The sequence below is a fragment of the Dermacentor albipictus genome, chromosome 1 (assembly GCF_038994185.2).
Source record: "Dermacentor albipictus isolate Rhodes 1998 colony chromosome 1, USDA_Dalb.pri_finalv2, whole genome shotgun sequence".
Taxonomy (NCBI): Eukaryota; Metazoa; Arthropoda; class Arachnida; order Ixodida; family Ixodidae; genus Dermacentor; species Dermacentor albipictus.
Genome location: NC_091821.1, coordinates 446,367,876 through 446,512,054, shown reverse-complemented (window position 1 = coordinate 446,512,054; position 144,179 = coordinate 446,367,876). Strand labels below are relative to the sequence as shown.

General features: G+C 43.3%; 3 protein-coding genes and 1 long non-coding RNA gene across 12 annotated transcripts; 3 read left to right on the top strand and 1 right to left on the bottom strand.

The window, feature by feature from the left end:
• Positions 1 to 14,307: 14,307 nt before the first annotated feature.
• Positions 14,308 to 21,308, bottom strand: LOC135915337 (uncharacterized). The gene is made up of 4 exons (XM_065448374.1): positions 21,206 to 21,308; positions 20,629 to 20,685; positions 19,864 to 20,015; positions 14,308 to 14,667 (listed from the first exon to the last, which is right to left on the bottom strand). The coding sequence occupies exons 2-4, from the start codon at positions 20,678 to 20,680 to the stop codon at positions 14,344 to 14,346; spliced, it is 528 nt and encodes a 175-aa protein (XP_065304446.1). The 5' UTR covers positions 20,681 to 20,685; positions 21,206 to 21,308; the 3' UTR covers positions 14,308 to 14,343.
• An 18,235-nt stretch (positions 21,309 to 39,543) lies between these two features.
• On the top strand, positions 39,544 to 101,058 carry LOC135915348 (uncharacterized). The gene is made up of 5 exons (XM_070531177.1): positions 39,544 to 39,697; positions 83,186 to 83,242; positions 93,222 to 93,278; positions 96,762 to 96,913; positions 100,735 to 101,058. Exons 1-5 carry the CDS (start codon positions 39,601 to 39,603, stop codon positions 101,056 to 101,058), a joined length of 687 nt encoding a protein of 228 aa, XP_070387278.1. The 5' UTR covers positions 39,544 to 39,600.
• A 6,847-nt stretch (positions 101,059 to 107,905) lies between these two features.
• Positions 107,906 to 119,326, top strand: LOC135915338 (uncharacterized). Its single transcript, XR_010568597.2, has 3 exons — positions 107,906 to 108,261; positions 109,384 to 109,489; positions 115,503 to 119,326. It is a non-coding gene; the product is annotated as an uncharacterized lncRNA (long non-coding RNA).
• Positions 119,327 to 123,468: 4,142 nt separating this feature from the next.
• On the top strand, positions 123,469 to 143,924 carry LOC135915340 (uncharacterized). 9 transcript variants are annotated; one of them, XR_011511481.1, is made up of 8 exons: positions 123,469 to 123,571; positions 123,917 to 124,002; positions 126,343 to 126,494; positions 130,401 to 130,777; positions 138,055 to 138,152; positions 140,669 to 140,807; positions 141,750 to 141,901; positions 143,339 to 143,924. XR_011511481.1 is itself a non-coding variant. In XM_070532335.1 (5 exons), exons 2-4 carry the CDS (start codon positions 123,951 to 123,953, stop codon positions 130,740 to 130,742), a joined length of 546 nt encoding a protein of 181 aa, XP_070388436.1. In that variant the 5' UTR covers positions 123,469 to 123,571; positions 123,917 to 123,950; the 3' UTR covers positions 130,743 to 130,777; positions 143,339 to 143,924. The 9 variants fall into 9 exon arrangements, 3 of the variants coding, with proteins under 3 accessions (XP_070388436.1, XP_065304449.1, XP_065304447.1); XR_011511482.1 differs by lacking the exon at positions 138,055 to 138,152; XR_011511483.1 differs by lacking the exon at positions 140,669 to 140,807.
• The last annotated feature ends 255 nt before the right edge of the window (positions 143,925 to 144,179 follow it).

The following is a 144,179-nucleotide window of genomic DNA, read 5'->3' as shown; positions in this document are numbered from 1 at the left end:
AGCTCTGAAATATTTGTCACCAAACTTGATGGAACATGCTTTGCTCTTTCAGATATTACTTTGCCGAAAAGCCTTCTGTAAGCCTTGTGAGACAATTCTGTGTGGAAGAAAAATTTATTTGATCTTGTCTTTTTGGGTATCTGTATCTCAGATCTGGTGCTAGTCTGAGCTCTTAGAAAGTAGACGTTATTGAGTACTGCAATTCTAATGCCTCCCACTGGTATAAGTTTCTTTAGTGAAAATTGTCGCACTGTCATGAAGCAGTTATGTTCAATAATTAGCGGCAGTCACCACTGAAACACCCAGTACAAAACACAAAATAAATACATGGAGTCAAAACGCAAATGTCGAACAAAGTTATAGCCGATTGTACATTTCACAGAACTGTCTTTTTTTCTGTTAGTGTGCCAATACCAACTGCGCATTCTCAAACATATTAGTATTGCACTTCTGGCAAATGCAGGAAAATTCACACTGTTTAACACAAGCCCTGGGGAAGATAGCCCAGAGTTGCTTCGACAAGAGGACTTGCCTTAAACTTTGCATCGCTATGTTGTAGGTCACTGTAGCAAGGGGAACGTTTTGTTGATTGAATATTACTCGAAATATTTTTATCATTTGTACTAGAGGTTTGAAAAGAGAGCGAATTGTAGAGTCCTTCATGCAGATTTCATATATTCCATTAGTTTTTGTTTAGCTGTTTCTTGAGTTATGTCCTACACAACGGCAAAGTACATAGTGATATTTGCAGGCACTTTCTTGTGTATGAAATTTTCACACAAAGCAGTGGTCTGTAGCTAACTCACCTCTTTGTAGACTGCAAAGTGCCGATATCTATTCAAACAGCATGTAAAGTTACTAAAAATATGCAAGATTAGTAGGCAGGCAGGCAGGCCTGCTTACTGATCTTGCATACTTCTCATGTATTGTGAAAAAAAATTATTCAGAATAATTCAATAATATTTTTCTCGCAATAGCATGGGAATAACCTTGTGCCCTAATAATTGTCCTATACAATTGAATTTGTCATACATACTCTTCAAGAAATGCAGAATACTGGTATCTATTTGAAATTGAAATCTTTAAAAATTATATAAAGTGGCTTAATATTTTTTGCATAATTCCAATAATTGTACATGCTGTTTGGATAGGCATCACCACTTTTCGGTATACAACTAGCTAAATAAGATAGAGCTTGAAATTATTTGTGAAAATGTTATACACAAGAAAGAGCTCATAAAAATATTTTGCCACTATGTAGGACATAAACAAAACACACCAGCTACACAAAAACCAATGGCAATTCAAATCTACATAAAACTCCCAATGAATGGCTCTATATTCAAATGTCAAGGAAAGTTGTTTCTAGGAGCGTTTCCCCTTAATAAGTAGGTGTCAGTGTTTCTACCAAAGGGTTTGAAAAAGCCATGCGCGCATCTGGCAGAAAACCAAACGCCCTGCTTGCATACCTTAGTCATGTTTTTGCATTTTGTTGTATGTCACCATTTGCATCCCTTAGCATTGAGTGTGCAAAACCAAAAGCAGCCTATAATACACTGAACTTTTAGCGTGTAAAGGGGTTGTGTGCCAATGAGGGCCACCAGCTGTAGTGTCTGAATAAACAAATATTTGTTCTCGCATTAATGAAACCACAAAAAATATATCCTCACAAATTTGGAAATGAATGCACCAAGAACCTTGCTGATTGTCACATTAGTGTCCTGAACAAGATCTTTTGATGTGTATAATTCCCAGTTAAATTCACTTTCCTCTAGTAAATGGATTATGACCTAGAATACTCAATGTCGGCGACTAACCCAGACCTGGAAGCCAATATTTAAATATGAAATAAAGACATCCATCCCCGGACCACATGGCACTGCTACGTAATCAGAAGAAACATGCATTCATGGACTTATAGCCTGTAAAATTATTTTTAGATGATCTGTACCGTTATTCTTGCACCAACCGATTCTGAAAATTAGGAAATACATCTGCTATTTAAAGCACTGCTGCAAACCTGCGTGTTTGAGAAATGCAATACTCAAAAGGTGTAATAGAACCAATGTGTGCATGAAATCTACGCTGCCTTTGACATTCGTCAGTGTGGCAAATAAGCACTGGGAAATGCCAAGGGCATCATAGCTTTCATGTCTCAAACCTTGTATGTGAGTACCTTTGGTACCGTTGCAGTGAAAGGAAGTCACATTATTACCAGACTTATGCGAGGAAGCCATGTTTCTCTACTTTAATATTTTCTTTCTTGTGCTCCTATACCCTTGAGTTTTTCAAAAATAATGCGTGCTAGAAATAAGTACTCTATATTGCTCCTAAATTTATCCTGCACCAGAGCCCGTGTCGTGTTACATTTCTTGAACACATTGCAGCGGTGCAGATTATCAACGGAACAAAAAATGCCGTAAGTTTGCATTTTAGCCTTCTGTACAACAAGAAATAGGAACCTATCAATTACATCCACAAGTACGAAAGAACTACGAGAAACCTAGCACAAAGACAGGTATACATTATAATAGCAGGAGTCGATGGTGAGGACTATAAAAGAAAGGAATTATTCAAAACAAGGTACTAAAGACACATATGAATTAAAATAACAGAAGTATTTGCAAAAAATTTCAAGAGACATATAGAATGTATGTTCAAATCACTCCACCCCAACATTCATCCATGGTTTGATAAGTGACCACAGCTGGTGATGCTGTTTAGATAGATGTAGCTGTGGTACAGCTGTGAAATAGATGGAACACGTAGAGGGGTCACCAAGTGTTGCGCGCGGGTTGCACAGCATGTTGCCTTGATCTCCGGACTCACTCGACACTGATGCGTTGAGCCTGGTTATACGTCGTTCACAAGAGGCCTGGCCCGAGTGTGTGGCATGGCTTTGGTAGAATTTCAAGGCAACCTGAAAAATACAGTTCCATATCTATGTATAAGCACCAAAATATTCTGCAACATAGGGCGAATCTGAAGTTTACCATCTGCACATAGCAGATAATGAAAACAGAAACATGTCACTAGATTCAAGATATATAAATGTGCAAAAGTGTAAATGATTGTGAAGAGCTGCTTATGGGATGGAATTTATTTTGCCTTTTGTGGATCAATAATAGTCTCTTAACATAAAGTCTAGTGTACATGGCCCTCCAACTTTGTGTAAGTAGACTATTCCATGCCTGCTGTCCCAACCTGGCACGCAACCACTTGGAATTTATTTTTAAAAACTGGAGTTCCTTCAATGTGGAACAAATCTCAATTTCACGTAATACTTGAAGCAAGAAACAATTTTTGCTATTGAAAACGCTATGTGAAATTTTGTGTAAAGCACCGAACTGTGCATCATAAATGACATAGCCAAAAAATTGCTTCTTTCATTAGGAGGGCCAAATTTTTAAGGACACTGAAGAGAGGCCTTACACCAAAAACGGAACAGCCTACTAGTCACTGCTCAGTTTATTATGGTTCACTAAAATGGACACAATAGCTTATTAACTTTATTTTCACAGAACTGGCCTACAGCAAAATCAGCAAATTTATGTAACCACGTTGTTAGGACTTGTTCTGTGTGCAAGAACTGCTTTCAGAAAGATACATTATACAGCAGCACACAGAGATGAGGATGTCCTTGGAAAAGAAGTCAGTTTTAGCGTACGTTTATTAGCCTACTTACCATTGAGGTAGCCCTAGTAAATTTATGCCAAATACCATGTATGAGAGTACATTGTATTGTTTTTAAATTAGTAAAGCTTTATCAAAGTAGTTTTTCTGTTAAGCAAGAAAAGAAATTGTACAAGGGGTCTCTTGTCTCTTTCAGTGCTGAGTGGCTACAAGCCACTTCACTCAATAAGACGCTGCTTAATTACAGGTAATTACATGGTGGTGGCAGAACGTAGTGGCAGAAGCCACCAAAGGCTGACAACTCCCTAGTGGACTTAGTCAGAACAGGGTGGTGGTAGGACGCAGGGTTAGGAGCCGCCAGGATGTACCTGCAACAAATTTGCACAAATATTCTTAGTCCTACCACGTCACGATTTACAATAAAAATTGAACTGTCTGTGTAACATGGCTACCAATACAACTAAAAGCAAACAGTTAGGTCCTACGAAACAACTAGAACCCGGGCAAAAAAACAAGAAACGGTACCTATGTTTATGAAAATCCAAGTAATAAAAAAAGAATGTGCAGCCGATTTGTGCATGGAAGCTCGGTTGAAATCTGAGCTCATACCATCAAGTGATCTGCTAGTCAACTGTAAGCCTGCCACCTTAAAATGTCATTGTATATTTTTACATGCATTATTTTAAGCTGCATTATACAAGTTCAACATCTCTTAGCATAAGTAAATTACCAAGCTAGTTCAATTAACAAATTTCAGTGGTCGTTAATGCAACAAAATGCAAGCTCGGAATGAAGCTGGCCAAACTGGGCAGTGATAAATACCAATGTGGTTCTCTACATCTTGTTTTTCTGGCTTTCGCTCTAGCATTGGAATATACAAGAATTTTGGCATTCCTGACATTTCACCCTTCCAATATTTATTACATATTGCATAATACTTCACCAAGAGCAATAATGCTTTCTTTTAAATGTAAATAGTGATAAAACAAGAAAATTCACTGGAGCCAACGTCTTGAAAATAAAAATATCCTTCTCTTTGTCGAAACATTGGCTCCAGCGATGTTCCTTGTTCTATGGCTCTTCATCATGTCAAGTCTCTGTCTTCCTGTGTACCTCTGTACTTTCAATGTTGTGTCAATGAAATTGTAATAACGGATAATTACTAAATGTAGCTGATGAGAAACTCGGGCTTGTTGGTAGATAACGACAGAGTAACTGCGCAACATTGAGATACGGACAAAGGAGGCTTGTGTGTGTGGTCTCCTCCAGCCATGTCTCCCCTTTGGGCGATTACTCTGTCTCAATGTAAAACCATTACCCTTTAACCAATAATACTAAAAGCAATAAAGACAGGAAAGTGGACACAAAATTTACAACCAAGAGCATCATATGCTAAAGACATATGCGAAAGTGCCTGCTGCGATTTGTCTCACCCATAACTTTCTGGATAAGATGGCGCCTTCTGGTTGTTGCCATTTCTTGAATACTTAAAATAAAACACATTTCAAAATTATAAAAATACACACGACAACAGCAGCAGCCGAGGACATAACACACTGTTTAGTACAAGAAGGTAAACTAAGCTCTGATACACGGCAGACAAAATTTATTTTATTAAGTTAGTAGAAAAATACACCACACTTAATTTCATTCAATGCTGTCAGCATTTCTTGGTAGAAAAAAAAAGGTATTTCTGCATGGAAGCAGTAAAATAGTAAATAGCCTTCTACTTTTACAAAATACGCTGCAGCAACTAAGCCAACTACAGCTGTATATACTAAAAATTGTTGTATGCACATTGCAATAGCCAAGTCAGGATAAACTTGGGTTCATATGCAGCTCATCGGAAGGTACAACTTTGCAATCAACTCATTTCTGCTTGGCAAATATGCGCACTAACATAAAACTCCAAACAAAAGGGCCCTCTTTTTCATATAACACCAGACCCGGTATAGAAAATCCAGTAGGAATATTACACATTCGCCACATACCACACCCATGTTCTGTAAGCCTAGGCGGATTTACTTTATAAATGTTGCAGCAAATTCATGCTTTTAAATATTTACAACCATTAAAATTAAGATTACGTAAAAATAAAACATTATATATATGCTTAGACTGTGAGCTAATGGGTTTTCTACTTGCAGCCAAATGCACAAAAAATTTGTTCTCTTTCAGCGCTTTTAAAGCGCTGTGTCTGTTTGCTTGTGCATGCAGCCGCTTCACCGCTTTTAAAGTGTATGTGCTGCCACATCGCCTGACACTGCTATACAGCGTCGTAGCGCTTTTATTATTCGCGGTAACATGCCTAAAGCACTATTAAATCGTCAGAATACACAAGCTGGCTTTTCGACTACGTGTCTTCGCCATGCGAAAGTCACACTGGTGCTAGTATTGTATCTACACTTCAAGTTACGCAGTACTTGATATCCTACAGATTTTTGGATGCGACAGGCCCCCCGTCATTAGAGTCGTTTAGAACTGTGTTTCTCTTACACTTTTGCTATAAATTCAAATACTCTCCTGAGGCTTCCGTCTACTAGTAATATTTCGCATACATACGCGCATGCATGTGAACTGCCAAGAGAAACGTGGTGCAATATGTAGCCATACTGGAAGGGCCGAGTACGCGCTGTTTGTGAACTCGGAACAAAATTTGATATGCTTACCTGAGACGTTAAGAGAAATACGGCACAGGTTATTCCCCTCTGCCAGTCTTTCGTATGCATCTGGCCGTCTCTGTGCGCTGCGATCTCCCATATCGCAATGAAAGACGCAGTGCAAACCGCAACACTTCAGGCACTTGTGACGGTCCGGCTAGCTGCACTTGCTCGATGTTGGCAACGACGATATCGGCGACACGCTGCTGCTGGCGGTGGTCCCCCTCGTCGCTCTAACACAGCATGGAAAGAAATTGGCACCGTATCTTGCCGCAACGCCTGGTTGCAGTCGCGCCTAACGCAGCGCTTTCAGAACCACTCAACAACAACGTACTTGCGCCTGGTGAAACACAACTGCAAAATGGCGTCATGCTATTGATAGCCTCGCCTTTGGATAACTTTGTACGCGCACAACTGCGCAAAACCCTAGTTTCGATTTTGTTTCTTTGCGTTGAAATAAAAACTGTTTTGCTCACTGATGATTTTGCGTCATGTAGGTAATGTTCACGAATGAAACAGCTATGAATTTAACATGCGTCTTGAAATACCCGCTACGCTCACTTCGCAGAAGCAAAATTTGCTCGTCCGAGTGTGGTTACGTTTGAAATATATATCGTTGAGCTGTCGGAGCGTGCTAGAAGTGTGAGGACGCGGCGTAATTGTCCTTATTTTGCTTAGCTATAACGGTGTGGCTGCCCTTAATTTCTGTCGAGTTCAGTTTGCTCTGATGTAAGGCAGAACTACAAAGCCGCCCATGTTACTGAATAATCTAGTGCACCTGAAGCTGCCAGAACTCCGGTACTTCCTCCACAAGTTCTTGCGACCGTGTGCCGCTGTCACCAAAGGCGAGCGTATTCATTTGTCGGAGATCTAGCAACACATTTTCTAGAAATATCGTTCACCGCTCTATCACGACACGGAGAAACAGCGTGGTTGGTCCTTCATAAAATTTTCTAGATATTGCGAATTTCGCGATAGCAATTATACGGACACAACCATCGAAATTTATCTGTCGGTGTTGCCGATAGCTTAGGTATCCTGCGGTATTGCGTTAGCTTAGGTATCCAGCGGTATTGGCTGCGTGCGTTAAAGGAAGCGTTCGAGGGGGAGCCGAGATGTATAGTGCCTAGATGGGTGCCCCAAGTATCTACAGGCGGCCACATGATAAAACGCGCGCAAGCCTCGGAAGGGAGGCACTGGTTTAGCACGCTTCTCCTCTGGCCGTTGCTCTGGCCCTGTCTGGCGCCAGTCTAGCTCTGTTTTGGAGATAATTTCCGATGGTTGCAAAGCTGGGGGGCGCTTAGATAGCGCCATTTCAAGTTTCAGAGACGCTTTGCAGGAAGAGGCAGCCGAAGCGTACTGTCCACTCTGCTTGCGCCCTTCATCACGCCGACGCTGTGACAGCGAGTGTTCGCGGTCGTTGAGTAGTTCTGTTCATGTGTGCACGTGCGTGCCTGACCCCGTGCTTGCTAATTTAAGGAAGAAACGAATGTTTACCGCAGTTTATTCAGCCGATGAAACTACGAACCTTGGTTCGTGCAGTTCTTCGCCCAGTGGCTCATGCAGCATTGGGTGGAAACTGTTACATTTTTGTTTTTATATTTCTAGAGAGGTTCAAAAGCAGTGCTGCGTACGCTAATGTTTGTTTCTGGTCGCGGAACGCAACGCACTGCGCTATCCCAGTGGCTTTCGTGTTGCGCTGCTGAGCTTGAGGTCACGTGTCCAATCACAACCACAGATTCCAATGGGGGCAGAGTGCAAAGTCGCATTCCAATGGGGGCAGACTGCCACAACGCACGTATACTGTGCATTCCGTGAATGCTAAATAAACTGAGCTGCTGAAAATAAATCTGCAGTTTTCCATTTCCATGTGCCTCATAACAAGATATTGGTTTTGGAAGATATATCCTCAAAGTTTAATTTTACGTAGCGGAATTACATTTACAATCGACACTGTTGAGTGCGCCTATTGAACTTGCTATCTCGTTGCTGTGCTCTCTTTAGTAGCCAATGCTTTTTTGTTAGATTTACTTATGCCTAGAATCCAATGTGACAAATCCGGCTCTTCCTTAGCATAGGAAACCAGCTATCGCTTAAGCGTGTGAGATAATAAGAAACATGGTCAAGGAAAATCGACATTTAGAGTTCGATGTCATTGTAGAACATGACAAGGACGAAAGAATGATACACCTCATTACAACCAGGACAGGAACCCGAGGGCCTGCCTAAAACAGAAGACATTATCTGGTATTTCTTCTACTGCATTATAGACCTTCTCTCGCCAGACTCACATCGAATAGTAGAGGAGTCGCGATCATCCACGACGACTCTTCGCGTGCTATTGAGAGTCAAACGACCCAAACAGAATGGTTGACTCTTGTTTTGTGACTCTACTCACGCAAAAATGGGTCTTCGGAAGAAAACAGAAACAGAAGTTGCCGTTTTTCTCAGACTTTACGCTACCTTTCAGGAAGACAGGACACCTGGGATTGATTCCTACGTTCCCAGCCGTCAGCAAGATAAAATCCAAGTTTACGTTGCCTATGAGCGAGAAAGCGCACTTAAGTTGGATTCCTACGTTTCCGGACCATACACAACTTCTTCTTATCACTCGCCTTCACCTACCCAGGACTTGCCTCGAGCTTCCCGCTCGCCCCGTCGTCCCACTCGTCCACCTTACCGCTGTTCCTCATCGCCGTTCCGCGTTGCTTTCCACCTTCTGGACACTCATACTGAAAACTAGAGGATGCAGTTGTTGGAGGAGGAACAGCGTCGTATAGGACTGCCACAATTCCTCCTGCTCCCATGTCCATTTACTGGTGGCTTGTCTGGAGGGTGCTTCTGTCGACGTCCTTCAAGATACTGAAGCCGTTATTTCTGTTATGCGATCGGTGCTTCTTTCTGCTAATAAGTGCAAATTTCATCTCTTCGCCCGCTGTGATGTGGTGGCAATTAGGCTCCCATTTATCCCGCTGGACAGTTCACAGCTCGTGTCCTGATGGACAGTACTCCTTATCATGCCCAAATTACGATGCTTTCGACGTGTGCTCATCAGGTGGTATTACGATGGCACTTCCTGACCGCTCTTTCTGCAGGCGCCAACAACTCTGAGAAAGAGGAAAAGCAGAAAAAACGGTGGTAAGAATGCTGATCGTTTCCATGACAAACTCAAATCGCGAATTTATTTCTGTCGGACGACGTAGCACATCGAGGGCGTGGTGTTCTAAGGAATAGCAGCTCAAAGCCAGAAAGCTAAGGTATAAAATCACAACAGCGCTCGTTATCTATTAACGCATGAAACATATAAACAAAAAAACTGAGAAGCTGGAAACCCTCCAATTGTTGCATGACTCACATGTGTGTCTTACAGCAAAAGCGTACTTACATAGCTTGATTGGCGGTCATGAGATTGTACCGCCAGGTTATAAGTTAAAGAGGCGCGACACGGGGTCTCGCGGTGATGGAGTGGGCATCATTACCAAGTGGTTTCTCGATGCTGTTATCGCTGGTCAATTTGCCGACCATAACAGCTTGTTCTTGAAAGTGCCAATTTTGGAGGGGTCCTTCTTTCTTTGAGCCGCATACAGGGCTTCTAACTCCCACGATATGCTTTTGTTTAATCTTATGTGGGAATAATCTGAGTAGAATAGAACCTAAGCAAGCTCAAACTCAATGAGTTTTAATAATTATTTTGCATAGTGTTTTAGGACATCTAAGGAATATCAACGACTAAATTTTCTGTCCCGGTAAGTGACCCACTGGTCATCCGAGATGGAGTTGTGGCATTTCTACTTAGTCTTGATACGAGGAAGCATGTTGGCCGTGACAGTGTTCCGAATGTTTTTCTCAGGTGGCATGCCGAGCGGATAGCTGGGTTATGAACCAAGGTTTTTAATTTATCGTTAGCAGCTGGCGACATATCGGTCGATTGGCGTACAGCTCGTTCAATTTCGATCTTTAAGAAGGGTGACTGCTGATCCGCTTACAGCTATCGGCATGTACCTCTTGCGAACACCTGTTGCAAATTGTTAGAACATGTAGTTGTCTTATATACAATGTTTTGACAAACCACAAAACCCTATAGATTTTCAACATGGCTTTAGCAATGGGACATCCACTGTTTTACTTGTGTCGACAATGCTACAATTTTCGCTAGTACTCGATGGTGCTGGAAACACGACTGCCTTGTTTTTGGACTTCTGTAATCCAATCGACAAGGCACCTCGCGATAAGTTGTACAAATTTGAATCCATCGGGATTCCTTTCAGAGTTGCTCAGTGGATCAACGCGTACTTTAGAAACAGGCGCTAGTATATTGAAATTAAATATTGCTCTTCAGATGTGCTTCCTCTTAGTCTCCGAGTTCCCCAGCGCAGCGTGTTCCGCCCGGTGCTCTTCTTAATACATGTCAATGCTTTGGTTGATATACTCCATCAAGATGCATACATAAGATTCTTCGCAGAAACTTGTGTTGCTTGCCAAGGAATATGAACTAAAAGTTACCATATTATTCTGTAGAAGTATGTTGTAGAAATCAGTGGTTTGTGTGTGCATTGGAGGATGCAGTTAAATAGGGAGAAAACTGGAGTCATCGGATTAGAGAGAAAAAAGAAACACCCAGTGAATTTATTCAAAGATTAACGAACAGTCCTAATGCAGAAGTTGACAAGTGCAGTTATCCCGGCGTTACGTGAAGCAGTAAATTTACCTGCCCTGTACATGTCTTTCATACGAAAACATCGGCGTTAAGAAAGCTATGGGTCTCTGAAAGAAAAGTAATAGATGCATTTATCAGTACAAAAGTGGCGCCCTGCAACTATTGTAAAATATCGAAGCGTGAATACGCCTAAGTTGTATGGGACCCACATTTCAGCTAAGGCAAAAAACAATTGAGTGCGTTCAGAGTGAAGGTGTTCTTTGACCTATGGGGAGTACAAAAGGGAAGACTCAGCAACGAGAGCAGTTCATCAGTGAGCAGACATTATTTACCAATGAGTGTAGTCTTCGTGAAAATATGCCTCAATTGGTCAGACACGCGGCACTCTTGCGTCTGTACGAGGGCTTCCTTCACGCTCGTAAAAAATTTCATATAACACATATTGAGCACCAGAAAGTTGCGTCTGCTGTTTTTCATGTTGCTCTGCAATTTTCTGATTGACCCTTTTTATTGAAATATAGTATTGCAGCAGTTGACAATTTAATGAGAGCTAATTATGTGATTAGGCAGAATACAAAAAATAATCTAAGCATACCCAAGCGACGGCAAATATTACTTTGGTTTTCCCCAGCTACGTGGCATTTGCACATTTTCAAATATTGGTGCATGATAGTTGGGAACATTGTAAGCACATAAACACATGCACCAGTACCAAGACCAGCAGGTTGTTCCCGGGCTCGTCACTAAAATTTATTGCTTGTTAAATAGATTCATCTTTGAATAACAATATTACTACAAGGATAATACTACTGACATAATTATGGCATAGGAGAAGAGGAATCTAACGTGCGCTTTCATCCGTCTGCTCAAATATTTCGGTCGACTGTTGCAAGCACTCTCTGATTTTATTACTGTCCATTTCTCCGCTGTATTAAAACCATCACCCGGTAGCAGTGTTCATCAAACATGCTCTTTTGACAAAATTGTCAGCTTAGCATTTTCTGAATACAATCTCATCAGGCAGTGCCTCCGACGCTTTACAGCAACTTTGTCCTGCGGCCCAAATGGCATCAAGGCCACCATTAATGATGCTTATAACAGCATCGTTGTACCTCTGCTGACATTATTATTATATTTCTCTGAATAGCTTACTCTTTTGCAACCTTGTAAAGCCACCTGCCTTCTTTTCCTTTTTAAACCCGGCGCTCAACCGAATGTAGGGTCTACAGCTTCATCTGTCTTCACTCTGCCATTCCCAGCGTCTTGAATTAGCTATATTTAATGTATTGTTGTGCAGCGTAAAAATAGGATTGCTCCAAATCTACACGAATTGCTTTCTGACGTATCAACGACCACTATCTTTATCAGCTCTGTGATGCAGGTTTTACGGCACTCACGTGAAAGGAGCAAGCAGATACGGTGTAGTGCGAGCTCAGAAACGCATTTGACGTAATCTGTCATCTTCTATTCCTTGAGAAGTGTGCGGACTAGGGTGTTCAAACTGCTATTATAGCTCTGCTACGCAGTGGGTGGTGCTACTGCGGGTGGTGCTAATGGTGCTTCGGTAATCTAATCTGCGCAATAAATAGCCTGCCCAGCACAGTCGAGGACGGCAGAAGGTTAGGTGGAGCGATGAAATTAGGAAATTCGCGGGCGCTATTTGAAATCGGTTGGTACCCGACAGGGATAAATGGTGATAGCAGGGAGAGGCCTTTGTCCTGCAACGGACATAAATGGGCTTATGATGATGATGTTGGTGTTGTTGATGACGATGACGAACTGGTCTCTTAAATCGGCCCATTTTGGTGAACGCCAATGCTCAATCTTCTTTTCCTATTGCAGCATCTAGAGGAGTGCCCAAGCTTTTTCAATTGTCTTCCTGATTTTGATCAATGGGGTTTCCTCAGCATTCCAAGGCATTTACTTATTCTTTATATAGTCGACATCAAAATAATAAAGGAGATACACAGTACTGCGTAGTTTCGGTTTTTGCTGTGCGACGTATCATCGCTCTCGTAATTGTGCCATTTGAATGGGCTCACTCTAAATTCATCTAAAATGAAAAGTGTTTCGCATTCGCGCACAACCAACATATCGTGTTTCCTTATTTTCTTGGTCGTCAGGTGTTGGCAGAAGCCAAGGTAGTTGAAGTAAGAAATAGTGGTGTACTATTTAGAGAACATTAAGCATAGCTATCGACTCCCAACAAGTAGCAACACGACACCTGTACGCTCTACGGTTCTGTCGGCAGAATTACAATACGCTTCCGCACCCCATTTCCACCGCCGTAAATTATACACATCCTCATGTCTCCCAATACATGAATGCTTCTCAGTGGTGTGGAATTGCACAAGCGATTCGAATAGCATAATAATTGAGCGGTGGCAGAACCTTTCATGAGTGTGCACAAGCCCTGTTTTCCGACCTCGCGCATGAAGGACAGTTCAAGTTTAAATATATTATCCAACACTTGCGTCTTTGGATCCATATATGGTCCTACCAACGTCCTCTTTTCGTACAGATTCATTGATTGAATTATAAGATGCACGCATTTATTAACTTCTGTTGTACTACGGTTTCCACATAAGACTACGAGGGAACATAGGCCCATCCACATTTCTGCCTGTTCAAGCAGATCCTCGCATTTCCACAGAATGAAAAACATTTACGACCGCCATTTTCTCATCTTTATACTTTTCAAGACATTTTGTCTTGTTTCTATTAGCATCTTGTACCTTTCTGTGTCGCACTTCTTACAAGCTGCACTCCTCTCGTCTCTTTCCATAGTTTTTCCCTCCTTGCTTATCTGGGGTCCGTTTGTGAATTGAGCATTGTTATTGTATTGTTACTGATTCTGTAGCTGTTGTTCCAGCATTTTCCTCTTTCTCATCTATTTTTATCACACAGATTTTTGTTGTAGTTTATTTATATTTCTGCTTTTTTTCTTGTTTATTGAAAATTGAAGTTATTTATTGATTGATTATAATTATTACCACCGTTATTCCGATGATGACAGCCATACTTGCCATGCAATTTTATTGTCACTGCACGACCGATCGTTCGGACAGTGGACATTATCATATGCGCAGTGGGCTACAAGAGCTTCTTACACTTTGAACAAACGACAGGACTTAGTGTGCGGTGAACGCTGTTATGACTGGGCTTGGAGCATTCCTTGTAAGGTGCTTTCGCCCTTCCCCTTTCTCTGCGCTTCCTCCTCTTTCATCGCGTGGTAGCTAACAATGTGGAACCTCGTTAACGTGCCTGCCTTTCAACTTTCAACGTTTTCTACGTTATCTCATTTTCAGGCACGTGTCACAGGAATTGGGAGTTCAAGAGAAGGACAACACCAAAGCATTTTATGAGTTTCGCAGCTGAGCTTATTTATTTTCATCAGTTCTGCATGCTTTCCAAAGCCTTGCCCATCTTCATAAATCGCTGGGCTGCTCGCATGATGACATCGACAAACAGCTTGATGAAGTTGCCCCGACTCTCAGAATCTTCCAAGGCATAGCCACTCATAACCTTGCTTAACAACTTGGACATGATCTCGGCTGCCTTGTCGCTGAACTTCTTCTGGGCGTCCTGAGCGGCTTTCTTGAAGTGGCCCTTGGCATCCTCGAAGGCGCCTTTTACGGTTACTTTGACATGTTCAGTGGCGTTCTTCAAAGCGTCCCTTGTTTTCTCCCACAGAGCACGAAGAAAGTACTCATCGCTCTGAAAAAGGAAAGGGCGTAGGTATTAAAGGTCTAAATACGGCGAATCGTTCCGTAAATGTTCGATACAATTCTTTCCGTGTCTTTTTACCATACATGTATTCGAAAACCAAGAGTTTCCCAATTACTGAAGGCAACTGTGCTTAGCACGTGAGAATATCAACATTTGGCTTGCGTCTAAAATGTGTGCTTACATAAGTCTAACAATCTATAAAGTGTGTACCCAGTGTATAGTTTTGCTATAAAAAAGTACTTATTCTCATTTTTTTATGCACACGGCAAAGAACATTCGGTGGTGCTTTTTAGGAGCTTGTAAATTAGTCTAATTTTCTATGTTGGAAATAATGAAAGATATAAAGTGTACTCATGTTAATTGATCAAATCTCATGGAAGCTATCAGTATACGTTATGGGAGGCGCTGCACATGTTGTTCGCAGTGGAAAAACTGCAGGATTGCAAGTACATTGAAGTACGCATTAACCATGCGTGTGCAATAGAGGGCACAACTTACATTATCCAAATAAAGGAAACAGAGATGCGAATCTTCGGAGAGTGAGCTTTTTCCTCCCTCTACAGCCAAAATTATTTCATCAGCGATCTTTTACACACGTCCTTAGTACAACCCTCATACATTTCTGTAAAACCAGGTGGGTAGAGCGTATTTTTCCTGATGGAACTGAGCGGGCCACTAAGAGAACAGTGCGATATAAGAGAACTGGCGGAACGAACAACCCAGATTTGTGATGTGTTACTTTATATTCAGCGAACAGGACCGCAAAGACATTCCCTTCTTTGACTTGTGCGGAGGTTGCATTATGATTGTTTGTACAGCACACTAGATTATGAGACTAATCAAACTGTTGTGTTCTTCAAATTAGCCTAAAATATATCGCCTGTCTAGCCACGTTGAAGGCCGCATGCGTACGGGAGACTCCGAAACCACGATGTTAGACCCATTGAGACATACTTTGTATGTCTCAATGCCGTGTTCACAAACCCGTATAACGCGGATAATTCAAGCATGTTTTGGGGTGCGTAGTATTGTCTGGGCTGCATTTCTCCGACATAAGTTGGCCTGACAGCGCGCAGGGTTATCTGACTGAGCTAGCGTGGATGCTCGGTCAGCCCAGTGAGAAGTTCGAATCCTCGCGTTTTTTTTTTTGCTAAAGTTCGGAAACTCGAACTCACCTCCCCCGTTACATCTCCAGTCTTTGAGTGGCACCTGACACCGGCAAAAACGCCGAGAGCACGTGGAGCTACAGTGATCCTCGTACTACAAAAATAGGAAGACCCACCAAACTACAACGTGACTCCCTCACCAGAATAGGCACAGACCTTCCTGGTGCAGTATTCGCCCCCCCCCCTCCATAAGCCCCAAATGACTCCTTCAATTACCCGATTACCCTCATTCGCGAGCAGCTGTGGAGCACCAGGCCAAGGGGGCGGTCACACCTGTAATGACGCAGAGGGTGCTAAGAATCTCCGGACCTGGACAGGCCGCCATTGGAGACTGACCCTTGAAACGTTTAAGACCGGACGCAGCCCTGGACCTGAAGCTAGCCTAGCAGGACTTTTTGATGAACTCTCAGGCAGTGTTTGGGATATCATTGGGCTTAGTGAGGTTGGAAGAACTGGTGCTGACACTGCTGACAAATGGCCATGGCTTCATAGAGGACTACGAGACATGAAGCAGGTCAGAGTAGGATTCCTAATCCATAAGGACACAGCGGGCAACATTGACGTATTCTGCAGCATTACTGAGATGGCAGCACTAGTCTTAATAACGCTGAATGGAAGGTATAGAATAAAGGTAGTACAAACCTACGCTCCTACCCTCAGTCACGATGATGAAGAAATAGAACAGTTGTATGAAGGTGTTCAATTAGCGAATGGAGAAGTGCGAACTCAGTATACTCTAGTCATGGGCGACTTCAATACGAAAGTGGGGACAAAGGAGGCTGGTGAAAAAGCGATTGGCAACTACGGCGGCGATTCTAGAAGCCCTCCATGAGAGATGTTAGCAGAATGCGCGGACAGAAATAAGCTGGGAATAATGACCGCTTTCTTCAGGAAGCGTTGGAATAAAATGTAGACCTGGAAAATCCCTAATGGTGAAACAACAAATGAAAATGAATTCATACTTTCTGCCGATCCCAGCATAGTGCCGGATGTAGAAGTATGTAGGTAGGGTAAAATTCAGTAATCATATATGAGTGAGGGCTAGGATTCACTTCAATTTGAAGAAGAAAAGGGTAAAATTGGTCAAGCAGAAACAGGCCAAACTAGACGCAGTATGGGATAAAAGTTTACCAATTCAGGTTCGCACATCGAAACAAATATCCATCCTTAGAACATACACATGAAGCTGAGATAAAGGCACTGGATGAAACGGTAACTGGGCTGGCTTCAGAAGCAGCAATTAAAACAGAAATTACGGAACAAGGCAACCAGTAGGTAAGTGCTCCCAAGTAACGAAGGACCGAATAACGAAGCGACAAATAATGAAAGTGTCCAACTCAGGAGATAAGACAGAATTGGCGTAACTGTCAAAATTGATCAACAAGGTGAAAATAAGTGATATTCGAAACTATAACGTCAGAAAGACTAAAGAAGCCGTCAAAAGTGGGCACAGCCTCCAATCTGTGACAAAAATCTTTGCATAGGACAAACCAAAATGTTTGCACTGAAAGATAAGCAGGGTAATATCAGCAGCTATCTCGATGATATAGTAAAAGCAACGGAAAAATTCTATACTGACATCTACAGTACCCGGAGGAGTCAGCATACCTCCATTAGAAACAGTGATGAACGGGATACAGAAACTCCTCCTATAACTAATGATGAGGTCATAAGGGCCTTGGTGGGCATGAAACGTGGTACAGTGGCAGGAGAAGATGAATGACAGCCCACTTAATCAAAGATGGAGGAGTCATAATGCTTCGAAAACTAGCGACTTTTGATACGAAGTGTCTATCGACTGCAAGGGTCCCAGAAAACTGGAAGAATGTGAAGATTATACTAACCGACAAACAGGGAGACGTGAAAGAATTGAAAAACTATAGCTCCTTCAGCCTACTTCCAATATTAAATAAAATATTCAACAAGATAATTTCCAATAGAAAAAGTGGAAGACGACTTTAGTCAACGAATGGAACAGGCAAATTTCAGGAAGGGATACTCTACAATAAATCACATCTATGTAATATATCAGGTAATCGAGAAATCCGCAGAGCGCAATCAGCCTCTCTATATGGCTTTCATAGATTACGAAAAGGCATTTGATTCTGTAGTGATACCAGCAGTCATAAAGTCATAACGTAATCAAGCAGCGCAGGCCGCTTACGTAGGTATTTTGTAAAATATCTGCAGAGATTCTACAGCTGCCTCAATTGTGCACAAGTAGGAAGTTACCTACAAAGAAAGGGGTCAGACAAGGAGACACACATTTCCAATGCTATGCACGGCGTGTCTGGAAGCAGTATTGATGCTAATAAACTGGGGAGGCTTAGGAGTAACGATAGCCAGCAAATATCCAAGCAACGCTCGGTTTTCAGACGACATTTTTTCGTTAAGAAGCACTGGAGACGAGTTACAACAAATGATTGAGGATCTTCACACGGAGAGTGTAAGGTTGGGGTTCAAGATTTAATTTGCAGACGACAAAACTAATCATGAATAGTCAGGCAAGGGAACATGAGTTGAGGATCGCCAGTTAGCCTCTAGATTGTATAAAAGACAACGCTTACCTACGTAAATTAATAACAGGGAACCTGACCATGACAAGGAAATTCAGAGAATAAAAATGGAATTGAGCGCCTACGGCAAACTGTGTCAGCTCCTGACTAGAATTTCCATTATCATTGGAAAGGAAGGTGTACTACCAGTGCTGATATATTTGCCAGAAACTTGTAGACTGGAAAAGAAGGTTGAGAACAAGTCAAGGACCACACAAAGAGCGATGGAACGAAGAATGCTAGGCATAATGTTAAGAGACAGAAAGAGAGCGGTGTGGATTCGAGAGAAAATTGGAATATATGATATTTTAATTGACGTTAGCAGAAAGAAATGGAGTTGCGCAGGTGATTGAATGTGTAGGTTAGATAACCGATGTACCATTAGCGTTACGGAATGGGTCCCAAGAGAACCGAAGAGCTGTCTAGTACGGCAGAAGACTAAGTGGTACGATGAAATTTAGAAATTCACCGGCTCTAGCTGGAATCGGTTGGCTAGGACAAGGGTAATTAGAGAGCGCAGGCAGAGGCCGTTGTCCTGAAGTGGATATTGAATAAGCAGATTATTAATATTATTATTATTATTAGTAGTAATAATATTAATATTATGAAGAGCACAGGTCAGTTATGGACAAAGCGACCTTTTTCCGAGCATATACTTGCCCATAATCGTTGAGGCAACTCATAAGGAGTGACAGCTGTTTTTTTCTCTGGTGTACTAGAGTGCCACCGCAACTTCGTGAAAAAGTAGTCTACATATAGTACTACACGGGTAGAGAGACCATACTGCATCTAACATAATTTATTTAGCCATACAAGGACGCATAGGCAGATTTCGCACAGCGAGTGCACGTTCTGACTTTGCACAATGCCTGTTCGTGGATACACCGCACGAGCTTCTTGACTGATCACGTTTCCAAAACATTCTAGAACTAGTATTGCCGAATATGATTATCTGAACACGTCAAATAGGGTGTAGTTGTGCATATTATTCTCTTCCTGAAGGTTGTCTGTTTTCTGCTTTTTGTGTAACACGAGTGCACTAATAAAAAGGCGTAGAGCCGTCCTTGGGCACTTCCAGAAATAAATGGAGTGAAATGAAATAATGAAGTGAATAGAAGTAACTATGAAATGTGTTAACTTGTTTTAAGAAACATACGTACAGTGTCTCACTCACGCCTGCAGGCTCAAAGGTGGTGTTCAATTTATGATGTCTGCGTCGTGTTTCCCGGGGTATAATTTATTCCAATGCATGCAATTAGCATAAGTATATTCTTCGATATAAGTTTCTGTTTCTCGGAAGGGGCCGTCGCTAGAGTGCTGATCTGGACTTCCCCTATACCTTGTATTTTTATAGCCTTCTATAGCCGGACTATTACAGCTTTTAGAAGAATAAATGCCAGCTGTTCCTGGAAAAAAATATATATTTCGCCTCCTAAATTTCACTCTGTTTTTTTTGTACGCACCTCAGACTTAATCTCTTCGTCCGCAGCTAGGATCTCGGCCACTTCTTGCAGGATCTCACCCACATGAACAGCATCGTGAGCGGCACATTCGGCCGCCTTGTCGAATGTTGCGTCAAGGCTAGACTCTTCCTCGGAAATTGTGCGGGCGTCCGCTGCAATCGCATAAACAGGAGTTTCTGTTAGACTTTTGAGGGTCTCTAACAAATTATTTTTATCAAATATGCGTAGTACACTAAAACTACTACGTGTGTTGGCAAATGAGCATTATCTAAGCAACATTTAGTTCGTCGATGGCATTCTCGTGTAAAGTAATACGTCAGGTGACTTACTGGAAATATAGATTACCGCAAGTGGCAATCTATAACGGTATGGTTCTGTAATACCTTCTTACGAGTTTCAGTAATATATATTATCCTGTGAAGAGAGTAAGAGTTTTATATTTGTCGTTTTGTATCTTTAAATGGTCGCCGCTTGATTACGATTTAAAAAATCGACAGAAGTGTAATCAGCGGGCACTCTCAAGTCATACATGGTAGTTTGCTACTGACCTTGAAAGTGAAAATGAATAATCGGCGCGTGCCAACACAGAATAAATTTTGGCATTGAAACCTACAAGATAACAGACGTGTGTAGCTAGTGTAAAACCATTGTGGGTATATGATCGCTTCATTTACTGTTTCTTAATTTACATAGCTTCAATTATGGTAAATGAAATTGGTATATTTATTTACTTTGTTCGTCAGCGGAATAAATGTTCTTACGTACCCGTAAAGGCGACGAGGACCACGAGAGAAATGGCTGCCGAAAGGTGCCTCATGACGTCTGTGAGAAATGTAAAAACATTGTAGCTATCTGTCATCTTCACGTCTACAGTGTTATAAACCATGGTTATTCCTTCAGCACCATCTCCTCAAGCCCACAAACTTTAAAGTACAGATGGGTGTTTACTTTGAAATAAAATATTATTGACGTAACATTAATTAACTCGGCCAATATGTAGTAACTTTCCACCACTGCCTGAGAGTAACTGCTCATTTACTGAGAGACTTCATTATTCTCAGATTAGTTCACTGAGAACCTAACGCTTATTGCTACCCCGAATTTTATTTTCACTTAGGTTGACGACGTCACACGTATGACATCAAGCAAGCAGCTTTGTATAAGAAAGACTAGCACACTCTGAGAAAATATCCTCCCGTATATTCATCTTTATTAGCTAATGTTAAGGGAAAGAGAACTCTATATCATATAAGTCATATTCCATTGCTTTTTATATTTATAAACGCGAATGGTTCTCACACTACGAAGGGAACTGAAGCACGGTAGGTGCAGGTCTACTTACCAAAATCAGGAGCCCCGGGGTGTTTCTCAGCTTGTATCGACCGAAATGTGAATAAGCTGCGTTAGCGCTGCGCCTTTTATACCTTGGAATCTTGATGAACTGTTCTTTTTGTCCTTATTGAAGAGGTATGTTCCTCCCACACGATAAACGGTCGTGGAAATGCATGTGTAGAGACCTAGATACCGCAGCTATCTTGAGTGCGGCCGTCAGAGCTTTTGTTCATTGCATAGATTGGCGGGAATGACGAGATCATTCGCATGCAGTGCACTACAATGTAAGATACAGCCTCTAATTGAATGATTGTTTGCCTCAGGTCAAGTTGGATCGCCCAATGCTTTGAAGCTTGTTACTATGCAATGAGATCAACGTAGTTGAATGAAGTAATTGAGGGATAATGAAGGTGTAATAGAACAATAAAAAGAGGTCCCGCGCGAAATTAGGATGCCTGAGTTTGTTGCTGAGCCGGACATGTCGATCCGCGGGTTACCTGAAACGAGACAATCTCCTCTCGTTAATGTACTTGTTACTTTTGGCTTTCTAATAGCAAGGTTCTCAACAACGAGTTGAATTCTCTTCTCCTCATCGAATTTTTCACTCAGGCTAGCTATGCACTGTTTTTCTGAGATAAACGTTGTGTAAAAGAACAGCCCATGAAATATATGTGGTACAACAATGGTAACGGTCCTTTGCGAAATATAACGGTCAACCTGTTCGGGCCATAAGAAACGAGGATGATCGAGAACGTACTTATATCCCCCAGCCTCTATTTATATTTGTACACTTTAGCAGAATGTAGGGCATTTTCATAAACTCGTCCAGAGTGGATGCGCTCTTTGCAAATATTTCCTCTCCTCTTACTGTTCTATATTAGAATATCCAATTGGCTCGTGCAAAGATGAAAAGCTTTGTTCAAAGGGCGATGTAACGAAAAATGTTAGGCGTAACATTAGGAGACAGGAAGAGAGCTGTGTGGGTCAGAGAGCGAATGGGAACAACCGATATTCTACTTGGCATTAACAGAAGAAATGAAGCTGGGAAGGTCATGTATTGTGTAGGTTAGATAACCGGTCAACCATTAGGGTCACAGAAAGGGTGTCAAGAGAAGGGTAGTGCAACCGAGGACGGCAGCAAACTAGTTGGAGTGATGAAACTCAGAGATTTGCAGGCTTTAGTTGGAATTGGTTGGGGCTGGACAGGGAGAATTGTAGATAGCAGGCAGAGCCCTTCGTCCTGCCGTGGACATTAGAGAGGCTACTGATAATAATGACATCGGATTGTTTAACCTTTTTGCATGCGTTATGCTACAAACATCTTGGCGGTAGTGGCCTCCATTTCTTTGTGTTTCCTGACAAACGTTTCTGTTTGGTTTTCTTGTATAACGACATAATATTACTCTTTGGCGTTATAACACTCACATGATCATCATCATCATCAGCAGCAGCAGCAGCGTGGTTGCGCCCACTGCAGGGCAAAGGCCTCTCCTTTACTTCTCCAATTACCTCGGTCATGTACAAATTGTGGCCATGTCGTCCCTGCAAACTTTTCAATCTCGTCCGCCCACCTAACTTTCTGCCGTCCCCTACTACGCTTCCCTTCCCTTGGAATCCAGTTCGTAACCCTGATGACCATCTGGTATCTTCCCTCCTCATTACGTGTCCTGCCCATGCCCATTTCTTTTTCTTGATTTAAACTAAGATTTCATTAACTCGCGATTGTTCCCTCACCCAATCTGCTGTTTTCTTATTCCTTAACGTTACACCCATGATTCTTCTTTCCATAGCTCGCTGCGTCGTCCTCAATTTAAGTAGAACCCTTTTCGTAAGCCTCCAGGTTTCTGCCCCGTACGTGAGCACTGGTAAGACACAGCTGTTATACACTTTTCTCTTGAGGGTAATGGCAACCTGCTGTTCATGATCTGAGAATGCCTGCCAAACGCACACCAGCCCATTCTTATTCTTCTGATTATTTCAGTCTTATGATCGGGATCCATAGTCACTACCTGCTGTAAGTAGATGTATTCCCTTACCACTTCCAGTGCCTGGCTACATATAGTAAACTGCTGTTCTCTTCCGAGACTATTAAACATTACTTTAGTTTCCTGCAGATTAATATTTAGACCCACTCTTCTGCTTTGCCTCTCCAGGTCAGTGAGCATGCATTGCAGTTGGTCTCCTGAGTTACTAAGCAAGCAATATCATCAGCGAATCGCAAGTTACTAAGGCATTCTCCGTTAACTCTTATCCCCAATTCTTCCGAAACAAGGCCTCTGAATACCTCCTGTAATGAAGCTGTGAATAGCATTGGAGACATCGTATCTCCCTGCCTGATGCCTTAATTTATTGGGACTTTGTTGCTTTCTTTATATAGGACTATGGTGGCTGTGGAGCCGCTACAGATAGGCTTCAGTATTTTTACATACGGCTAATCTACATCCTGATTCCGTAAATGCCTCCATGACTGATGAGGTTTCGACTGAATCAAACGCTTTCTCGTAATCAGTGAAAGCTAGATGTGATGGTTGGTTCTATTCCACACATTTCTCTATTACCTGATAGATAGTGTGAATATGGTCTATTGTAATGTAGCCTTTACTTAACGTCCACTTTCGGCTATCCCGCTTGCGGAAGAAGGTATTCATTATCTGCATATTATTCTGTTCTTCAAACTGTACTAATAACTCTCCCCTGCTATACCTAGAGCCTATGCCATATTTCCCCACTGACTTGTCTCCAGCCTGATCTTGCCTACCTTGGCATTGAAGTCGCCCGTCAGTATACTGTATTTTGTTTTGACTTTGCCCATCGGCGATTCTACGTCTTCATGGGAGCTTTAGACTTCCTGGTCATCATGACTGTATAAGGGGCGTAGACCTGTACGCCCTTCAATTTGTACCTCTTATTAAGTCTCACAGTAAGACCTGCCACCCTCTCGTTAATGTTATCGAATTCCTGTATGCTCCAAGCTATGTTCTTATTAATCCGGGATTCGACTCCTTGTTCTCGTCTCTCCACTGAGCCCCAGTAGCACAGGACTGTATATGCTTCCTTTGTCTTCCTAACTTCACTGAGCCCTCTTATATCCCATTTACTTCCCTCTAATTCTCCCAGTAGCACTGTTAGACTCGCCTCATTAGATAACGTTCTAGCTTTAAACTTTGCCAAGTTAAGATTCCAATGGTGACCTGTCCGGATCCAGGGAATCTTAGCACCCCCTGCTGTGTCAGAGGTCTGACCGCAGCCGTGGTCAGTTGCTTCGCAGCTGCTGGGGACTGAGGGCCGGGATCGGATTGTTGTATTAATTTAGGAAGTTGTGGCCAAATACTGCACCAGGGTGGCGAATCCTGCTCCGGTGCGGAAGCTCATTACCGTTTCTTGTCACCGGGATCAGGCCGCCCTCCAGGCCTGTTTATGCAATTTTATCGACACGCGGATTTTTTTTTCTTTCCGGTGGAAAATTGCGCGGCACCGGGATTCGAACTACGGTCCGCTTGCACGCGAGGCGGACCCTGTACCTATACGCCACTGTTGCACCCTGCTCAAGGTATCCTAACTATCAACTAAACTATCACACGCTCAAACTATCCTAAAAAAATGAACTGTCTATTTTACTCGGATAGGAAACGATGTCGCATGGCGTGTATGGCTCAAATATTTACCTCTTTGCTATAGACATGATAGACGAAAATATAACAGGTGGCATAATTAACGTAGATAATTATGATGACTTCAAGGGTATTGATTGCTGAATTCATGTAAAATTGCTTAAACAATGCGTGTCAGACATTAGAATTCGACATATTCCACCATGTACTCTCGTGACATTCAGAAAGTAAGTATTGTCCAATAAATGAGGTGAGGTATAATTCTTCACAGGACGTAACGAAGTTTATAATTAAAAATAATAATTAAATACAAGAAATTTTGTTCCCTGTATTAACAATCATCAACACTCCTAACTAAAAAAATGCGGAAGTCTAAACGTGCCAAAAGCCAAAGGTGGCATCGGCATTTCTGAACATGGTGGCATATAAAAGGAAAAAAGCACTCTGAATTGGTAAAAACAATACATTAATAAATATAAAAAAAGAAATTCCTTGCAGTCATCATCGAGGGTCGTCCCAACTTGTCATGCGCAAAGATGTTTGATCGTTGCTGCTAACATAAAATTATCTATCAAGATATTACCTGCGAAGGAGATTGGCAACAGACAAATCAATCCCAAACGATTTACTATTAACCAGAGGCACTGAGCCATTGTCTACGTCATGTTTTCCTGAAAGTGCAGTACATGTCGTAAGTCTGCTTCTTCTTAAATACTGGCACCGAGATCTACGCCACAAACCTTCCGAGATTTGTGATAATGTAGTGACCAGCCAAATGTTGCTGTTTTAGAATAAATTAGATCTTTCCAGTAAAAACAATGTTACGAATTAGGCGAAAAATCTTCGACCTATCATAAGGGAGAGAAATGGGGAAATAATTCGACTCAGGAATTTTACTGTCATACATAAATAAAGAAATTATCCGCAAATTTCCATGTGTGAAGAAATTTCATGTCTTGTTTGTTGCGATAGTCATGTTGGAGTTACATGGGGAGAGTATTACAGCAGTGCGTCCCCGAGTTTTGATAGTTCTGCCGGAGCGATTTCCCATGATTACAATAATTGGGACATTATACAAAAACAGCGAAAATGTACTTTTGTGCGAACATCAAACATAATGATTCGCATGTTGATTACCTATAATAAGAAATTGGATACATGAGGTCATAGTGATGCTAATTATTGATGAGCCTGAAAAATATTCAAAAGCGTATGAACAAACTTAATAAGAACACATATTGGTGGGAATAATCAGTCGGACATAAGAGATGAAACTCGCTTTCATGTTAGTAATATAAATTACCTATAGAAAAACAAATGTACACAGCAAAATGACAAAAATATTGACAGCTGATTAGAAAATTAGGATAAGTCGGTTTATTTCTCAGCGTAATATTTCTTGTTGCAATCGAAGAACGCCTGGACTTTGGGCGGTGATTTTAATTCTAAAGCCAATGAATTCCCTATTGTAAGCTAGAGAAGATTGTGAAGTTGCCATAATTTGTACTTACGGCAGCCAAAAGATACTTGTGCAGGAAGAACCACGCAGCGTGTTTATTAGTGATGTGTTGAGGATCAGTAAATTAGATGTACATGCCGTGTGTGATGAGTCTATAAGCAGGTACGAATAAGTACTGACGCAATATTTCTCGTAACTGGAGAATGGTAGGTTTAAGAAAAGCTGATGTACAGGGCAAATCAAACGGGTTGAAAGTTATTAGTCTGATAGCTATGACCTGAAGTTGCTGCATACGTTCACTATGGATAGAATACGAGTTAGCTAACGACGATACACAATACGAAAAATGGCTATGAATATAAGCAAAATCGCAAAAATCGTACGACGTGAGGTCCAAAGTAAATTCAGAGAGAAGTTTTCTGCAAAAGTCCACCAAGTGGACGTGTCCATTTCATATGCTGCTGAAGTGTCGATGGGCTGTGACGCCTGGCTGCTGCCCACGTGCAGCGCAGCCCAGCCCAGCCATGCCAATGAGAATATAAAGAGTACTCCTTTATTAGGGCCTTTGTTACTTTGGAGGGCTTGCCTACTGGTTGCCTTGGTGTTTTGCCTCACACGTTAATTGCTGCCTCGGAAGTTAGCCTACTTACGGTATCATTCATTACCTCTGTGTCATCTTCAACTCTCTGCTCTAAGGCTGCATATTTGTTTGCAAGTACTTGCCTGTATTTCTCTGCTTCTGCACTTACTGCGTCTAGGTTGGGTTGTTTATTCTTGGCCAATTTTGCTCTTTCTCCCTTAAATTGAGGTGAATCCTAGCCCTCCCGAACATATGATCACTGCATCACCCCTTCTTTTCCCTGCCTCACACTTCTACATCCTGCACTATACTGGGATCAGCAGAAAGCATGAAATCAATTTCACTTCTCATTTAAGCATGAGGGCTAATCCAGGTTCTGTTTCTATTGCTACGCTTCCTGAAGAAGTTATGTATCATGAAACTGAACCACTTCATATCTAGCGTGAGTGGATCTTGCAGCGTAGGCTAGTATTACCTTTATTCTACACATCTTAGGTGTTTATTATGGCTACGGCTACCCCCTCATTAGTACTGTAGAATTCGGCAGTTTCGCCCGCTATGTGTCGATGGATTAGGAATCCTACCCCATATTGCTTCTTATCTGGGACACCTCAATAACAGAGAACATGCCCATTATTTAGCACTATAGAATCCACGCCCGTTCTTCTAGTCTCACTAAGGGCGATGGTATCTCGAACAATGTCTGACAGTTCTTCCGAGAGTCGTGCTAAACTAGCCTCACTCGAAAGAGTTCGGGTGCTAAAGGTTGACAGGGTCAGTTTCCATTGGCAGCTTGTCGTTACCCGGAAATTCTTAACACCCTCTGCTGCGCTACAGGTCTGAAGAGCACCGACTCTTGGGCTAGTTGCCTACGCATAGCCGATCACGGTCAAGCGCGCATGAACGTGGACAGAGTGAGGAGCAGACAACGCAAGCGGTGTTGCTGGTGTTGTGTTGTGCTGGTGTTGTGCTGGTGTTGTGTGCTCCTCACTTTGTCCTTCTTTGTGCGCGCTTGACCGCGACCTGTTACAGGTCCGACCACCGCCTTGGTCACGTGCTCCGCAGCCGCTCGGGAGTGAGGTCCATGGGGTAATTGTAGGAATCATGAGGGCGGTAGCTGTCAACAGGGGGGCAAATATACCACCGCAACCTTTTTAGAATGGTGGGTGGGATGTCATCAGGGCTACAGGAGTGTTAGGGCTTTAAACGTCTAAGCATTGGCTACTAAGCTTTCCGTCAAAGAACGTAGCATCGATGTAGGAATCTCTGTCTGCTGCTGAGTGACACCTGCGTTCACGCTTGAAATTGTTCATAAGGATAATGAACGGGCAATAATAACAATATAATAAAATATTATTATTGTTGGAGCAGAAAAGTTAAGATTATTTTGGTGCATTGGAAATAAACCTAGGAAGGAAGCCAGAAAGCGGTATGACACCAGACTATGACCTGCCCTTTCTGCAGGATAAAAAAAAATGTCATGGTCAATGGACAAACGGATGACACCTTACGCACGTTCTAAATTACAGTCCACTACAATTCCAGTGAAAACACGGGAAAGGCGGTAGATGAAAATTCAAGGCGATGAGCAAAACGACAACAAGGGGAAAGCAGGAACCAACGTTTCTAAAAGCGGACTTGTCTTCTACAAGCCCTTCAAGGACTTGCTTTCTTCCTTGAAGAAGACTAGGTCCACTTGTCGCAACGTTGCGTCCTGCTTTCACTTGGTTCTCGTTTTGTTCATAGTCCACTAGAATGTGGGACGTAGGACCAATGGAAGCAAACATAACTATACATTGACATACGAAAAGGACCTGAAAGTGAAACGCGAACTGGTATGTGATCTTTTAGGGCGAATGCAGCTGGTCAGTAAGCGCACACGTGCTACCTGAGGGCATCAATGTTGCCAGATTCAAGACCAATAAACAAGAAGAAAGAGGGTTAACCGAGGGGCCAATTTTTATTAATTATATCATAAGAAGCCAGCAAACAAGAAGCAATGACATGTGGAAAATTACTTGTACTTGGTAAGTGAATGAGGGAAATTATATAGTAATGTCAATAAAAGTGGATGAAAAAGCTTGGCGCTGTTTGGGAACCATCCCACGTCTTCGCATTACGCTTCAGATGCCCTATCAATATAACTACCGCGGCCCCGTTTTCCAATGCAAATAACTAGTCACGCAATGGCGTTTTCCCAATGACTCGTCACCCTCTCGGTGTTGTGGCCTTTCTGCTTAATCTTGATACGAGGAAGCGTATGAAGATTGAGGACAAGTTAAGCACAGCGCAAATAGCGATGGAAAGAAGAATGCTAGGCATAACGTTTGGAGCGGTTTGGATCAGAGAGAAAACGGGTATAGTCGATAGGCTAATTGACATGGAGAAAAACTGGAGCTGGGCAGGTCATGTAATGCTTAGACTAGATAGACGATGGACCATTAGGGTAACCTAATGGGTGCCAAGAGAAGTAGCAGACGACAGAAGACTAGGTAGGGCCATTGAAATTAGGAAATGTGCGGGCGCTATTTGAAATCAATTGGCACAGGACAGGGGCAGTTGAAGATCGTGGGGAGAGGCCTTTGTCCTGCAGTGGACACGAAATAGGCTGATGATGATAATAATAACCATCGACTTGGAACAATGCACCTTGATTCACGTATTATTATTATTATTATTATTATTATTATTATTATTATTATTATTATTATTATTATTATTATTATTATTATTATTATTATTATTATTATTATTATTATAGGCGAAGTGCTTGAAGCCTGCTTCGCCTCCGCCGTGGGCAGTCCCGTTATTCAACAATATCCGGGAGCGGACCGCGCTCGCAGACGTTCATTTTTAACGTTATTTCTGTCTTTCTTTCTCTTTTATGGAAGGAAAAAAATGAAAATACAAGGATCGCCAGCCATATACAGCTTCGCTATAAAACTGTGTGCTTACTGAGCTCCATTCCGTCATGTGGATAGCGTCTATGTCCGACTATCATCTCTTTATACGCTGGATACACAGCCATAGAGGCATCGAAAGCAACATGCTAGCGAAGCAGATTGCCAAATAAATTTCATCGCAAGCTAAAATCAAGCTCTAATAACAATATACGCGCGCTATATAAAATATTCGTACCCACTTATCTTAGACAAGGTTATTAGATTACGGTATATGATAGGGATACAGCGACACATTTAGCGGAAAAATATTTAGAATTTGTTTCAAAGGATGATCTCTACAGCTGTAAGAATAGAGCTAGGGCTGGCAGTTCTACAAATCTAAAATGAATGAAGACTCGCGTAAATTCTGCGCCTGAGATGTCACCAACAGCACAACGCTAATTCACATTGGCCAAAGAATGATGACGTCTTTCTATCTGTGCTAGAACAGTGCTCGAGCATGTATAATCAGTCTGGGGAGATGCACTATATCCGCCAGTGATGAAGCAGGCAGTGGCCTCTAATTCAATGGAAATATGCTCTATGTTAACTCATGTGCTTAGTGCAGAGCACATAAGGTACGACATAAGGTGGAATCCCTTTTTCGCAAAGCGTGACTCGACGCAAAAGGAGCTTGGGAACGACAACCACAGTAGGGCAGCTGTGAAATGAACAGGCTAAATACGGCGACCAATTTTGAGAATTTTGAGACCGCAGAAGAAAGTCATGGGCAATGTTGCGTGCGGTGGCGGCACCAATAATGACATCGCTAGTGTAGAATATTTCAGTAGGCATCGAGAGGAAGGGGGCAGTTAAAATAAATGGGTATGCTGCGAATAATGAATACGTCAGAATATGTGTAGACATCTACATCGTGGCGTCGAGAGTCGTAAGCACACGTCAGAAACTACAGAATGAAGTACCATTCCGTGTAGTCTTCCGAGATGCATCACAGGAAATATTGGGGAGCCCCCGTGTGTAGCACGAGGTACACTAAAAACCCATACGGGTTTCTGTGAAAGAAGGCGTCTAAGTTGAGTAAAATTTGTCCTGTTCTACTATTTGAAACCATGACTAATGTCTTTCCGAAGCAGTTTCCTCAGCTGAGAAGCCATGTTTCTGAAATGCCCTATGGGTTTCTTTGATAGCCTCGGGGCACATTCGTGAAGATGTCAATTTTTCTATTATTATTATTATTATTATTATTATTATTATTATTATTATTATTATTATTATTATTATTGCATCTCTGATAGTCAGCTACAGTCAGCTAGCCTACTTCAGCTGATGGAGCATATTGTAGATGCTATTCATCCTAGAATTTAGTATACATCTCCGTATACTATTTTCTCTATTTACCTATAAACTTCGCTGTCTACCTAGAACAGCTACCAATGCCTGTAACGGGTCATATCGCATCAATCCATTCCCTGCTTTTCTTCTACCAATACTCAAGGTTTTTTTTTTTTTCCTCATCGCGACTGCTGACTCATTCATACGTTTGTGACCTTTAAATCGAAGTGCTTTTGGGAAGTCTTCGTTACTTGCCGTTCTGACTGGGTGAGTACATTCGCATTGCATTACGATGCACTAAGTGGCTTCGGGACTTTTTCTGAAGCAGATACATGCCTTATCTTGTTGCGGTTATTTACCGTCGCATGTTTTCGTACTTAGGTGACCAGCGAGAGACTCAAATAGCAACGCAGTTTCCTTTGTGCATTTCTGCAGATTTTCCCTTTTAATGTCTTTCTTCCCGTTCATGCCAATCTTCGTGCTCTTAGTTGTTTTCATTGTACAAATCCAATTCGCTATCTGTTTCTTTCACTTTCCTTTTGATGATTCTCCTGTACTTTTTTGCCTACTTCCCTGACCTCTTCCTCCATTCTGTGTCCACAGTTTTCAGGTACAGCTACTTTCGCAGTTAAGCCACCCATTTATTTTAAGCCTTGTTCTTCAGTGTTTCTCGAAAAATAATTTTGTGGCTGGCCGTTTCTGGCCAGTACACATGCTCGTTATCAATTCTACGCCAAGTCTAATTGAATTAGGCAATCACTGCGCAAAGGTAGCAAAAAATTGTCTTCGTTTTTAGTTGTCTGCCAGAATTAAAGCTATCTCACCAATGAAAGAATCCTCGAGGCACAAAACTAGTGCGATAAAAATGGAGATGGCAACGTAAACCAGTTAATTGATCCACTTGTGGTCTGTAGCTTACTTAAATTCTATATAGCGCGTGATACGTCACCCTGTAGGAACAGCAAAATTGTTCTTCGGCAAAAGACGATAATTAGGATTTGAAATAAACGGGCCATAATAATTTTTCTGGCTTAGGGAAGCAAAAATAACACGAGCAAGAATATGCTCGGTAGCGTGCTACGAGAAAAACACAGGGATTCATCATTTAATATCCCCCTTTCGGACATAACACTCACCTCAGCATATACTCCCGGACACGAATCATAAAGATATACCCTAAGTGTTTATTATCACATTCATCGCTGCTACGTTTCCATGACACAATGTTTGATTTAGTTAGGTTCAAATGTTCATTCAACAATTTTCGCTTTGTTTGCTATAGGTCAAGTTTGAGCTCTCGGGGATATATGACTTCGAAACTGTAGAAATCTAGGACACCAAATACAATCGGATATTACAGAACGATAATATTTGTAGAACCTCTACTAAAATAACTATTCCTGATTTTTGACGTCATTTTTCACAACGAGTATTGAGTACATGGTGTGGTGAGAAGCATAGAAAAAAGTTTGAAAAACACAGAACTGTTCTTCGGTTAGACTAAATTTATTGACTTTATTTGGTGCATCGTAAGAGAAGTTCTGGAAGACGTCATTTCTCCACAGCCTAGCAACGAGCCATTGCTCCCTGTGTCTTATGGAGTGAGATGACATACAGATTATGAATTCTGCGGCAAATCGTGGATAACCTGTCTCATTGTGGATCTTTACCTTAATATATTGTAATAATTATTACTGGGAGAGTGAAGTCTGTTTACTACTCTGTATTTTCCGTAGAAATTGAAGCTTTCGCCTTTATACCGTAAATTAGTGACGGCCCCTAACATATTCTTCTGCAAGACCATAAGATATATCTCGGATTTTTAGGTATCGATGCTCAAGGCTGAGTTTCAAGTGCAAGTAGAAGAGTGCGTTGTATTGAGTACGTTTCTGTCCAATCGGTTGAAAATTAAGACATTTTCTAAGAATTTCTACAGCTTTTGATAATTTGAACTGTAGGTTTGTGATGTAATTAACGCATAACACCTGTTCGTGTAAGAACATACATAATGTTTTAGCAAAAGTGTAGAAATCAATTTGAGCATTGTTGAGAAGATACGGAGAAGATACGGTGGATGCTATCGGTCTGGAGTGAGAAAGTATCGCCTGACTCATAGATCACTTTATCGGTGAGCTGATATTAATTAAACATGAGTGCCGTCTTCCAAACGATATATCTCGAGTGGTCAGTTGCGCAGCAATTTTGCGTGTATTGCCGGGCTTTTCACTCTCGGAAAGCACTTTCATGTAGCACGTACAGAGCAATAGAACGTTGCATCTGGAGCTTTTTCTGGCGATCTACATTTTTCTCATTGAGACTTTCATCTAAATATAATATCTGACTAGTTGTATAATAAATAAAGGCAAATGATGTATACAGGCGGATTGCGGAAAATAATCTAAGTATTCTCAAGCGACGACAAACATCACCTTACTTTTCTCTGGCTGCGTGGATCTTGCGCATTTTTAGTTGACATAAAAATTGCTACAGTGCAAACACATGCAACCACGCTGTAGCAATTTTTATGTCAAGTATGCACCAACTCGCCCAGAAAGAAGTTTTAATGCACATTTTTGGGTCCCTAAAATTGCTTGCTTGGTAAATATAGTAATATTTTAATAACAATGTTACAACTATGATTGATGTTCTTGTGATCGTTGAGCCATTGCATTATTATTATTCAGTCATAGGACAAGGGGACTCTAACGGCCCAACGGACTTTTTAAGTCGTTTTCGTATTTGCTCCAAGAAACGTGCAGGTCTTATCCGTCTGATGAACTCTTTCTGTCGGCTGCTGCAAGCAATCTCTGATTTCACCACTGTTCATTTCTCCACTGTATAGAAACCGTCACCTGGCAGCACTGCGAAATTTCTCAGCTCAGCATTCTCTGAGAAAAATCTCATCAGGCAATGCCTCAGGCGCCTTAGAGAAACTTGGTCCTTCTGCCAAAATTACATCTAGGCCACCAATAACAATGCTTATAACAATCGTTGTACATCTTCCACCCAACCACCGCTGAGCCGATTGGAATAGGTTAGCCGTGCAACACGTGGACTTTCTATGGAGGATGAGACTTCCGGAACGTCAACAAAGGGGAAACACCTTTCTAAGAATTCGTCGTCAAATAACGTAATGGTTCTTGGAGACGTCATCGTAAGTGATACCCAAAGACAAACCCTTGCTTTCGCTATTAAGCACTGTTTTAACCTTAGCATAAGACTTGTTGATATTTTAGACATACCGTGCTGCATAACGAGGTTCGTCCTGGAAGAAGAACGCTCGCGCTGTATTTCAGATTGCATTGCTAGCATTAAACAATCCGCCTCATCATAAGACGTCTGACCCTGTCCGACCGTTAGTTATTTACCTTGTGGAGTATAAACTTAGAGCAGTAATATCTGACAAGGAAGGTTATTTCGTAATTATGCCAGATGACATGTTTTAAGAAAAAGCGATTTCAGCCATAGAAAAGAATTTACAGCCAGTAAAACTCAAGCCTTCGGCAGTTAAGCAACGTGCGGTTGACCTCTTGTCAAGAGATAATCTTGATAGGGTTGTCTCTAATGTCAAGAAAGCAAAATCCCTCACCTTAGAACTGTTTTTCACGGCGAAGACCCATAAGCGAGGAATTCCTTTTCGTGATATAGTGTCAGAGAAAGGGACGTGGCAGGTCTGTGTCGCTAGTTACCTACAGAACTGCTTAGCGTCACTAGTTTTTTCAGACCCCTTTTGCTTGCGTAATTCTCAGGCACTAGTTCAGTATTTTAGAGAAAAAAATCCGGGTGAGTATACAGCTTTTAGTATGGATATCGAAGACCTGTATTATTCCTTGCCGCATGACGTTTTGTTAAATTCCGTAAATGAGCGCATTAAAGAACAATTGCAAGAGTCGGCTTTTATTGACAGATGCGGCGTTTCCACGGGACCTTTTCTAGAAATTATTTCAATGTACTTGAAGAAGACGCTGAATGGGTGGAGAGATAGCGTTTTTTGCAGAAATCAGGCATTTGTATTTACTCAAAGGTTGCCCCTATTCTTAGCTATATTTACCTGAGTAAGGTTGAGAGCTGCTTAGAGAAAGCCTTAGCTGATAGTGTTATCAAGGTATTTCATTACGTTGATGATTACCTCATTTTCTGCAATAGGGAAGAATTAAATTCTTCTGCTACCTCAGTAACTGAGGAATTTAAACTTTACGAAGGGCGATCAAAGTTTACCAAGGAATTTCATCAGCGACGCGTAATTAATATTCTTGACATTTCCTTGGTCTTCGAACAAAATCACGTTTGTTGGCAGTACTCCCCAAGATCTTCGAAGCCGTTGCTAAACTTTCAATCCAAGCATTCGAAAGTACTAAAAAACGGAATTCATGTCATGTCTTAAGTCTTTTCTCACCAGATCCGGCATGCGCATAATGAACGCCAGTTTTAATGCGCAGGTCCGGCGCCTATTAGAAGCAGGTTATCCTAGTGTAGCAGTGGCCACTGTTGCTGAGCGCCGAAAGAAGTCGGTTTCGAGGGGGACGGACGTGATTACAGCAAGCAGTAATAGCATAAAAGAGTAGTGGCTATTCGGTACATTCGTTCAGTGTCGCACAGGCTTAAAAAAGTTGTAAGTAGATAAACGAATACGAGTATGATTTATTTCATGTTTGTTCGAAACATGGTGAGATGGAAGAAAAAGCTGCTGAACAGCAGCTTGACAACCTCCCACCCTCCTTGTTTACATAGGCAACAGCAGCTCATACCATATACATATACAGATCTTATCATATACAGATATTATACAGATATTACAGATACAGAGTGCAGATATATACAGATATTGTACAGCTATTATCAGCATACACGCACACACACACACACGTTGTGATAGATATTTTATACATCACTAAAATGGTGAAAGACAATTTGCGTAAAATATATTCAAGTACGAAACGTAGCGTAAGTATGCATGATTGAAAATACTTCAAAGATTTGAATGAACAGCATCTATTAAATCAAACAGGAGCATTAACAGGTACACCGAGCATAGAGATCAAACCTGAGAACTTTCCATAAAAGGTAGGGAATAGGTAGTACATATGTAGCATTTGAAAAAGAAAAAAAGACGTTAATATGAAGAATTTGACGTTAATGGTGGTTTCACTGCTCCCAATAAGCTAGGCAAGATATGCGATGCTGTACAGAGGAAAAAGGAGCCAGTAAAAAGCAAAAAAACAACAGATATTTGCCCAGTGAAGCACAATAAGAACAGTTTTACTGACCATCGTATGTGTGTGCTTTATAAAGTTCCCCTTAGCTGTGGCCAGTTCTACGTAGGGCAAACGGGCCGGTGCATCAATCAGAGGCTAATGGAACATAAAAGGCCGTTAACTGATAGATTGCCTTCTAATCTTTCCCTACATTGCCAAGATTGTAACTGCACGCCAGAGTTAGATGAATGCGCGATATTGTACAGGCATAAGAATGAAGATACGCGTCTTAAGGTAGAGGCATGGCATATCCATACTGGTGGAAGTGCGTGCATGAGTCAGCCATCGATTCCTTTACATAAGGAAGAGATTAAGTGCCTTAACAGTTATCGCTCAGGTAGACCGGCACATGTACCCGACTGACACGTGCTGATACCATTCTTGAGCTTGCGCAGATGAGTTTTGTGTCTTCTTTCTTTTTTCGGCTCAGTGCTCCCTTCAGGTAATAGTAGGCGTTCGTGTTGTCCACTTCTCTACTCTTCTTTCCTGTCTGCACGCCTCACCTCTTTTTTGCATTATGAATCCTTACCAACTAACTCAGCTTTCTATCGTTGTAACCGTATGTTAACTGAGCATTTTTACTGTGCTGTTACTCATTCTGTAGCTATTTATGCACTTATTTCTTGTTTTTCTTTCCTTCAATTTTATTACAATTCTTCTGGTTGTAGTTCTATTGAAATTCTGCTGTTTTATTACCTATTGGAAGGTAAATAAGGTTATTTATTGATAGATTTCATTTTTTAAAACCATTCTTCCGCTAATTAAAGCCACACTTCCCATGCAATTTTATTGCCACTTAATGAATGAGCGTTCGGACAATGGATGCTATTATCATATGTGCCATGGCCTACAACAGCACTCCTACAGTTTCAATAGACGATAGGACTCAGCGACCTGCTTGCAACGCATGGTGATCTCTCTTATGACCTGCGGCTTGCAGTATTTCTTGTAAGTTGCCCTTACCCTTTCCGTTTCCCTGCACTTCCGTCTCCTCTACCGTAGCGCCGCTAACCATGTGCAACCTCGTTAGCCATCCTGCATTTCAATTTCTTCCTGTGTTTTTTTGTTTTCAGAAATGTGTCGCAACAATTATGAGTTAAAAAGAAAGGCAGCACCAAAAAAGTTTGTATGAGTTACGCATTTGACCTTATTTATTTTCCTCACAAATGAATGCTTTCCAAAGCCTTGCCCATCTTCATAAATCGCTGGGCGGTTCGCGTGATGACATCGATAAACATCTTGATAAAGTTTCCACGAGTTTCAGAATCTTCCAGGGCATAGCCACTCATAGTCCTGGTTACCAACACGGATATGACCTCGGCTACTGTGTGTTGCAGCTTCTTCTTGGTGTCCTTAGCCGCTTTCTTGATGTGGCCTTTGGCCTCTTTGTAGGCACCTTTTATGCCTTGTTTCACATTTAGAGTGGCATTCTTCAAAGCCTCCTTTGTTTTCCCCCACAGAGCACGAAGAAAGTACTCATCACTCTGAAAAAATGAAAGCACGCAGGTAACAAAGGTTAAAATACAGGCAATCACTGTGTAAATACTAGTTGAAATTATTTCTCTCCCTTTATTCACATATATGTATACAACCACGAGTTGCCATACTTAGCACGTGAGAGTATAAGCGCTTGGCGTGCGTGTGAAATGTTTGTTTACGTAACTCTACAAATGTAGAAGGTTTTTGCTAACTATGCACTTTTGCTGCAGAGAAGCACATTATTATTATTATTATTATTATTATTATTATTATTATTATTATTATTATTATTATTATTATTATTATTATTATTATTATTATTATTATTATTATTATTAAAGGCACCGATAAAACGACATGCCGTAGTACTTTTAGGAGCTTGCATAACTATATAATACTCTATTTAGGACTTTATCAAAGACATAACTTCTGCTCATTTTATTGCTCAAATCACTTGGAGCGCCGAGTATGCGTTGTAGGAGGCGTTGCACGCGTTGATCGTAGAGTAGAAACTGCAAGATACAAACAAAATGAAGTACGTCTGAACCATGCGAGTGGAAATGAGGGAACAGCTTCGAGTATCCAAGGAAGGAAATAGAGAGGCGAATGCACCAAAATTGAACATATTGTTACCTTTCTCTCCAGCCATCATTATTTCATCAGAGAGTTTACCAACATATCCTTAGTACATCCCTCCGATATTTCTGGAAAACCATATGATCAGTCGGAGCGAACGGAACTGAAGGAACGAACAGTCGGAATTTGCAGAATGAACAGCGCAGGTCTTTGACTTGTCACCTACTAGTAAGCCAACATGACAGCATAGACACGCACTTCTTTAGTTTGTATGGTGGTTGCTCTATGGTTGTTTCTATAGCCCCGGTGAATATTGAACAGAGTGACGTTTTTTCCGAACATGTTCTTATCCATAATCCTTCAGGCGATTCCTGAGCAAGTGACAGTTGTTTGTTCTCTGTTGCATTTGAGTGCCACCTCGACTTTGTCAAATTAGTAGTCTACATCTTGTTGTATCCTGCTAGAGAGTCCATATTTCAGCTAACATAATTTATTTATCCATGCAAGATCACTTAGGCACAATTTGCACACGAATGCGCTTTGCGACTTTGCACAATATCTGTTATAAGATTCACCGCACGCACTTCTGGAGTGATCATGTTTACGAACCAGTCAGAAAATCATAGTGAATAATACCACCATATAAATACGTGAAATAGTGCGTAGAAGTGCATATGATACGCTTTCTAAAGGTTTTCTGTTTTGTTTTCAGTTCCTCCTGAGACACGAGGGCACCAACACTACGGCGTAGAGCTGTTCTTTGGCTCTTTCAGAAAGAAATGAAATGACAGTGTCAATAAAAGTAAGAATGAAGTCTGTCAATTGGTTTTAAGAAAGATACGTCAACATCTGACTGACAGGCATATTTGCTTAGAGAGAGAATTCGCCTTCAGCTTCAGGATGTTATGTTCATAATCTGATGTTAACATCGCACTTCCGGGTCTGTAATTGAGCTGTCTGTAATTGAGCTTCTATTATTCGGAGGGGGTCATCGATAGGGCGCTTATGCCGATGCCGCCTATACCTCACATTTTTACCGCCTTTTGTAGACTGATTGTTACAGCTGCTAGTAGAAGTAGATGCCAGCTTTTCCTGGAAAAAAATATACAGTTCGCCACCTAAATTTGACTCTGGTTTTTCTACGTACCTCAGAATTAATTTTTTCATCCGCAGCTAAGGTCTGGGCCACTTCCTGCAGGATCTCACCCACATGAACAGCATCGTGAGCGGCAGATTCGGCCGCCCTGTCGAGCGTTGCGTCAACGGAAGACTCTTCCTCGGGAATTGTGTGGGCGTCCGCTGTAATGGTATGAACAGGAGTTTCTGTTAGACGTTTGAGCGTTTCTAACGAAGTATTTGCTTGAAATATCCCAAGTAGTACGGTGCGAAGCACTACGTGTGTTGGCAAACAAAAAAACATCTAAGCAACCTTTGGTTCACCGATGGCATTCTCTTGTAATGTAACGTGTATGCTTCATATTTACTTTTAACAAGTTTCACTATCGTATATTATCCAGTCATGAGAGCAAGATATTCAGAATTTGTCCACTTTTGTCTTAAAACTGGCACCGGCTGTTTGCGAAAATAAAGATGATGTTTAGTGCCCCTTGAAAGCACTCTGAAGTCGTTGTTCATAGCTTGCCAGTAGCCTTGAAATTAAAAGCGAATAATCACCGAATTGCTACACAGATTATCCTGTGACGTTGAAAGCTGTGAGATAACACAGATAGGTAGCCAGCGTATAAACCTTGTTGGTAGGTGTATTATTGCTTCATTTACTATTGCTTAATTTCCATAGATTTAATTCTATACAATGAATTCAACATATTTATGTGGCTGTGTTCATTAGTGAAATAAATGGTTATACGTGCCCGTAAATGCCACGAAGACCAGGAGACAAATGGCTGCCGAAATCTTCCTCATGACGTCTGCAAAAAAGTAAAACCATTGTAGTTATCTTTGGTAGCGTAGGTCTGATATTTATGCGCAAAGACAAGTCTACAGTGCTTTGAATTGTTCCTATTCCTTCAGCAGCATCTTCTGAAAGAGACAACCTAAAAAAAAATAGGTACATTGGATCTGAAATAAATCATTATTTAGGTATTTTTAACGAACGCAGCCGATATGTAGTAACCGTTCACCTCGATCTCAAAGCAAATGCTTATTTATTGAGAGTGCCTTTTTGAAATTCTCAGATTATTTCACTGTGAGCCTAAGCGCGGATTCCTACCGAAAATGTTATTTTCAGTTAGGTTGGCTATGTCACATGCATCACCTAAGCAAGCTGCTTTGTGTGAGAAAGACCAGCAATTTTCTCCTATGTATTGACTTTTGCAACGTAATGTCAAAAGGAAAAGCATTGTATTTCCTGTAGGTCATATTTCATAGCTTTGTTAATTGTAAAGGAGAATGCTTCTCATATTAGGAAGGGAACTGAAGCATTGTATGCTAAATCTACTTACCAAACGCAGAAGCCCACAGGATATTTCTCTTGTATCGAGCGAAATATGAGAAAGCTGCATTATCAATCCCGCTTTTATACTTTGCATTCTGGACGAGCCGTTCTTTTTGTACTTATTAAAGAGATATATTCCTCCCACAAGATAAAGAGCCGCTGGAGCGCACATATAGAGACCTAGATACCGCCTTTATCTCTAGTGGTGCCATCAGAGCTATTGTTCATGGAACAGATTGGCGTCATTCACGAGTTTCCTTTCTTGCAGTCCACTAGAACTCAGATACCCCATCTTATTGAATGATTTTCCTCCTCATGTCTAGCTGGATCTCACAACGCTTTGAAGCTTGTTGCTAAGCAGGTGGTGCTGGTGGGAAACTTTATTGAAAGGGTGAAGTGTAAAGGGGGACGTGGCTGAGGGATCGGGCTCAAGTAAGACCCTGGGCCTGCTTGGCCTTCTCCACCCAGTCCACCAATTCAAGCTGTCGGTCTACCTCCCTGGAACTGAGTCAGGCTATCCAGTCAGTTTCGCTGCTGACGGGGAGAAGTGAAAACGGGAGTGAGGTGCATTCCCACATTATGTGTGTGAGTGTTCCTGTTTGTGAACAGAGCCTACATTGGTCGCTTTCCTTGCCCCCTGTGATTTGGTTAATGTACTTTGCGTATGGGTATGTGTTTGCCTGGAGTCGCGACTCCAGGCATCGAGTTGCTTGTATATATATATATATATATATATATATATATATATATATATATATATATATATATATATATATATAAGCGTGATAATGGATGGCCTATCACGAGCTATCATCTCACATCCTGTAAACAAACGCATCACTCTAGCACAGACGTCGTAACGGTGCGGCGTGCGCCGCTACCAAGCGATTCTGGTGAACGACATGCGCTAATGACTGTAACATAAGAGTACGAGTTTCGACGTAGCCGTGGAAATGAGAAGAAGGGGAACCGAGGTGCCCGATGTTTATTAGTGAAGTCATAAGAAGCTGACGAACGCAGGCACCAAATACAGCAAGGGGGAAATCGCCCGTACTCCATAGCTGTAATACATGTAAGGAAATGATAAAATAAATTAGCAACTCTTTTTGATAAAGTAAAGTTGCATGTCTAATGAGATGATGTGGGTCCGTGACCCATCTGAGAACACCGATTTTTTCATCAATTTCATTTCGAATAATTGAACAATAATACGTACAAGTAATTACCCCGATGCTTTCCTTGGTGTCTTTGCTTCTTGGCATGTAATGATACGACTAGTAAGCATCGGGTCCTCTGTTTACTTTCTTCTTGCTCATCACATGGCAAGGGTCTCAAATCTGGCAGAATTGCTGCCTTCAGGTAGCACGTGTGCATTTATGGACCACTTGCCTTCACCCGAAAATTTCACGTACATGTGACCCTGCGGAAGAAAGGATGTTCTACGTCCGCCGCCAAGGCTTCGTGCCTCCACCTTCGGTTAGTTGTTCCTGCACATATTTTCGCTTCCATCATCTATGTCACCCGATTTTGATTAGTCAGATCATAGTAAGCCACGAAACACTGACACCAAGGGCAACATAGAGAGAATTACTTGCGCTTAAAAAATGAAACAAACTGTAAATTATTGGAAATGAAAAAAAAATTGATGAAAAAACGACTTGACGCATGTGGGGAAGGATCCCACAACCTTCGCATTTGGCATGCGATGCTCGCACGCTCTATCAACAATAGTAATACCAAGTTTGCACATAACTACAATTTTCTACTGCCTATGGATTCTAACTATGGAACAATTACATCATCATTCGCTACTATAAAACGGTGGATTGGTTTGCCATACACCATTAAATATTCATCCTTTCGTGCATTTAGTCATTCCCTTAAGCTTTTTTTTTAAATATGTGACTATGTTTACATCATTCATTACGCTACATTTGCCAATTGTGTGTATTGACAGTTTTTGTATGCACTATAGGCTTGTATACATACAATTTGTTTTCGACTGTTGCATTTTTCAATGCTCTATTTTCGCGATTATGTGTGTTTCTTTTACAAGGCTTACTTATCTTCCACACATCGCTCCATTATTATTATTAACCGATGGTCCAATTGCAGTCTCTGACTTTGGGACACTCGTCCGCAGATTGTCCCTTACCCATTCATTGTACTTAACGAATAATAAACGTGAACTCAACTTCGATGTTCAAATGCATTGCGGCAAACAAGTATAGGCGGAGTTATCGCTCTCCATCAGGCGTCGACAATAGCATAGGAGTGCGCTTGATTTGTGGTTACCGTAGCATGCTGCTTCGTAAGAAGTTCAGTCGCCAGTGATGTCGCAGTGGTGCGGCAGCAGTAAAATGTTATTTACTGCGTGGACTACTGCGTGGACTACTGCGTGGATCATGCAACCAACTCCTCTCTAGGAGGAGCAACTGCATGCGTATGGGACGACAGCTACCGGAGCAACGACTGCGGAGCGCATGGGCTGTTCAAGCCCACTCGACAGCGGGCTACTTCGCCGGCATGGCAGAACCAACATAGTGAAGCCGTCTGAACCACTTATTCTGCTCTTTCAAGCTAGGAAGCATGCAAGGTGTTTTAGAAGCGACAACTGTTCGATTCTTGTTCTTCCATGCCCCGAAGTGGTCGCTGATTTTGTGTCGCAATGCGCTTCAATGCTGTCGATGCTAGCCGGCGATATTGAACCCAGCCCGAGACCAGCTGTTGCAGAAATGTTAGAGGAGCTCTTGACAGGATAAGTGGCCGCAGGGAGTGGACATTAGATAAGTCTAAGACATGCAGAGCTTTCTCTCTAAGCAATTAAAAATTTTTGTTCAGAAGAATATTGAAGTAAAAAATTGGCTGAATAACTTGCAGGAAAATGAACAAAATATTGGGAAGCTGGAACTAACAATGGAAAGCATGGGCACTACTTTTCATTCTGTGCAGAAAACTTAATCGAAATGGAAGACAATAGTTGTGGTAACAACTTGATAGTCTTTGGCACTTCCAAGAAAGCAGTCTGAGATCTCGGATTAGCTACAGCAAGATGTTCTGCACGGTATATTTGATGCATGGCTTGGTTGAATACACATGCTTTGAAACAGACACCAAGATAAATCACGGCCAGTGATCATAAAATTTCTTGACTACAACAGGATCTTGGAAGACGACGAAGTGATTCTCTAGTTGAACGCTGGCACTGGCTCCGTCTTCGATGACCGATTTGACATTGTCGTATGGCTCAAATCGCAGTTTCGTTGTTACCAGTGTATTTGTGAAGGCACTAGGAATCGCCCGATACTCAACTTTCAACGTAAGGCAAGTTTTTCGCCGTTTTCTGGAACTTCTTCGCCATCATCGGTGCGGTGGTGTGCTAAGCCTAGGCTTGCTTCGTGGCCGCCGGGATTGGGCCTGACCCCGGCGTGGAACCATACGACATGGCGTCCGAGATGGAGACGGCCACGTCTCCGACGACATCGAGCCCTTGCTCCGGCCAGATGTGCGTCGAGGTGCAAGGGCAAGAGATTTCTCCTGAGGAGTTCCACACTGGGATCGGCTGGTGGCAAGTGGGCCAGCGCATAACAGCCCCGGCGAGCGAGGGCTCCACCGCTCGCCAGTCGAGGCCTAAAACAAGAGACCACGTCAACAGAAAAGTGATCGCAACGACAACAAGGGCAGCGAGAATGCCAGACGTGCTACCGAGAGAGGACACCGAAGTGATCGTGAGGCCGCGGGGAGGCCTAAACATCGCAAGAACTCAGACTGGGATCGTTGCCTCGGCCATCATGGTTGCGGCGAGGGTTTCGAGAGAAGACGGTGCGGCGGATACCTTCTGCCCAACCTACACCAGAATATCATGGTGGTGAGTACCCCCGATAAGGGGCGTGCTTTGACCTATGCCAAGATTCAGGCCATCCGCATCGGGGACAGGATACACGTGGTAGGCGCGTACAGTCGACGAAAAAAGTTTACGGACCATGACATCTGACAAAAAGCTGGATATCTCCTCAGCCTCAAAACGCAGCCTGGTGTTCCCATTTCCAGCCTTTAGTGGTATGTGCGAACAACATTCGGATGCCCGGTTTTACTGGCTGCTTTTAAAGGCTACGCGTATATTTAGAATTTTCTGAGATCTCGTGGTCCGTAAACTTTTTTGGTCGACTGTACCAAACCACACCATATGGCACGGTCAAGGGGATCATTCGAGGCATTCCCATTGAAGATACTCCGGCGGAGATTGACCGGAACGTTGTTAACTCAAGAAATCCATTCGCAAGAGGGTCGCAAAGAATTGGCAATACGACTACTGTAATTGAGCGAAGGACTATGCCGCCACCTCATCCGGGCTTGACACGTAAGGAGGCGGTTTTATACCGACAACTTCAAACAGGGTCGTTATTCACCCCGGTGCTGATGAGGCACGTGTGTCCAAGTGTTTATGAAAGTGATCTGTGTTGTGTGTGCCGAAAGGAAAGAGCCACTGCAGCTCACATCCTTTGGGACTGTGCTAAGAATCCGCATGAAGCTGCAACAATAACAACGATCCCGCCGCGGCTCGAGGCCGCAACGAGATGCTCTGACTAAGATGTCCAAACCCAGGCCGTCCAGGCGATCTCGGCGGCCCTCGAAAGGCAACGACCGAGCGAAACCGGAGGGAGGCTGCCACCCCAAGGAAGGGGCAGGCGTGGTCGACCAAAGGGAATAGTGCGGCCGCGGCCGAAGTAGAGGCGCCACACGCCGCGAAGATGTCATGGCCGCGTCATGGTAACGCCTCCCTAACAGGGGAAGGCTAACCGTTCTGCAGGCGTTCACAACAAAGTTTCGTCACTCACTCACTACAACAAAAATTGCAAATACTCAGGAATACCAAAAAGCTTAAAGGTAGCAAAATTTGTCTGTCGCGCGACTACTCGCTGGCAACGTTCCGCAAACGCAGAAATCTCTGGGTAAGTGCCAAAGTAGATATAGAAACGGCACTAAAGTTCGACTTGTGTATGATAAGATTTTCATTGACAGCGAAGCGCTTGCCTCGGGTGACCTAAAGAATGAACGTATCAATATTGATGACTTGATGAATAAACTTGATGACGCAATACCGAAATCAAAGATTTTGCATTGATAACTGATGTTCCATGCAGTTTTGCAAATGAGGTAGTCCAACTCGAACATCTTATCATGCGCTATATTCCTGATCTTTTAGTTGTTACAGAAACGGGATTGCATTCTGAGATTCGGCGGTGTCAAGTGTTCGAAAAAATCATGCTACATATGGCGGTGGTGTTGCAGCAAGAACAAAGTTTGGTCAGTGCTGTGAAAAACTGTCTTGGCATGGATAGTACTTCGTGGAAAATGTCACTAGGAACCTCCTTTTGCATTATCACTGCAGTTTATGGAGCCCCTTCTGCCCTTCTGCTTTTTCTTAGAAGCAATGCGGAGTTACTTCTGCGATAATGTACCAGATAATGGCCGCGTAATTACCGCAGGCAACTTCAACTTTCCTAGTATTAAATGGGATACTCTCTGCTTTTACTCTGTTGACGCTAAACATTGTGAGACATTATCGGACATTGCATGTATTAACGATCTTACGGAAGCCGTTCAACAAAGAACAAGGGTCGGCACAACCTCAAGATCTTTGTTAGATTTCGCAGTCATAAGTAGCAAAATATCTGAGTATGACACGCCGCTATTTTAGAAGGGATCTGTTACCATAAACTTGTGTTGCTTCCTGTAAAACAGGTTATGCCGCACTAAAAAAGGAAGTGACAAACTGCTTGAGTGCCAGATTTTTGAAATGCTAATGATTTGAGCATTTCGGATTACTTGGAGATGGCATTAAACTCGTTCGATGAGGCATCTGATGTCTACTTCTTGTGGGCTAAATTTAAGGAAGAAACTGCTTAGTGTCTAGAACTGTTTGTTCCTCAACGGAACAACAAAACGCGAGAAAGCGCAATCCCTAGATAAATCTAGCAATATTTCATTTGAAGGGTAAGCTAGAGTGCAGGAGAAGTAAAGAAGAAAAAAAGGAGACGGAAATTTCGCAAATTTCTTCCCTTTTTAAACACAGACTAGTGTCTGCTAAAGAAGAGTACATTTCGAAGAAACTGACGCGATTCATGAAAACTTCTCCGTAACGAATTTCGCGTCTCTTTACGCTACCGTGAGAAGACATTAACTACATCGACGTTGATGGACGTATTATTAGTGGTGCCTTGGCAACGTCTAAGGAATGTAATGAGTATTTCTATTCTGCGTTAGCTAATTTAGAGAGTAGAATTCTTTGTCCCTCTTTAGTAGGTTACGAATAAGCAGGGAATATTTTCTTGGCATCGACACGAAAAAAATCTTCTAGCATATGTTCCATTACACATGCATTTTTACACCGCTATGCAGATTGAGTCGAAAAGTACTTAGAGGTAATGTTTAATGCATCACTTCAGCAACAGATATTACTGTATGACTAGTTAATTTCTTGAATTGTACCTCTTCTTTAAACCTGGACATTAATACAAGGTTCAAAACTATAGACCAATTTCGAATGCATGCACTTTAAACTTTTTGAACATAGTATATAAAAAGTGTGTTTCATTACCTTGAATATTCCAGCCTTTTTCCCGAAAGCACGGGTATAGTGAGAAGCAGTCAACGGTTACTGAGCCCACAGAAACAGTCCATCATTTTGCAAAATCCCTTACGAAACAGGACAAATCGATGCAGTGTGCCTTGACTTGTCTAAGGCATTTGATGAGGTTCCTCACGGAGGACTGATCCTAAAATGTTTACATTTAGGACTTAACATCGAAATTGTGAGATTGATAAAGATGTACCTGTCTAGCAGAACACAATTCGTGCAAGTGAACAATGCAAAAATAACTTGTTTTGCAGGTAACTTTAGGTCTCTCAAGTCTCCATGTTGGGTCCATTTCTATTATTGCGCTACATAAATTATTTTTGAGACACAATTCCTCCTAATATTACCATACGTGTATTTAAGGATGATTGTTTATAGTACTCAGATCTTAACGGCTGCCCCGAGCCATATCGCACTAAATTTTAGCTTGTAGGTTCTCGGGGGTCTGGTGGGCTAAAAGCAAAATGAAAATTGTGTTAAGCAAGACTACATACATGCGGCTCACTAAGATAACTAAAACTGGCTAGCATTTAACTATAATATTGATGGACACAACTTAACAAATGTTAACTCTTTTAAATACATTGGCGCAACAATATCTTCTGATTTTATGCTCAAAAGCACACATTACCGACATTTGCTCCACAGCACAGATAAAAATTGTGGCTTCTCAAATGGAAGGTATAGCTTACTACTCTGAAAGCGAAGTTAACCGCACATGTAACCATTTTGAGTCCCTCACTAAAGTGCACGAGCGTCATATGGGATCCGCACCATAAATCTTTTACAGAGAAGATAGGAAACTTGCAGAGAAGAGCGGTTCGGTCCGCATTATCTAGATACAGAAACACAGATTTGGTCACACATATGTTAAATGATCTTCAACTTCCTAAGCTTGCTGAACGGAGAAAAATCGCGAGACTAAACTCCTTGTATCAATTAGGCCGTAATTAATTTATTTGTATGCTGACCTTTACTTAAAACTGCGTTCTTCTCGCAGCTTACGTTCCCGTAAGGAACAATTGGAACCAATCACAGCGCCAAAAAGTGCTTTAAATATTCATTATGTTCTAAAACAATAGAATAATGGAATTCCCTATCCCCAAGAGTTCTTCAGTCAGCCTCATTAAAACAATTTTAACAATCGCTTTCATATCATTTCCATTGCGGCAAATAAAGTTTGAGGGTATACCTCGTATTGCTGTTTTACAAGTTGCAGCACTGTTGCTCTTGTTTTCAATTTATTTTCTGAGCACGAGGCACGTCAGGGCTGGGTAAGTTTTTACCTTTGTCTTTTCTTTGTTGTCGCCTTGTCGTTGGTGTCGCAGGTGATTTACTCTGTAGCATATTAGGCGCTATGTTCCTATTTGCACATTTACATATGCTTATGATTACTATTATCTTGTACTTGGCTCAAACACTGCCTCTTATTCATGTAGTGGATTTTGTATTTGTGTTTATTTTACCTGTCCTGTAATAACCCTCGGATCAACAGTATTCACAAAAAAACAAAAATAAATATTGCGTTATCAGTGAACATAAACCTAACAGACGCCAGTCTTGGTGGGATGACCACTGCACCGGACAAGCTGTTTGCTGCAAACCAGCCATCTGCATCTGCATCTGAATGCTCACATTCCGTGTACATTCAGAAAAGTGCTCTAAAGGTACATATTTCGGAGATACCTGCGGCAAGTCGGCCTTATTTTTTATTTCGGGTGCCTCAAAATTGACGGGAGGTTGCCTGAGGCACCGTAAAGCCATCGATGGCTGTATCCAGGGCGTGAAGCTACATGTAATGCGGCGCACGGTCTTCGCTTGGCAGAGGGGCCAAGTGGTGAGATCGGACGCGGGATAAGTGACGGATTTAAAATTTTGCTGGTTAGATTGCCAAGGAAGTATACAGCGAATGGTCTTCAATAATAGGAATTGTTGCGCCTGAAGAGGCACATCCTGGAAGGCCGAGATTCTGCGCTTGGTATTCTCCGGATGTAAATGCTCCAAGTGTTCGCCAAGATGGACAGGCTTGAGAAGATATGCAGTATCCATATTCGCAACTCCAGCAATTCATGCGACACCTAGCGGCAGTAGGGAGAAACGTAATACGGAGGTCCAGTCGCCGTGTGTGCCGTAGAGGCTGCTGTCGCGGACGGAAGAATGGAGCTGCTAGCAAAGAAAAAGCGAACGGCCAAGCAGTTATGCTGTGTTCCTCGGTGCGTGCCAGCGAGATGGAAGGACAGCGATATTTCCGTTCCCGCATTTCCCTCCGAGTCGAAAGGCTGAAGCCGCAGAACCAGGTGGATCGCTAACATCCGCATCGGCAAGGCTGTGACGCTGACAGTGACTGTTTGCTCACGGCATTTTGCACGGGATAATTTCTCCTTACCAGGTGAGACACTATTGTGAACTTGTGAACTCGAACCTAATGCATGACCATTGTGCGTGGCCACTATACATGTCGCTGTGTCACCTTATGTAAACTCGTTTCACATTGCGAGCACTGGCGATTTGGCTATGCATTATTTGCTGCATATGTTAGCCGCAACGCGAAATTCGAGCACAGGTTCGAGACCTGTCACAGCGGTTTCTCTAGGAACGTCTCCTCTGCACTCGTTAACCACATTGGCTGTAATTAGAGCTCATGTTCGACGCTTCACAGCGGTTTCTGCGAGGAACGTCACCTCTGCGCTCGTTGGCTACACCCGGCTGTAACTCGGGAGGCTTTTGATGCCCAGCACGTCTCGCGCAACTTATACGGGCGTCGGAGATTCAAATGTTTACAAATGATGTACTAGCAAATTCAGGAAGTGTTGAGTGTAAACGTGCCACGTATATGGCATGCTAAAGCGGAATAAATATCATGCATGGTGCGGATGAACTAGCAGCACAGGCGCACTGCACACGGGCACTTCCCAGCGCGACTGATTACGAATTTCCACTTGCACTTGAGAATCTCCGACGCGCTCAAGAGTGGCCATATGACACTGCTATTTCGCACCGATGGCGAGCCTATCACGTTCATTGCAGAAGTTTGCCACTTACGCGACAGCCACATGTCAATTTTACACGCGTTTGCTAGTTGCGAGGAACATTTACGGCGTCCGCTGTCTACTGACGTGTCGCATATGTATGTGCAGTATTAGTACCTAAGCTAGCTTTATCTGTGTTATTAAATAATCCCCAAGTCAGTGGCAAAACTACTCCGGTCATGTGGTGGTGTTTGCACCTGTGTACTTTGCGTTATGAGCAGCTTTCAACTACGTTTTGCAGATGCTACATTCGGTGTACAACGTCGCATAGCCTTGCACACTCAAACCGTGCTTCATTTCCTTGCAAATGCTTTTTTATAAATATTTTGGCCTTGTTTCTGAGGTAAAAAGAAAAAAATTCTGGGTGCAGCCCATATTGAGGCACAATAAAGCATAAACAATTAATTTATTTTTTCAGATGTAGCATGTCAAAGACAGCGGCTGGAAAAAATGCAGTACCAACTGAAAACCTGCCAAGGACGTCATGTTATGATGAGAACAAGGATGCTCATATGAAAGAGCTTTCACTGGCAAGACTTCGCCGACGTGCGTATCGGTCAGCCAGAGTAAATTCATTTCACGGCATGGTGCAGCACTTATATGCTTATGGTACATACCCCATGTCTACAAGCATGCAATAGATGTCAACACCTTTTAATGCATTACAGAATGAATCAAGCAAAGAAACTGCTGCCTCCCCATTAGAAGCAAAGGTGTTGCACCATGCACCTGTCAGCACGACCACCAGGGTAAATTGGCTGCCTGCAATTGTGCACACGTTGCTTCACCACTAATTCCTTGTGATTAAACTCTGACATTGCAGGACGATCTCCCATCCCCTGACAGCAACAGCATGGACCAAATAAGTGACAAAGGAAATATGGTAATTTCTTTTTGTATATGTATGTGCTGTGGTAGCTGTCTTTACCTAGACCGTGGCATGCTTTCTGGATTTACATCGTAAAAGCATTGTAGCACGTGGTGTGTGATTGGTGCATATTAACTGCAACTTCTGCACACATTACTTAACCACTGGTTTCTTGAACTGAACTCTATCTGACATTGCAGGACGATTTCCCATCCCCTAACAGCATGGACCAAAGCATTGCAAACACCATAAGGGACAAGGACATAGCAAATATGGCAATTTATTTTTTCTATATATTTGTGATGTGGTAGCTGTCTTTACCTAGCCGGCAGCATGTTTTCTGGATTAACTTCGTGAAAGGATTGTGGTGTGTGATGGGTGCAAATTAACCGATGCAAAAAGCCTGGCTTTCCTACTTCCAACATTGAATTTAACACATTGACGTGCATTATCGGAATGACAAAAAGAAGCTGCATCTCGCGTCAGATATGTCAGACATTATAACTCTTGCTTTTGTTTTGTGACAGGAATGTGCTTGCCAACCTGGCCCCCGGACATTAATCGCAGAGTACTCAAGAGAAGAAAAAGACGTGGCAAATTTCCTACTAGAAATGGCTTCAGGGACAAGGCTTACAGAAAGCAAGGCTGTCCAAGTGGCATTGGGTACTTTTCTACAGAAGTTTGTGAACACAATAAATAGTAGCAACGTAAATACATTCACAGGCGTGCCATATGATCTGTGTGCATAGAGTTGTGGTTATTCTTCAATGGCTGTTTGTTGTCCCTTGCCTTACTTGTATTTTTTCACAAAATAAACCACATGCACTCAATATTTTGTTCAGTGTACTCAGTGTCAAGGTGTTTGCCTCATACGTTTTACTCAAGCCCATTTTTGTTGCACTTTTTAGCATATGAGGGTATATCTTGCCAAACAGAACATGAGAAGTAACATGGAACAGTGTCAAACCTGCATACGATGAGTATTTAAAAAGTTTGGCCACCAGAGTTGAGTACCCGGAAAGAATAGTTTGATTCAAATGACCTCAGCTGGTATATGTACCATAATTTATGCTTCTTCCCAATTTGTTGAATACAGTGCAAATGGCTGTCCTGGGAAGCATAACTAAACCACTGGTAATACAACATGGGGAGACACTTGTGCAGACTTAACATCAATGAATGATAATTATTGACCTCCAGAGAGCATATAGAGCTGTCCTTACTATCAACTTATCAATAAATGGAAAGGAAGTGACATAAAAGTTTAACATGCACTTAAAGCACTTAGCAAACACTTAAAGGGGCACTGAAACACTTCCGACTGATCATAGTTACCTCACTACAAAAGGACATCGCCTGCTGCAAAAATTTTTCGAATCATTGAACTGTACGCGGAATTAGTAGTTATTGCACTGATGCATTGCTCCCTCCTTTCGCCTCAGCTAGTGTGCTGGAAGCTACACGGTGCATGGGAAGGTAGCAAGGTCCTGGTCAAGTTGTTTTTTTTTTTACACATTGCTACTTGTGGTTCAGGCATGTGTGGCACTCTCTAAACGCGAGATGGACGCCTGGAGCTACATCACTTACAGAGACCAATAAATACACACGGCTGTCTGATCGTCCTGCGAACAGAGCTTGTGGTGGTCGTGGTATCTATATTATGCAGCATGCCAGTTTCAGGGCCCCTTTAAGAAGGGCACAAACAAAGACAACAGAAGTTGGTTTCATGAGTTCTGCCTGAGTCGCCACTGATATCACGCAGTTGCTCGTGCACAAATTGTGAAACAATAACGTATGAGCCATAGGAAACGAACAGTCATGTCGGCAAAAAAAAAATAGCAGGATATGTATTGTGATAGGTAACCTCAAGCGCCACAGCACAAGGTGAAGCTAAGTTGCAGTTTGGCACATAATAGGTTCTCTTCCGCTTACAACGGTGCACGCACATGAACATTTCACTGTAAACGATCTTTGCAATATGAACAGCATTGAAACGCAATGCAGAGATGAAACATTATAGGTACTGACAACTACACCAAATATTCCAGGATAAGGTGCCTGGAGAAACAGCCGAGATGTGCTTGCACTTTTGCGACAATCCAGCAGTGCCCGAGCACTTTGCCTCCACGATCGATGGGTCCCGGAATGCGTCGGCGATTCTCACCACAATCTCGTGCGGGTCCGCTGTCACGCCGGAGGTTTGCACACACGCGCGACCACTTCTACTTAATTACTCACTGTACCACTGGTACCGACTAAAATGAGGTGCTCGGCGTCCATTAACCGTTCTCCTCCCACAAAACAGCGCGAATTAACATCGCCGTGCAACAAACTTCATATTTTCACCAAGGACAGCGTACGCGGGGACCTCCGTAAAGCCGCCATACTGCACAGTGTAGCCAGACCGGGCCAGACTTCGCAGCCCCCCTAATGTTGATTTAAGTTGCGAATACCACCAGGAAGCTGCATAATACATGCATTGCGCATGTAAATAGCAGATGAGCGTAAATAACACGTACACAACACCTTTTAAGGAGTTATTTCGCAAAAAGCATTGTACGCGATCTTAGAGCACCTTCCCTATAGGCAGCAAATGTCGCTTCTTAGGTAATTATAATATTGAAAATTTGCCCTGAATGTTCTCGATGTCATAGTTTGGACAAGGACATATAAGCCTTTAGAGCTGAATAAAAAAAACTATATTTTTTTAACATGATCGTGATATTCAAATTGGTTCATGTGCGAAAATGCCGGAACGTTAGTTCAAAGTGCAGCACACCTCTATTATTGAGCATACTGTAGTAATGACGTCGAAGCTAGCGGAATGAGCGTAAGGACAGCAGACGTCTACACGTTGTTTCTTTTATTGTTCAGCAAGTTATCATTCAGCAAGCCGGCACGTTCATAATGCATAATGCATGCATAAGGCGTAGTGTTATGATTTCTTTTATTAGTGTATTGTTAAATGGTCACTCAAGAACGCAACCTGTTGCATTGAACGGTAAATCATAATAACTCACTATATATAGAGTACTAAAAGAGAATGCATCGTATTGGATGCGTCCGTTCGAGTATGACGAGGCGCATGGCGCAGATAAAGATATTGAGCTAGGCTGCAGTGGCTTCCTCAATGTGTTCTCCAGCTGCCAAATAATGTGCCCTTAACTGAGTTCAATGCCTTTCCATGAGACTTGCGCAACAGGCAAAAATGTCGTGGTGGGAGCCTCACGTCCATCGGGCAAACTGAATAGCGTAAGCGAAGATTTTGTCTCAAACTGAATAGTGTAATTTGAAGATTGCTGCAATACATTCAGGCACCGTTTGGAATGCGGCAGCATTGTACGTCCCAATAAGTAAAAGTCCGTCGGTGGCGGCGTGACCGAAAAAGCCACAAAAAACTGGCCGACAGAGCATAGAGTAAAAACACGTCAAGAAATGCTGAGATTGACGTCGAAATTCTCAGGGAGGTTCCTGTAACTAAAGTAAACAAATGGGTTTGAAAGCATCTTTTGGAACACTTAGGTTTGGGTGCGAATAGAGCCCGGGCCTTCGGGGTGCGCGACGAGCACGCTTCTTCGACGCCATGGTGGCTCCACGGTTTTCGTTCACTAAGGTTGCGCCTAAAGCGTCCCTCATTGCAAACGTCATGTCGCAGCCCCACTAAAGGTGCGGCCTAGTGCGTGCGCTATTGGGCACGTGATGGCGGAGACAATGGGAAGGTGGTGGTGCCACGTCATGAGAGCATGAAATGAGCTCATTGATGACGTTGCTAGGTGCGCAAACGGTTTAATGCTTCCACGTAAGCAGTCATAAGTGTCTCTGTCGATTGTTGTCTTTTTTTTGCAAGCACCTGAGTGCGGCAGCTTTTTCGTTGATCGTATATTCGAATACAATAATGTTTCACAAGCTATGTAGATTTCGAACACGCTAAGACTAATTACTACAAGCGTGATTTCTGTCACTTTGCACTTGGCGACAACACTTCGTTCATTGAGACACCACAAAAAGACGCCGTCGCCATACACCACAACACACAAACTCATACAAACGCCATCTCCAATACGCGATGGTACGGGCATTTACTGGGTTGGTGTTGTCATGACTAAGAAATTACTGGATTCAATGAATACCATCCGAACACTTTAGATACTACTAGGACTTTTTTCACTTTAAAAACCATGCAGAGAAACATTCGAATTGAAGGAGCGAGCAGGAACTTGGTAATTATAAAAATTAATGTTATTTACAGGACCTTGATTGTTAAAAAATAAACATATTTACTTGGAACATAGTATTTGAAATAAAAGTGGTAAGTAGAACTTTTTAGCCTGTTCACTTTAATTTCTCGAAGGAACATACCCGCATGAGAGAACGCAATGTACAAATACCCATTAAAGGGTTCGCTAATTATTGCTTGAGAAGCGCAATGTTCAGGTAGCTAATATAAGCTTAACGAATTACCTTTTTTTAGTTAATCGCATTAATCACTGCGGTCGCTTCGCAAATAGTTGAGCGCCTTGTGTTGACGCAGAACTGTACAGACACTGTCAGTAGTTGCAACATTAATTCAGCAATTACGGCAAAAAAAATGAATACCACCATTAACCACTACAAAACCACTCGACATGCTGCAGCTATCTACTGCAACCAAAACTTAGAAACGACTGACGATATATCCCGAACTATGGGCTATGCGGATTCGGGCAATAATAGGGCGCACTATTCTCATACAGCGCGTTTTACGGAACGCTGCCGACAGACACGCGACCGCCACCAGTGTTGGTACTTTAGCGATGTTGCCGCTATGTTTAGCGACTTCCTTGTTATTTCAGTGAATTTTTTTTTCTTTTTCTGAGCGGCGACATACTTATCGACATGGCAGAAGAATTGGCGAGAGTCCAAAGGCTTCGAACTTAGAAAAGATTCTTCAAAATTTGCACTCTACTTTGTATTTTATTGCTAACCAAACCACAAGTAAGTATCTCAGATTTTGACTTTACGGCTCATGGTCTTTGTGACCATGATAAAGCAACGATTGTCTTCCCATCTGGGATGTTCACGTCGAGCTTCAGGTTCATAGCACTGTTGGCCTACTAAACGTTACGACGAGCTCCAGTAATCAAGCTTGTTTTTTTTCGTTTAAAAAAAAAAGAGAACTGGATACGTTTCAGCCCTGCTGATTCTGCAGCTTCACTAAGTGCGTTCAAGTGGCAAACATTCGCAACCGCAGTTGCAAATCATTTTCTCGTGCTAATTGCAATAAACGGCAAGGTGAGATTTATAACACAAGAAGGTACAGAGACCGATTTACTGTAGGAAGGCGAAAGTATCGGAGCTGCTATACACGTTAACACTACTTTGAGCGCATTGCTTTCGTTTTCCATAGCTCTCGGACGAATGAATATTTCACGAAGCTTTCAAGTGAATTAAGGGTAAGAAGCCCAGTATTTGACCTACAAAAAGCTGACGCAATGTATAATCACTATGTTAACAAGATACGGCCATGCACGTGCCCAAGAATTCTATTATCTTACCATCGTCGAACACTACTATATCTGTAAGGTTAATCTTGTCTTAAGTACCTAAATTGTTTTGCTAAAAAACACGTGCCCTGCTTCTTGTTCGCATCCGCTGTATATATATATATATATATATATATATATATATATATATATATATATATATATATATATATATATAAATATATATATACATATATATATATATATATATATATATATATATATATATATATATATATATATATCTATGCAGCGATTGAGTCAGATGGCTCATGAAATATTTTGGAGATAATTTAACGTGCACATGCATAAGCAAAGCAATTTGCCGCCTAAGGATGGTTTCCAAAGCGCAAATCAGTTCAATAACGTTTTTTAAATCCATTTTTACACAAGACAACAAAACTTCACCAGATTTAAACCATCAACCGAGAGGAACCGGCCACATCCTTGGTAATACAGAGATAAGGGAACCAGGTATAATTTCACTGCAGCTTAACATCGACATTAAAAGATATTGCGGCCAAGATGGGATTCCAAATACTTTTCTCAAGAGATACGCAGAATGGGCCTCTAAAGACCTCTTACTTATCGTTAAAAGATCTCTGGAATCGTCAGACGGGCCCAAAGACTGGAAAATAGCAAAGATTGTCCCGATTCTCGAAGCAGGTGACGCAACAAGCCCATCAAATAATAGAACGCTCTCTCTAACTTGCACATCTGGCAAAATTCTCGAACTCATCATACTGAAACACATCGTTACCTTTGCGGAACATAACTTGCTTAGCAACAACCAAAATTGTTTCAGACAAGGAGTGTCTACTGTTACGCAACTGACACAAACTGTGCATGATCTCGGTCTAACAATTGATAACCGCGGACAGACTGACGTAATATTTTTACATCTATCGAAGGCCTTCGACCGGGTATGCCATCCTAAACTCGTGGGCAAACTACAACACATTCTCCGATCTGGCAGCATAATAAACTTGATAAAAGCTTATCTTGCAGGTCGACAACAGTACGTAGAAATCGAAAGTCAGCAATGTGATTGGGTTGAGGTGTCATCTGGAGTACTACAAGGAACAGTATCAGCACCAGTTCTTTTTTTTTTTACTACGCATCAGTGACATGGCAGATAACATGAGATGAACGATGCGCATTTTTGCAGATGATTACATTATATATAGGGAGATTAGAAGCCATAATGATCAATTAACACTAAATCACGACTTTGCGCAGGTAGCAAATTGGTGTCAGGCAAGGCAAATGAAGATTATTTTGACAAGACGGTTTTTATGAGAGTAAGCCCAAAAAGAACCCCACTAGAATTCACCTACACGATCGAACAGCAAAAATTGAAGATAGTCGATGATTACAAATATTTGGGCATTGTCCTATCACCTGATATGAAATGGGACAAACATGTGTCACACATGCTTCAAAGTGTTGTTTTCACTGGCTTTACCTAACGAAAAATAACAAAAACATAGAAGTTTCGCCACCTATGCGGGCGGCATCGTCAGTACACAGTGGCAACAAATGAGAAGCACATCCAATTTATCTATGAAACTGCCGTAAACATCCGGCAGGGGGCCACGGTTAGAGTTGCATGAAGATTGATTACGACGGATGAACCATGATTCTACGAACTTTCTTGGGCCCCATCGGTGCTCCCGTGCTAGTGTGGTTACATTGTTAAAATCGAACATGTGTCCCTTTGATAAACAATGACCAACCAATTCCGTCTTGGCACGTGTAGCATGGGTGGCTTTCGTAACATCTCCTAAATGTTCCTTGATACGGGTGCGACGTCACCGCTCCGTCTCGCCAATGTAGCTGGCACCACAGTCTGAGCAGTTGACCTTGTAGATGACACCACTTTGTTCGTCCGGAGGTGTGCGGTCCTTTGGCTTCGGGAACACGTTTCCCAACGTGTACGAGGGTTTGAACACAGTTCGAACACCCAAAGGCCGTAAAGCCCTGCGCACTGCTTCTGATAAGAAAAACCTGCGTGCCATGCATGAGGCGCTTAATACCGTCCATCATGCCATTCAATTTACATGTGAGACGGAGAATAGTGGCAGCTTAGCCTTTCTAGAAGTGCTGGTACGACGGAGCGAAGGAGGTTCGGTGGAGACAGCCGTATATCGCAAATCATGCGATAGCGGGAGTCTCCACTCACCAACCTATAGAACACAAACAGGCCGTGGTACGCACGCTCCTCTCTCGTTGCGATGCGCTTTCGTCAACGCAAACTTTGAGGGAGCAAGAATTAACCAATGTTGCCGCTCTGTTGCATAAACGGAGTTACCCTGAGCACTTTGTCAATGATACGCAGCGCCGCATGCAAAAACCTCGCGAGAGCAAGGCCGAAAGGCCAGCTTCCTCTGTATGCATTCCGTATGTCCGTGGTGTATCAGAAGCAGTGCGCAAGGCTTTACGGCTATTGGGTGTTCAAACTGTGTTCAAACCCTCGTACACGTTGGGAAACGTGTTCCCGAAGCCAAAGGACCGCACACATCCGGACGAACAAAGTGCTGTCGTCTACAAGGTCAACTGCTCAGACTGCGGTGCCAGCTACATTGGCGAGACGGGGCGGCGACGTCGCACCCGTATCAAGGAACATTTAAGAGATGTTACGAAAGCCACACATGCTACACGTGCCAAGACGGAATTGCTTGATCATTGTTTATCAAAGGGACACATGTTCGATTTTAACAATGTAACCACACTAGCACGGGAACACCGATGGGGCCCAAGAAAGTTCGTAGAATCATGGTTCATCCGTCGTAATCAATCTTCATGCAACTCTAACCGTGGCCCCCTGCCGGATGTTTACGGCAGTTTCATAGATAAATTGGATGTGCTTCTCATTTGTTGCCACTGTGTACTGACGATGCCACCCGCATAGGTGGCAAAACGTCTATGTTTTTGTTATTTTTCGTTTAGTAAAGCCAGTGAAAACAACACTTTGAAGCATGAGTTCCCCTGGCTTTTGGAACATTTTCTCATGTGTCGCACATATCTTCTAAGGCATTGACAACACTTTGTTCACTTAAACGCTCTTTAAAATCTGCCTCACCAGACACGAAGATGCTAGCCTATACCTCATTCGTTCGTTCTGTACTAGAATATGGCTTTACCTGCTGGTTCCCCCATACCGAACAGTGCATAAAACGCCTAGAGGCAATACAGAGAAAAGCCATCAGATTCATTTATAATAGGTACAACCGTAATGATTCTCCGACAGAACTCCTTGATAAAGCTTGCCTCCCGACTATTTACAAGCGTGCGAAATTCTTACGCCTCAAGTTTCTGTTCCACCTCCTTAACGGGGGCTACAAATTAAACAGTGGTGCATATGTGTCTTTCACTGAACTGCGAAACACTAGAACTAAACGTCATAAACATTTAATTGAATACAGATTCCACACAGACACATTCAGGTATTCTTTCTTTCCCCAGACAATCAGAGACTTGAATTCATTGCCTAGTGATATTATAATTTGTTCACCTGAGCATTTCCTTCCTATGCTGGAAAAATATGTCTATGAGCACGCATCTTGATTTACCAGTATCGCCTGCAGACACCGCATTTTGTCTCTAATTGGTTTTGATGTACTTTTTTGTTGCCTATTTTATGCTTCTGTTCATTCATTAACCTTTAAGGTTTGGCTCAGAAAGGTCACACCTTTTTATTGTATTGCTCAATTACAACTTCTTGTAAACTACAATATTACCAAGTGTATAAGTTTGTCATTCTTATTCTGATGGAATGTATTTTCCCATGTCTCCAGTATTTTCCACAGCCTCCAAATGTAGGCTCGCCGCATGTATGACATAAATAATATATATATATATATATATATATATATATATATATATATATAGAGAGAGAGAGAGAGAGAGAGAGAGAGATCTGCCACGCACCTATAGAACGACATGGAGTGAGGGGATCATGTCGCACAGTTAATTACGCTCGAATACAGATCCGCTGCAGAACTTCAGTAAGGTAACAAAAATACGCAAACGTCAAAATGGTATCACATCGCATGAAATAAAAAAAAAGCTAGCAGAAACAAAAAGCAGCCTCCTGCACACACACTACATGGTCACGAAATGCCTCGGCAAAGGATTTACGCCACGTTTTAAAACGCCTACATTATTTAACATTCAGTGGACATATTTAGCAAAAATATAAGGAACAATCAAGAGTCTAGCGTAAACTTAGGAACTCTTTTGTCTCAGTTTGGAGTCAGGTACAAAAAAAGTATGGCAGCGCTTACCACCCCGACTACAGCGGAGTTTTCACGTGGTACAGCTTTTCATCGCGATAGTGCAGTGTCGCAAACTGCAAGGCTGGCAGAGTTGTTCAACCCTCATATCTGAAACAGCACACGCGGGGTGGAAGACACTGTAATGCTTGTCATGAGTATGTTACAGCGAAGCTGTTAGCTATAGTCCGTCAGCATTTTTTCCTGTCCGCGTCCGTCAGCAAAAATGTGAACCGATGTCGACGGCAGTACAGGGCCAGGAGCAGTCGCTCGTATCCCAATGATACAGAGGCTTCAAGCTGTCTGCAGAGCGAAGCTATCAGCGCCTATATTCTTTGCAATCACGCGCACAACACGCAGAGCAGCATGAGTTTTAATAAAGAAGAAGCACAGAGAAATTATCTGAGCCACATAATTGATGATAAGGCGCTCCTGATAACAATGCGAATCACTGAACGATTTCCGCATACGTTTCTTGGTAAAGATTACGGTTTTGCATGCTGCCCCGTTGATAACAGCTCCCGACGTGGGGAGTGACATTTCTAGTCTTTGGTGCATCAAAAAGCCAGCCTAGCAACCGATTTCAAGGTTGTTGCAGCATCACTATGGGCGGCGGCGGCCTGTCAAAATAAGCATTACTCCCATTATACAAGAGACAGTGTCGTTTCCAGGCAAAGCATCGTCCGCCACCGGCATCATCTGTAGCTAATGTTGGCGCCATTACTCTAAATTACCATTATAACCATTATTCTAAAGGAAGAAAGGATAGCAACCCGCCCCCCCTCTCAGCATTTGGAGTGGTGGTTTTCGGCAGCTTTGCTGGGAATTCACTTTCGCATTACCGGGACAGCGAGTATATTTTTTTCCCGCGGCTTTCGTCCCGTTTACATTGTCCGGAATATGCGATTGAAGTCTCGCGACATGGGCCAATGGTGCCTGCCGTTTCAGCCACAAGCACGAAACAAGAAATCGTAGAAACTCTGGACCAAACCAATGCTCCACAGCGCCCCTTTGTGAAGTGGCAATGAAGTATATTGGAGCGTTCTTACAAAGTTAGTAAGAGCAAAGTGAATGTTATTAGCCACTGGGGGCATACGTATTTAAAGGGGAGGACTTAAGGGCGTGAAGTCTTCTGACATGAAGTTACACATCGAGCTGCTCATTTAACATACACAAAAAAATCCAGGGAAAACGCGGGGAATGCGGGAGATGGAAATGCAGGTCGATGAGCAAAACGTGAACAAGGTGAATGCAGGAGCCAACGTTTCGACAAGTGGACTTCTCTTCTTCATGGCGGCCTCGAAGAAGACAAGTCCACTTGTCGAAACGTTGGGTCCTGAATTCACCTTGTTGGTGTTTTGCACACACACAGAAAAAAAGAATACAAATGTGTGTCGCTTCGGTGTCACAATATTATGCTGTTTACTTTTTTACAACAATGTATTAAGTCTGTTTGCCTGGCGTAAGAATGGTGAGATGGGAATATAAGTGATAAATTCTTTTGAAATATGTAGAGTGACAGCTATTTTGCATTATTGGACAAAAATTGTGCAAAGATTCATTAACTGAGTAGCGCTGATGTTTAGTTATCGGAAAAAAATTCATAATATCACATGACGAAAACTGCACAGCTGTCAACAGCACTATCAAAATCATACATTAGTAAAATATTGTAATACTGTCATGTGCACTAACAATAACGCCGACAGTTACTTTATATAGTGATAGCTATTATTCGCGTACACCTTTAGCCACTTTGATGTTATGCTGTAAACATTTAATGCTAAATGCAATTGCGAGAATATTACCAAAACCTGAAAGGAAAGTTATCATTTTGTTGCGCAATGTTTTTAATCGGTGACGAGAATATTGGATGTCTAGAATCATGCTACATATCTTTAGTGATTCTAAACCGGTGGAAAAGATTGATCCTGGAGAGTGCACATGTGATCGTGCCAGCAAGTACCGTGATTGGCTAACACCAGCTCAGCATTTACTCTCAAAAGAAAGCGAGCGTCAGCACCTTCTTCGTGGTCTGGTGATGATACTGATGATACACATTTATCGCACACCCGCTAACGGAGAGAGGCCTTGTGCGTCTGCTTCCTCTGTGTATCTTATTCTAGCATTCCACTTTTTGTGGTGTTTACTAAGTGGCGCTGACGTTTTCTTGCAGCATAACCTAAAGTCATATAACAGAACAGCCGAAATTTAGGCTACAGCAAAGCCGAGAGAATACTGCAGTTATAATTAGAACGATTAACTTCAACAAACACCACAGGAGCAATCTTAAAACCTTCCATGGGCATTGCTTTTCAATAAATAGGTAACGTGCGTCTATGGTTACAAAGACAATATATAGTACTTACAAATATTTGGGGATTTCAAGTAGTGCATCCAGCAAGTACTTTGCTGCTGCAAAGAATGGTTAAAGAGAGTGCTCAAGAATGCATCATTTTAGCGTGGGAGTAATTAAAGTAATCAAGAATGGTCATCTATCTGTCCGCTAATGTCCCTGGTAACTCTCTTGCAACCATCTAAATAAGTATACCACGCACAGTATAGCTGAGACAAACAGTTTGTAAAATTGCGAAGCTGTAATGTGCTAAGCAGGACTGCATTTAGGCCTATGAATGTGTAATATGCTATTTCTCTATGCAACGAATTCTTAGCTCTTGCCACACATATAACTTTATAAACGTTCCAGCTATATTTAATGCTTCATCCAGAAAATTGCAGCCTGCATCGTCCACAGCCGCGATTACAATGGAAAGCAACCTTTTTTTGTAACGTACCGCAACATTTAATAACGGTTAGATATTATTGTAGAACACCATGCAGTTTCTTTAAAGGTAATAGTCAGGTTAAGGCTGGTGTGATTATTGTCATCGACTGATAAGGCATGTGCTTTCAGTTCTTTTCAGAGATAGGAGTACTTTACCCTCGTTATGTGACAAAGGTTCAGGTCAGAAAAACACGGGGAGGGCGGGAGATGAAAATTCAAGATGATGAGCAAAGCGAAAACAAGGTGAAAGCAGAAGCCTTCGTTTGGACACGTGGACTTGTCTTCTTCAAGGCGACTTATGCTTTATTCGCCACAGCATATATAGGTGCGGTTCTCGTAAAGGGTAGAGGGCGTAAGGTGGGTGGGTGCGGCAACGACCGAAGGTGTGTTAGCGACGAGGGTGTACAACTGAGAATAAAGGAGTGCTGTGTACACGGCCACTGACACGGCCCTCTGTGAATAACGTGTCAATGGCCGTGTGTTAACCGACGTGACAATGGCGTGCACAGCACCCTTCTATTACCTGTTTTGCTGGTGGTCATGGGCTATCTTGTCTCTGAAAGAGATAATAGAAGGAGCGGCACAAACCGGTGCCCATGAAAAATAAACGAAAATACTGAAATGGAATGAATAAGTAAACAAAAGAAAAAAAACACTCAGCAACCATATTAAGTGTTGTTGCCTATAGCTAGAAATTCAACATAGCGAATAGATTCTAAAGTTCCTTTCGAGACGTTTATGTCTATTGGTTGCAATGTCTTGAACTTATGAATAAGGTATGATTCTCTGTATTTCTCGCTCAGAACGGTAATTTGACTGTAAGATGTAGACATTAGGTTCATCAAAGTTACCACCTGGTTGGCTGAAATGATCGGCGAAGGCTTTGGGTAGCTTTTTAGCTGTGCCCATGCTATGTCCGTTTAATCTTACGTTCGTTGATTGATTGTCCCGTTTCACCGATATGTTGTTTCTTACAGAAGGAACATCCAAGAAAATAATTCGCATCCTAACTTGCACAAGTGAAGTTAGATTTGACTTCCTGTGTATAACTATTTGCGGTGCTTCTAATTTTATTGTCACTTTGAAGGTGCCGGCAGGTTATGAACCTGAGGCGACAACATGCTTTTATTCCGGGAAATGATGTCGGCTGACTTTCGCGAGCACTAACATGTTTTAAATTCTTCATGCGCAATAGGTAACCATTGGTACATCCGGGAAAGTTTTTCTCAGACGCTCTGAGAAAAGAGTTATAATAATAATAATATTTGGGGTTTTACGTGCCAAAACCACTTTCTGATTATGAGGCACGCCGTAGTGGAGGACTCCGGAAATTTTGACCACCTGGGGTTCTTTAACGTGCACCGAAATCTAAGCACACGGGTGTTTTCGCATTTCGCCCCCATCGAAATGCGGCCGCCGTGGCCGTGATTCGATCCCGCGACCTCGTGCTCAGCAGCCCAACACCATAGCCACTGAGCAACCACGGCGGGTCAGAGAGAGAGAGAAAAGAGTTCCCGTTTTTTCAGAGCGTCTGTAAAAAGCGTTCCAGGATGTATCAATGGTAACCTATAGCAGCAACAGCGAATTTCAAGACATGTTAGCGCACGCAAAAGTAAGCCAACATCATTCTCCCGTAATAAAAGCATATTGTCGTCCCAGGTGCAAAACCTGCAGGTACTTTCAAAGTGACATTAAAATCAAAACACCTCAAATACACTCTCATAAATGGCTCACTCTTATAAATATAAAAAAGAAAACTTTATATATATAGAACGCTTATAAATGGCTGACTCCAGAAGGCCTACTGAGTATGAGGCCTATTTAATGCGGCTCGCATTTAAACGTTCGTTGCAGAGAAGGGGGTCGTCGCTTAGAAAATGTTACGCATAACGCCAAATATTTACGCGATTTTTCTATTCAAGTCTGTCCGCTTACTGAACTGCTCAAATATGTGGCTCAAGATTATGCGGCGCATCGGGCATTTTTCATGAAAAGATATTTTTGTAAGGATAGGTGCCACCCAGATGTGGTGATGTTGTGCACTTAGTTTAATACGCATAGCTTAGAACCACTTTATAGGAAATTGGTGACACTCATCACACAAACATTGAAACACACATCGCACAAACATGAACACACTGGAAATCGAACCCGGGTACACCACGTGACGTCCGAACACTGTAACCAGTTCACCACAACGCTAGGCTGACCTGGAGGATTCGCATAGCTATCTGTACGTACATTTGTGCTTCTGACGCTGCCGTTTTACGCGATTGGTCTCCATCGGCGATCGTGTGTGGTATTTATATTTCATGTAACTGTTGCCGATGCTTATGTGTTTGGTGATAGTAAAGATGCATTTAAATGGGTAGCAGTATGCGCCCTCAACAGCTGTCTTGTGCTGCGGAAAGGCTAAAAGTGGTGAGATAACCAAGCATGGGAGCTACGCGAAAACAAACTGCTTCACCAGGCGAATGTTGTTTTTGAATGTTTTGTCTTTATTCGCTATGCTGCGGATTGCTCGCTGCAGTCGCTGTTTAACCAAGAACTTGGCTTTGGGTGCTATAACGTAAAACTATTCCAAACTTTTCTGCTCCATTTCTGCAATCAGCCTCACGCGATTGGTCGAAAAGCTTTTGGACAACCCCTACTTCACCTGTATGTCATGCGACGTCATGAAAACCGCGACAACTCCCCATCTGATATGACGTTTACACACGTATTACGCATGATTTGACCGAACGAAATAAAAATAGTTATATCTGATTTGACGCCTTTCGCTAGTAGCCCTCGGCTATAAGTCAAAAGTTTTTGGGCTGCACCCACTTCTCCTGCCCCTCACGCGACGTCACAAAACCGCAAGAACTCACCGCGTCACAGTGACGTGTACGTGTTAAAAAGCATTAATATGCCGAACAAAACTGAATTTTTTCTGAATAGCCGCAGACTGCCCCGTTCCGAAGGGAATAAAAGATGGCTGCCGGCGATCGCTCCGGCACTGGCTACTCAGTCCTGCTAGAAAGCGTTGGTTTATTTGTGTGTAATAAAACCTTTTGCGTGGCCGTGTAACGTTTTCGAGAACTTTCGGCATATTTACGACCTCGTTCTGCCAACTCCTCTTTGCTGAGAATCCATTTTAGCGTCATTCTCAAGCTGCCGCCGTGATTGTAGAGCGGCCATCGCAAACTTAGAGAAAGCGGACCAATCGCAGACGCCGGCACCACCCTCTTCATCCGGTTATCGATATTCAGTGCAGTGGCTCGGCCCCATTGAATCCCTCTCCACTTGAGTGTGCTCGTTGCCTCTTGTAAGCCAATTAAATAAGACAAGCCGCTCAGTGCAGGCAATGTTATTCGTTTTTCAAGCAAACAAAAGTGACCTCCTATGAATGAGGGGAGCATATGATTGGTTTGTTCAGACAACCCTGCGGGTGACCGCCCGATGCTTGCGTCGGCGGTTACGCAAATTTGACGTCAGGAGAATGGAACAAAAAAGTATTGGAATAGTTTTACGTTATACGGACCTTTGTATGAAAGACTTTCAACCTCGTTCACAAGGTTCAATGAAATATGATCTGCCGCCAACATGGACACCTGCAACTGCACTTCCTTCAAAGCTGCGCTGCCTCGATGTTATACCGGCCAAACGGCTGCACCATTCTGAGACGCCGAATATGCGGGCGGGATTTTGCCGGCCCAACTGACGAATATTTCTCTTCACTTCCGCCGGCCGCCACAAGGATGCCCCGTCCATAAGACTGACAGATATAGCTTTTGGGAGCACGGTAAAAATTCTCCCGAACCATGACTTTTATGCCGATCCATTGTAGTTATCGATTAAGTGTTTATACTGAAGCAGCAAGGCGCGTCACCATCTCCGTTCGTGGGCATAATGTAACTATATTGCAAATATCGGAAGATTCACCGCTTTGCATACACTAGCTTGTTTTCACCTATTTACATGCCAGGTGCATGTCAGTGCAGCTACGGTTGCCATTCCTACAGTGCTGTAGATGTTAAAACAAGGAAGGGAGGAAAGAAATCAGGGTATGGTTAAAGAATTTACATTGTGGGACTTAGCATACCGAGACTGTTGCGGATTACAGGGCACGACGTAATGGAGAGCTCCGCAATAATTGTGATCACCGGGGGTTAATGAACGCGCACCCAAAGGGTGACACAAATGTTCTTGCATTTCCGTCGGAATGCGACAGGCGGGGCTGAAGCGCTAGAGCCACCAGGTTACCGTGGCAACTGTCACCCAAGATAACGATGCAGGTGTTTGAAAATGTATAACGCAGCGTGATATTGCCTGCGTATGCAAAGCTGATACCGGCTGCATTCCTAGCCTTTAAAGTCGATGACTTCGACGCAGAAGGAACACAGAATAATCGTGATTTGCCCATTCCGTTGTTCTACATTTGTATGATCAGCACCACTGCATTGAACATTTTCTGCCGTCTGGATTGGAAATGATTCCGAGTGCGCAAGACGAGTCGTATTTGTGCACAAACTACATTTAGTAATGTCCATATATATATATATATACATATATATATATATATATATATATATATATATATATATATATATATATATATATATATATATACATATATGTACAAACGCCAGCGGTGTTAAATAGGACAGGCTGTATTAAGCGGACACGACGCTATTGTGCTGTGCGTCATGCAAAGTAAGGTGTGCCAGGCAGTGGTTGCCAGCAGGTGATATGGACTGCACACCTGCATACGCAATTATATCGAAGGAACGACTAATCAAGATTTAGGTATTGTGTACAATAGACAAGTGCCTCTGCCTTCATTATATTTGTTATGTCAACTGCACCCATATACGCAGTTATTAAAAGCATGTTTTTCTCTTACCACGTGAAGTGTGCTTTAGTGGTACGTCCACTCCATCTGTGTACGCAATCTGAAAGGATGCTGCACATTCAGGCAGACGTCTTCACGCAGACTTTGACACAGAACATAATTTTTCAAAGCAGAATTATTTATTTACGATACAACAAAGTGCACAGCATAGTTTCACTGTAGCTCCTTAACACAGAATGACCACGCTATATACCGAGTAAGAAGTAAAAGACAAACTGTGACAGGAGATACAAATGCAGATAGGTAGAGAGAAAAAGAGAGAGAGAGCGCTCTTCATTAGAAAAGTAGAGAATTTGGCAGGTGCGTATATAACCGCTGGCATGCTACTCTGTATAGGGATGGGGAATGAGATTAAAATACTCCAGAGGAGAGTGGTGGAAAGAGAAAATAAATATAAATATGAAATGTCCGAGTGGACCTAATACTAAGATTTACAGGTGACACGGCGGGTAAATTTAGGCTTTTGTACATGAAGTATGCAATCTTTAAAGCTTTCCTATTAGACCTATTTTTGGCAGGTATATGTATAATAAATCCAAAACTCGTCGCTGTGTTGAAGAGCTGGGAATCGGACCTAAGATAATCGGTAACCTAAGATGCAAATAGGCAGTGTTCGCGCCTGCAGAATTTAAACTGTGAAACAAACATAATACTTGAACTTGCATAAACTTCATGCGGTTGTGAGCGACAAACTTTGGGCCTCTCAGCTCGTTTCTTTCTGGTTCCTTCAAAAAAGTTTTATTTAGAACCAAAATTATTTTAAAAAAAGCAGACAATTGCAATATCAGGAACAGAACATACATATGCACCAAACATAGTGTAAGGTCACATTTTTTATAGATAGATTGTCTAAAGAAGAACATAGGCAGTGAAATGCGCGAAGCTAATGAAAAGATAGCTATCCATGACCAGCATGAAAAAAGAAAGAATGAGAATGCTGCAAGAAAATGTACGTATTTTAATTGCAGAACTATTGTGGGAGCCAAGCAATATAATTTGCCTTTTTGTCCTGTCGAGGACACTCCGTATACATGCCCCAGTGTTTGACTGAATGGAGGGACACGCAGGTAAAGTTATTTATATATTCATAGCTAATAAGAGAAATAAGAAGCTTTGTCAAAAAAGTATTTCACGTTGACATAATTGTTTCGTCATCACTAACACGTCAGGTATCCTTCGTGTATGCTCAGAATTATTTGTCCTGATGACTCCTGGACCTATAGTTGATCGTTTTACCTGAAAGCAAAAAGAAATTCCACTCAATGTTAGAGAACTCCAGGAACTGTTTCAACCTGGCCCTGTTAGGACTATGTTTTGTTCAATAGTTGTTCAAGGCCAATATAGTAGTGATCTTCTACTAAAAGGTTTCTATGTTAGCCGTAAACTTCTGAGGCTGTGAGACGACGATCCGAGATCTCTTATGTGACTGACATCATTGTGGCGTGATTATAAAGGTAAATTAGACTGCACTTATCTGCACCTTGTCGGGGGAGAGAACCAGTGTCGAGACTGTGCTTAACACCTTTGAATTGCCCTCTTACTCGACATGCGGGCTGTTGCTAAAGTGCGCTACGTCGCGTTGATGTGCACACATTCTCTCACATCTTATTTTAAATCTCGGCTGTCCTGTTTCCTTTCATTCCCTGTATACCATTTCCCCAGCACAGAGTACTTCGCTTGTATTTATGCTTGCTAACCTTCCTATCTTCCTATTTTTCTCCTTCCTTCAAGAGCATGTGTAAGCTTTATAAAACTGATCTGATGCGAAAGTCGCGAAGACGACAGACAATCTAGTCAAGCCAGTCTAATCAATCTAGCAAAATGCAACGTGGTTAACATGTGCCAGCTGAACGTCTTGAAGTCCGGCCCACATCAAGCTGCGAAGAGTTTTCTTAAGGAGATCGAACGACTAATGGAGGCAGGCTACCCGCAACTTGTGCCAGTTTCCTTAGTAGAAAAAATCCTGAATAAGTTCTGCTCGCCAACTGGCCCAAGAGCCACCTCTCAAAAAATAAAAGGTAGCCGTTACACCTTACGTACATCGCATGTCGCATAATTTGAAGAAGATATCCGAACGAACTATTGTAAACGTGATGTTTTCTGCCTCATGCAAGCTTTGGAGGGTCTGCAGAATGACCAAACATTTTTTCGCATGCCACCGGCCTGTATCACAAATCACAAATTTAAATACATGATGTCATACGTGTCAGACAGGAATAATTTTGAAATTCCTTTGTCATGTGGTATAAATTACGTGGGACAAACCGAGCACTGCATAGATGATAGGCCGGGGCAACATCAAAACAATGTTAGAATTAAGAAAATAGAAAAATATTAGAAGAGGTTGCAAATGTAAGCCAAATTTTCACACCTGCCAGGAGCCGTGACAAATAGGTTACATGAGAAATTGAGGCCAAAAGGATCATTGAGGCAGGAGACAGTAGCATCAGTGTTGCATCAATCTAATTTATCGCAAAACAGAATTGCTATATTGTTTCTGCTATACGAAAAGATTAGCCTTCACCATTATAGGGTGATTACGTGTGTTCCTTTTATATTAACTTCAATAAAACAAATCTGCTTTACCTGGACTCCAATGCGCACAGATGAACTGTGATAGCGCTCCTTGTATAAAATAGTGACGTTTTTTTCCTGACTGAACATTGTTAGAAGTGAGTAAGGTGCTCGGGTGGCATGTTTATCTTTTTGTTTCTCGTCTTTGCACTTTTCGCGTCAGATCATGCGTAATCAACACGCACAGTTTTCTATCTTAACATTGTAAAACTAGGTGGCGTTGTTGTAATATAGAAATCAGAGCATACGTGTGTGACATACTTCGCATGTGCATAACTTAAAAGAAATTGTGAACATGTGATTTTGTCCAAGCTTTTAGGTTACAGCACTGTGTTTGAAATTTTACTGACATCCAAAGTCTATCCCTGCTCAGCCTGAATACAATAAGTGCATGCATAGCGTAAACAAAGTAGTCAAGCCATGGCACTATACGAACACACGTAATGCTCAGAACAAGCAACTAAAGTGAGCGAAATGCGCTCAATTGCGTTGTCCACATTCTGCACAAACACATTTTACATATATTTGTCGTCTTCGAAGTGAGCTCAATCTGCTTGGGCTTATGGTTTCCACAGATAATTACGAGGTGTGCTCTTAATTTATGGATTTTAAGAATTCGCGGAGCTGTGACGCGTACGGCATTCAGATTAAGCCTATGAAGCTTGCATTTGACATTATTGGGCCAGTCTTAGTAGACCTCTTCAATCTTTGTAAATCAACAGGTGTCTTTCTATTTGAGGTGCAGATAACACGCGTTATTCCGATGCATAAAAAAGTATCAAAGTAATTCTTACAAATTACAGGCCAATACTGATTATTACAACCTTTTCGAAGGGTCTGAAGTGAGTAATTGAAAGAGACTCATCAGTTTCTGCAATAATCAGAGCATCATAACAAAAGGTGAATATGCCTTCCAAAAACAACACTGAATTGAGCTTGCTTTGCTTGACCAAAATAAATACTTGCTATCTAAATTTGCGGAAGAAAAAGTACTTGTTTTTTTATGGAATTTATTAAGGCGTTGGACTTTCTAGATCATCGTATCGTTTCGGCAAAATTAAGCCACTGTGGTATACGCGGTCTCCCTCTCCAACTCTTAAAAATAAAAAAAAAATCAAATAGATTTATTTCGTTTCCACAGGTGATGAAACTACAGCGAAAATGAATATAATTTATAGGGTTCCCCGAAAAAGACTTGTTGGTGTTTTAATTTTCAGCTTGTACAAAAATGACATAGTGCATATGCTTCGTGCGTAGCGAGGTAGCCTGGATGCTTCATCGCCACTTACCATCTCATACGGAATACCTGCCGATCCAACCCGAAGCGGATCATCCACTCTTCACTTTGCCTCCGCTCCTGGCCACGAACGCTGGCTGTACTATCAGTGAGGCCGCCCCGTCCCAGCTGCTACTTAGCCCGGAACTGTTTCTCAGCCTGTAGGGGCACCCCACCGTACGGAACAAGGTCAACTGCCATTCTTCGTGCAAGTTACCCGCCGTGGTTGCTGATTGACTATGGCGTTGAACTGCTGAGCACGAGGTCACGGGATCAAATTCCGGCCACGACGGCCGCATTTCGATGGGGGCGAAATGCGAAAACACCCGTGTACATAGATTTAGGTGCAGGTTAAAGAACCCCAGGTGGTTGAAATTTCGCGAGTTCTTCGCGAAAGTTTTCACTTTCTGTTTTCTGATCTCACGAAAAACTCACTTCGTGACTACGTGATTAGTGACTACATCGCTAATCTGGGTTGCCAAATAAAAGCGCTGGCAGAAAAATGTGACGGTGCGGAAAACCGACAGAGCCGTTCTACCTGCTGTTCTTGGGAATTCCCGATGCTAACAACGAAAGCTGGGCACAGTCAGATATGCACGTAACCTCATTCTTATCCGAAAAGTTTAACATTTCCATTGCAGCGGCTCATTTATAGCCTGTACACAGACTAGGTTGCTTCCAGAAAAACAAAAATCGTCCCATCATCGCCAAATTCGGACGTTTTAAAGATAAAACCGCCATCTTTCAAGCAGCTTCCAAACAAAAAGGCTCACCTTTTGCGATTCGCGAAGATTTTTCTAAGCGCGTGCGCGCAGCGCGGAAAAAGTTATATTCGTTTGATATACAGACGGGCTCCCAATTTAAAATTCGTTTTGACAGGCTCATCATAGAAGACAAGCAGTTTGTCTATGACGCCGAGTCCGATTCAGTCATTGAACAAAGTAGCCTTCAACTCAAATTGAAAACTTTCCATTTTTCCACTCTACCCTACCCAATTATGCGCCGTCAAGGAACCCCACGTTTCACGCGATGAAAGTTATGTTAACGAATGGTCGAAGCTTCATTCCGAAAAAAGAAGCACTGGAAACAATCATCACGGATGATGACACTCACATTGTCATTATTACAGAGTCATGACTAAACTCTGGTACCGAGGACCGTGAACGTTTGAACAACCCATTGTATGCCGTTTATAGGCAAGATAGGACCGGTAGTCGGGGGGTGGGTTCTTGGTATTTGTCAAGCAATGGCTAGTCTGTTCTCGCTTATCTACTGAAGGTCACCACGAGATCCTTTGTCTCTTGATAGTACTGCCGACAAGCATGGCCATACTGATTTCTGGTTACCGTCCCCCTGATTGTGACATTACATTTACAAGCGAACTGAATTCTATCCCATCCAATCTAATCTCCCGTTTTCCTCGTGCTAATCTCGTGCTATGCTGCCACTTCAACTTTCCGGATAATGACTGGGAAAACTGCATCGCTTCAACCCGCGCGTCCAAAGGCTTCCTAGAAGCAGTTCTTATGTACAACCTTAGCCAAGTAGTTGCCAGACCTACTCGCAGTAATACCATTCTTGATTTACTACTTACTACCAATAATGAACTAATAAATTCATTACAGCATGTTAAAGGTGTTAGCGATCACAACATGTTGTTCTTTAACACAGCTATAGAACTTACTACCCGCCAGCCATCTACTAAATACATCCGAGATTACAATAATGCAAACTTGGCAGATATTACCAATCAACTAGAATCATTTTTTGTAGACTTCCATCAATCAGCCCCTTCCAAAACAGTTGAGGAAAACTGGTTACTCCATAAACATAAACTTTTTTCTCTTCTGGATGCTCATGTTCCTCTTGTACGTATTCGCGGGGATGCCGGTAGACCCTCGTATTCGAGCAACCTTAAAAAATCTATCTAGGAAAAAACGAGCATTTACCGCGAACTCAAACGACGCAACAATTCGCAAAAATGGGAAAAATACTTCACGGTATTGCGGGAATACACAAGTTTGCTCAGACAATATAAGCGCTAATATTTCCACCAGGACCTGCTGAGCATTCTGCGTGACAGCGCTCACAAATTCTGGAACTCATTATCACTTGAACGTACTTCGTGTCATAGTATCACATTGATCAACTCGGATGGGTCTCCTGTTTCAGCGTCCCGATGTCATGAACTCTTATTTTTGCTCGGTTTTCACTAATGCACCTGCCACTGATATTCCTACGTTGCCATCTATTCACTTTTCAGAAATGCCGGTTGTTATTAAAACTACTCAAGGAATCTCCAATTTAATCGATAACCTTAATCTTTCCAGTCCGCCAGGCCCAGACAGCATAACGGCCCAAGCTTTAAAGGGCATCAAATCTCAGTCTAGCCGCTTCTTGAAATTGATTTTCACTCAATCTATTGCCTCTTTCGTTCCAGTCATTCCAGTCCATGTAATTATGGTCCTATTTGCCTAACTTGCATACTTTGTTAAATTCTAGAGCATATATTTTACTCTAGCATTGCATCAACATGGATTTAGACGAGGCCACTCATGTTAAACGCAGCTGTTCGAATTCACCACAGGCCTCCACATCTACCTTGACTCTAGTTTCCAAACCGATGTTATCTATCTTGACTTTGTAAAGGCGTTTTAAAGGCGCCTTAACTTTGTAAAGGCTTTGTAAAGGCGCCCATTTACGCCTTACCGCGAAACTTGCTTGTCTTAATCTCGACCCCCTTGTATTGCCATGGATTGAATGTTTTCTCACAAACCGCTCACCACACACTGTCATCGATAAGCTCAAGTCGTCAAGTAGTCCAGTCTTGTCAGGTGTACCACATGGCTCTGGGATCGGGCCTCTTTTGTATCTAATTTTTATAAATGACCTCCCTAACAGCATTCTTGCATCAATTCGGTTATTCGCTGACGACTGTGTCCTGTATCGGCGCATATCATCCCATAATGACCAACTAATGCTCCAGGAAGTCCTAAGCAAAATAGAAAATTGGTGTTCTATTTGGTTCATGTCCCTCAACGTTTTCAAGTGCAAGTACATGTTTGTAACTCGCTAGCGGGACATCATTAACCACCAGTACTCTCTTAATTGCAGAGCTTTGACTAAAGTTGACTCTTACCATTATCTAGGCGTTACTATCACTAATCAGCTTACGTGGTCTGAACACATAACTCAACTTATAAACGACTGTTCTACATCACTTGGCCTACTCAAAAGATTGATTTTTCGGTCTCCTGTTCCCGTACGCAAGCTCGCCTATGAAACGTTCATTCGGACTAAACTGGAGTATGCCTCAGCAATTTGGAACCCTCACCAGTCTTATCTTATTAACTCGCTCGAAGCAGTGCAGAACCGCGCGGCACGTTTTATCGCTTCAAACTATGACTGATGTACAAGTATAAGTGGCAATAAATCAACCCTCAGCATCCCTAGCCTAACACTTCGTAGGAAGATTCCACAACTTTCTCTTTCCCACAAATTTTATTATAATTTGCCACATCTCAGGAACCCTCTTTTACTTCAGCCCAACCACTTTCCTAAGCGTCTATTTAACAGCCTGAGTCTACAACGCCTTCATGGTTCCTCTAATGCCTTCAACAACTCTTTCTTACGTAGTGCTATTGAATTGTGGAACGCGCTACTTAACAGCATAGTAAGTGAAAGTACTCCAGATAAATTTAAACACCTGTTGTCATGTTTTTTAAAGCCTTAACCTACCACTACTATGATGTTACTCTAACGTCTAACTTTCTTTTTTACTTCGCTGTTATATTGCCGGTTGTGTTGCCATTTCTACTACCGGTTCGTACCTTACTTTGTTTTGTTTTTAATTTTTCTCGCCCATCGTCTAATAGCATGTCTACTAAGTTTTGTTTACCGTTGTACAAATGAGTTAACCATTGTATAATAATTACCATAGTGTTTCTTGGTGCTTTTGCCCCCCCCCCTTATGTAATAGCCTGAAAGGGGTCCTTAAGGGACAATATATGATGATAAATGATGCACATTTCTTTCGCTCCTAAATATTTATTATATGCTGACGACAGTAGAGTCTCTGTAGCCTCTTCGTCTCCAGACGAGGCATTCTCAAAGGTACATAAGGTTGTGGAAGAATTCCATTCGTGGACGAAAAGAAACAAGCCAAATATCAAAGAAAATAATACCGATGCAGTCATTTCTAAAGCTAAACGCAGACGAATTCCCACAGAATATAACACCACTTTTCGTTCTTCAAAAAGTTAAATTGTCAAATATCTAAAGACTCCTGGTGCTTACTTTACCGAGGCGTTCATATGGGAAGGCCATGTGAATTAGATATTGCAAGAATTAGGCCTTATTCAAGGTATATCGAACAGCAATCGCTATTTTTTACTACAATTCGTGAAATTATTAGCGTAGAAATCACTTTCTTCTTCCCATTTCAATCGCTGTAATATAGTATGGGGCACAACGGCACAAAGAAATCTCATGAGGCTCACAAAAGCTCAAAAAAGAATTCTGCTGCTTATTGCGAGCTTGCGTCGCACTTGTTCAGTAGATGCAAAACGTTAAAGTTTAGCGATCTATACCGCTTTAGACTAGCGGTGAGAGTATTCTCTAGTTGTTAAGCAGAAAATTTTTTGCTTGCGGAAATTGCGAATTTAGAACGAAGTAGCGCCACTTGTGGACGCTCAGAGGAACGAACTTTGGGAATCAAATGAAATCAAATCAGTTTATTCAAACATCCTGAGATGCTTAGGGGCACGGACAAAAAGCCCTGAAAAGGCTTGACGCGAGTTCGTGCCCCATACGAGGCATACAGTGGAAACCGCGGTATGTTAAAATACACACAGTGAATTTGCAGGACGCAGCTGCTGACGAACAGAAATGGGCACAAAAACAAAACAAAATTAGGATACAAATAACGAAAGCAAAGGATATCCCGCTGGGAAACATGAATGAGCTGGTGTACACAGATATGCGTGAAACAAAGAAAAGACCTCCAAAAGAAAAAAAGAAAAGAATCAAAAGAGGAGAAAAAAACGATAGGACAATGCAAGTTACACCAAGACTAAGAATACGTTAGTACAAATTATGCGGGATAAGAAAACACTAGCACTATACACATGACAAAACAAAGAAAAACTACTAACCACATTGCTACGTACATTTTTGTTCCGTTTACAAAAATATTCTATATAAATCTTTGAATAATTTATTTATCACAGGTATATTCTTTGGTTGTTCGGTATATCTGAGGTATGTTCTTCGTAAAGTTCGTTCAGGATTGACGGTAAACGAAATTTCAACATCTACTTTCCGTTATTTGTGCAGCACACATTAACTTTCCATTTTTTCGGGATTTCGTGTACAATACACAGGATAGTGCGTTGTAAGCCCAGCTAATTCAGCGAATGAATTGTTGTGCTTAACCATTCCCGACTTGTAATAACAGATCAGTCTATCGGTGTATAAAAATGTGCACGGATAATGCTAAATCTAGTAAAAAGTTCTGATGTGTGCGAATAGCAATGGAGCTTAGCTAATATGCGGATTACACGTTTTTGTAAACGCGATAGTTTAGCAATATTTTCAACTGTTGTCGTTGCTCAGAACAAAGCGCCGTCATTCATGATTGAGGAAAGCAGAAAATTGAAGAGCAGTATATTGAGGGAAATGGGCAAAGAACAATAGCGACACCAATACCCAGCCATGCGCGAAAGCTTCTGCACAAGGCTGGCGACGTTCCGAATTGCAGTTCCAGGCATGGTTTTCAATCACTGAAAAATAATTTGCCGCACCTATTACATGGATTCGACATGCTTGGCATGAACATTTTGCTAGTTAAATAATCTGATTTTCCTACACTATTCTGTATGTAAACTACTTACTTCTGGTAATACAAATTGTTTTTGAGTGCTTGTTGTCAAGATGGTACTATGTGGCCAACTGCGTTTTGTTGATATTACCTTTTCCTGTTTTCTGCTGACAGATCCTACAGCATACCTTATAGATTTCAACTGTTTGCTGATTTCATAGATTTCAACAGCTGGAGCAAATTTATACCTTTATTGTCTTTTCTGTTCACTGTTACTTTTCTTTATTGCCTGTGTTTCTGACCTGTCTCACTGCAATTTGTTGTAAGGGGGTAGAGAGCTGTCAAGCCCTCTCTTTAAGGCTTTTTTTCTCAACCTTCTCTATGTTGAAAGGGTAATCAAGCTGCATTCATTCATGGAATAAAGATACATGAGACAGGAATCAAGCTCGACTTATGACGGGAATGACTTATGAGTTATGGCGGGAAGCCTGGCTCACAGAGCCAACTTCCACGAAGACTACCCATGCTCCACATGGCGTCAGCTCTTGTATTTAGGACAAACTCACGCACCCTACACAATTCATAACATGCACCTGTTTCAAAAGGGTAAGTTTTCGTAGTGGGATGTTTGATTACTGATTGGGAAGCAACATGGTCGCACGACGTCGTAACGACCAGGAAGCAACTCCGTCCCTTTGCTGCCATCAACAGGATTGAAGGTACATCATCGTGCGCCAGCAGTAAGTCTCTAGCTTGAAATGGTGGTGCATTCTTGGTTTTCACCATACGGGCAGAACACAAAAGCTGCTAATGTTCCAGGCCCCAACGCGTGCATAGGAGGTCTCTTAAACTTCAAGTGGTTGAATTTGACAGTGATGATTGGCACTTGTTGAAAGCGGCTTCACAGTTTTCACAAAGAATATGACGTAAAGGTTCAAGAAAAGATTATGCAGCCACTGCACAACCTGAAAGGCGTGTTAGGTTGTCAGGAAATGGTTCAGGCCTGACAGGAGATCCGGTATGCACCAAAAGCCACGGAGCTGCATTGAGCGTTGTTACCGAGTCAGGACGTTTTTTCTGTAGGCGTGAAGGGTAGGCTCAGAAAGAAACAGGTGAACCGAGTAGCATCTTTATTTCTTTCAGACGTATGGTTGAAGCGGTATGAAATGGTAACGTGGTAATTTTGACCTTCAAGCATCTCTTCTGCCCCTCTAGCATCGGGCGAAAGAACAAAGAATACTAATTTCTTTCGAAGGGGCTTTTCGATGGCGAAGAATGGTATCGTTTCTATGTGGTGCGCACTATGGGGCAGCCATTGAATTTTGCCTCGACTGCCCATGCAAAATGTGTTTCAAGTCAACTTGGAGCAATACTAAAGGAGTCTGTGCAATACAACAATTTGATGCAACCGATACAACCATTTGACTTTGCTGTTGGTTCTCGAAGCTCAGCTGGGCAGGACATACGTACCAGTGTAAGGCTGGAAGAAGCGGCTAATGTACATGAAGTGTCATTTACATAATTATTATTTAACATCTCACTTATGACACGCTTGCACAACGGCGATGAGTATTACTTTGCGGTGTATGGCCAGTAACATCTAGTGCTAAAATTAGGCTTAATACATTTGCAGTCACTATGCTTTGCTTGTGTATTTTCTCGCCACTTTCCTTTTTGGGTTATAGTTTTAATTAGCTCCTGAGATAAGATGTTTAAATTACAAAGTTACCTCCAGGACTGTGAGGATTTCAGAGAGTGCAGTGATACATCCAAGTCGCAATGAATTTCGGGCAGCCAGTTCAAGGGGGCATCGTCTCTTTTATTTTTCAATTCAATCCTATTTCTGTACTTCACACATCAAAAATAGAGGGAAGCGGGACAGAAGGCACTGTCAATCGACAAGGTTTACGGGATCCCGATGCCCTTACTGACAGTGAATGGCAGCGCGACAGCATTTGTTATCATATTAGTGCTATACACAATATCATAAAAACTTCGTATCTAGCGGGAACGCAAAAAAAAACCGCTTTTGGAATGCAAAATTTGTAACAGGTGAAGAACATATATATATAGTGAAGCACAAAAGAAAAAAAAAAGGTACCGCATATAACAAATTCAGAAGAAATTAGTAGGGTTATATGTGGAATAGAAAGGGTTCCCTAACACGGGCTCAGATAGCTAATCGCACACTTGTTTAGAAAACTAGCTCTGGTCGACAGGGACCCGCGAATGTGCCACTGTGGACCGGAAACACGCGACGCAAAGTAAGGCACACGCGTACAGTCGCCCCAAGCGGCTCCCACGCAAAAAGGGCGCCTCGCGAACTTGGGGGACCAAACAGACACACAACCTTTCGCTTTGAAACGCAACTTTACTCTCTCAACGACGCAGGTTACTGTACACCGCCAGGGTCGTAAGACGCTGGGCTCGAGGTGGAGGGAGATGCCTGTGGTCAGCGAAGGGGGATCGAACCGGAGGTGGAGGCGAGGCTGCCGGCATGCAGCACGCCGCTTGCGGGACTGTCTCCTCAATGTGTTTGATGCACCTCGGATTCTGAGAAAAACAGGGCCTGGTAGTGACGGCGCCGTGTTCGTTGCTTACGCATGATAATGTATTGTTAAAACTACCGAAAGCTGCTTTGAAGGGAAAATTTAACATCATGGTGCCTCGTATCGAGGGCGTTTATACCAGAAGAAATACGTTAATTTAGAAGTCTGCTTATGTGATGTTGTGTGTTAGAGCCTCGATTTGTCCTACACAAATTCGTCCAGACAGTTTTGCTCCGTAAACCGAACGCTTTTTCGGAGCGCTAATTAAGGTGCACATCGACACAAATCTGACATGAGCCTAAAGTTATACTTTCGACTCATTTTGTAACGGAGTAGTAATCGGTACTTATTGTACTGATCAAGCGGTAAATACACCGAAACATGTAGAAACACTCTTCGACGAGCAATCAAAATGGTTGGCGACCGATTGTGTCGAATGACGGCAGTCGCTGGCACAATCGAATTGAGTAACGCATCTGCAGAATTTCCAAAGGGCAACGTTTCTTCCGTATCAAGATCCGGCTGACAGATCCGGCAAGATCTGGCAAGATCCGGCACACACTGAACAATAAGGGACAAATGACCGGTGGGGGATTCAGTTGTTCCGGTAATCGATGGGTGTCTTCAACGAGCATTGTCTCCTCTGCATTATTACCTGCTTTCCTGATATTTATTGATAAAGGAAGAAAAGGTAAGAAGTTATGGGTGCCTAAAACACATAAAAGCAGGTCACTAGTAACATTTTCTATAAGACGAAGTTCTGCCGGCATCCTTCTATGAAGGCAAAGGCATTTACATCTCGTAAGTGAAACCACCCTTCAGTTTACATACAATGTACTTTCGTATGTTTAAGCGTTCTATATATATAAGCTCTGTGAAACAACCTTGGAAGATTTTATTGATTTCTCAAGATTTCGTGAATGTGTGACGATGCAGACATGTGTTGCCCTAGTTTACGTTTTGCTGTGTAACGGTGTGTTTACATGTGTTGCTCGAGTTGCTGAAGTCATTCGCTACATCCGTCGGGAGGCAGTGTACATACCAATTTGATACAAGCAATGTGGAAATTTTCGAATTTCACAGGCACATTTCAAAAAAAATTCTAACAGCTCTTTGTAACTGGCATGCTACCGAAGAAAACAAGATAATTACTCACGTGGTCAAAATTGATGTTCTATTTGTGAGAGAGATACCCCCTAGCGCCGCCTTATGAATCTATGTTAGCGATACAGTGTTACTATTTTAAACAATAAGGCTCTATGTTCCCATCAATAATGTCGAATGTCAACTTAACCACTCAAATTCTACTGCTAGAACTTTGCCAGAAGTAAGAAATTTCAAAAATAAAGCAGTGCTCATTAGTTTAGTGCTGTCATAAATGTCAGTAATACAAGTGTGCCAATAAGAATTACATTTCGGTGGTCCAGCTTTATGGCAAATCAAAACGCACCTTATCATGAGCTTGCTGGTTTGGAAATTGCCAAAATGACCTACAGGTCCGGAACAAGTGTAAGCATTGTATATAATTTTTATGCAAGGTTTCAGTCAAACAGCAGTTTCTGAAGATTTGTATTTACATTATCATAACGGACCGCACCTTTATAAGGTCTGTAGCGTTGTTTCTATGTTTAGATGTGTTTACCCGCCGTGGTTGCTCAGTGGCTATGGTTTTGGGCTGCTGAGCACTAGGGCGCGAGGTCGAATCCCGGCCACGGCAGCTGCATTACGGTAGGTGCTAAATGCAAAAACACCCGTGCACTAAGATTTAGGTGCACGTTAAAGAGCCCTAGGCGGTCGAAATTTCCGGAGTCCTCCACTACGGCATGCCTCATAATAAGAAAGTGATTTTGGCACGTAAAACTCCATAATTTAATTTCTTTTAATCAAAACGTTCCTCTGCGATCATAATTTGCTATTGTTATATGGTCTTTGTTATAGGCTGGTGTTACGTTTTGTATGTTTCAAGATCTTCCAATTGGCAAATTCCGGTGTGAACTTATATTTGCGGAATCATCTCGAGAACTTTAAATCTTGTAAAATGTTGAAGTCTACCTACCTAGTTGAGCACTTCATCAGGAAACCGGTATACAAAAGTGCATTTTTTTTTTCAGGCATCATGAATGGAACTATCGGTGCCATTTGCGTACTCAGCCTCATCGCCTACACAGGTAGGTTTAATTTTATAACACGTTAACATTGGTAATGAGAAAAACTCAACGCTTCAATTTGAATCCATGTCAACCTGTCTAGGATGGCAGCAAAAAGCTGCAAATTTAGCAGAATAAGCAAATCCTTCATTCACTTCGCTAAGAAACTTTAGGCGTCGTTTGTTTATGTGCTAATGCTCTTACGCTCCTCTACAGCGCCAAGCTATTTGAAAAGGTGAATGATGTACAGATTTATGCCTTGAAAAAGAAACGAACTCACTATTGTTATAAATAATGCTGCATGTGTTTATAGGCAGCGAAGCGTTTTATTTGACTGCGGGTGTAAGAAATCTCTTACGTACAGACCGCAGCTATAATTTTGAAATCCGAGCAAAAGAAGCAGTAATAATTTATCAAAGAACCACAATGTTTATACTAAACTGATCGTAAACTGAGTAAACGCTCGAAGACTGGCAACATTTTCCTATTTGGAGAAATTTTATAAGATGGCCGCCATCTCAGCACAGGATGGAACAACGATACCAGAGGGACGGTTTTAGGAAGAGCGTAGCAAAAATGGGATTGCGCATGATAAATACCACTGAAAAACTGCTTCGTATTTTGACAGCCATGGCGGCAACACTGACTCAGAAAATTCCCAGCGTTGACGCCATTTTCAAGGGGCAGGCAAGCTCTGCTGCCGATGAAGCATTCCAGATCGGCGAGATCCTCCTCAGTGTGGCGTGCAAGTTGGACGGAGACAATCAGTTTGCTGTTGAAGTAAAGCGAAAGAACACAGATTATTTTTACATATATCAACATATATTCAGGTTAATGACTGGCACATTTGAGTGGCTTCTCTACTCCATCTCTTGCCGTCATCAGAACCATGTGCATAAGTAATGAAATGAAATGAAATGAAAATTTATTTCCATCTTGTAAGGTACAGATCTTGTAAGGTAGAGACGGGGGGGGTGCGGAAATGACGCTGTCCATTGGACAGCTTGATAAGTCCGCCATCTGTACATTAGAGGAAACACAGAAAGTGAGCGATGTAGGCATAGTTGTCACAAGGGTTAAGACATCATTTAGCTATCAGGTATCTGTTTATACGTCGGTATTAGCCGTGTCACGCATTTATGCAACCTATATGCTGCCTTCCGATTACAGCACTAGTAAAATTTTCTAACTGCCCTTGCAAAGACATATCCGAATCGCTGATCCACTAATGACAAAGAACTTGCGAGAATAGTTCCACAAGAAATCGAAATAGGGTATTCCGAATTACGCCGAATTAATATAAGAACTATTATACGTACTGAAAGAATGCTCAGGCGTATAGGGGACATCGTGCGAGAGGATGCAGATATTGTTTTAGCCTGTCAACGCTATTGCCTAGCCTTAAACTGAAGCCTGGGATGTCAAGCGCCATACCTGAAATGAAATTTATGTAAAACTAAGGAACTTCTAATTGTCATTGCAGGGGTGATTTTTAGTTATCGAACACTTACAGAGCATTTTCACAAAAAACACTGTTATTACTCGTCTGTGCATATAATTAAAATGCCGAAGTAATCTCGAACGCTTATTTAAAAGAAATGTTACGGCTACTGCGAGAATCAGGAATTATGCTAATGAATACTACTACTTAACAGTAGATACACTTCTTCTCCGTAGAGTATAACAGCACTGAATTTTTTCACATGCCGCTCCTTGTATTCACACTGCTCCTCGGCACTCCTAACTATGCGTTTCCTAGCCATAGTGGCGCTGCAATGAAATCAGTTTCTAGGCTGCTTCTAATATACACGAAAGGCTAGTGACACCACTCTCCACGTCGCAAGGTGTCGCAGCCGCGGCAGCTTGTGCAACAGCAATCTCTACAGGGAAATCTATGTCGGGAGGGAGCCCGTGTTTTGTTTTCTTATGAGGAACGCTTTATCATCGATTATATGGTTCGGATGCTCGTTTTAATGGGATGTGTGTTTAGAAAAAGTTTATTTCGACAAGAGACGATACGACCACTGAGTCATAATCATGGCACAATTCCACACGGACGATAACATGTAAGACACGAAACACAGCGCGTTGTCAACGCGAGTAGTGTCCGAGTCCTCACGCACCAACATATAAACACGTATACCCACGGAAAGGCACAGTTACACATAAACTAAATGCCACATGTACAAAATGATTTTCAATATATACAGTGTGCACAATGGTTATATACAATGATGATGTGATAGAACACTTTACACAATTTTGAAGGGATGTGCACGAGATGTGTATATACAAAAATGATCATGTATACGAGAGGACACACACACAGAAATCACGGGCACCTGCATTCTATGTGTATTAAATGGATAATTCTGATGGTCTGGCTACAAGAACCAGGCTGGACAAAAATTCAGCCATACGCGTCCATTAGCCACCGACAGGAAACGACATGACCACTGTCGAAGGAACACTTCTTCTCCAAGGAAGAACAACTCCTCCGACAGAAACGACAGTAGCTCAGAGTAGAGCCTCCCCATAAGTGGAAATAGAGCGCGGTGACGACGTCCCATGGCAACTGCCTCGCACCGGTTACGCCATAGACAGAAGGCCCCCGCAGCAATTAAAAGTCGCGCGAAGCGGCCACGTGAGCAGCGACCAGATGTAATAAAGCGGTTAACTCCAAGGCCACGAAATCCAGTATGCACGGCCCTCCAAAATATCCTGGCAACGACGCATTGCAGCAATTGGGACAATTGCAGCAAGGGGGCAATTGGGACACTGCGAAGATGGGACAACGCCCCACCGCTCAAGCCTGTCCCGAGTTGGAAGCACTTGCCACCCTAGACGCCACATGAAGTCGCGTAGGTGGCCAGGCAAAATTGCGCCGTTATCGCATCCCACGACACATTATTGGAACGTGCGAGGCGCGCTGGGGGAACTAGAGGAAGCAGTAAGGCTGACATAGTATCTACTACACGGTTTTGGAGAACGTCTACATCAGGACATACCTCTTGTATGTGGCGATAAAATGCCACGGTCGTACAGTAAAATGTAGGCGCGTTTAACACTTGTGGGCCGCGATTTAAGTGTACGCCCGGTAACATGTAGCGAATTTTCGTGCCAAGGAAACAGCAAGCGAGTTCCCGCGCTGGACACTGATCATGCTGTAACAGACGGAGCAGAAATCGCAGAGCAAGCAGCCGGCAGCGGACAGACACGGATGGGAAGGCGAACCCACCGCGAGCGCGTGGTTGCCCAAGCGCCGCGCGACAGACTAGTTCTGTACGGCCCGACCAGAAGAAGGCACCAAGAAGGGACTGCAAGGACCTAGAAACCCGTAATGGTGGCTGTACGACGTGACAAACGTACCACACTCGGCCGCAAAATACAGACTGCGCTAAGTACCTTCTTTCTGATAGGGGTAAATTATAACCTTGAACATCTTCAATATTTCGCCTTACATCTTCAAGAATTGAGAGCCACACAGAGTCTGATATGCCATTAGAGGTGTAGTCAAGGCCTAAAAGGCGAAGAGAATTGCTCTTTTGAAGACGGAAAAGGGGACTTAGGCGTGTCTGTGGTGAACCAATGAACAAATAACGACATTTTGAAACATTTAGCGCAGCACCTGAAATATTTCCGTACTCAGTGAAAATTCGAAGGCTACGGGTTAAGCTATCTTCATTCCTGAGATATAATGTGATGTCATCGGCGAAGGCTGTCACCTTTACAACACCGCTACCAGGCAGTAGGAGACCGCATACGTAAGGGTCTCTCACTATTGAGCGCAGAAATGGTTCAAGACTGAGCACAAAAAGTACTGCGGATAGAGGGCACCCTTGAGGAACGCCACGAGTAACGGGAAACGGTGCACTTTCTCGACCATCAAGGAACAATGTACTTCGGATATTTGAATAGGTATTCCTAATAAGTTGAACAAAATTTGACGAGAAGCCGAACGAGGTCAGTACATTAAAAATGTAGTTATGTTCAAGGCGATCGAATGCCTTTTCTTGATCCAGTGAAACTAAGAGACCACGTGCCGACCTGGTCAGCGTGTATGTCATTATGTCACGAGTAACGAACGAAAGACTGTGTATCTCTCTGCCAGGGACTGAGCATGCCTGATGGTGTCCTATTAGGGAAGGCATCAGGCTTCTCAAGCGCCGGGTGAGAACAGCTGTGAAGGTTTTGTAGTCAACGTTGAGAAGCGTGATTGGCCTCCATTCCTCTGGACGAACTGATGACGGATCGTGCTTAGGTATCAGCACAATACGACCGTCCCGAAAACTGAACGGGAAATCAAAGTTCTCAAAGCATTGGCTGATAACCGATACGAAAGTGGCACCAATATCTTCCCAGAACGTTTGATAAAACTCCACGGGTAACCCGTCCGGCCCTGGGGCCGAGCCACGCTTCATTGAAGATAATGCTGCCTTCACTTCCTCGGCTGATGGTCGTGCACAAAGACGGTTAGCTACCTCAGGTGGAACCTGAGGCAGCCCACTAAGCAAAGTATGAAGTCCTTGAGAGCCAGAATCTATTTGCATGGTCGTACGCGCCATGTTTTCAAAATGCGTTACAAAGAGCGAATAATCTCGTGTGGGAGGTGGTGTAACAGGAAGTGCTCTTGGGGCCGCAGAACCAAATGCATTCGGCTGTCTAAAAAGCGAGTTTCTTGAAAAGCGCAGAACTTCGGGGTGTGCACACGGATTACGTCTGCATCGCCAAGCAGCAGCTGACAAAGACGACGCCGCGATGAGGCGTTGGAAGCGCCTCCGTAGCTCACGCTGCCAGGACCGCATCAACGGAGTCAGTTGATTGACCCGAAGGGCGATGCGGAGCTTCGTGGCAGTATCCGCCAGTTCCTCTGACATACGTCGTCTGAGTGCACGTCCTTCAACTGAACAGTGTAGACGCCACTGCACCTTAAGCGCATCCCATGACTCTCGGTCAGATCTAGAAACAGAGGTGCCCAAAACTCGTGACAAGCAAGAGCGCGAGCGTGCGTCATGTAGAACGCGCATGTCCAGACGCCAGGGTTTTACTGATGAGGAAGCAGGGAAGCGAATTTCAAGTATTACTGGTTTGTGATCGGAAATATAAACAGGGGATGAAGGTAACGTTATCACATCAGACTGGGTGACATACTGAGCTAAACTGTTTGGCACATAGGCACGGTCTAACCTGCTTGACGACGCACCGCGTCGCCAGGTCCAGGCAAAGAAAGAACCATGAAAAAGTTGATATGTATCTAGCAACGAAAAATGCTGGACGAGGCGACGCAACTCCCGTGCGTTCCAATCAGGGCGACCCCAGCCCGGGCCCTGCACATCTGCTCGCGTGTCTAAGACGCAGTTAAAATCCCCAACGAGCACCACGTGACGACCGTCAAGGAAATACACGTCCAGCTCACGGCAAAAATCATTAGACTTACTGGCCTGCGCGGGTCCATATATGCACAAAATCCGTAACCTAAATGAAGATAGTACACAATCAAATGCCAATATTCGCCCTGTCCCATCATAAAAGACATGATGATCTCGCAAGAGAGCTCTGTTGAAAATAATAATACCAACAATAATAATACCAATAATAATAATACCAACAAGCATTAAACGCGATAGGGTGTCGAAGGCGTTTTCCGCCAGAAAAAGACATCCCAAACCGAAACCATGCTGACCCTACGCGTGGCACAGAGGCGTTACTGCACTAATTGAATTTCGCAATGTAAAATGCGTCAGAAAATATGTAAATTCCAACTTACACAAACCCTACAGACATGTTAGCGTCGGACTGTTATATCAATATACGATAAAGTAAGTTGAATATACGAGGAAACAGAATTCGGTTTCGTGGAAACTCAAACACAAACCCTTTTTTCCATGCATATGGAGGTATGAGCTATTAATGAATCACCGCTTGTAGCCTCTGCCTCAAGGGGGTATGAGCCATTGCTCTACCCTTCGCTGACCCCGGGATTGGCCTACCCTTTCTTTCTATTCGGCCCCATGTCGCAAAATATCCGCTGTCTGTGTCGGCATCAGCGGAGCTCGATAACGCTATCACCTTCGGCTCTTAAAGAGAAGCGACCTCGAAATTTGTTTGTGCTTGGTATTTGTTGAAACGAATGCAGTTCTGCACGCTGTATGTGTGATTACAAAGAATGTGCGCGCCTTTCGCTTCTCTGCCCTTTACCTTCATGCCCCTGCCATCCAATTACTGCGACCGACTCGAGATCCAGCGACTCAACCGCAGGATTTATCCTCCGCCTCACAAAAAGCTCAGCACTGAAGATGCCGTAGCTCTCCGACTTATACAGACCAACACATTTCCAAACCTACAAAGATACAGTAAAATGTTCCCACATACATATCACGGCATCTGCCCCTGGTGCGGAGACACATGCCCTACACGCTTTCCCATCTCGTGGGGGTGCGAGGGCAAAGCTCCACACTTAAAGACTCCTAGCACGTCATTTCAGTGGTGGGAGGTACAGCTGACCGGCGATACCCTGGCGGGAGAAGAAGCTCTCGTCCAGCAAGTACGTCGAGCAGCCATGGCCAGTGGAGTCCTGGAATGAGGACACCACCCACTCGACCTCAAGAGCAACAACCTCGATGGTCCGAATAAATGTTTTTTCTCTCTCTCTCTTTGCTGACTGCTTGAGCCCTGCTCCACATTCGCCGCGGGTGGGCCCGGTATTACACAACCACTTTAAGTGGCCCACATTTTTGCCCACGGACGCGGACACGAGAAATGCTGAGAGACGAGAGGCTATCTGCTTCGCTGTAAAGCAGGCTTAATAACTTCGTTTATCATAGTTAGTTGCAACATCCCGGCTTTAACACACGCCATTTCACAAAGATAAGTTACATTTTGTTTCACACCGAACATGCTTGTCAAAATCATTCGCGGTAACACATCTTGCTGGGAATTCTCGTATATATGCAATGGAGCTCATCACACAGCCTGCAACTATGTCAGAGTTTTTAAAGCTATGTTTGGGAGTAAAAGTGCGCATTACATTTATCAAAACAACTGCATATCTCGTAACAACTGCATAAGGTAGAATCAAACTCGGATCTATACTGTTGCTTAGCCGAACCGTAAAGCAAGCGAGGCAACGCCAGCGACCGGTGCCCATGCTCGGCACGCCTTCTATCTTCTTGTTTCGAATACCCACAAACACACCTGACTGACCGAATTGATTAGTGCCGCCAATTTTATGTAAATAAACAATGTGAGTGCTGCTTCATAAGGGATCGAGATGGGAGTCGTAGGCATCATGATCGCATGACCTCGCACCACGAAGAGAGTGCTGCGTCACCTGAACTAGCTTTAGCAGGATAGGCTGAGTCCTTGTGCACCAGGGCGACGTCCAGAGAATGAGGACATTGCGCAGACTTCAGTGCGACCTCATGGACAGAGGGAGAAGGAAAAAGATGTGTCGGCATGAACGTTTTTTGGAGATGGTCACTTGCGGCCTGCTGTTTAAGGATTCGACGTTGGAAGTCTGTAGTTTTCGAATGCAGTTTGACAACTGACAAAGAGAAGGGAACGTAGAGGCTGAAGAATATGCCGCCCCTACTTTCAATTGAAAGGGCTGCTACAATGTCAGGACCATCATTATGGAGGACACCCGGTCAAAACTCAAAGCGTCGGAGGTGCATTATGCACTGCTTGCTATTCATGGACTAGTTGCGGCAGTTGTAGAGGCAAGCTTTTCAAATAAACAGGGGAACAGTTGCCGTCTTCATTGCTTTAGAATAAAACGCAGCAACAATTCAAGTCCCAAATTTGAGTGTTTCTTGCGCTCTCATAGTGTCGATGCACTGCATGAAAAAGATACTTGCCTAAGGAAATATCTAATTTTTAAAAAGGTCCCTAAGGGTAAGGAGGAACCATGTTGCTTGAATAATATGCACAATAGGGAGCCGTCATTGACGCTTAACGAGACTTTTCACTGCAAGAGAGTTTCCAATATACTAATCAGCCTTCAACAACCGAGTGATCTGAGTGGCGGCAAGTACCAGTATTTACCAGATATAGCCATTACACTTACCTGTTCATCCCTCAAAGTGACCTTGTTGAGGCATGAGTGGCACAGTAGGGCAAGAAATGGGGTTCACATGGTCAAATATCGAGAACATGAGAAATCGCGGACTATAATTTTTTTATGCCAGCCCCACAAACCCACAAGAAGGATTCGTCGGTGATGCACCATCCGTAATTTGTATTGTTTAAATTGAGTATTAGCAATTCACCGGTCAGTCAGCTACGCGACAATGCATGCTTTAGTACCAATATTTGCTGGGTTATAGTTGAACAATACTCAGGGCCGACAACGTGGTTGTCTTAAGATGGATAGTGTACTTTGTTTTACATTTCCGAGATGACTTTAAAGAGTTCGGAAAATACAGCGATAGATCTAAAGGCACAAATTTGCTTGACAAGTAGAAGCTGCCAGTCCAGAAAACATTGTTACACCTAAGAAATTTGGAACGATTCTTTTTCAGCAAGCTGGAGTGGTCAACGAACGCGCCTCTTGTGCTTGAGATCACAATCAGATGAAGCATTGCTCTCGAACGTTGCAAAATGGATCGTGACCGAGTATTTTGAATCAAGGGGGTCGTTAGCGTGATGCAAATCAGCAACTTACCTCCTTAACACGTGCCTGGGGAATTCCCCCCCCCCCCGCTCAACATCCGTCTCATACATACACAGCGAATGATAAGGTGCCAATTCTCCCGGAGAAGGGCACTGACTTATTTTGTCCTAGTTATTTCCTTTATTTTCTTCTGCAGTCTTCATATCTCTCTGGTCACGACGATTAAGAGCGGAAGTTATCAGTATCTGCAGCATATAAAACTAGGACACCTAGTCGCATTTTCCGTAGTACCAAGTCTTCCCGGTAACTCGACACAGCGTTAAAGGCTTTTTGAATTGGTAAGTGCACTGCGCGAACAATACCCTTGTATATTTCACTTAGAAACCGGACTGATGAAACAAATATGTAATTGGTGTGAAATGCTTCGGAAGCTGGTGCTGCTCTGAGGTTGATTTCGTTTATGTAACTGCTGCTGTAATTCTTAACACATTGGTCCCATCTTCCTGCTTAGCCACCCACATACGCCCAACACTCATGGCGATATGCATAACACTGTGAAATAACATGTGAAATCTTTGTAGCTGTGTTGCTTCATAACTACACTTTGCTAGAAAAACTACTGGAACAGTCAGCAACTGTCAGACCAATTAAATCAAAGAATACCGCCATTCTCCAGTCCGTTAAAAATCCCGTTTTATTAGTAAGCGAGTTGCTCTCCAAGGCAGCCTCTCGACAAATCTAGGCCATTAAAGTTCATTGTCTGTCTGTCTCGACAAATCTAGGTCATATCAGATTCCGACTTTTAAATGGAAAGCCGGTGTGATTTCGTCGTCTATAGTAAAATTTATACTAGACCAATAATTCCTGCAGCTAATGCTTTACCTAAATTTGATGTTTTGAAAAATAAAACAGTAATCGCGAGTAGGCTGCAGCCCTAAGGGAAAAAAATATGGATGCCGAGTGTAAAGTAGAATTATATTATACTTATAAATCAGCAATTCGAACACGATATATAAAGTGTGAGCTAAAGTTTTTGTATAAGAACATTCTGATTTTAGCATCTGCAAAAAGGTGAAATTACGAATACACGTTTACATAACCAGGCGCAGTTATTTAATCTCCGTGAAGTTGTTTGCAGCTTGAAACATGCATCTGTGATCAGCTATTATTAAAAATTCATGTTTATCGTATGAAATGCTGTTCACATCATTCTGTTTGTTTTCGATTGAGGTAACCTTTTGTACGTCTTATGAATTTCCATGTGGAAAATTTTTATTGAAGCAATACTTATCCATTTATTCCGAAAACAATAAACTTGTGAAAAATTTCTATGCAACCTATTTAGTACTTGATCACATCACTCACATAAAAAAAATAATTTTCTTGCAGACATCATGAAGAGAACGCTCGCCATGATTTACTTTTTTGGCCTCGTCGTCTCCATAGGTATGTGGAATGTCATCAAGTGTTCAACAATGATAATAAGTACAGTAAAAGCTCGTTAATTCGAACCGCAAGGGGAAGCCGCTTCAGTTCGAATTAACGAAAGTTCGAACTAACGAAAGTGAAGGAGAGCAACAGTACACTGCGATTTGGAAGCAGTAGGGAATGTCAGAAATTTGGCGTGTCAGAAAGTGCATGGCGTGTGCTGTGGGCACTCGCCATCTTCAAGTCGAAGCTCTGGGTCCGACTGTGCCACACCACCGATGTCCACCGAAACGAACGTTAGCCGAGGCTTAACACTATCACAATTAATCGCGACGGCCGATACCTCCTAAGCTAAAAACAGAGGTACACAACCGATGAAGACTGCCGAGACAAAGACGCCGAACATGTGAAGGTGGCGAAGGCCCTGATTCGTTGGTTCTTGATTGCAAGCGCAGCTGAAACGTACTTGATTCGCTGTGTTTTGCGTTTGCCGTGCCATCTCCGCACAGCATTAGCAGCTGTACAAGATTTGCAAAGCCTCCGAGATTCGCAACGGGCAAGAAGTCTCGGAGGTTACGTAGAACGGAGGCGGCAGCCGCCGCTGCCTTCTGGCTGACCCCGCGTCGGTTATATTTTTTTCCGATTTTGCCTTCTCTCGCCGTTCTCTCCGTTTAGGAGGCAATACAGCCTTGTGTGTAGGCAGTAGGCGCGTTTCTCTGGCCGTGTGCCAGGCGAGCGTAGTTCGAATTATCCTCGAGGGAACCTTCTCGCGTTCGAATTAACGGACTTTTTTATACATAGACTTCTGTGGAGCTTGGCCGGACCAAATCGTACAGTTCGAATTATCCATAAATTCGAATTATTGAAGTTCGAATTAACGAGCTTTCACTGTAATATCAATGCTTTCCCTTGAATTTATCTCAGCCTGTTAAGAATGACTGGGAAAGACACGTAGTTACCGGCATATTTGGAGCGAACAACTTGGTTATAAATGTCAGCATTCTTGTGTTAGGGTAACACACCTGATTTATGGCTTTTCTATTCCGTCGAGCTTTTCTTGGGAGCGTCCTGCTTTCTGTCTGTTAAAGGGTTCCCCTGAAACGGCTCAGATAAATTCTGTATACAGTAAGATAAAGCAAAATATAATTATTCGCACCACAATTTGTTTGAAGGGTCTCATAGTAAGAGAGCTACAGACACCGAAAGTTACCCTCCTATACAGCCATGCACTTTCTTCTCAACTTGTTCGCCGGTTGATCAGCGCTAAGCTCCGTCTTCAATGGCTCTATGTCATGATGGCACGTCGCGTCATATACTTCCAGTTGTCTAGGAAAAGGCGCAAGAGCGCGCGAAGCATCTGCAACCTGTCCGCCAGCCACTTGGCAGTCGACTCCAAGCGAGAGCTATCGAAGCAGCTTGCGTTGTGCGCATTCTGTCGCAGCGCCGAGCATGACTACGGGCGAGCTGGGCGTTTCGACGAATGGGTGGAGGCATAAGCTCAAGCTGATGAAGGAGCTTTAGCGTAGACGCATAGAGTCGACGTACTTGAGCGGCCTGATAAGCCTGCACGGTGCAGCCACCTGGAGACGGAGAGCTTAATCCGCCAAAGAAAGAACTATTATTGCGCTAAGTAAGTGTAAAACATTTTCAACATTTATTAAAACAACTTGTTCACGATTACGCTCTTTCAAAAAATTTACACTAGCAGGAAAGAAATATACGCTTCCTTACTGCTACTGTGCTTGGTTTAGCTCTATGCCACCAGGTGGCTTCACCGTGCAGACCATTCACGTTTACGCCTCTGCTCATCACGTGAAACTGCACAGTTAGACGGCCAAGCCCAGTCCGCTTGCGCTTGCGTTTACCCGAATTCCCGCCACGCGTAAAGCTACGGCCCACTCCACCCACCCGCTGTCTTGCAGAGGGACACAATGTCGCAGCATGACATACTGTTCGTCGCTACGTTTGCAGCCCACAACGCAACAAACGCGAATCATGGTGCTCACGAAAAGACTGAGACCGTCACTGACCGCGAAGCTCTCATCAACACGAAGCACGTTGTAGAACAAGCAGACACTTGCTGTGTGCCGGATGTGCTTAAGAGGAAGCTTTAGCTCGGGCCCAACTCCGACCCGGCCTATTCAAATACATGTAAAACGTAAAAATATTTCTCTAAGATCACCCCTGGACCGATTTTAATGAAATTTATTGCATTTGAGAGAGAAAGTTCAATTTTAGTGCCTGTTGGAAGCGGAATATTTATTTATGGCCTGAATTTTGTTGAAAAGATTTTCAAAAATTTGAAGTTTACAAATCAGCAGCTCTGTATCAAGAACAGCTATCGTGATTCTTTAAATGGCACCTATTAGATCATTTTGAGTTGACAAATTGAATATGCGTGAATTCGTCACGTCGTGTACAAGGGTTCTGCAAAAGCTGTATTTCCAGGTCACTAAAATTTTTTGAGATTCATATGTGACATATCAATTTTGCCCACTTTATATGTACCATTAGATGGAATTCACGGATTGTGATATAATTTTTCATTGCCGAGTCACAGAGGCTTAAACTTGATAGTTTCGTTTTCTGAAACTTTTTGATTTTCGCTAATTTTGATAAAACATTGACTAGCTAAATCAGAAATTCGAAACCAGCAGTCAATAGATTTTAAGGTTTCCTTTTAAATGCAACAAATTAAACCTCGTCGAATTTGGTGCACTGGTGGCCGAGAGAAACGAATTCTCCTTTTTCATGTATTTAGATAGCAGCACGAGAGCTAAAACTTCCCCTAAATGTAGTGAAAAATTCTCTTTCTGTTACTTTCTTTTTTATAAAAACAAATTAACTAACATTGCAACTATTAGGTACATTTGTTCACCATAATGTGGGAAACATTATCGGTGATGCGTCCTAGGCGGCCAATGGGATAGCTCTTCCTACTAGTGTTGTTAGGGCAAGTTACGTCAAATGGTAAGGGGCCGTTGAAACTTCAGCCACGTGGTGTGCTGCGATCGGGAGTGATGTACATTTTTAAAACAATATAATAAATTACGGGCATTACGCGGAGCACTTCGATGCGTCAATGAATGATCAGAAGGACCTACTCTAACCAGTCAATTATTTTGTGGAAAATCGTCAAAATTGCTTCAGGGCCCCTTTAATGGAGCGATATATTTCACTGCTAGAAAATAAACAAAAGGGGTAGTTTTTCTTTCAAAACAACATTGCAGTTACCTACACGCAGTGACGCACGGTATGACCGGGAGTATTGGAGCATCCTTACGTAAACGCCGGGACTCGTATTTTTTTATTTCATCAAGAGGAAACTGTGTAATCTCCCCTCAATATTTATAATACAGTCAACAAATTGATTTTGTACCGGGCAATATCAAAAAGAAAGACATTTTTTTTTTCTTTTGAGGAGAATTTTGGACAGGAACAGCAATCTGAGCATTTCAGTTTCAGGTTTCAGTCTCCAACCTGGATTTTCTATCATTTCAGCTACAGCGGCCACGCTAACTGAGCAAGTCTCTAGCGTTGACACCATATTGAAGGTCACGACAAACTCCATCGCCAACGAAGCATACCAGCTCGGTGAAATCCTCCGGGTTTTGGCGCGCGAATTGGCCGAAGACGATGAACTTGGCGCCCAGGTAAGGAGGACAGACAGAAATAACTTATTCGTTCTTATGCTAGTCAGCGGAAATAATAAACAGCTTATAAATGCCAACGCTCGCAGTCATGAGGCAGACATCATATGCATTAAGGCCTTCTCGGGGAAACGCAGTCACTTATTCAATAAATCGGCAGAGAACCGAGTTTTTTATAGAGGGTCTGCGGTGCCTAATCTCCTACCTACCTAACAACTCCTACCTCTAAATCTAAGCGTAATGCACATTTATAAAACTATCTTATTTCCTTCAGTTTCCTTCGGGGTCATTCGTCAGACCTGGTCCTTGTGGCATTAAACTACTGACATCGTCGATGTACTGCAGATGTGGGCTCATTTGTGAAACACGGTAAATAGTGTAACAACCACGCATGGGTAACACTGGTCTAGAAATGCCTAGCAACTTGAGGCCGTGTTTAAAGGGAAAAATTAAATAGTTCAAGCTCGTTTACTCTAGTGGTAATAATTAAACTACTGACATCGTCGATGTACTGCAGATGTGGGCTCATTTGTGAAACACGGTAAATAGTGTAACAACCACGCATGGGTAACACTGGTCAAGAAATGCCTAGCAACTTGAGGCCGTGTTTAAAGGGAAAAATTAAATAGTTCAAGCTCGTTTACTCTAGTGGTAATAAACAAATTCACCTAAAGCATGTTTAAAGTATTGGTATTGCAAGCGAATCTCTGGTTACATCACTTGTAGGGGAGGGGGATAGTAGTGCATTATCCTACAATGCAATACCTACAATTGCATTTGCTTGCTCTAGCTTTGACTGCGGCCTCTCAGAGCGTGGCACACTCGGATTACTGTCCATATCTTTTTTCCGGGATGGGGCTACGTTTGAGAAAACCAGTAATGTAAGGTCAACAACCGCTAAGCGTGCGTTTCAGGTGCGCTTCATAAATACGCTCCCGTCGTAGTCACACACGACCTCTTGGTTCAATCACATAGAATTGCCGAGTGTGCGCCCATTTGGACCTCACGCAAGACCTTAAGACTATGTCGCAAAATGCCACCTCGGCTAAAGCAATGCCTATAGTTGAAAGCAAATTCTAAAATTCTCTGCTGATTACGGTCATTTTGGCCTACATAGTTTAAGCTGTTGCTGACTGGAAAAATATCAGAGTGTAAAGCCACACTGATTCTCCCTCACGGTGTCGTCATGCTTTATTGCGTTTTTCAATCGTCAAGCGCGCTTGACACTATCTTCTTGCGAAGTACTAAGGTCCCTTTCTGCCGAGAATTTTCAACGTTATAGGGATGAGTGCGCGTTTAAAAAAACTTAAATCTAGTCGCGAACCTCCACTTTCTCAGTGAAATGATAGTAACTGTCTTTTGATAAAAATAAGCTCGGGACAACCGTTGTTTGAGACTGCCGTGGAAGATTGCCTCTTTTACACACTATTTTTGTACGTTTTCGTACCAGAGGTTCTAAGAACGTTTTAGCCCACCAACACTTGTATACGTGTACTTGACGGTATGGTGTACAATGTAGGCGCAATGGGTGTGCATCGATTAAGGTTAGCCGATGTATCGGTAATGAATGCCTGTCGTTGCGGTGAATTGAGTTCATTTTATTTATTATATTTTAAAGTTCGGAAGCCAATACATGAAGCAGTAGGGTCGAGGAGGGGGGGGGGGTTGTCAGTGATATAACATCAAATCTACGTAGTAAGCATAACTTACAAATCAGCTCTCGCCAAACTTTCCTTGAACGTTGCATCTTCTACGGCACACGGGTAATTCGAGCAAACTCGAAACCAGACGCTAACCCACGAAATTTCTGTATCGACAATTGCCTCATGCTTGCTAGGACGCTACGCTTGCATCGTGCTCTAGAATGTCCTTATGGTCTGTCACTCAAGTACCTAACGTCCAATTGCTGAAAAATGCCATATCTTTCTGCAGTGACGTTAGAGCATGGCAATAATATCGCGCATCTACCAAAAAAATTAAAAACTCAGAAGGGGGCTGACAGACGGAATAGCACACTGTAGTGCAAAGTTTGTAAGCAGCGATAATGTACCTCAGCAAGGCTGGCCAAAAAACACGCCGCCAACGACACCCCTGAATGCTCCCTAACCTCTTGCTTCCCCAACGTCCTCCCATGCCCCCATTCTCTTCTTTTTTTTCTCTTGTTCTTCCTTTTGTTTTCCTCTCGGTATCCCCCCCGTTCTTTTTCTCTCCTATTCTTTCTTTTTTTCTCCCCGCCTTCCCACTCTCCCGCTCTTGTCCCTTCTTCTTGGGAACGACGCTCACATACGTCAGGAGACAGCAATCATTACCTCTGATGTTTCTGCCTTTACAACCAACCGCCACCGACAAAAACTGCGCGTGACGTCACTGCCCGAAACCTTTAAAGCTAGCATGCCGAGGATGACGAGGCCGCCTTTGACGAAGAGAAGTCCTCCTATTGAAACATTGACCAGCATTTCTGAGACACTAAAGAATAAAAAAAACCGGCCAGCCTTTCTGAGGCACCTTATCCCTGTTTACAAACTTTATGCTAAAATTAATTAGATTGACACTAAACATTTTCTACGATCTACTTAGAGCATTTTGTCATAAGAAAATTTGAATGCTTGTCGCCTGCGAACCATGCGCTCCAGACCAGAGAATATGGCGCAGAGGGGTTTGCGCAAGGCTGCATTTAACCTTCAAGAAAGCTTAGACAAGCTTTTAATGAGAAAAAACGAACCATGGCGCAATATGTTGACAACATATATGCAACGTAGATTCACTTTTACAACGTAATGACAAGCATACTACTCGAAGAAAAAGCCGCAATATTTGTGATTCCGTTGGCCATTCAGTCAACGACATTAGTCCATCTTGTAGCGAATAGTGTGGTAGCATGTCTGTATGCTGCGTTAAAGAACTGCAGCCTTATGAAGGTTTCAGAACTCGAGCAGGACAGGCTGACCGACCGCTTCAAGCCGCCCTTATGCAATGAGCAAGCAAGAGACGCTGAGAGCGCAGCAGCGAGGAACCCCAGTTGACGAAAGGACGCTAGACAAATTTCTCGTGGATAAAAGTGCGCCGATTAGGGAAACTGTAATTACCACATGGCAATAAACTTTTTTGCATTGGAACCATACAAAATAAGTCAAGCAGTCGTACTACACGTATAACGGTACGCGTAGAATGAATGAACACTGTGTTCTTGCGTGTGAAAACCACGATTTCATTATGGGGAACACCGTAGTGGTGGAATCAGGAATAATTTTGACCAGCAAGGGATCTTAGCCGAGCCACAAATGCATGGCACACGGGCGTACTTGCATTTGGCCTCCACGGAAATGCGACCAGCACGGCCAGGATTTGATTCCGCGACCTGGTGCTTGGGGATGCAGTACCATAGGGGCTAATCCATCACTGAAGGGTTAAAGTACGCGCTCTCGACTAACGTGGCCATATTTACTCTTGAAGTTACTCTTGAAATGTCGAGCATCTTAGCTTAAAGAAAACACACGTTAGGTAAAGAAGCCCTTAATATCCTTTGTAGCGCAATTCTTTAGCTGCAGCTTATGTGTACAATAAATTCTATTTTATTATTACTTGTCTGTGCGTTTAAACGCAAGAACGCCCCAGCTATTTCGAGTGCTTACTTCAAATTAGTGACGTGTTTGTGGCTGAAAGCAATTATATTTTTCAAATAAAGTATGGCAATCGCAACCATGTCACAATTATTCGATATTCAGCTGCAAATCATCATACTTTCTATAAACTAAACAATAAGGCTTCATGTGGGACCGGTATTGTCGTGGACTCTTAAGCAGTGTTATTTTGACGTTTTGCAGAACGAAGAGTACTTTATCCGTGTCATGTGGGAAAAAGTCAAGGTGGCTGTATCAAATGCCACTGACACAGTGAAAGGAGTCGTGCAGGGTGCATACGATGAAGCCACAAACCGCATCACCAAAGCTACAAACAACGTTAAGCAAAAGTTGAGGGAAAAGGCTGCCGAGATCCTGTCCAAGCTGATAACCAAGGCCATTGTGGGTTACGCCTTCGAAGATTCCGAAAGCCGCACCGATTTTGTGAAGATCCTGTGCGAAGACGTCGACCGTGCGGGGCAGCGGCTCATAAGGCAGAGCGAAGCTTTGCGCAACGCTGGCATCTAGAAAAATAAAAGATCTGAATTCTTGTCCTTTTTCTTCTTCTTATTGTTATTATTTGATGTGAAAACACCGATATACAATGTTTAAATAAGGCGACTTACTGAAAAGAATGTAGTTTTATAAGCGAAGCTTTCTTGGTCGAGTCCCCCCACTTTGTTCTTTATTTAAAACTGTTTCTAACCGCTATCAGTTTGGTCCGGGCCCACGCGCTTCCGACCGGAGGCCCTGCACGATTGTTGCAGTCTTCTTGAAAAATATGCAATCATCCTCTGTACACTGTGACACTTGGCTAAGTATGTGGGCCACGAGTGTTCTGAGTTAGCTAACTTGTTTTATGATAAATAGTCATTTTAGCTGGCCGTTTAAAGGCACGGACCGGTGGTTTTCTGCAACAAGAAAAGTCTGTTGCGTTTTAGTTGCAGGTGTCAGATGTCGCGATGCCTAAGTTTAGATTCAGTGGACCTGATCGACTGTGGTGTTGCACCAAAGATTCTGCGCCTGATGTGTTCATAGGTCGCATGCATGTCAGGGGGTAGATAGATCACCTTATCCGCTGGAGAATAAAGTTTATTTTATCTATCTCGCGGTATTTAGGACGTATACAACTATTACTAGGTAATTTAAACGCGCCTAAATCATCATCACGTGTTGTTATTAAAATGCCAATAGCTGTTTTGCAAATACCTGGAAGCGGCACCCTTAACTATGAACAAACTAGAAAATAGCAATTGACGTCACTAGACGTATACAAAGGCGACCGCAAATACTCCTTTACTCAGTTGTTAATAAGGCCCCCTCAGGAGATCGAGGCTCCTGTGGAACAAAAAGGAAAGAAACTAATCAGCAAGGAGAAACACCCGCGCATTCTGCATGCAATGTGCTGTGTTTTCATGCACTGATCTCCAGAACAAGTAGATCTTTGCATGCTTGGGCCGACATCGATGATGTATTCTGCCCAATTTTTTTGTCTATCCTCTGTAATTAAAACGTAAACAGATTGCTGCTGTTACATACAATCTTTGTGAGCCTCAAAACGAGCATAAATTCAGCCTATTACCAAACAAAGCTCTCTTCATGACATCTCCCAGGTCTGTTATAAAACTTCAAACAAACGAATGGAGGACATACACAAATTTTTCAAACCTTAAGTTGCAGATCTGAAACATATAATACAACTTTCAGGGACAATTCCACTTCTAAAGGTGAATTTCGTTTCGTCGATTAACGAGACTGTATTAATGATCAATATTTCTGAGGCCTCACGGCTTAAGGAATTCACTTGTAAAAGAACGACATTAATTTTACCGTAGAAATATAAAAAAAGGAAGCTCGTCCAGCGTCTCAAGGATGACTCGGGCTGATATAAAAAAAAGCCTATTGAACAATTGGAAAGAAGAATTTAAATTGGCGTATCTGAAATCAAGCCCCACATGGATAAGGAGAGGGAACTGTATTGTAGACCAAGATGACCTGCACTAAATTCGCGAAGTGGTCCCCGATGTTGCTTTTACTAAAATATTTTGAGTGGCTTATATACTCAGAATGTGCAATTGGGCAATTTTTTTTCAAATTGAATATTCCTCGTTAGAAATGCAATGAGAAGTGGTGCGCGTTTTTATTGTGTATTGTCTACGTCACCTTCTGGAACCATCTGTAATGGTAACTGCAGTTAGATGTTAACTTAGTATACCTGCCACTCGGCATGTCTGAGAATGGCTTATGTATCCCATGCCTTCCCGATCACCAAAAGAAAAATGATTCAGTATTCAGTAGTCCTCTTGATTTACACCATCTTAGGTGAGCCTGCTTTACTTCGTAAGAACTATAGGTGAAAGCACAAACGACCTTTGACTCTTGCCTACTTTCAATAAGAGACGACCATTCACCACCTGCTATTTTGTTATGATACGCAATGTGCGCATCATATTTGTTTATTTCTTGTATATTTGATTTCGTTTGGTTCATGAAAATAAAATAATACATCTATCTTAGCAAGTCCACCTGCGACTAGTTTGTTGACATGATGGTACCTAAATGATATAAGGGTATGAATCCTCGTGAAGGTGAAAGAACTCAACTGCTTCTGCCTCATTGTCAATCTCATGCCAAACACCTCTATTGTTGACTTTTGGTCGCCCTTCGGCGCAAGCTACATCTCAACGTTCACGAACATTCAGTGGGTTTGAACCAACTGAATCGCACACTGGTGAATTTCTAGCAACAATCGTGTGATTTATTCTTCACGATAACTGAATTTCGCTCTACAGCTGCCGAGGCTGTTCGTACGACAATGCCAGCAACATGGCTAGGGTACGCTGAACTCCAAACGCGACAGGGGAACGCCACGGCCTGTAGGCATGCACGAAGAACTCGTTGTATATGCACCTACCTCGCTGCAATCGCTCTTCAAACCTAGTAGCTGCTTGGAGTGCAAATTGTGTGGAGCCCGTAAAATGCTTTACAATAGGACAGAAATTGTACCTCTTCTCTTCCCTCTCGCTGCAGTGCTAGAGGTGCTTCTCGAAGAGCCTCGAAGAATAGAAAGACCTTCTTTTCTCAAAAGTCTGCTGAATGAATAGTACTTTTCGCACGCACCACTGGCGCAAATAATTTTTTTTCAACACAGGAAGGATTGCATTCGTTTTCTGATTCAGCTCGGAGAAACTGAAAACAACCACGCCGACGCACAATCTGATCTCAAGAGACGCCGAAGCCCAAAGCTTCTTTCGTGGCAACTTTATGAAACGAGGCTTTGGAGCGGTTCACAGGACCATGCAGCGTCGCTTCAGACACCCGGTTTAGACCTTTCAATGGATGTTGCCCTGTTGATATCTTTACACGACCATGTCGGCTCTCTAGGCCCTAAATATCATAATTGTGAGCGAGGTTAAAAGCGCTGATTGTCCATAAGAGTTATCCGCCTTTTGCGAGAATTTCGTTTGTTTGTTTTTAGCTCTCAAGGATGCCTCTGAATGGAGTGCATGTGGAGGTCAACAAGCAGGCTAATAGATTATTCTAAATGTACAGAGTTCATTTTGTCTCGACATTTTCTTTTTGGATAGCAAACATTCATGGCTGCACATAACGAGATATAATGCCACTCCTGACCTCGCGAAAATGTTACAGCCAACAAGGTTAGTCAATTTTGCTATCTGTCTTGTTACTACACTCTTTAGTAATTCAGTATTTGAGACAAGCATGGACAAACCAATAAGACATATAGAGCAACTCGTTGTCGTTTGTATGTCGGCCCTTGTCCTTGTAGTGCTACCTTTGATCCCACTATTGCGTACTAAACAGCCCAAATTACAGCCTTGATTTTCTTCGTTATTAACAGTTTCTGGCACTGTCTACAGAATTGTGCACACCAAGTTACTGCATGAACAGCAGAAAGCACAGGTTAAATTCATGATATTTGAAATATGTCGCATCCATCTTGAAACAGCTATGATTAGAATTGTGGGGAAATTAGGATAACATGTATAACTTGTCCTTTTTTTTAATTTGGGCTTTTACGTGCCAAAGTCCCTTTCATAATATGAGACACGCCGTAATGAGGGACTCTAGACATTTTGACCACCTGGGGTTCTTTAAGGTGCACCTAACTCTAGTACACGGGTGTTTTCGTATTTCGCCCCATCGAAATGCGGCCACCGTGGCCGGGATTCGATGCCGCGACCTCGTGCTCGGCATCTCAACACTATAGCCACTGACCAATCACGGCAGGTAAGTGACTAGAAAAGTGCTCTACAAGCATTTAAAGACACGAAGCAGATGAAGTTCTTTTCGCGTGAAGTCCCCATTCTGTAAACTTCACAGAATTAATTCACTAGAGAACTTAAAATTCTTAATCTTTTTTGCACCTGTACACTTTTTGTCAGTCAGAATATGTAACAAATGTCATGAAAGTAAGTTTTCAAGCAACAGGAGAAAGTTGTGTCTGGAAGGGTTAGGACAAAAACCTTAAGCGGCTCATAACTCCGATTGCCGGGAAAACATGGCGTGCGGTCAAGAAAGTCACGTGCGCTCGCCTCGTAGAGTAACGCGCTCGTACCACTGCTCGCGCGTTCCTCGTTGTCTTGTACCACAGTTAGCTCTTAGCAATTAGGATACAGGTATTTTGAAGCACTCGAACCCACGACCTTTGGCGTTAAAACGAAGCTAATAATAGCACAGGTAATTAATATAGACTTAAGCAAGGCACGCGAACTCCAGCCCTGCCGGTGGGAGTCGAACGCACGACTTTGCTGTCAATTAGGGCGAAGCTAACGTACAACTAATGAAGGTAGCGCCAATTAGGGCACTAGGACCCACGGCTTTTGCTGCACTGTAAACAAAAGTTAGCCGACATTGGGGTTTTTGCGGCTCATGAGCTTTGAAGACTACCTTGCACCAGAAAATTACTCTGGCATGCGGCAGTAAAATGCGTTACATTACATCGTTTTACTACCACCTCTGAGAAACGTAGTAAAAGGATGTCATGAGCCGGCTTTACGACGTACAGAGTTTTAGATCACGTGACCAAAAACCATCTATTGAGAGTTTAAAACCACGTGATCTGGAACCAACCTGAAGATCACATGATTAAATACTACCACTTTACTCCCCAAGGTTGCAAGCTCCGCCCAATCCAGTTAAGCCTACGCTCGGCGACAGGCACGGCCGCGGCAGGAATGGTAAAGATCGATGCCGTGGCGGTGCATCCACCAGCGGAACGGCAGAACGTTGGAAACTTGGAACGTATGTATACTACATACGTCGCGTAAGAGGTGTCTCAAGTGGACGCGGCTTCCTGCCGGCGCGCCGCCCGTTGCACGACCGACGAGCCGATCGACTGCATTGCGTCAGTGCGAACTCATCGAAAAATAATGTTCCGATTCCGCTCTGCACGGCGAACCGGCGTGGCCATGCTCGCATTCAGCGACAAAAATCGCCTCAAGAATCGTTCCTGGACCGATCCTCTCTACGGCAGGTAAATATCTTGCCGTTCGCGAGGGATACCGCCATCGGCCGGCAGCCTACAAACGGCGAGTTGTCGCGTCTGCTGCTCCGGCCGGAAGCAAGCGTGTCGGTCAAAGTTCATTGCCAAGCACAAGCCCACTTTTTCATGCTTCTACGAGCGAGAAAACGACTGTTTCTTGTCCACTTTGAAGCTGTGAACGGAATCGTCACGACCCACTGTAGCACAAAATAAACAAAACGTTGGTTAGTTGTAGTGACAGTCAATGGAAAGCCTCACGCACTAGAAATAGATGCGATCATGTCGAGCGGTCTCGCCAATTCAAGGTGAGGGCACATAATCTCGTAAACACCACAGCTAGCGCTGTAGGAAGCGTGTATATGAGCGGTGATCATGAATTTGTGCTCAGTAGGCGTCAAAGAAGCCCGTAGGCCATCCACCATTGCAAGCAGACGGAGGTGCACGGACGGCGCGCTGATGGGCTCGTGTTCGCCAACTAAAAGCGGGAGACACACGGTCCGATTCGGTGTCCGATCCGGCGTCCGACGCGCCTGAACGGCAGCCGGAATCGAGGTGTTTTGCCGTGCCGAAGCGCCGGATCGGACGTCCGGCGTGCGACAAACCGGGCAAATTTTCATCGTCCGATGTGTCCGACAACCGCACACTCCGCACCGTCGTTTGGCCGCAGCTGATGTGACGTTCTCTGACGTTCCCTCCACGGAGGCGGCGCTGGCAGGCCGGTTTCTCGCCGTCTTTTTTTTTTTCCCTTGCCTGCTGCAGTTTGTTGCCGACACGAAATAGTTACCAGTTCAATAAAGTTATCTCGAACATGTGCTTATGATGCAAAACAGCGCCTAGTACACTAGCACTAAGCTACCGTCGAAATCGGGAGCCGCGACGCGAGGGCCTTTCCGCGGACAAACAGCACACACCGATCTCTATGCACCGACCGTCCGAGCGAGGCTGCTCGCTTCGCTTGCACGTTTGCCCTTCGCAACGACTGCGTCGAGTAAACCAATTGTATTTGATTACGGGCTACCTAAGTGCACAGCGTTAATTGTTTTGGCAAAAATAAGCCCTCTTCATCGAGCTCGGGCTGAAACAAGCGCCGTCGGCCGCAGCGTCCGCCTAGCTATGCCTGCCGGCCGTATCGCTGGCTGTTACCGGAGCCGTCAGTGGACAACGCGCCGTCGTGAAGTGTTCTGTCACTTGCAGGGGCATAATTTTATTGACAGTGTTCACGTAAAGCGAAGCAGTGTTGTGCAGAGTTTTTATATTGCGTTTCTCGACGTGAATCTGAACTCAAGCTGGGGGGGGGTGGGGGAGGGGGAGGAGGGCTGGATCTGGGCGGAGCTTACGCGCCGCTCGACCGTTCGGTTACACGCACGTTGGATCGGACGCCGAATCGTACCGTGTGTCCCCTGCTTAAAGCTCGCTCATGGTTCGGCGTTAGTCCCTGTATATTCTTTATAAATAAGGAAGCCTACCTAGGCACTGTAAACCCAACAATTGGGGCCTAAATGCCTGCCCTCCTCCCAGCTACAGTTTCGTTTGAGCGACAAAGTCTGATTTCGAAGGCCGTGCTTTTGCAAACTGCATGCGACTGAAGCGGTTGCGAATCTTGAAGGCGACATCCGCTTCGTTTTTTTTATATATACAGTACATTTTCTTAAACTGCGTATAAAAAAGTGCATATTTATACAAAGTTAACACTTTTGTACCCAAGGAATTTGTTAAAGTGTCCCTACCGATTGTTGTGAGGAAAAAAACACGTAATTTTCTCATTTACGACACATTTTTCTAAAAACCGCAGAGTGGCGCCACTGCAGTATTTGTTTGGTCGACATACCACGTTGGCTGTCAGAAATGCGCACTGCAGTAAGGCGGTATTTGAGTTATATTTTAGAAGTGCCTAGACAAAATGTGCTCCTTGTCGTGTGCAGTAACCATCGCAAACCCTCCGGACTCGTGTAACGCCGTTAGTTCGCCGTGTGCTTCGTGCGATCTACCAGTGTCGACAGTGAGTGTCTTACTACAGCGCCCGTCCGAGAGCTGCCTTTGTTCTGCCCACGCTCCCGTGAAAAGTCTGGTACTGGAGCTTCGAATCGTAGTGTATGGAAGGCTGTTGAAGGTTGTGCTTTTGTGGAGTTGGAGTTCATCGGAAGTTCTACAGTGCTTGCGCCAGAAAGACGTCGGTGCCTCGGTACCTTTGAGACGAAGGAGCGTTGGCCAAGTCTTTTTGAAAGGTAAGCAAGTTTGGCCCTTGCGCGCATTCTTGAACTTATGATTTACGTAATGAACGTTGTGTACTAGCTAGAGCAAAGCGCTTTCTGATCGTAGGTTGGCCGTCTTGCTGTGCACATTTAGCAAGCAATTTCACGAAGGCTTCCTCTGATATTACAGCGTACTTGCATTCTGCTGTAAAATATATGCTACCCGCCTTGATTGCTATGCCTGAATGGGCACACAATTATGAAAACACTGAAAGTTGCTGTTCGTTCGGTAGTTTTCTGGCAAGAAGTTATTCGTTATATATGCATTCCCGCAAGTACAGTACATGTGTAATGTATCCGTGGATGTATCATGGGCTTCGCGCGTTGGCACACGATTCCTATGTTTGACGCTTAAGCGGATAGAAGCTTGTATGAAGATTTTTGTATGTATACAGTTTGGTTTGGAGGACCACGTCGCGAGAACCTGTGTATTGTTTATGTTATTGAGTGTCTTTGCGTATTTGTCTTCTATGTTGCAAAACCGACATACGCCGATATTACAGTAACGAAGTTTATTTTTAATCGAGACATTTCAGACACCGGCCTTTAAGAAAGACATAGACCAACCAATTCTTACGAACGGGATGCCAGCTCTTGCAATCGTAGGTTATACGGGAGTGCGTAATAAAGTAAGGACTGCGATTTTGTAGCGATACTTACCCCTCGATCCTATACCACTCTTGTCGCCCACCGCAAACGACCGGCTGTTCCAGTACGTAGCACGGGCCGGGGCGGCGGTCAGACCACTAACGAAAAGGAATAGCATCGCTACAAAATCGCGATCTAGCTTTCAGAATGCTTTTCATGTGCTCAATATTTTTGTTTAATCCAATGCGCCACGTTTTACTGCATATATGAGTTTTGTTTTTGATTGTCCTGGTAGCCTGTTGTTGCTGATTTCGTTCCTTCCTGAAACTTCACTTGTTACAAAATATCAGTGTAACCTCCTTAGATATAACAAAGAGACATTTGTGCAACCAGGCGCAAATTCATGCAGCTGGCTGTGTGAGACTCTTTGCAATTCCACATGACACTGGTAAATCACAAATTCCCAGGTTCACAGCACAATAAATTAAACATTTCTTACTTTTGAAGGCTATGCGGATTCTGGAGGCATCCCTACATCGAGCAGGAACCTGCTGCACTGCTGGAAGCTGGACAGCACGACAATAAAGCACGTGATCTGTGTGCTTTCTCAAAGGTGCGTACAAAACTGGCGCTGCCTTTCGAGTTGTAGGATACATTTGTGTTATATGCAATCATTTTACTGTATTGCCATTTTCAGGATTTCTAGTGGCTGATCACGAATTTTATGTTTTGGTGGAGTGCCCTCAGTTTAATGAATTTACCTAAAGTAGCCTCCTCTGAGTTAAATATAATTGGGCGCTTGAGTAATTATGCCTTATATACTCCATATAGACTATATTAATCTAGCCAAAATGCCTTTTTAAGAACCATGAATTCAGATTTCGTGCCTTGAATAAGGTGCTCTAGAGTGTCTAGAAAAATGCGTTGTACCACCTAAAGACATGGTTTACGCAAAAGTGCCTTAAGCAATGCTTTCGCACAAAAGTTGTATCATCAAGAGTTTCAGAGAAGCCTGTGTGGTCGGTATGAAACATGACAAAGACAGACATAGACCAACCAAATACAACAATAAAAGCAATACATTTTGGCTTCCATATGGAAGCCTTGTTCACAATAAGGCTAAAAAAAGTGGAAGTGCATATTTAATTATGTAAGTTTTAGCATAAGATGGGCATGGGTTCCTTGGTTTCAGATAAACGTGTGTCCTGTTGATTGCATCTCCAGGGAATCCGGGTACAGGCATGGCTTCCAATTTCTTTCCTGGCCGATTATGCTAGACACTATCCAGTCACTATTGTGTTTAGTCATTGCTGCATGCTCCACTCCAAGCATTTGATGCCACTCTTTTCTCATCCACATCGTTCTGATGTTGGCGTAGCCATTGCTTAAAGTTGCCCATTGCTCTAATGTAGATAGTATTCATATACACATGTTATGTTTCAAAGGTCAGAATTCATGTCAGTAAAATTTTTAATACGGTTTGTTACTGGGATGGCTACCTCGTTGGTTTAACATGGCTTGTCACTGGGATTGCTCTCTTGTTTGTTTAGCTTCTTGTCGGGTTCTTATGGATTTGATTTTGTGCACAATGAGATGTTACACACACGCCTTGCATACACATGAAAAAAAGCTTTACAGCAGAGATAACATATATGCATGGGCATATATATGTGTCAATAAAATACTCGAGCCTCATTTCTGCCGACAGGAAAAGAAGGTATTTCTCCTCGAGGCCATGACTGCTTGCAATAATGAACCTTCAAGAAACGGTTTTCTTTAATCCGTATTTTTGATATCTAAATGCTTATGTGACATGTACAAACTGCTTGCATCAATTTCTCATTGGGATGAGGGACCTAAATTTTAAATTTGAGTAATAATTGCAATAAATAACTCATTTCACCTGTCTTCTTATGACTCTAAAATTCTATGCTTCTACCTTGCCAAACCTTTTATGAAATTAGTTTGATGAGGCCCAATATACAGGGCTTTCTAAATTGAAGGTACCAGTACCTATTAAAAACTGTGCTAAGAAAATGCTGCTTGTGTATCTGGTTTATTCATTTCTCAGACAAAAGCTTTACACCCAAGTGCAGTCAGTAAATCGAAAACAAGTGCGTCTTGTTCAATAGTTCTCGAGCACTTGTGCGTCACTATAGTCGGATACAAATTTAGAAAACAGGGGAGGCCCCGCCCAGATTAATGAAGCGCGACGTCCGATTGCCTCCGCGACTAAAATAATCCCGCTCAAAAAATCGTGCTTAGGAAACGCGCAATTCTCAGTATAAATAAAGACTTTGATGACTGGTTTAGTAGAGCTCTCATGTGCTACAGCACATGCCAGATCGCGACAGAAAAATAACCCCATGCCTTCCACAACGCTGCCCGTCGTCTGCTCTTTAGCTTCATTGCAAGTGGCAAAAGTAGAAAGAGCAACTCTGCATGGCATTTGTGCTTGTTTACATGTACACGGCCCATTTACTACTCCTGTTCCGTGCTTCAAATGAATCAGTTGCTACTGAACCAGTACTTATATAAAACAATGCATTTATCGCAACCATTACAAACCCAAGATGCTCGGTGTCAGCGAAAGCACCGTGTTAAAGGTGAGGAGGGAGGTCACAGCTTCGCATATGTCAGGTGGCAAACTATCGACGCCCTCGCGAAAACGCCCACAAAATGTGGAGAAAAGAAGCAGCAGCACGAAGAAGGACACATGTGCGCTGAGGTCGTGTGCACGATTTCTTTCACCACAACGAGATACCGACGATCGAGATCTCACTAACGAGTTCTCGAAGCGTATATTGTGTTATGTTTGTGCCCTGGGATTTGCCTGACGGAAGGCCAGTGCTATGGTTTGTCGACTGTGGAGGCAGCATTCATCCCCGCATGGTGCCTGCCTGCTTCGGACACGACTACGTGCACGGCGTCCACGACAGAAGCAGACACCGGATCACGGACTGCTATTCGGCCCCTCCCCGTCCCGCCAGCAATGCAACCCCCCCCCCCCCCCTTGTCCGGCGGCGCCCACACCACAAACGACTCCTGCTGTGTTTGGGACAGTTTCCAAAGGAGGGCTTTGTTTCGACCCGGTGCCTTGCAGTTGGTTCCCTTTGTCCTATGCGGGCCATAAAACTTGCCCGGCGCACCATTCTGACCGACCGCCAAATCGTCCTGACGCCGCAGCGCAGTTCAAGGAAGCGCCGGCCACTGAGAGCGGCGTTAGGACCCTGGAGGCTGCCCGGACCCTTTCTCTCACGACCTTGTTTCGTCCTTGGGGACTGTCTGGGGGATCTTTGGACGGAGGGGTGTTATTTAAGCAGCTTGCAGCTGCTCTGTTGGTCTCTGTCCTGATAACGACGACAACATGTAAACATTGTATAAAGAATTATTCGCAGAGAAAACTCTCCTCGTTTCTGACTCTGCGTGAAGCGAGGTCCAGATCTCCTGCCAGCCACACATACCTCGGCAAGCGCAACAATGGATCTCCCATCACTGAAGCGGTGTACTGTGTGTCAAGCACAGCAGCCAAGCATTCTCCCGTGACCTCTCAAATTAATAAGCGGTTCATTTGATGACATATTCCTTCTAATGGAAGCCCAATTCTGAAAAAGCAACGTCCTGCACAGATCATGCTCAATATAAGCGTTGGCATGGAAACGTGCCGAAATGCCGGAAAATCTGAATGCAAATGCAGTTATTAACTCTGAATAACTATGTGGGGCCCGAAACGCTCATTCGGGCAGCCACTGTCCAGCTTCACACGAAAAAGCAGTAGTCAACGTGAATGAAATTGACAGCCACTCTTAGCAGCCTGCACGCCAAAGCACATTGTGCTTTGTGTGCAGTTGTCCTGCCCCTACTGTTTTTTCCAGCCCCTTGAGATGAATAATGCCAATGTCAGAAGGCCCAAAATACTCTATTGGGCAGCCACTTATGAGCATGACGGGCCCTGTGATGAAATAACAGTCATCAGGGCACGCTTCAAAGGCACCTTTAGCAGTCTGCACGTCAAAGCCCAGTCAAGCCGTCACCACTGTTGGTGAAACGGCAGCAATCAATGCGAGAATGACAGCCACTGTTGGCAGCTTGCATGCAAACACACATTCATTTGGTGGCATTGTTTATTTTGGTTACCTGGCCTAGGCAAGTAACGCGAATAAGAGAACAATTATCAAACATCTTTAGCTTAGTTAGGCCCAATATACTCAGTCGGGTAGCTATTAATAGCAGTAGTCGAGGGCACGCTTGAAAGGCACCATTAGCAGTCGGCACATCAAAGCGCAGTCAAGCCGTCGCCACTGTTGGTGAAATGGCAGCAATCAATGTGAGAATTACAGCCACTGTTGGCAGCTTGCATGCAAACACTAATTCATGTGGTGGCATTGTTTATTTTGGTTACCTGGCCCAGGCAAGCAATGCGAATAAGAGAACTATTATCAAACATCATTAGCTTAGTTAGGCCCAATATACCCAGGCGGGTAGCTAGTATTAATAGCAGCAGTCAAGGGCACGCTTGAAAGGCACCATTAACAGTCTGCACGTCAAATCACAGTCATACCGCAGCCATTGTTGTATTTGTTTATCTGACCGGGCAAGTAATGTAAGCACATGTAAGCACATGTAAGCCAATGTAAGCACAATTATTCACCCTGAATAGCTCTGCTAGCATTGTGCTAAAAATTGCTGAGTGAAGTTGAATGTGTTTTATTGAGGCAATTATTTAATTTACAAGCCATCGGCATGTCGATCAACGGCCAGGTTCAGACAATGTCATTTGTGAAGTAATAAATGGTGAAAGTTGCAAAAGCTCTCAGTGCACTACTTTGCTGGGCTCCATTCATTGAAAAATGTCTTTGCAACGGCGAATGCGTCAGACAGAAATCACACCCCACTGCACATTGTTATTCGTGCTGAAAATTTTCGCCATCATATGTGATAGGCAGCGGAACCGTTTGTTTACTATTACTGAATGCATGAAAAATGCAACAGCATAGCAAGGTGTTTCACAATATGCAGCCTTTCATGTGCACTTCTGGCTAGCTGCCACATGCACTGACGCATAAACATGAACAGAGGTAAGAGGCAAAGTTACTGTGCAACCCACATGACGCTTTTAAAAAAATGTATCTCAAAACCTTTCTGTTTTGATAGGCGATCAAAATTTGTTTTGAGCAAGTTGGTTAATCACATTGCAGCAACAACACAAGAAACAAGGACAGAAAACGCAGCGAGTAGGCAGATTGAGAAGACGAGGTAGACCAGTGAGAAAGGTTTTAATGAGATGGAAGAGACCAGTCCTGCAGTGTACAGGAGTTAGTGCTTTGAATGAGATTGGCTAATGAAAATGTGTAAGGACTTTGCTGAAAGAAAACTATCAAAAACAAATGCTAATATAAAATGAAAGGACAAATATGAGTAAGTGCAAACACGCATGGAAGCAGGAACGCTGGCAACACAACTTATGCGTGACTGTGCCACAGCACGCATTCTACAGCTTGCATGCGCGGTGAGCACTGGTGGAAAGAAATCAATCGACGGTGCTATACACAACGCTCGAACACCGCCGTTAGACGCTCGGCTATCTCACTGTTGACAACGATCACTCACGCTAAGTTGACGGCGACAAATCTTTGCATTGGAGGCTTCTTTGTCAAATATTTTCTGTTGAGACGCTCGTAGGTTTGTTTCATGCGCGCACGCTTTTCTAATTTCTCCTCAGAATGGTTTTGCTCCATCACTTTACCCCGTCCGACGAAAAAATGCAGCGACACGGTACACGAACTCACCCGCCGCTGACAGCAGGCACCAGACTTTGGCAAACTTTATTGTCCTAACTTCACTCAGGAGCGAAATAAAAAAGACATGAAACAAACAGGCAGGATGTGTGTTTGCAGCAGTCACCGAGGCATCCTGTTTTCAGGCAAAGCGTAGCGCAGCATCAGCGATGCTCGCTGCAATGTTTCTTCGCCGGATCACGGCTTAGAATAAACGCACGTGGCACAGATGCCGCATTGTAAGCTTGCAGTAATATTTCCGGCATGATAGACAATGACAAACAGTTTGGGAATTCACTGTGACGAGGCATTGACACGCACAGCTGACGCGACTTGGCCCAGTTCGAAGCCCGGGCGGCCATCTTCGACGGCGGGCCACCGGCCGTCCGGCGCATGACGTCAGTCCAGAGTGCGCACCCATTAGTGGATGCTCGTGTGCATCCGCCTCGGAGGAGTAAACGCCCCTGTTTTTCTAAAGTTGTATCCGACTATAATCGAGCACATCTTGACCCTTGGCCTAATACTAAATCGGGCTTGAAGCTTTCAGTGTGTGCTAATCGCTAGAACAGCACCAGATTTCATTGTGTGCCAAGGGGTGGAACGCATTTGCTTAGAGCTAGGCAGATGAATGTCTTTCTTTTGCATTGAAGTTCTCAATACTTTCTAGTCTTAGGTGAAAGTACACAGCTCAGCACAACGCATGTATGGTATACGTAAGGGTACTTTGTTCTTTAAACCGTATCAACAAGAAGCAGCTACTTCCGTTTTTGCAAACCTTACCTTATTTCCTAACCTTTCCTTGATCAAAAGTGTAGAAAATTAATCTGTGCTTGTTCTGTTGTTTCACAGGTAGACATCGGCGACGGTGTATATGGTGAAAAGAGCCTGCTGAAGAGGCTGCGCCTGGATGCTAACAACTCGGGCTTTCAGTTTGCGGGGGGCCTCCTTAAGGCTCCTTTTACAAAAGAAGAGGTTGAAGGGAGGCGCTACACATGGATGCGCAGCGATTGTTTGTGAGAGCGTCACTGGCCTGCCTTTTCGCTTTGTTCTGGGTTTTCCACGTTATCTACTCGAAAAAGGCCCACAGGATTTTGACATTTATTGAGCACTGCTTTCTGGATTTTTGCTACACAAAGCCGCAGGTGAAAGCATTGGATTTAGTCAATTTTTAAAAAAAAATTTTCAGATGCATATCCTCAAGAAAGTTTCTGTCAAAATTATTTTGCCTAACAAAAGCACTCGTGGGTTCTGTGGCTGACAGGTTGCCCAAGCCATGTAGCACAGTGCTTGCTTTAAAGGGACACGAAAAAGAAAATTTATTTGAGCTTTATTAAATCATTCTTCTACAACACCGAAAAAACAACTCCCACCATGAGAATTGGCTTGATAAGCCAGATAACTTGCAAAAACGAAAACTGGTGTCGCCACCACCACCATATAGTTCCTGCACCAGCTCGCTGTGATATGGAATTTGACGGTGTCTGTTCGGGTCTAGCTAATGTTCTACTGGCCAATATTGATGAATTCTGTTGTAAAGGTGTCAAAGAATATACTTAGTTGAAGTATGACTCCACCCTGATGTGCGGGCACTGCATAAAACTTGAAAAATGAAAGTTAAATCTTCATTTTCTCTTCTAATAATCCTCTTATTGCCACAATGTTCATGAATACAGTTCTGAAAGATTGTTTTATCAGTATAAAATGATTTACTGTTTCACTTTAGTATTTCTGTAATGGACCTTCAGCAACAAAATGTGTGTTAGTATTCCACAGGTATTCTCAGCGGGGGCAAAAGCACCAGCAGCATGCTCAATGATTCTGTACCAACTGATAACTTGAAGGATGTCCTGTGCCACTAGGGTTAGGCCAACGTGGCTCTGTGTTAATCACAAGTGTATTATGCAAAACTTAATGGCCCAGAAATTGGTAATTCAGGAGGGAGTTGAATTAGAAATTTTTTTTTCTTTATCATGGACTTCTCACATTACACTTTGTCACAACGCATTCACTTTAAAGTAACTGGAGAATAAGGTGGTTTGGTATTCAGACATGCCTTCTCTGTATAAACAGTGTTAGATGAGCAATACAAAGATACACCATAGATGCTGACTGGCAACATGAAGGGGTTTGAGGGCAGCTACAAATATACATCCTTGTAGTCGTACCTATAGCACCATGTTCAATTTGTCACACAAGCATATGGCATCCATCACAACTGCATGCCTAGAAACGGACAAGGGCAACACGCTCAATTCCCTTTTAGTCTATCTAAGAAGCACTACAATTTTTAGGCAACGAAATTGAAATCTGGCTTGTACCCATAAGTATACTGCAATACAGTTGTGCAACGTGTTCCTCTTGTGTGGAAAACGGGCTGCATATGTTTTCTTTGAGCACAAGGGGGAGTGGTATCAGTTAGAGCCCCTCCATCCACGTGCCACTGCCGCTTTCTTAAGTAGCGACAACCTTTGTTGTGCGCCGCCTTTTCCCCTCACACCAAATCTGGTTCCAGCATTTCCAGTTTAAAAGTTTCCGGTTCCGGCGTTACCGCTTCCTGAAGTTGTTCTGCGGGAATTTCCGCTTTGACTGCCGATGGTGAGACGCCCACGCGTGCTTAGCAGAGCTGTGGGAGTCACCATGAGAAGAATGCAAAGGCGACAAGCTGTTGTATTCCGCTGAAGTAGTAATTCGTGGTCGCTGTTTTCTAAATGCACGAAAAACGGCAGTGGTCTCCAAGCGCCCAGGCACTACATTCCACTGTACGTTGTCTCTCGTGGCACAACCCGTCGCAGGTTGACGCGAAACAGCGAACACGATCAGATCGCTGATTGCAATAGGCGGTGGTACTTGGATGGAATCGCATTCACAGTTTAAACCGCAGCTGGTGCAATTAAGGCCTCTCCATCGACGCGAAAGTAAACAACGTTAAGAAAAACATAGCGTTACTTCCACTCGGAACAGGAAGCTGCAGCTACGGAAATTCCGCTTGACACCGGAAGCTAAGGGGGTGAGTGGCAGAGGAGCGTGGAGGAAGAGGGTAGGTTGGCGGTACTTAACCTGGTCAGCGGAAACGTGTATGGAGGGGCTTTAGTATCAGTTAATGGCTGTTTTCACATATATGTTTTGTCGTGTGTATTAGCAATCACCATTTTCCTTATCTGAGTGAGGTCATTTTTTAGAAAGTTTGAAAGTTTATAGAACATGTTGCTCATGGTTGTTGCAGTTTTCTTCCTAACTATCCATTCATTGCACTGTGCACCCATGTCTTGGGCAACTAGCTGTTTGAAGGTCAGTATGCTATCGATGGGTCTAATGGTAATCTCTAGTGCCCTCTCATTTGCTTGTTGCAATACTGAAGAGTTTTGTATATTGTGTCACTTGTTTATTTTCACTGTACTTTAGTTTCACTACATCTTGAATGTGTTGTGATAGTTTTTCTTTTGCAATGAAAGATATGGTGGACAGTTGCCAACACTAATGTGATAGTATGAATGCTTGCTGTATTTATCACAATTGTTTCATTTCGCTGGGGCACTAATGGTCATTAGCAGCAGATGCTAGCTGCCCTTAAGTGCAATGTTTTTATGTTGCATAGTATTGTTCATGATCCATTGAATGCACTGCACGCGCATGTTGTGGACAACTGCCTGTTCGAAGAAATTGTCTGCATATTCAGTGGGTCTAATGTGAACATCTCTACTACTGACTTAGCTTCACTACATCTTGAATGTGTTGTGATAGTTTTTATTTTGCCGTGACAGATGTGGTGGGCAGTTGCCGGCACTAATGTGATAGTACGAATGCTTGCTGTATTTACCACATGGTTGTTTCATTTCGTCTGAGGCACTAGTGGCCGTTAGCAGCAGATGTCATTTTGCCTTATGTGCAATATTTTTATGTTGCATAGTTTTGTCCATAATCATCCATTGAATGCACTGCAGACCCATGTTCTGGACAACTGCCTGTTTGAAGGAATGATCTGCATATTCAGTGTGTCTAATGTCAACATCTCTAGTACTGCCTGTGTATTTGTGAGTTAGATTTTGTATTGTGTGTCATTTTGTTTTCACTGTGCTTTAGTTTCACTACATCGTGAATGCGTTGATAGTTGTTTTTTTTGCAGTGAGAGATATGGTGGGCAGTGGCCGGCACTAATGTGATAGTACGAATGCTTGCTGTATTTACCACATGGTTGTTTCATTTTGTCTAGCGCAGTAATGGCCATTAGCAGCAGATGCCATTTGGCCTTAAGTGCAATATTTTTATGTTGCATAGTTATGTTCATACTAATCCATTGAATGCACTGCACACCCATGTTCTGGACAACTGCCTGTTTCAAGGAATGACCTGCATATTCAGTGAGTTTTATGTGAACGTCTCTAGTACTGACTGTATATTTATCAGTTAGATTTTATATTGTATGTTGCTTGTTTTCACTGTACTTTAGTGGGATTGCACATTGAATGTGTTGTGATGTATTTTATTTTGCTATGAGAGATCTAATGGGCAGTTACCAGCCCCCAGTCTGTGTGTTAGTACAAATATTTATTATGCTTATCACAGTATCTTATAAGGCTATAGTTTTGTGATGATTAACTCATGCCTGACTTTTTTATGAGAAACATGTCAGAACTAATAAACAATCCCTCATGCTTGGGATCCATGAAATCGTCTTTGTAATCTTTCAATTGTCTTCGAAATATTTCCACATCAGGCCCAAGAAACTCCAGAACGGGCTTGAAAAATTACTCTTGGAAAGAACCGAGAAAACCTGATGAACGAGGTAAAAAAATACTCCGAGATCAGCTCCAACAAACCACAGAATGGGCTTGAAAAATTACTCTCAGGTAGAGCTACGAAACCTTGATAACGAGGTAAGAAAATACCCCGACATCAGTACCAACAAACTCGAGAATAGGCCTAAAAATAACTCCCAGGAATAGCCTAGAAAACTGGATGAATGAGGTAAAAAAACACTCCCACATCAGAACCAAGAAACTCGCGAATGGGCTTGAAAAATAACTCTCAGGAATAGCCTCTAGAACTTCGTGATGGCAGTAAAAATATAGTCCCACTATCGTCCCTAAAAACCTTCCCACAGATTAAAAAATTACTCTCGTTTCTACATACAAAAACCTTGGTCAGCATGGTAGTAAATTTTTACCTCGACTGGTACGTAGTAAAAAAAACCCAGAAACGGGAATGCGATACAGGACGAGCGGTTTACTCCCGTTTCGCGTTATTTTTGTTTAGTGTGTGGGAGAAAACAATAAGACGCAACAACGCATTCGAATGAGAATGTCAAGTAATTTAATGAATATCTCTTGAACGCGCATCCTTTCGCCTTCAGCCTCTTCGGCGTATGCTAAAATGACTCAATTTCTGTCATCTTCGTTGACTGGTTATCTCCGTCTAAAGTAATTGCCACAGTTACAAGCTCTATAAACCTACAATTACGTTTTATGTTTAAAGGTATGGTTGTGCAGTCTAAATGACAATTGTCGCTGTCGAGTGGCCAGCGTCCGTAGCTGCTGCCTTGCGGTACCTGCTAGGTTCCATTAGTTTGTCATACATGGTCATGATCGTGCCGCAAATGTTGCATATGAAAGACGGGGAATGCGGGAGATGGATATTCAAGACGATGAGCAAAACGTGAACAAGGTCAATGCTGGAGCCAACGTTTCGACAAGTGGACTTGTCTTCTTCAAGGTGACGTACGCTTTCCTCGCCACACTATATATAGGTGGGGTTCTTCTAAAGGGGAGAGGGTGTGAGCCGGGAGGATGCGGAAACGAGGGAAAATGTGTTAGCGTGTCGAATTGAGAGTAAAGGAACGCTGTGTACAGGGTCAAAGCCAGAGACCCCCCTCCCCACCCACCCTGGTCTGTCCACGCACGCGCGTTAGCCAGCGTGTCAAGGGCGTCTGACACGCCGGCTGGCAAAAAAAAGGAAAGAAAAAAAAGCGGGGGGGGGGGATACGCCAAGAAATCAAAGTAAGTGTTTTCGCCTATAGCTTGAAGTTTAGCATAGTGAATAGATTCTAAAGCTCTCTTTGAAACGTTTATGCCTATTGGTTGCAATGTCTTGAACTTATGGATAAGGTATGATTCTCTGCATTTTCTTTCTCGTTCTGAACGGAAATTTGACTGTAAAATGTAGAGTTTAAGTTCATCAAAGTTATGACCTGGTTGGTTGAAATGGTCGGCGACGGCTTTGGGAAGCTTTTTAGCTGTGTCCGCGCAATGTCCGTTTAATCTGACGTTCATTGATTGTCCTGTTTCACCGATATATTGTTTCTTGCAGAAGGAACATTCAAGCATATAAATCACATCCAAATTTGTACAATGAAGCTAGATTTGACTTCAGGTGTATAACTATTTGCGGTGCTTTTAATTTTAATGTCACTTTGAAGGTGCCTGCTGGTTTTGCCCCTAGGGCGACAACTTGCTTTTATACGGGGGAATGCTGTTGGCTGATTTTTGCGGGCATTAACATGTCTTTAAAGTTCCTGTTTCAGCGATAGGTAACCCTGGCTACATCCGGGAACGCTTTTCGCAGACGCTCGTTACTTGATAATATTGGGTGGTATTTTTGGGTGTATGTTTGGGAGTGCATTAGATTATTTTGTTATAAAGGCCGGTGATCTGTGAGATTCTACTGTGGGCTGTCTCTTCACCAATTCCGACTGTCTCTCCAATCTTCACGCGGCATCATAAGCCCTATTGAGAGCAACTTGGGGATAGTTCCTTTCTGCTAGCGTTGATTTAAGGTTATTTAGGTGGTGGATATAATCGTGGTCTTCGCAGCAGATTCTTCTTACACGTTTCGCTTGACCGACAAGAATTCCTTGCTTGCAATGTCGTGGATGATGACTGTTGTAGTCTAAATATTTCTGGCTATCTGTAGGCTTCCGGTAAAGTGTCGCTCTCAGTTTTCCGTTTTCTATGTAGACCGTCGTGTCCAGGAAGTTGATCTGACTAGGAGAGTGTTGAGCAGTAAATTTAATACTTGGGTGAAAGTGATTGAAATGGTTGAAAAATCGGTTAAGGCCCTTGTACCGTGTTCTCATATTATAAATATGCCGTTAATGTAACGAAGATAGGTGTGGGGTTTTAAAGGGTAAGATTTCAGCAGCTCTGCTTCAAGCTGTCCCATGAAAATGTTCGCATACGTGGGAGCGAATGGCGTACCCATGCTAGTGCCAAAGATTTGGAGGTAGTGTATAGAATCGAATTCGAAATAGTTGAGTGCGAGAACTAACCTAAGGAGCGTTAAGTGAACTTCAGGAGCGTGCGCCTGGGGATTGATTGCGAGGGATATAGAAATGGCTTCAATTTCTTCACTCATATATGCAAAGCAATATAATGTCTCCATGCTTGAGCAGAATGTTGTTTGCTTTACAACAAGCAGTTCTCTCTTTTTCGGAGTTATAGGGGGGGGGGGGGGACTGTTCATGGATACTTGGATCATGGACTAACTTCACGGCTATATGATACCGACATGCCTAATAGACAATAAGAAATGCATATCAGCCTAATTGAAGAAAACAAAAAGATTTCACAAATCAGACATGATGGAAATGCCGTTTCGCGGTGAAAGATGCCCTCGCATATGTATATTGATATGGAAATAGCCTTTTAACTGAGAAAAACTTTTAAAGGGTAATTGGGACCCATAACTGCTTTAATATTCGACACTGTAACCGATGACCGTGATCGTCATCATCATCACAACGACGCTGACGAAAATCTAGCAGCGCTCCCGAAATTTTTTAATCTGGCCGGTTCTTTTACATTTTCATCCTTCTTATATTTTTGTTACTGAAACACTCGAAGGCGAAGTTTTTCTCTTGCTAAAACAAGGGCGAGCCGGTGGAACGGATAAGAAACGTATTGAATTTAATGAAAGAAATTCCTAGAAAATTGTGGTTTTACTATATGTCGAACTTGCATGCGTTCAGGACTTTCAAATTGGCGAAATGAGCCTGCGGCTCGGAACCACGCCGTCACTTACAGCACCCGTGTTTCTTTCAACTATTACATCACATGAAAAAGGAACGAACCCATGGATATCACGCCTCAAGTAAAAATTTCATTCACGGCCCATTACATCTCTCTGCCAACGCGCTTGAGATGAGATCACTTGATGCTCTTATGAATGCTCTTTCATCAAATGCATTGTGAACGATTTTCGCGATGTTAACTTTCGAATAGGCATTAACAGATGTTAGGATGCTACGGTCGTCAATTCAATGCCCATCAATGCGTGTTTTTTTTCTACAAAGCAGCCGCACAATTGGGATAGCATTTGTGGTAGCGTTTTATTTCCCTCTGCGATTTACCTTTCAGAATTCGTAATATCCGTTTTGTTATTGTTCACGTGAGGTGCCTTTCTATAGCCGGATTTCCGGCTTCGTCTACTCATCAACCAATCTGTGTTGCTTGCGTGAGCCCGGAGTCGATGTTAGTGTCCAATAATACTGAGCACCTTGACATTTCTAGAAATAAAGCTAGAGCGGAAATATTCTAGGTGCATCCGACCGCCCAAACTTCTGGGGGCATGGGAGTCACAAGAAGGTCATGCTTTTTTTTTGTGACTTCGCCCCTGAGCCTGTGATATCATTATTGTGTTTGGTACACTAGAAGTTTCGGAGGTTGTCACTAGCCATCTGTGGCAAAAGATAGCTCAGACAACAACCAACAGTCACATTGCCACGTATTGACCTTCCACTGTGTTTTGCGATGCCATAACCTTTGTTCTTGGCTAAGGTCATTGATTATTTTTATCAGCTTATCGTAGGTGACACATTGCAGCATGGCACCTGCTGTATGTCAACATATAAAAAGCACTCAAAGCACAGGATAGGTCGCTAGGGTCTACGAGCAACGCTCTGGAACTTGTGTGTGTGTGCATCATTGGTGAGTAGTATTGGCTGTACCTCACCTGACTTTTCGCTGAGTCCTAATGGTCACAGTTCAGTGCGAGAGGGCGGAGAACTGCTAAACTAATTGGTCTAGTACACATTTCTTTATATGTGTCCAAAAATTCCTTACAGTGACAGTAAGTGTTGTAGGTCAGTCAGAAATTTCTTTCTTCTAACCATTAAATTTCATTATACTATCGCATGGCCGGACATCTTAATTACTGTAGCTATAAATTGGCTATATCGTAGTTAGAGATCCATGTAAATTGTTTGCGTCGATGTTGCACTACAACAATTTTCTTACTTGGACTGAAGGTGGAAAATTTCCGCTTCTTAACAGTGTAAAACAGCTGCAGGAGCTGGAGGACTACACCATGAAGCAAGTTATCACGGCCGTCTTTTTTCTAAGCGCCTTTCTGTTCACAGGTACGCTACTACATTTATTGAAGTTAACGTAGTGCTGGAGTGCACTTCTTGTAATTAAATCGATTATTAAACTTCATATGACCCTAATGCCAAGTAAGGTTTACTTATGACGCTGCATGGAAACCTCTGGAGTGGCATTCATCAGCTCATTTTCTTCTTTATCCACTAAACTAGGGAAACGGCAATTGAGTTTGCGGCTCCTATTGCACGTATGTGTAATCAAAACGAAAATTCTGTGCTTTGCGATCTTATGCCGAGCCGCTGAGTCACCAAATAGACAAGCGGCCGTTCACAAGAATAAAGAACAGTGTACATAGAAATGGCAAGTCGGCCAGTACAATATAGCTAATAAATAGCTAATACCTAATACAGTTTTATATCTATGAATTGCGAGTTACGGGTTTTTCAGTTTGGTAACGACGCAACCAAATGACTAGTACAAGTGCGCCATGAGAAGCACTGGTACTGCTAATACGAAGGAAAACCTTCAGCCGCCTTTATTTCTTTAGTAGTGATGGAAGTCGAGTGTGTTCAAACGCAAAAGTATACTGTGTTAGTTATGCTTCTTTACACGGGTTAAAATTTACATATCCACCAACTAGGCAATACGTGCTCACGACGCTTGTCAGTTTTTCGAACTAACCATATCCCGATTAGATCAACTTTAAGCTCACGCAAACATCAGACAAATAAGAGAATAATGATTCTACGACTTCGCGCCTACCAAAGTGAGATCACTGTTCTCAGATTCGAAGGCTAACTCCTTAGCAAATTGGCGTTCAAACTACGTTTGCGACTAATATGGAGATTGTTAATATGGTTACACTTAAGTCTATTAAGATGCAAGAATGCAGAAAACTTAATGGTTTGTTTAAAGCCCAGGTCAGTGCATGGCTGCTGTCTACAGGCCCACTCCTCATATTCCATTTTAATACGCGTAATACCCTTCAGTGACCACCTAATTTGTTGCTGGTTTTCGTATGCTTGTAATCCTTGCGGTGATAGTAGTCTGACCTAAATCTGTTTTGCATAGTTCGTCCTCCTTTTTTTTTTCTTTTGCGATATATGCATTACACTCATGGGTTTTCTTTTATTGCCCTAGCAATCATGTGAATACTCCAGGCGTGTTTCTGCCGTCGCCATCGCCGTGATGTTCTGTATGAAGTCCAAGTGCGATAACACCATCAGCGCGCTGCCTACGTTGCTTGTCCAAGTGAAAGCGTGTCAGGGCAGCCAACGACCGCGCCTCAGTCGCCCGTATGAAAAGGAGCAGAGTGGGGAGGAAGCGTGCCGCGTTCCGTCGCGCGCGAGGCACCCAACGTTGTGAGGAACCGGAGGTAGGGGAGGGTAGTTGCGCAGCTCCAGCTGCAACTGCGTATGGCCACGTTCACATCGAAAGCGGATCGTCGAAGCAGCCAAGCGGATTTAGAACGCGGTGAGGCGCCAAATGCACGCGCCTACTCGGACCGGGCGGCTTGCCTGGCTGCCCCTGTCTGTGACTAGTGCTCACGGGGAGGACGTGTCGCCATCTCGTGGCACCGGCGTCTGCCCTTGCCGCCCGCGCGTCACCGTCGTCTTGCGTCCTCAATGGCAGCGTTAACGCGAAGAGCTCCAGCGGGCAGCAAAAACAAATCGCTGGGCGAGCGATTGGACTCACTGCATCGTTTTTCGCCCGCTCTAGCCTCTTCGCGAAGTGGTTTTTCCCGCTTTACGCTCGAACGCTTTGGCAGCTCCGCCTTCGGTGTGAACGTGCCTCCTTATGTGGCGGCAGCGCGCGGTCGCGTGGCCGTATCTTGAGAGCGATCTGCGTCAGGGGCAGAATCTAAAGCGCGAACGTCACTTCGCTCGCTGCTGCTGACGCGCTTGCTCACGCCACCGCTTCGAAAGCGAGTGTCCGTGGTCATCGAGTGTCATGTATTCATGTTTGTTGTGTGCGCTGATACCATGCTTGTTTATTTAGTGAGCAAGAGAATGTGTAGAGAAATAAACGGCCAATAAAAGTGCTATCACTACTTTGAGCGGTTGTCTGCTAATTTGCTATGGCAATCGATGCCTAGCTTTTCTGGCGAAATTGCGCCTTTTTATTTGCGGAGGGGTTGTACGCGCTCCACTCTTCCCTACGCTACGCAATGCTTCTTCAGAATTCATAATGGTCACAGCCCGAACCAAACGACGACGGAGTGAAAGAAGTTTCTAAGAGGAAAATAAATGGTGACATTGAAGGAACAATATTAGAGTCAACGGAAACATTATTTAAACCTAGGCTTGTACCGCATGCTACAAAAATACACCTGTCGTGAGCTAATGCGTTGTGTTTCTTAATTCTTTTATCGTTTCTAGCCCCTGCTTACAAGCTTCCGGAGAGTGAATTCACGGTGGAAGCCACATTTGGTAACATCTCCAGTGAAGCAGCTGAGGAAGCCGTCCTAGTGGGTTACATTTTGCGCATTGCTGCAAGTGAACTTGTGCAGGATGATGCTCAAGACTACGAGGTGAGGAAGGATGCTGCATAAATGGATGAAAGGGAGCATTCATGTAGCCCAACACATCAGTTAATTGTTGAAAAACGTTTTGTAGAATGTGAGGCGCGTTCAGCTGCAAGTTTATTTCTGGTTAACTTTGCAGCATCAGAGCGAAGACGAGAAATGCGCTACAGCAGGAGACATTGAAGTAAAGGGACTGTTAACGGCACTTTCTACGTTAACATATCTGCGGTTAAATAACACACATCGAGAAAGTAAGGAAACTAATCATAAATGAGGTAACAGTAACATACAGCGGTATCATTTTTAAGCTCTATGGATTTTTTTGAAAATAGCCAGTTGCAATAAACATAGTTGAAGTCTTTCAGCTGGATTACTCATACAGGCGGACAATAAATACAGGAAAAATCTGAACACATATTCAAAGAGCTACGAAAACTGCCCCGATTATATTTTGAACTAATTATTCACAGCACATACTGCAATTTACAAATTGTACCAGGTAAAATTTCAAAGCCTATAAACTTGCAATGAATTTCCAGAATGACGCCAATTCGGCGACATGCGCCATAACACTCGTCGTAAAAACGCATGGCTGTTCACTTGCATTTTAGAGCGCGGCTCTTGGGCCCCCGTTCCTGCACTGAGCGTCGGCGTTCCTGGGAGTCGCAGCTGTTAACCGAGCACGGCAAAAGATTAAAGCGAGCGCGGAGCGCAGCGGCAGATGAAAGAAGAGAGCGCGAGGAGGATTGAGGAGTAGGCTACAGTGAGAGCATCAGACACAAAATGGAGGAGGAGGGAAGGGCGACGGTTTGCGCATGCAGTAAGTTGCCGGCAGCGTGGCATTCCCAGCCGCGTGGGCATTCACATAGCCGCTTCCGAGGTAAAGCCAGGGTGGCGTGAGGTGGGAAAGGCTAGGCTCGTCCGCGACGTCAGCTGCTGAGGTTAGTCCTAGGTACCAGAGCGTGTGCCGGGAATCACTGCTCCGGTAATGGGTGATAACGAGCGGCTACGAGTAAGGCTCCATGTGATGCTCCGTGGTGTGCTGTCGCCGGCTGACACTGGTGGAACGATTTCCCCGAGACGAAGTGCCGCTTTCGTAGTTGACGGCATGGAAGCCTGAGAAGAAAAGCGTAGTGCAGCGCAGGGCTGGCTTTGCGGCGACGATGGCTGCGATATGGTACCAGAGCAGCGCGCGTCTTCTGTATAAAAATAAAGCGCTGCGTGAGCGAAGGTCTGTCTGCGCCGGCTGCTGTGAATCGCATTCGTGCGTCACCAACGCGCGGCCTCTCTCGAGCTCCCGATTAGCGAGGTAGTCGCGCCACACTTCAATCCGTTAGCGACGGGCCACACGAGGTAGATTGTCCGCACCAGTTACGCTATTCACAGCATTCTCTTCCTAATATAAACCCGGTACATATTCAATCAAAATACAAAATACTGGCACGCGAAAGTAAAAAAAAAAACATGTAGAGCTGCGCTCAAATTTTGTATCAGGGATTACTGTAATCGTCAGGGAATCGTTAGAGCGCAGCTTCTAGGCACCCGTTCCTTTGTTGAGTGCCGGCGTTCCTCGGCATCGAACCCCATAACCGAGCGAATGAGCACAGCGATAGATAAAAGCAAACGCGGACCACAGCAGTAGATGAAAGAAGAGTGCACGAGGAGGAAAGTGGAGGAGGAGAAGAGGGGAATCGGTCTGGGTATGCGCTGAGTTGCCCGCCGTCATGGCATCCGAAGCCGCGTGGGTGATCCCACCTGCGTTTCCGAGGGGGGTGCCAGGGTTGAGTGAAATGAGGAGTGCTACGCTTGTCGGCGGCGCCAGCTGCTGAGGTCAGTCCGCGCTACCAGCGTATGTGACGGGCATCACTGCTCCTGCCAGGCAGTCGCAACAATCCTGGCCCTGTTTTTCATCTGTCGCACGAGACATATTTTCCGCGCCAGATACCTTACACACAGCGTTCTCTTCCTAATGTGAACCGTGCACAGACGTAATCATGACATAAAATATTGACATGCAAAATAAAAACACATTTTGGATTAAGGTGTATCATAATCGTTGGTGAACTTTTTAAGAAAACGCTCTTTAACGCATTTAGGCACAAATGCAGCGGGAACGCTCATGTATTTCTTTCCACAATTTGAGCAATAATACCTCGAAACTGGTGTTAACCTGAAAAATTTATTGAACTGGATACGTCTTGCTAGGTAATCACCTACTATTCGTGAATTGCCAGATGTGTCATAATGTAATGAATTAAGATTATTAGTCAGTGTGTTAATTAGATGATTATGGATTTCTATTTCTCGCGCTTTTAACGTCCGCCGGCCTCTTCGAATAATGCTGTTGGAGGACAATAACTATTCGATGTGCCTCAGGTAATTTTCAAATATTGCTTAAAACTTAAATATGATCACCCTGTATGGAAATAAAGGCAAAAACATACGGCAATGCAGCAGTGCTATACAATATGAAGTTGCAATTTATATGGGCAACATATGCAAACTAAACAACGCAAAACGGAAACGAATTGCCGTAATTACAATAGATAGTTAACATTTTCAATACAATAAAATAGCTCAATAATGCGCAAGTCTAAGAAATTCGAAGTTGGACAATGGTTAGTGTGTTGATTAAAATTATTGTGTTAAGGTACCTAGAACGTCACATTTCGTTAGAGTTTACTGACTGCCATTATAGCTTGGCACACTACGCCTTGGAGCCAGTTACCAAGCAGTCATTATCGATATGCTCAAGCGATGGAGAGGCAATTGGAACCTAATGGACGTGGAATTGCATGGATATACTAAATGACTCATTACAATTCCCAATAGCATATTGCAATACAAACAAGTCAAACTTACATTCGAAAGATACGGCTGTTTCGCTGGATCATGCCATCCGCACAGAATATGGATTTAAGGTGTTTAATATACTTTTAAGACACGTGTCAACAATAGCAAGATAAGTTCGCCGAAAAACTGAGATTTTGTGAAACTCCAGCAAATATATCTTTGGAGGTTAGATATGTCAGTATATGAAACGCACGCGTCCTGGTATTCGCAGTAAATAACCTTGTGTGCGGACACTTGATTGGTGAATTTTTTTTGTAGACGGTACTTCATCTACCTACTGTAAAAAAAGAAAAAAAAACATGCGGCTGTTCCGAGTAAAGAGATTTTAAATTGATGTAGCCGAGCCGTTCGACTTGACGCCACGTTTTTAAAGATGAAATGTTATCTTCGAGATATAAACTATCACAATGAAAATATACATGCTTCAACTGCAGCGTCACGCCTTTATATACATTTGCAGACATGTACGCCAGTGTATCAATGCTTCATACAGCAGAATGACGGTAGCCAAACGTATCGGCGGGCACTTGCTTGGACTTGATTGATTTCCAGTCGCTTTGCTGCGTGCACCGACAGTGTTCCCTCTATCCCGCTATCCTCTTTCTGTTCCTCCTTTTCCCTTCCCCCATTGGAGGGTAGCAAACCGGACACTCGTCTGGTTGACCTCCTTGTGTTTCCTCTCTTTGCTCTCTCTCTCTCTCTCTTTGAACAAAATGTAAAGTTTTTTTTTGTTTTTGCTTGAGACGCATATGATAACTTCACCATGATTTACCGACGATCACGCCTCGCTGAAGGTTGCCTCCACAGCGACGTGTTAACGCGTCAAATGCCTTTAGCTTGTGCGTTGAAACAACCAGATTAGCGGCCGATACCTGCCGATATAATAACTAGTTCATCGCATATAAAATAATTGTTTCGATCAAATATACGTATAAAGCTTTGAAAAAAGTCCTGTATCACCTTAGTGCGCAGTTTTTGATAAAATGCAGCGTACAATATTGCCTGTTCTTGCCACTTCAAAATAGTTATTCTTATTTTACACTTTCTTCTTGTTTCCAGGCAGACGAGTACTCGTTCCGCAGCTTCTGGGCAAAGCTAGGAAAGGCAGTTAAGAAAGGTGCCGAAAAAGCTGCTGTTTTCCTCTACGACCTAGGAAAGGAAGTAAAGACCTCCGTAAAAGAAGTCGTAAGGGCAGCTGCAGATGCGGCATTAGAGACAGCAAAAGAAAAAGCTAGCGAAAAATCCGTTATCATTGTGACAAAGATATTGGACGAGATCGTGGCCAACACAGATTCATCGGACTACAAGAGCAACGCCGACTTTGTCAAGCATTTGAGCAAAATTCTCGATCAAGTGGGAAAGTGGTTCGTCGAGGAAGGCTCACAGATTCTTCGACAGTAATCAAACCACCTGACTCACTCAATGTGGCGGAAGAGGTGACATGCTTGCGAGGAGTTCGTGATATGTGAAGTTGCCTGTATACTGTCTTCTTGTAACACCATTAGTATAGTAACAATTGGTTCGCTTTATATTGGTTCTCGTAATGTGTGTATATTTGGCTTCACGTGTCATATAGTCCCATTGTAGTTACGGCTAGGGACACAGTAGAGAAAACTGTAAATGACGAAACTAACTCTTTATAGCGAGCAAACCTGTGCTCACAAAAGCAAGTCATGATCAAAGCTCAACCATAGCAGCGAGAAAAGTCGACGATCATAGAAATCCGATCAGTGGATGAAGCGCTTCGACTGTAATATAAGACTTGTTGAATCTACCCACGTGCCTTGCAGAAAGTAATACACAATTCCCATCGCGCGTATAATCTCATTACAAAAGGTTCGGTGACAAGAGACAAAGACTAGAAGCATCGATAAAACTCGAGAAACTTCCGATGCATGCATGGGCCTCACGTGCCGAGTGCTAACGCTTAACATTTAGTAGCCGGTGAAAACCGGTCACCATAGAAATATGAACAAGCACACGTGTCAGTACTTTTATTTCGCAGAAAAAGATAGCGTGGATGGCTGGTAAAACCCGGGGCAAATCTTATCCCGGAATAACAAACATGAATCACTTCCATCATGTCCGACCACTGTTGTTTATCGCGTCCTAGGTAACTCGTCATTTTTCTGATGAGTCTAGCAGAATAATTACCAACAATATTATATTTAGTTGTTAAACTTGAAATTATTCTTGGACCTTTAAAGGCGTAAATGCAGAACATGCATGCGCCCTTGTAGTTCTTTTTTTTTCAATGACCAACGTTAGCGTAACGAAGGCTGAGTCGTCGGTGGAAGTAAGACCGAAGCCCCAGATTGACAGAGTTACCCTAACCGAAATATTTGACAAGCTTATTTTCATCATCATCGTCAGCAGCAGCCCATTTTCATGCCTACTGCAGGACAAAGGCCTCTCCTTGCTACCTTCAATTACCCCTGGCTTGCGCTAGCTGATTCCGATTTACAGCTGCAAATTTCCTAATTTCATCACTCCCCCCCCCCTAATTTCCTACCACCCTTGACTGCACTTTCCTTTTTTTTTGGCACCCATTCTGTAACTCTAATGCTGCACCGGTTATCCATCCTAACCTACACAATACATGGCGATTCCAGCTGCGTTTTTTCCCTCCTAAAGTGCATTAGAATATTGGCTATCCACGATTGTTCTCTGCTGCACACCACTCTCTTCCTGTCTCTGGAGGTTACGCTTAACATTTTCCGTTCCATTGCTTTTTGTGCTGTCCTTAACTTGTTCTCGAGCTTCTTTGTTAGCCTCCAAGTTTCTGCCCCATGTGTTGGCACCGGTTGAATGCAATGATTGTATACTTCTCTTTTCAACGGTAGAGGTAAGGTTCCGGTCAGGATGTGACCATGCCTGCTGTATGACTTCCAAGCCATTCTTATACTTCTGTAAATTTCCTTCTCATGATTAGGGCCCCTGTGAGTAATTGACCTAGATAAACGTACTCTTCTACAGACTCTGGAGGCTGAATAGGATCCCGAATCCTTGTTCTCTCGCCATGCTGCCTAACATTATATTTATCTTAAGCATATAGAGAAGCATAGAAGAGGAGCATTGTGTTGCTCCTCTTCTTTGTCCCTGTTTCATCATCATCATCATCATAATCAGCCTGGTTACGCCCACTGCAGGGCAAAGGCCTCTCCCATACTTCTCCAACAACCCCGGTCATGTACTACTTGTGGTCATGCCGTGCCTGCAAACTTCTTAATCTCATACGCCCACCTAACTTTCTGTCGCCCCCTGCTACGCTTCCCTTCCCTTGGGATCCTGTCCGTAACCCTTAATGACCATCGGTTATCTTCCCTCCTCATTACATGTCCTGCCCATGCCCATTTCTTTTTCTTGATTTCAACTAAGATGTCATTAACTCGCGTTTGTTCCCTCACCCAATCTGCTCTTTTCTTATCCCTTAACGTTACACCTATCATTCTTCTTTCCATAGCTCGTTGCGTCGCCCTCAATTTGAGTAGAACCCTCTTCGTAAGCCTCCAGGTTTCTGCTCCGTAGGTGAGTACTGGTAAGGCACGGCTGTTATATACTTTTCTCTTGAGGGATAATGGCAACCTGCTGTTCATGATCTGAGAATGCCTGCCAAATGCTCCCCAGGCAATTCTTATTCTTCTGATTATTTCCTTCTCATGATCCGGATCCGCCGTCACTACCTGCCCTAAGTAGATGTATTCCCTTACGACTTCCAGTGCCTCGCTGCCTATTGTAAATTGCTGTTCTCTACCGAGACTGTTAAGCATTACTTTAGTTTTCTGCAGAATAATTTTTAGACCCACTCTTCTGCTTTGCCTCTCCAGGTCAGTGAGCATGCATTGCAATTGGTCCCCTGAGTTACCAAGCAAGGCAATATCATCCGCGAATCGCAAGTTACTAAGGTATTCTCCATTAACGTTTATCCCTAATTCTTCCCAATCCAGGTCTCTGAATACCTCCTGTAAGCACGCTGTGAATAGCATTGGAGATATCGTATCTCCCTGCCTGACGCCTTTCTTTATTGGGATTTTGTTGCTTGCTTTATGGAGGACTATGGTGGCTGTGGAACCGCTATAGATATCTTTCAGTATTTTTACATACGGCTCGTCTACACCCTGATTCCGTAATGTCTCCAAGACTGCTGAGGTTTCGACAGAATCGAACGCTTTCTCGTAATCAATGAAAGCTATATATAAGGGTTGGCTATATTCCGCACATTTCTCTATCACCTGATTGATAGTGTGAATATGATCTATTGTTGAGTAGCCTTTACGGAATCCTGCCTGGTCCTTTGCTTGACGGAAGTCTAAGGTGCTCCTGATTCTATTTGCGATTACCTTAGTAAATAGTTTGTAGGCAACGGACAGTAAGCTGATCGGTCTATAATTTTTCAAGTCTTTGGCGTCCCCTTTCTTATGCATTAGGATTATGTTAGCGTTCTTTCAAGATTCCGGTACGCTCGAGGTCACGAGGCATTGCGTATACAGGGTGGCGAGTTTCTCTAGAACAATCTGTCCCCCATCCTTCAACAAATCCGCTGTTACCTGACCCTGCCCAGCTGCCTTCCCCCTTTGCATATCTCCCAAGGCTTTCTTTACTTCTTCCGGGGTTACCTTTGGGATTTCGAATTCGTCTAGACTATTTTCTCTTCCATTATCGCCGTGGGTGCCACTGGTACTGTATAAATCTCTATAGAACGCCTCAGTCACTTGAACTATCTCATCCCTGTTTGTTTGCGCACAAAGCAATTTTTAAAACAAGACACCCATTCCATGCGGTAGCTCTACTTCAACACCGGACGCATCTAATGGACGCATCTAGTGCAGTGACTTCATCCCTTGTCACCATCGCGCCCCTGTGGACCGATGAGCCACTCGAAGTACCATTTACGATGCAAGAGCTTGACGCTGCAATTTCGGTTTCACGATGCTCATCAGCACCAGGACCAAACAGAATCACGTACACTGTACTCTGCCATTTTGGCACAAAATAACGACGTCTTCCTCTATCTTTTCATAACATGACGTGGGAGACAGGAAATGTTCCAGATAGTTGGAAATGCAGCCGTGTTGTAGCGCTGCTCAAGCCGTTGATGCTCCGTAGGAGCTTTCATCCTACAGACCGATCGCCTTAACCAGTTGCGTCACCAAAGTAATGGAAAGAATGGTCTTGTGAAGGCTGGAATGGTTTCTAGAGTGAAATAATTGCTTTACTGATTTTATGGACGGATTTAGAACTGGCCGTTTTTGCATTAATGGTGTTGTCGACTTGGTCTCAACTGTTGAACAGGAAAGCAGTCACCGTCGGTTAGTTGGAGCTGTTTTTCAGAACTTTAAGCGTGCATACGACAATGAACTTGAATATGCAATCCTTGATGCGCTCGAAGATTTAGACGTCGGTGGCCGGCTATATACGTGGATTGTTAGCTACCTCAGTGGCCTCACGGTGTATATGTCGATAAGTGATGTCGCCAACGCACAGTAATGTGTCCATCGAGTTGTTCCACAAGAGGGGGTTCTGAGTCCCGCTTTGTTCAATGTTGCAACTATTGGCCTTGCATCTGAGCTTCCTAACACGGTGAAAATTAGTACATATGCAAGCGACATATGCATATAGGCATCTGGAGCCACCCGCCCCCATATGCGTGCTAGGATTCAACGTACAGTGACAATCACAGCTAAGTATCTGCGGCATCAAGGCCTCCAGCTCTCAACAGAAAAGTGTTCTGTGATTGCATTCAGCCGAAAACGAATGACATGGTAGGTATCCGATAATCGTTAATGGAGTAGCGATACCTATGGTTACACACAACAGATTTCTTGGCTTAGTCATAGACCTGGGATTATCTTGATCAAGGCACGTCGGCGCACTATAGTCAAAGCTGAAGAGGTTTCACGTGCTTCGCGTGGTTGCAGGAACAAGGTGGGGCCCCACGGAGTCGTCATTACTCCAATTGTACCAAGCACTATTCGTAGGGCATATACGGTACAGCATGCCGGCACTCTCAAGCATGGGACTTTGCTGTGTGCGCGTGCGGGAGGGCATCCAAGCTCAAGCATTGTGCACAGGTTTGGGCCTCCCATGATGCACATCAACCAATGGAACAATAGGGACAGCTCATGCTTGTCCTATTGGGGTGTACTTCCTCTGCGAGCCTCTTCGAATGTATTTCCGCGTGTTGACCCGACCCAGGCACTATCCTCTGTCATCACTCTCTGCCACCCACCCAGGTTCCAGCTCTTCAAGGACTATATCGCGCCATCAGAGTGTTCTTTCGTCAACATTTTCTCCTGCCTCTATTCCCAGAATACCCCCGTTGGTTTGTCTAAACCTTTCCTTAGATTGCAGATGCCTGCAATTACTAAAAATTCATCCGCTTCATCTATTGGCCTGAAGCAACTTACCCTGTTGCACATTTCTGCAGACTACGGAAATACTGTACACGTGTATACCCATGGCTCTGTCAAGCCATATGCCTCCACTGCAGCCTTCGTCATTCCATATATCGTCATCGCTCGGTGGTATAAACTAGACCATGGACCAACATCAACTGCCGCAGAAATTGTTGCTATCCGCGAGGCACTTAGATTTCTCTCCGAGGAGCCTCCTCATGCATGGTCCATATTTTGCGATTGCAAGCCAGCTGTTGACAAGATTGACTGTGTCCAAGGGTGGGGCCCATATTGTTCTATGGCTATAGAAATTACAGAGCTTCTCGACCACACAATTAGAAAAGGCCACAATGTCACCTTTCAGTGGATATCTCCACACTTTGGCATGATAGGAAACAAAGAGGCAGACGCTGAAGCGAAAACGCCTCTTGACAATGCTTCCGAAATACGCATTCCGTTCTCACGTACAAACACAAACGCCCTACTTCGTCGCGTAAACCGCAACTCTACGTTAGAACAGTGGACCCAACCAGATCGACGACACAAGCGATTACACAAATGGGACCAAGAAATGAAATTTCGTACGTCCCACAAGCTCAAAAGAAGCCAAACGTGCATGATGCGCCGGATTCGCCTTGGTGTCGCAGTCACCGACCGTTATAGACATATGATAGGTGGCAGCGACACTAGCCCAAACTCTGAATACTGTGAGGTGCCAGAAACACTTGATGATATATTTTGCGTGTGTCTCGCTTACGTGCAAGAACGACAGCAACTGGTCTCTTCTATTGCAAAGATCCGTAAGAGGCCGCTATCAGACGAGTTTCTTTTAGGTCCTTGGCCTAATGCAAACAGCGCAGCCCTGATAACAATTGCCACTATAGCTTTCCTACAAGCCACTGGGCTGGGCGCATGGCTTTAGAGAGGATACAACTTTGTGAATTTGTATATATGCATATCTTCCTTATGCCATCGTCATCATCCATCAGCCCTTTTCCTTCCTGTCCCTTTTCCACAGTGTAGAGTAGCAGGCATGAGCAAGTTATAGCTCTGGCCGACCTCTCTGCCTTTTTGTAAACAAATTTATCTTTCCCCCTCTCTCTCTCTCTCAACGGAGCTCGATAACGCTATCACGTTCGGCTCTTAAAGTGAAGCTGAAGCGATCTTGAAGTTTCTTTGTGCTTGGTATTTGTCGAAACGACTGCACTTCTGCACGCTGTATGTGTGATTACAAAGAATGTGTGCACCTTTCGCTTCTCTTTGCTGACTGCTTGAGTCCTGCTCCACTTTCGCCGCGGGCGAGCCTGGTATTACACAACCTGGGAAATCGGTCCACATTTTTTTCCCACGGAAGCCCACACGAAAGATGCTGAAAGACGAGAGGCTATCAGCTTCGCTGTAAAAAAGGTTTAATAAATTTGTTTAGCAGGGCCAGTTGCAACATCCGGGCTTTAACACACACCATTTCACAACGATAAACTATCTTTTATTTCACGCCTAACAGGCTTGTCAAATCCATTCGTGGTATCACATCTTGCTGGGGTTCTTGTATATGCCATGGAGTTTGTCACACAACCTGCAGCCAAGTCAATGTTTTTGAATCTATGTTTAAGAGTAAAAGTGCGCACCATATGTATCGAAACAACAACACATCTCGTAAAAGGTGCACATTATAAATATCAAAACAACGGCACACCTCGTAACAATTGAATAAGATAGAATCAAACTCGTGTCTACACTGTTGTTTAGCTGAACCGCAAAGTGAGCGAGGCAACGGCAGTGAGAGGTGCCCGTGCTCTGCGCGCCTTCTGTCTCTTTGGTTCGAACACACACAGACACACACACACAAACAAAATCACGTGACTGACCGAATCGATTAGTGCCACCTATTTTACGTAAATAAACAATGTGAGTATTCCTTGATAAGCGGTCGAGATGGGAGTCGCAGACATCATGCTCGCACGACCTAGTACCATGAAGAAAGTACACCGCCACCTGAACTAGCTTTAGCAGGATAGGCCGAGTCGTTGTGCATCAGGGCGACGTCCAAAGAATGAAGTCAATCTGTAGGCTTGAGTGCGACCTCATCGGCAGAGGGAGAAGGTGAAAGAAGTGCCGGCATGAGTGAGTGAGTAAAGACTTTATTTGAAAACAAGGTATTGACGTATGACCTTGTTGTTAGGCAGCCACGAGCCCCTGGGCGCGGGCGCTTTCTTCAGCTCTCTTGATGACCTTGGCCTGCAGGTCAGGGTCGGAGCCGAGCCACGCGGCCTCTTACTGCTCCGTATTACTTATTTCGTGACTTGTGTGATTTTCAGCTGGGCACGACCACATAATATGGAACACATCCGGCGCGAAGTCGAGCGCGCAGAGTTGAGCGAAAACGAGACCTTTCGATCACCCATACTACTGAAGGGTAACGTCAAAGTGTTATTTTTTTTCTTAGAATTGAATAGAAGTAGACATGTGGCATTTTCTTCCCTCTTGTAATCTAATGAAATTATCTTTTTAATACGAGTAGTTCAGTACCAGTGGCATAAATTATGATGAGGAGTGCTTTCATCATCGGGCTAGTACCGGAATGTCGCAGGGGGGTCTCAAATAGTGTCATGCATTTACCTCAATTTCTCGGTTACTGAAGCTCTGTTCGCGATTATATTGACGCCCTAGACGTTCTAGAGCATTGCTTTATGACTTTAACTTGACTTTCTGGTAACCTTTATTGTCCCTTCAAGTGGCTCGTTGCAACGACTCAAACCTGAACAAAGCCGCGTCTAGTCGAGTGATTGAAAACTTACCATTATAAAGTTGAGTGGTTTAAAAAAGGTTGAGCAGTGATACAAAACAATCATCAGCAGTAATGGCTTATACCTAAAAAAAACTACCTGAAACACCCATACGCAAGCAAAGATTCAATGGCTGAATATAAAATAATAACCGAATAAAGGAAACAGAGAAAGCAGGAACGAAGGAAAGAACAGAGAAAGAGTGAACAAAAAAAGAAATAATGAAAGGAAACAGACAGAAACAAAAAAAAATGCCTGACATAAAATTGAGATAGTGCACTACATACTCACATGTGCCGCTAAGGAAAGTGACCTACAGTGCAATACGCTTACATTACACTGCTGCTCTTTATGGTTTGTAAGAAGTCTGACATCTCCCATCGGATAACTTAATGCATTACCACGTGTGCAGCTGGCTTTCACCTTGACGTGTTACAGGAAAGTAACACGCTGCCGATTAATTTTTTTTAAAACCTAAAGCGGTGCAAATTCAACAAAGGCGCGTAATGGCGACCATTTGGAATAAATTTGAGGAGGCCCCGTCTTCTAACGGGTATGAGAGCCTCGTACAAGGGATGTCCTAGCACTGAGCTCTAAGCGTTCAGCTACTATTGGCGCTGCCGTGCTCAAATCCATGTCGCAACTTGAAGCTCAATAATATCGCCATGGTTTATTCACAGCGGTGGAATTATAGCCGCTATTCTTTAGCTCTTTAAATATACAATGCCGTCGACTGTGTGCAATACATGACCTGTGAAATTGTCATTATTTCATAGTAAATCTTCAGCTTGCATATTGGCTAAGTACGCTCGTAAGCTAAAAGCTTTCAGTAAAATGGTACCATATTTAACATTTATATTAGTTCTCAATGGGGGCAGGGGGAATCATTCGACATAACACTTACTAAAATTATAAGTAGAGGATTTTTGATATGCTCGCACATACTTGGTTCCTTTAGGAACACCTAGGTTTCTCTGTATTCGTTTTTTAAACAGCTGTGTACTTCTATTTTCAATTCGAAATCCCTTGATCTTCCCACATCACGAAGCATGTGTTTGCCGTATTTTGCATCTTGAGCTTACTTTTATGCTCAGGTGAGTAATGTCCTTATTGATTTTAAGTACGCAGCAACACAGAGATAGCATACTCACTAGTTGTTCTTGGTGATGTTTAAGTGCCCCAGGGTAATTTGACTAGCTAAGAAAGTAACATTTCGTAAATGTCCTGAGCGAAGTAAAAGTTAATCTTTCTGAATGTGTTACATCTAGTAAATCAGAGCGTATTGACCTTTTACTCAACGCTAGACGGGCCCTACGCAACAAATTAACGATGTTTTGCTGCACCATATGCATATTGCATAATGAAACGTCGTTACTCGACTAGTTAGATTCGTTTGAGTTCGAGGCGTAGTCTGCACAATTGTACAGGAATATATTACAAGGAGAATAACTTATTAATAGTATCTCATACTGGCAAAGAGAGCATAATGAGCTAGCCAATTGAGGTAAGCTTTGAGGAGCTATGCGCATTGTAAAAACTGAAAATGAATGATTTATGTGGCTGCTGATAGAAGTGGGAGTAACTTATAGAAGAGAAAGCTACGTGCGCGAATAGGGAAGCGGAAGGGCGACAAAACTGGAGGTCACATCATATGGCAACGCAAAACATGCATAAAAGCAATGTTGAAACCTGTGATGTCGCCTTCATGACATTTAGTGCTCGAGTCACATAATCCCAACTTATGGACAGGAAGGTCTGACACTTCCTCATACAGGCTAAGTGGCTACCTCGCCTTAAGTCTACTCTCTTCTGACCATACTGCAAGTCCCTCGCAGACACTCTCCTGTCTTGTCGAGGTATCCGAAAACAGGTCTTCTCGAGGTATCCGAAAACAGAAGATGTGGCAGCAGTATAATGCACAAGTCCACATTCGTCATAATAAGGCGCGCCTTCTCTAATATTGTCGTCCACTCGGGATCATATGACGTCAAAATGGCTTCAAGTGCTCTCACCAGCCTTGTGCTGCTGCTCCATGTTTATTAATTAAGCCACTGCCACCACACTGTCATTGGCACAGCCGCGGCTGCAGTATTGCTTCCGTACACATGTTGGTATTTTCACAACTCGTGGATCATGCCCATTATAGGGGCCGAGGACTTACGGAGTCGTCATCTGTTGGAAACGTCTCCCTTGCGTAGTATGAGGGATCACGCGGCGTGCTCCTTGGAGGTTTCGCTTGCGACGCTCGATAATAACACTACGTGCCAGCCCTCCTGAACATTTCTGTAAGTACTCGAAAAACGAATGAAGTTTTTTATTGTCGAAGTAATAAGCATGGGCAAACTGAAAGCGGTGAGCTGTTTACAGACGCTATCTATTTACCGAACACGCACAGTGAATACCAACCACTGCGCGATGTCGCCGCGATGGAGTCTCCCGAACCGGCATCTTGCGTGAAAGGTTGGCAAGCGGCTGAGCTGCGGCAACGTGTGAATAAGGCTGACACCGGGCTCCGTTGCATACGTCTGTCATTACGGCACCGAGCAGTAGGCTGCCATGCTGCACGCTTGCAAAGGCAGCCACTACCTATTATAGCGCTTTCAAATGTTGTCAAGCAGACACCCAATGCGGGAAAGCCTAACTACTTAATCAAAACGGCAGCGCAGGTGGGACTTTAAACTGTCGTTTTCAGCTTGCTTCGGCGCGTCTGAAGCAGCCGATGCGGCCGCTGTTTCCTCGTCATCCCTCACGCCACGTCACGCCGATGGTGGCGCCAGCTTTTCTAGTGGTGGAGCTCGCACCCAATAGCTAAGGCTCGGGTGGATAAAGCTAATGCTGGGTTGTTGTGCTCAATAGTGAAATATTCCCTCACCTCCCCCATCATTTTCCTCATACTTTCCTATTCCATAATGTGCTATTCTCGCTACTCTCATTTGTATCCGTCGCATTATACAAGTGTCTACATTCCGAGTTTTCCTTTCTCTGATACACATCTAAAACAATAGTGTTCGAACAAAATAATCAAGAATGCACTGTTTCGTGAGATTTTCAGAATGTGATTTCAAAGCATGATTACTGGCCTGCGTCACGAGGAATTTAAGAGGCACCTGAAATGACGCTTTTTGTTTTGGGAGAACTCTATTTAATTGAGCAGTGCCGTAATGTATCACCTTTTTCAATTGAAAGATTTGGCGTTTCTGTGTGTTTTGTCTTACTCTGTTTTTTAGCTTCGACATACAACCTGCAATCGAGTGACTACTCATTGTAGACTCTAATTGGAAGCAAGTCCAAAGAAGCAGGCAAAGAAGCCATACTGGTCGGGGAGATTGTTCGTCATGCGGCAGGTGAACTTGCGCAGAATAAGGCACACTACAGCGAGGTGAGAACGTACACTTAATTGTAAAATTACGGTTACTTTGGCGTAATTCAATTGGAAATTTAAAATATACGAACCTAAAGACTCTTCAAAGCATTACGTTTCCGCGCCAGAAGACATCGGCAGAAACGCCATTAATAGTGAACATGGACATGTCTCCCATTGTGTGTGGTTGAGAATGCTCGCAGGTTTGAATTTTGTTGCTCTGATCACCCACCAATTACCATGTGTGCCGCCGGAAAGTCATAAAACTATTTAAAACACATTTTGCGCTCTGATTACCCCGAAAGGCGCCGAGAACTTAAAGAGTCGTCCAACAAACGAGCTCCTCACACTTTGTGTTAAAACAAACTTCTTTATCTTCACGCTACATCGCTCGGTAGATTGCCGCGCAGGGGGCACCCGCGCAGCTGGTGGCGGCAACAATAATTCCTCGGCGAATCATGCGCCCGTGGTCGTATTACTTGTGTCAACAACCACGTCGCTGCATTCAAAGGAAGTTTGCCTGGCAGCTCATGCTGCAGCGGAGGCAAAGAGCACCGATGAATGCGGTGCCGGTATCGAACAGAGCCATTTCTGCTGGTAATTTGTGGAAGGGTGGGCGGGCGCATAGCATAATGCATGTGTAGCCCAAAGTGCACTGGCGGCAGCGAAGTGCGGCCTGAACAGCTATGTTCAGTAACCCGTCTGCTCACGAGGATACATTGATGCCAGAACGAAGGAACACCACATGCAGGTAATAAGGTAAACGACATGGGCGAGAAGGAAAAGGAATTGATTGGCCTTCGGGGAGAGGGGCGTATGGGGTCCGAGATGACAAAAAGTGGAGGTAAGTAGTTCCCGGGGAGGAACGGAGTGATTGGCAGAGAAAGACAGACAGACAGCAGGAAGGCGAGCTTGGCGAAAAGTACGCGGTGACAATGTGAAAGACATGGGCCCTGACGAATTGGCCGCATCGACGAATCTAACCAGACAAAAGAGGGCTGGTGCAGTGGTGCACCTCGCCATTGTAGGCCAAGAAGGAAGGCCCTTTTTTGCGTGCGCGGTATACGATAACTGACGGGTTAAAAGGCATGCCCCTGAAGGGCATTATGTAGAGGACATTCTGATAGGGTAGTCGTTTATCGCTAGTTATTTGCATAAGGCCTATTTGTCGTGCTTGTAAATGAACAGTGTGTGTCGCGCTTCCGTTGTTTAGATTAGGACTAGCATTACACTTCTGCCCGCCACAGACTTTGACTAGACAAGGGGAGTCGAGATGCCCAAAGGGCATGTATATTTAGGGGTTTCAAAGATGCCTTCCAGTGAGGTCATCTCACCATCAAGCTTTGCATGATTCAAATCTAGGAAATCTTTCAAGGTACGTTCGCTCTTAACGAGGGCTCAGTGGCAAATACGTAAGGGCATCATAAATGGCATTTCTTTAATTTTTCCTTTCAGGAGGATGCAGATGAATGCTTCTTCAAAAGCCTATGGGAGGAGATCGTGGCAGCAATAAAGAAAGCTGCGCGAGTTATCTGGGACTTCCTCAAGGAACTTGCTGAGATTGTCAAAGAGGCCATCAAGGAAGTTGCTCTTGCCGTCGTGTAGAATGCAGGAGACGTGCTGAGAAAAAAAGGCTACGAAGAAGGCTCTTGAGACTGTAGCCAAAATGTTGCAGAATAGTGCAGCCACTTACTCCAACAACAAGTACCATAATAAAGCGATGCCGTTAAGGAGATCTGCGCGCGCATGGACCTTGTGGGCCGGTGCCTTATTGAGGAGGGAAGGAAGATTCTTGCACAATGACATGTGTATATAAGGGTAAAGTACCGAACATCATGGACTGATGACTGACAAACTCTACCATACGTAACCGCATCAGAGGCGGAAAAGTCGTTGCTTCATTTCTAGTGGCAAACAAATTTGTCAAGCCTGAACACCTACGTCTTGTAAAGAAATGTTTGCAGCGAAGGTGACGCTTGCTTGAATATTTGATGTCAAGATATATGATACCTTCTATAAAGGGAAACCGCTTTCTACCATCCGGAAGTGTATTCATTGGAGGAATATTTTTGAAAGCATTGCATTACACAAGCGCTGTTCTATGGGAATGTATGGAAAGGGTTAGAAAAGGAGCTGACATTGAATGGGAAACAATGAAAGTGGGCTTCTTGAGCAAAGCGAACTCGTCCTACGAATACTTACAGTAGAACGTCTCACACCTCAGATAGAGCATAGACGGTGTAAGATTAAAAATGCAGGCCATCCTTTGGGAATAATTTGGTTTTTTATATAGAGA

What these genes read in the sequence shown, in the direction of transcription:
- LOC135915337 (XM_065448374.1), bottom strand. Translation starts at nt 20,680, where the DNA reads ATGAGGCACCTTTCGGCAGCCATTTCTCTCGTGGTCCTCGTCGCCTTT. An exon ending in GGTCCTCGTCGCCTTTACGG is followed by an intron (nt 20,016 to 20,628) that starts GTACGTAAGAAC and finishes ATGCGATTGCAG; the next exon opens with CGGACGCCCGCACAATTTCC. An exon ending in ACGAAGAGATTAAGTCTGAG is followed by an intron (nt 14,668 to 19,863) that starts GTGCGTACAAAA and finishes TTCCTTTTTCAG; the next exon opens with AGCGATGAGTACTTTCTTCG.
- LOC135915348 (XM_070531177.1), top strand. Translation starts at nt 39,601, where the DNA reads ATGAACAGCATCGTGAGCGGCAGATTCGGCCGCCCTGTCGAGCGTTGC. An exon ending in CAGCCTCATCGCCTACACAG is followed by an intron (nt 83,243 to 93,221) that starts GTAGGTTTAATT and finishes ATTTTCTTGCAG; the next exon opens with ACATCATGAAGAGAACGCTC. An exon ending in ACGATGAACTTGGCGCCCAG is followed by an intron (nt 96,914 to 100,734) that starts GTAAGGAGGACA and finishes GACGTTTTGCAG; the next exon opens with AACGAAGAGTACTTTATCCG.
- LOC135915340 (XM_070532335.1), top strand. Translation starts at nt 123,951, where the DNA reads ATGAAGCAAGTTATCACGGCCGTCTTTTTTCTAAGCGCCTTTCTGTTC. An exon ending in AAGCGCCTTTCTGTTCACAG is followed by an intron (nt 124,003 to 126,342) that starts GTACGCTACTAC and finishes TATCGTTTCTAG; the next exon opens with CCCCTGCTTACAAGCTTCCG. An exon ending in ATGATGCTCAAGACTACGAG is followed by an intron (nt 126,495 to 130,400) that starts GTGAGGAAGGAT and finishes TCTTGTTTCCAG; the next exon opens with GCAGACGAGTACTCGTTCCG.